The sequence below is a fragment of the Argopecten irradians genome, chromosome 1, assembly GCF_041381155.1.
Source record: "Argopecten irradians isolate NY chromosome 1, Ai_NY, whole genome shotgun sequence".
NCBI classification, from domain to species: domain Eukaryota; kingdom Metazoa; phylum Mollusca; class Bivalvia; order Pectinida; family Pectinidae; genus Argopecten; species Argopecten irradians.
Genome location: NC_091134.1, coordinates 68,424,774 through 68,542,128, shown reverse-complemented (window position 1 = coordinate 68,542,128; position 117,355 = coordinate 68,424,774). Strand labels below are relative to the sequence as shown.

Below are 117,355 nucleotides of genomic sequence, written 5' to 3'. Positions count from 1 at the left end.
ACATCATAATACAACAACAGTTAGTGATAGAATTTTTTGTTGGCTAACATATGTACTCTAAAATTATTGCATTTTTATTTATGCATTTTCCCTAACAGTACAAAAAGCCTAACAATTAGATATGCTTTTGGGTGAAACAAATAGTTTCTTTTTTCATGTCAGAAACTAAATCATTATTGGAAAGAAGTGTATTTTCGTCAGCAACTTAAACTCAAAAGGTACAAATTAAGATATCAATGTCTCTTATGTAGATGAAACTATTTTAAATTGATTAAAAATTATCAAAGCGGGAAACAGGGTTACATTTGATTTTGAAATAAAATATGTATAATTTAAAAATAATACCAGCACCACAAAGGCTACAGTTTTAATTTTGACCAATCAGAGGGCTTTTATTTCGAAACAATGGCAACAATATATTTAAAACTGTTACTATCTCATATGGCATATCCCATAACCCATATATGTACCAATTTTCAGTAATATCTAATAATATCTAAATTACAACCAATCAGGGACCTCCATTTTGTTTCTATGGTAACCAATCTTTTGAAAAGTGATACCATGTTATTCAGCATACCTCGTAACCGCTATATACCAATGTTCACTTAATCCTGATATCATTTAAATTTCAGCCAATCAGAGGCCTCCATTTTGTTACCATGGCAACCAATATTTTAAAAGGTGTAACCATGATATTAAGCATCTTAAATTATTACTATACACTGATTTTCACTTACATTGGACTCTGGAATCAAAGAAGTGGTCCGTTGCTACCTGCACTCTCTATTTTTAAGTCACTCAAAAGCTGTTTTCCCGGATTTTAATTTTTAAACTAATTTACACATAGACAGAAAATGCCATGGGAGTATTTTCAATTGGAAGTAAAATTGTGGACAAAACAAGTAACAGGGTGAAATGAGATGACAAAGAGCAATGTTTCGTTTTCGTTTTTTCCAAAAAGTGTTAATTTTTCGTAAAAAAAATTATTTCAAACAAAAATTTTCGTCAAAAATCTAAAAGAAATGACTTACATATAAAGTATACGATCTACTCAAATGATTTATGAATAAAAAATGTAGAATATTTAACAAAGGCTAACCTTTTTTTGCATGTTTGTGCAGGTAGTTTGAATGAAAATGACTACGAAGAATTCAGGCCCTTTGGGCCTTTTTAAAATCACAAAACGAAAAAGAAGTGTCATTTTAAAGGGACAACTAGTAGTACTTTCAATATGCAAAGTTTCAAGAAAATTGGGATGTGGGCAGTTTCTATGGGATTTTTAACATTAGCTTGAACACCACCTTTAGCAACTATTAACACAAGCTCAAAGCACTTTAAAATTTATCCCAAAATTCTTTGTAATAAATACGTAGAATTGACCGTCCTAGTCACATGATAGTCGGATAACGTTTGCTATCGAGTGGGTTGTATGATAACAGTTTGCTTACAGAAAATCTCAGTCGCTTTCTCTATGTGACCTACTACTGTGTCTGCCAATTTCAGAAAACATTCAGAACCGAAAGCGAAAGTGCAATTTAGGATAAATATTGGTTAATATTTGAATGTGCGATCATGTTTGTTTCCATATCATAAACTTATAGGGAGACAATTAACAGGAAAGAACATTAATGATATGACATAACACTGCATTCAGGACTGATGAATTAGAAACTCAGTTGGAAAGATAATTCATTTCTTCCTATTTTCTCTCGAATACTTATCAATAATTTAATATAAAATGATACAAAATATGTCAATCTAATAATAAATTAACTCAAAAGACGTTTTTCTACGGGGAAAGGGTACATTTGTATATAAAGCAGAAACATACATGTACATTAAATTTGAATACGCAAATACATACATTCTGTACACATGTATCTGGTATAATTTTAAGCAATCGTTCTCTAAATAGTTATCAAAAATTAATTTGGGACAACATTATTATTCTCTTTATTTCCTCAATTTTGAAGATTACATATTAAATAGACATATTAGTAGGTCTATCGAACGCTAATATTTGAACAGTGAAAACAGGCCAGGTGCTATATATAACATACCGACAATTGTGATTTTGTAAATCGTGACCTAGTACTGATTTTGGAAAGCGTTGATGCTTTTAGAAAGTGTTCAGACCGAAAGTGAAAATAATACATCGCATTATATTGATCTGTGGTATAAGGCACAACATACATAGCATCAGTTATCGACAGAAGTGAAGGAGACGTCTGTACGTCGTACCACAGGTTTACGACGCGCAAAAAAAAAATACTAAAAATACTGGTTTACGACGCGCGCAAAAAAAATACTGTTAGAAGTTTAAGTTTAAACGTATTTTATTGCAAACAAATTTACAAAAGGATCGGACACAAGTTATTACAACTTATAAAAGCCCTTTCCCAACAACATTGACATATAAATAATTACAATTGCTTTAAATACATATAAAGTTAGATAATGAATAAATATATGAATATATTTTGAGAGAGAGAGAGAGAGAGAGAGAGAGAGAGAGAGAGAGAGAGAGAGAGAGAGAGAGAGAGAGAGAGAGAGAGAGAGAGAAAGCATAACATTTTTATTATGGATGGGCAAAAAATAAATATATATATTGTGCAAAATAATACAAGCAACAATAGTATATATTCAATAAAGCATATACTGTGTAACGATATTGATTTCTCAAAACCTTTTGCTGCCCTTTATAAAATTTTGAACACATATGAATAGTTCCGAATTGGTATTTGAAGATAGTTCTTGACTACCAAATAGCAGTAAGTCAAGATCTAAGGGAATATTCAAATTTAAATTATTTAATTTCTGAACTAAAATGTTTCTTTCTATATCAAAAAGGACACACTCAAAGAAAAAATGATAAGCATTCTCACATAAATGTCCACACAAACAGCTCGGAGTTTCTGCAAGGTTCACTCGAAATAAATCATAATTTAAGGAACTACACTGGTGCCTGAGCTTAGTATGAATAATATTAATTTTGCGGTCGCCGATACCAAAGAAGGAAGGAGGAGAGATATGGTTAAGAGGTTTAAGATAATTTTTGAAAATGGTAATTGAAGCTGAAGATCTGACAGAATTGTCTAGGGAGTTCCAACAACGAAGTGTTGACGGTAAAAATGAAGATGAAGTTGACGATAATCTATAATATGGGATTCTATAATTATTTACATTTCTCAATGGATATCTAACATTATCTTGAACAGTAGGAGGAAGTAGGGAAGAAAGATATTCTGGAGTTTGATTGTTATGCATCTTATACAAAAGTTGAAGTTTTCTTCTCTTTCTTCTATCCGATAAAGTTTCTAAACCAGTTTCAAATTGTAAGGCATGAACACTTGCATAAGATGGAAGACCCGTGACAATTCTTGCAGCTTCGCGTTGAGCTTTTTCTAACTTTTCAGCTTCTAAAATAGTACAACCATCCCACAATTCACAAGCATACTCTAAGATTGGTAAAATAAACGTTAAGTAAATTCTCAAGAGAGCATCTCTTCTTAATATAAATTTCAATTTTCTCATAACATTTATTTTCTTCATAACTGAAGAGTATATAGCTACGACATGGTCCCCCCATTTTACACTAGAGTTCAAAGTTACACCCAAATGTTTATGACTATCCGTAAAGTCTAAAATATTTCCGTCAAACACAAGTTCTAACATTTCATCTATTTCATTTCTATTTGAGATAAAAAGTACGTCGGTTTTATCAGGGTTAAAAGTGACCAACCAGGTTTTGGCCCACGTATTCAGAGCTTCAAGATCTCTATTTAGGATAGTTTGAATTTCAAAACAGGAAGATGAGAAACATTGGAGAGAGGTATCATCAGCGAACAGACGAGATGCAGAATAAAAAATATCGGATATATCGTTTATGTATATCAAAAATAAAAGAGGTCCTAGGATAGAACCTTGCGAAACTCCGGCATCAATAGAGCTCAAATTGGAGACGGATTCATTTATACAAACCATTTGCTGCCTTTGATTTAAGTAGTCCTTTAACCAAACGATCAGTTCACCACCAATTCCATATGACTTTAATTTTACTAATAGACCTTTATGCCATACACGGTCAAAGGCTTTAGAAATATCACAAAATACAATACAGGTATGTTTTTTTTCTTCAAGCGATAAACAAATATTATGATACATTTCTATTAATTGATAAACAGTGGAGTGACCTGGCAAAAAACCCGACTGGTATTTATAAAACAAGGAGTTGTCATGAAAATAGTTATAGATATGCTTAAAAATGACACGTTCAAAAACTTTGTTAGAAGTATTTTTTTCTGTATCATTATTGTAGAAGTGTAGAAGTATTATTAATGTAGAAGATCAGTATGTTCTCAATCAATCTCGCGATCGACGGAGGATACAGGCAATATCCTAGATATTGTAACAATGACGAATTTAAAATGATTTTTCAAATACACATGTAATATTAGCTGTATCTTCTGAGATCATTCTTACCATAACTCTCTCTCTTCTCTTTTCTCACTACCCTCTTATCTATCCACTATGCAAACCCTTTCTCTCGCTTTCTCTCTTCTATCACCTCTTCTTTAGAAAAACAACAACACTGTATTTTCGTTTTAAAAATAAGTGATTAAGTATGATGTCTCATCACTAAATAATCTCAAAATTACATATATATAGTGCATGTCAGGTTTACATTGTATATTAGGCTGACTATAAAAGAATATACAAGTATGTATGAATCGTTAGCAAGATTATGAATGTTTGGACGAAAGAGAGTAATTATGAGGTCATACTTATCTTTTTATGATGTCTACCAATAGTAATGCTTGTGCTAGAGGCGTGGCTATATTACACCTGGCGATCGGTTAGTAGCACAAACCAGGGAGAATGAAATTGGTGATTGAAGAATGAGATTGTGTTGTTTCTGAAAATAAAAAGATACAAAAATAATTAGAATGATTTTCATTTGGTTTGTACACATTATGGTATATAGTTTTGGTCTGCTAAACCTGCCTATATTATTAGGTTTTTTCCCCAAGAAGGTAATTTAATACTTAAATACCATCCCAATTTACATAATCGGAAGTCTTTACTTTATATTTTTACCAGAGCAGTATAACACCTTTTAAGCGAACCAAACACCTCCAATTTGTATTAGATAAGAATGTTCTCTGAAAAATGCCAATAGGATATTACTGATGAACTCAATGTTTTGGATAGTGGAATTTAAAAGTCCAATATCGATGCTACTATGACGTCACAACACTAATATAAACTAATGTTTCTAAAAATAATCCGGATCCATATGCTGTACATCGACCTCCGCGTGTACATGGGATTAGTGGGATTTTTTGTCTTTAAATACATTTGGATTCCAACAACAAAATGTCATAAGCAGTGACTCGAACGTTTAAATAAATTTCATTGCACGTCAATGAATTTTTTAGGAAGTATAGATACTCATATGAGTTATTTTAGCAACAGTATAGATACAAGCAAAGACAATATTCTAAAATGAACATAAACATTATGTGGATTCACGTGAGTACGGGAGTAAGCTTATATGGTAGCTTAGCGCCTGAAATTATTAAGTTATTAAAAAAACAGTTTTCCGATTAAAACGATGTTTCAACATTTATTTTGAGTGAACTTCAGCATTCCAGACAACGATGACAAAGTTCTTGCTCGTCCATATTAAATGTGGCTTCCGGAATCAAAATGTGGTTTCCGAGAGCTTAAAACAATGTAATTATAGTATTTTTTCGCGTTTTAATGCGAAAGCTTCGCGTAAAAACGTGATTTTTTTCTTCTACCAAAATGAGCCCAATCGTCTTGTTAAATATATGTATATAAGATGGAAAAAATAATTATTTAGGCAGATTTAGCTGACTAACGTACAGTGTACAGTACATCTACGCACGAAAACATCATTTACATGAAACACGTCTTTAATTACCCCTTTAAGGGTTTTTTTTTTTACTATTATTATTATTGTTCATTTACATTATTTAGATTTACTATAATTGAAAAACGTGTAATTAAAATTAAAAAAAAAAAGAATATTTATTGTTCTTGCTGGGTGTCGAACTCACTAGTATGTGTTAATTTGTTCCCGCCACAAAAAGACGCCCCACGTGATCAACACGTGATCAAAACAAAGAGAAAACAAGATGTCTGCGGACATAAATGCAGACATGCCTGTTTTACAAAGAGAGAAGCGTTCGCGATTAGTAGTTCCTACGTATGCAGACGTGTCTGGCGATGAGCAGGTAAGAACAGAGCTAAATGATTTCTATAAAATACCACAAAAATCCATAGAAAATGAGGAGATTTTGATGGCTAATAAAAAGTTAAACAATAAACGATTCGGCATATTCTATTGTGATGATTTTTGTTAAATGTTTTTACATTGGTTGATTCGAGGGATCGATGCCAGGTTATATGAATTGCTTACCAGGTTTAGACTTTCTACAAGAATCTTACACCAACTGGACGTAGCTAAATTACACATTCTGAAAATATCGCTGTTGCATGCATCATGACAAGTTTTGAGATAATTGACATGATAATTAATAAATAGTTTTATTTCGGGACGCCCATGAAAAGAAGAAAACCAGCGCTAGGTAGATTGGTATTATTCCATAAAATCATGAATTATACTGTGGCTATAAACCCATCATCACATTTGACAGATAGAAGAACCTGAGAAGCAAGCAAATTACAACCAAATCCACACTAATTTGTTTCATACCCGAGCTTTAGTAGCGAGTGTAAAAGACATGAACCACATCTGACTCTAGAACAGGAAGAAAAAGGGTACAATTTTGTATAAAAGCAGATGATAACATTGAAAAATAAGATGTTTAAGATATTATATGATTTCCCTTATGACAGGATGATATTTCCAGCACTGCCAGTACCATTATGGAAGACTCCTCCGTCCAAAGTGAAACGCCACCCACACAGAGACGGTTTGGTCGAGGAAAGAATAAAAACAAACGAAGTAAACTTCAGTACAAATGCACAAATTTTATCAAGGTAATGAAATTTGATGTACGATATACAGTTCTTTACAAGTGTATTGGAGTCATTATTTCACCTTGGATCCATTTACTTCCGAAAGTCTTTTACTTTCTAGTTTATGTTATTAAATATTAATACACTGTTTAATATCAGGTACTTCAAACGTATCAATAATTCAATATGGTCATATTACAGTGAGTGTGTTTTCTATTAAAATAAAAGTATTATTCAGGCCAGTCACTATCTTGTAGATATTTATAACAATGCATGTTGTTATTCAGGAAGACCATGGGCAGCCCTTGTTTGGACTCCATATAAACCAGTTCATGAAGGAAGGTGACCCGATCCTTTTTGCTACTGTAGGATCTAACAGGGTAAGGATTTAATGTAAGCGAAAGTTATACATTTTTAGGTCACCATTACGATAGTGTTTTGTCCGTCGTTGTGAGTTGTGCGTTAACATTTCCTTGTGAACGCAATAACTTAAGTAAATATGAACTGAGCTTAATGAAACTTTACATGTAGACTAATATTGGAAAGATTTCGGATAAGTTAAAAAATCAGCTTGATTTGACATTAATTTACGGAGTTATTGCCCTTTGCACTAATAATTATTATTGGACCTTGTGAACATGATAACTTGAGTAAATATAAACCGAGCTTAATGGAATTTTGTGTGTAGATAACTTGAGTAAATATAAATCGAGTTTAATGAAATGTTGTATGTATCTTACATTGAGCAGATCTCAGCCGAGTTTGAAAATCAGCTTGATTCAATAGTAATTTACAGAGTTATTGCCCTTTGCACAAATGATTATTATTGGACCTTGTGAACACGATCACTTGAGTAAATATAAACCGAATGAAACTTTGTATGTAGACTAACATTGGAAAGATATTAAATGACTTTACAATTCAGTGTGATTTCGACAGTAATTAACAGAGTTATTGCCCTTTGCACTGATAATTATTACTGGACCTTATGAACGCGATAACTTGAGTGAATATAAACTGAGCTTATATATAATTAAACTTTGTATGTAGACTAACATTGGAGCAATCTCGGACGAGTTCGAAAATCAGCCTGATTAGATCATAACTTACAGAGTCATTGCCCTTTGCAATAATTATTATTGAACCTTTTGAAGATTAATGAAACTTTGTATGTAAACCAATTACAATCTATGCTCCTATTTTGTGAACAAAAGACATCAGTTGGCTAGTAAATGACATAACTAATTTGTATCAAATATCAGGTGACCGTTTAGGCCCATTGGCTTCTTGTTAAATGATATATATATATATCTTGCTAAAGGCTTGAAAATGGTTAAAATTTGAAAATTAGTTAGTGTAACAATTCTGCAACTTCATGTGATCTGCCTTTTTTGATGTTGATTGACTGTGATATCTGTAATTATAGCATGTAGATTTCTAAACCTTAACTAAGTTAATTAAATTTATACAGGTAACATTGTATGAGTGTTTGGAGGGAGGCAAGATCAACCTTCTACAGGCCTACACAGACCCTCCTGTATCCTTGTTCCATAGAAAATAAGTATTAGTTGTTTGTAAGCATTTTCACTGTGTTCACAGGACGGTTGCAATTACATTTCAAATTAATGGCACTATAGAAAATGTGCGTCATATGACACAGCAAGAACTCTAGCATTGATTGATCAAATTGAGAGGCCATGAAAGTCCCTTAGTATTGATGGTATAACCCTGCCCAATGAAGTGTTTCCATACCCAATAAACTGATATTGTTCCTACTGTTAAGTCTCTGACACTATAGTGAGGTAAGTCTCTTTGTATCTTCCTTAACCTGTAAGTGTGTAGACAGTGAAGAGAATTTCTACTGCTGTACCTGGACCTTTGACTCCACTACTGGTCAACCTCTTCTGGCTGCTGCAGGCCTCAAAGGAATAGTTCGTATCATTAGCCCAGTCACAATGACTTGTATCAAGGTGTGTATCATTTAAATTATCAAGATGAGACAATCATAGTACAGTCAAACTTGTCTATAAAGACCACCAAAGTGATAGAGAGAAAATGGTCTTCATAGCCAAGTGGTCTTGATACACTGTAGGGGTGATTATTGCCTACGTTTTTAACTATTGCAATATCATTGCTATCAAAAAACACTATTGCAATAGTTTAACTATTGCAAACTTCACATTGCAATAGTATTGTAATAGTATTACATTCTGAATTCTATTAAATTCCAGTTGTTGAATTGGCTGCCATATGTTGTACGTCAAGTGCAGTGTTGGTTTAGAGTTACTTCCCTTTACCTGCTAGTGTCAATAGAAACTCAAACACACTGACGATCGTGAACGAGAACAATGTCTATGTAGTATGGTTTTGAGTGAATAGCATGAAAAAAGTGGCATTTTGTGACTGATAGTCTGTTTTCATATCAAACCTCTATGACTACTTTATTTTAGTCCAAGTTACATAAAAATATCTGACTATAGAATCTGCCGATAGCTTGGCATACTATCTGTTATTGACTTGTTAAATTTGCCATTGGTTGTTCAAGTTAATACAATCGCAAAACATTGATAGTCCAATGTATGTCCCTAATACACAGGTTGAATTGTGTTGAAATTGGTCATTTAGGATCCTAGAAAAGTGGTCTTATTAAGCAGGTGGTCATTATACGGTGGTGGTCACTAAGGTAAGCAATGATTACGATCATGTGAGTTTGATAAACATAAACAATGTCTTTGTATCAAATTTTATTTTAGTATTACAAAGGCCATGGTAATGCCATCAACGAGCTCAAGATTCATCCCAGGGACCCCAACATGTTACTGACCGTCTCAAAAGGTAAGTGTTGTTTATATTATGGACCCCAACATGTTACTGACCATCTCAAAAGGTAAGTGTTGTTTATATTATGGACCCCAACATGTTACTGACCATCTCAAAAGGTAAGTGTTGTTTATATTATGGACCCCAACATGTTACTGAACGTCTCAAAAGGTAAGTGTTGTTTATATTATGGACCCCAACATGTTACTGACATCTCAAAAGGTAAGTGTTGTTTATCCGTGGGATTCCAATATGTTATAGTACTTGGATTACACCAGGAAAATGTCTGTTGAACATTTAACTACACAATTCATTTGCCTTGTTTCTCTATCCCCATCATAGCTGCAGGTAACTACATTTACTCTAATCCTATCCACTCCTTTGAATATGGCATTACTTCTTGTAATTCTAAGTTGAGATTAATACAAATAAACTATATAAATCATATATCCCAGTCTGACAGTGAAACTAGACTTAAATGTCAAAACAAATTGTTTTTATTACAGACCACACATTGAGGATTTGGAATTTGAAGACGGACGTCAATGTGGTGATATTTGGGGGAGTGGACGGCCATCGAGACGAAGTACTCAGTGCTGTAAGTAAAGCTGTCATAGGAGGTGCAATTTTTTTATGGCCAATCATTGTAAAAATTGGTTGTGATTAAAAACTGAAGGGCGGTCTCTGCTTATTATCCCCCGCGAAACGCGTTTGCGGGGGATATTGATTTGGGCTCTGTCCGTGCGTCCGTGCGTCCGTCCGTCCGAGTATCGTTTCCGGGCTATAACTCCTAAACCGTTCAACTTGGCTACACGAAACTTTCTGTACATGTTAGGCTAGTGCTCTAGTTGTGCCTTTTGCTAATGGGAACCTTTCATTTTCGATACTTTTTCTGTTACCATGGAAACTTATTCAAAAATACCATATTATTAAAGTTTCCTTTCTATTCCGGGCTATAACTCGAAAACCGTTCAACTTGGCTGCACGAAACTTTCTGTACATGTTAGGCTAGTGCTCTAGTTGTGCCTTTTTCTAATGGGAACCTTCCATTTTCAATACTTTTTCTGTTACCATGGAGACTTATTAAAAAATACCATATTATTAAAGTTTCCTTTCTATTCCGGGCTATAACTCGAAAACCGTTCAACTTGGCTACACGAAACATTCTGTACATGTTAGGCTAGTGCTCTAGTTGTGCCTTTTGCTAATGGGAACCTTTCATTTTCGATACTTTTTCTGTTACCATGGAAACTTATTCAAAAATACCATATTATTAAAGTTTCCTTTCTATTCCGGGCTATAACTCAAAAACCGTTCAATTTGGCTACACGAAACTTTCTGTACATGTTAGGCTAGTGCTCTAGTTGTGCCTTTTTCTAATGGGAACCTTCTATTTTCAATACTTTTTCTGTTACCATGGAAATTTATTAAAAAATACAACTGGGCGCGGGGGATAATGCCAAGCTTTGCGGCTCCTTGTTGAATAAATTATATTAGATAAACATGGGGGGATAGTCTTATGATTGAAGGAGGAGGTAAGTTTATGTAACGTAAATGGCACCGAGCATTTTAATTTGATTTGATGTATTCAGTAATAAACATGTTGTAAGCTATAGGTAGTGGGTCATGATGATGTATGATACACTTTCCCTAACAGGATTTCAATATGGACGGATCCATCATTGTATCTTGTGGTATGGACCACTCCCTGAAGATGTGGAAAACCAACCATGAATCCATCCAAACTGCTCTCAAGGAATCCTACAATTTTATCCCCGGGAAAACGTAAGTTTAGTATGACAGTTCTTTCTTTAAGCTTTCACTATTATCAATTTAAGATGTCGTAATTGGTGTTTTTATAGCATTCAAACTCTATAACTAGAGTACAAATTTATTAAGATTCTCTTTATTGTCTGTAAACCTGAATGATTTTATAAAGGTTCAATGTATTAAATTCATTGATGATTTGAAGTTTCAGTCTTTCATTTTTGCAGAAAATTTTCAACAGTTTTCCAGCATTTTCCAGATTTTTCTACACGAGATGTCCATCGAAATTATGTAGACTGTGTAAGATGGCTAGGCAGATTTGTTTTATCTAAGGTAAGTATCAATTTGGCCATAATTTATACATCTAGTTAAAAGTTACTGGATTCAACAATCAACAAGTTATCTTTTTACAATGATATAGGTTGGCTCCATTGAACTAGTAATTCTAGCTTATATTACTAATCCTCACTTGTGATAATTGTGTAAAAAGTGATGCTTTCACTCATATAAGAATATTTAAAGCTAGATAACAGTTGTGTGAGAGTAAAAATTGATCTTTTCAGTCCTGTGAGAATTGTATCATCTGCTGGAAGCCAGGCCAACTCTGTGACACGGACACAACGCTGAAATCTAAGGAAAGTAAAGTGACGGTCATTCACCGGTTTGACTACCGTGACTGTGACATCTGGTATATGAGATTTGGTATCGACTTCTGGCAGAAGGTAATTACATTTTTTTTTCTTTATTACTGATCACAGCATGATCTTATTGGATTAATAAAAACAAAAACTATATACAGTGCTTGGTCGTGAAGTGAATGGATTATACATCTCACATCCCTGCATCAGCCCTGCTCCTGTGGGTTGTGAGTTTGATACTCTAAGTGTGTCTGTTGCCAGCTACTGATCGATGACCATAGATGTCTAGCTAATAAAACCTGGCATATCCTGAAGTAAATGTGGCTCTGCAAACTCAATGACAAGCTAGTATAAATCGCTGATTTGTTGGCAAGATTTCATTAGCACTATCAGTGGCAATATTCTGTTAAGAGTATTGAATTGTCAATTGTATAGACTAAAGCATAATTTTGACTCTTAGGCAACACCAAATAAATCAATTGTTCGTCAGGGAATCCCGCTCCTAAAATGTCTAAGTTGAGAAAAAGGTAAAAAAAAAAAAATTGCAACGCACCTTCAAAAAAATCTGCAAATCCAGATTTTTTTCAGACGTTTCCGTACAGTTAAATCTGCCAATCCTAGCCATATCTACGTACTAGGCAGTGGAGCACTGGCCATGGCTTGATAATGAAGGGGGGAAAAAGGTGTGAACACTCTCTGACCAACATCAGCAGCAGTCCTAATTATGAGTCAGTCATGGGGCTACATTCACATGTGTAACGTTACTGTATGTGTATTACAGCTGAGTCTGAGGTCGATCGGCTGCTTATTAAATAATCATCTGGCCTTTCAAGGGATTTTATGCATTATAGATGATGAGCATTACTTCAAAAACAAATACTGATTACAACTGTAACGATTTACTCACGTTTTTAATGTTTAATGGGCCTAACTATCCATGGGCGTCACAAACTTTGCAGTAGTAATGGCTGCCATTTTGGGTGATTGTTATAGTGGATCCTGATTGGTGTGAAATTTCAGGATTTCACTAATAATTATGTGGTTTTTAGCTCACCTGGCCCGAAGGGCCGGTGAGCTTATGTCATGGCGCGGCGTCCGTCGTCCGTCCGTCCGTCCGTCCGTCCGTCTGTCGTCCGTCCGTCCGTCCGTCCGTCCGTCAACATTTCCTTTAAATCGCTACTAGTCATAGAGTTCTGCATGGATTGTAACCAAATTTGGCCACAGACATCCTTGGGGGAGGGGAAACAGAACTTGTATAAATTTTGGCTCTGTCCCCCCCGGGGCAGGAGGGGCGGGGCCCAATAGGGGAAATAGAGGTAAATCCTATAAATCGCTACTTGTCCTAGAGTTCTGCATGGATTGTAACCAAATTTGACCACAAACATCCTTGGGGGAGGGGGAACAGAACTTTTATAAATTTTGGCTCTGAACCCCCGGGGGCAGGAGGGGCGGGGCCCAATAGGGGTAATAGAGGTAAATCCTTTAAATCGCTACTTGTCATAGAGCTCTGAATGGAATGTAACCAAATGTAGCCACAAACATCCCGTGGGGAAGGGGAACAGAACTTGTATAAATTTTGACTCTGGTCCCCTGGGGGCAGGAGGGGCGGGGCCCAATAGGGGAAATAGAGGTAAATCCTTTAAATCGCTACTAGTCATAGAGTTCTGAATGGAATGTAACCAAATTTGACCACAAACATCCTTGGGGGAGGGGGAACAGAACTTGTATAAATTTTGGCTCTGGTCCCTCAGGGGCAGGAGGGGCGGGGCCCAATAGGGGAAATAGAGGTAAATCCTTTAAATCGCTACTAGTCATAGAGTTCTGAATGGAATGTAACCAAATTTGGCCACAAACATCCTTGGGGGAAGGGGAACAGAACTTGTATAAATTTTGGCTCTGACCCCCTGGGGGCAGGAGGGGCGGGGCCCAATAGGGGAAATAGAGGTAAATCCTTTAAATCTCTACTTGTCCTAGAGCTCTACATGAATTGTAACCAAATTTGGCCACAAACATCCTTGGGGGAAGGGGAACAGAACTTGTATAAATTTTGGCTCTGATCCCCCAGGGGCAGGAGGGGCGGGGCCCAATAGGGGAATAGAGGTAAATCCTTTAAATCACTACTTGTCATAGATTTCTGAATGGAATGTAACCAAATTTGGCCACAGACATCCTTTGGGGAAGGGGAACAGAACTTGTATAAATTTTGACTCTAACCCCCCCGAGGGCAGGACGGGTGGGGCCCAATAGGGGAAATACAGGTAAATCCTATAAATCACTTCTTGTCCTAGAGTTTTGTTTGGATTGTGACCAAATTTGGCCATAAACATCCTTGGAAGAAGGGGAACAGAACTTGTATATATTTTGGCTCTGACCCCCTGGGGGCGGGAGGGGTGGGGCCCAATAGGGGATTTAGAGGTTAATATTAAAATTCCTTCAGAAAAGAAACGATGAACCTGTATTCAGATCATTACTTGGCATTACAAACCAGGTGAGCGATACAGGCCCTCTGGGCCTCTTGTTTTAAAATGGGAAGGGTATTTTTTTTCCAGAAGGTTTATGTAGATTTTAGACTAAATGTTGATAAAATAATAAAATTAATAATTATAGTTCATAAATATAAATCAATCAAATTTTTTTTTTTTTACTTTTTTTTCTCTATCAGATTTAATATATATAGTTACATTTTGATTAATACTGAAACAGGTCTGATATTTTCTAAAATTAGTACTTATGTTGAAATGATAATTTTAAAAAGTATATTGTTTCATTGTACATAATTGTGAAAAATGTTAAACTTTTGAATGTTAATTCAATGTAAAGCCTGGTATTTTTTTCTTTCTGTTTTTTTTTTCTGTCAATAACAGATATATTAAAAAGAATAAGGGTATAATAGGATTGAAAAACAGACATCTTCATCAATAAAAATAAGATCTCCCCTGTGAATGATGGATCGTCATAATTTAAGACCAGTAATTTCCAATTGCAAATCAAAGTTTTGACATAGAGCTAGTCTGTTTTTTTCCATTTTGATTAAAATTTGATATGAACAGGGGCTCAGTTGAATCATTTAACTTTGTTTTTTTTTTAATTTAGTTGTTTTTTTTTAAAAATAATATTGCTTTTTAGTTATTTTTGTCAATGAAAGGGTGCAAAATTAATATAATTATAATTAATTCAATGTAAATATTTTGTATCAAAAAAAAATTAATGCCAAAAAATTAGTGCTTGCATGACATAAAGCTTAAAAGGATCCAGAGACAACGATATTAGCAAACAAAATAATTGGATTTCATTACCTCATTTCATTACCAGAGAATACCAGAAACATAGACAGCCCAACCAAACATATCAAATTTACACAGAAATCTCACTAATACACTGTAAAGCTTATCACCAATTAGACATTGTTTTGATAATGATTTTTGAGATTCCTTGATGACAGAGCCTATCATGGGAGACTAATGAGGGGTGTGGTTAATGTGTAGTCTCCAAACAAGGGGAGATAATACCTATATAGACCATAATCTGACTATAGATAACACATGTCTCCAAGCAAAGGAGAAAATATCTCTATACAGACATTAGAGTGTACACGGAATGGTTTGGTATATAAGGCTTGACAAATGCGTCTTTGGATAAAATTTAGAATGGAGAAAGTACGAGTTTCATAGCGATTACGGTATTAGAGATAATGCGACTTTTCTCTAAAACACACCTGAAGCCCCAAGCCATTGACCCCAATTCGGGACCCCTGACCTGTGACGTCACGAGGACAACGAGACCTATTCTACTCGCATAAGATAGAGAGGCGATTTTTGGTGTCTGTCATCTAATATAAACTATCTGTTTGTAAATATCGATTTTGAAGACAAAAATACCTGTGTTCATGTCCGATACCTATTCAATATTATCCTTAATCACAGATATGAGTTTGAAAAACGCTTGAAAACAGGGATTTATGCCATGCATACATGTATATTGATGTACCTGTCTTAGATAAATGAACATCTCTACGCAATTACTGCATAATTTTACACAATAGAATCTTCATAATAATCCACGTACGTTGTATATCTGCGGTGGTTGGAACCACATATATGTGAGTATTATATCAAGGATTCTTGATTATGTTATCCAAAGCCCGACTGGGGTCTTTGAATGTCTACTGGTCAAACCCGCTTAACAGATTTCTGACTTTTTTTTTTATAAAACCTGCCCATACGATTAAGTTATGATTCCAAACAGAATTTTTTGCATATATGTAAATGCATCTACATCTGAAATCGATCTATTTGTTTTTTGACGAAATATATTCAGCTTACATATAATACATAACTCTCGACGACTTGTTGATATTTCGCTCAAGTTCATTCATTAGTGTCTTTAATTGAAAAATAAATCATGCACGGGTCAGACGAAAACAATGAGACTGAAGATGACTATGTGACAAGTCTAACCCAAGAAGCAGATATCAAATACAGAACAAAAACAGAACTGTCATTCCGAATAGCCAATGTCGTGCTGCGTTAATCTCTATACCTGTATACTGCAGTAACTAAACCGCGTGGTCAACCGAGACTAATGAGGGGGCTAACCAGATTACGTAAGAAAGGTGTTTAGTGACCTGTCACGCTTTGTTGATTAGCTCGCGTCAGAAGTAAGATCACAGGTAAGTTAGCGATGGACCATCATGTAATTGTTGTATAATGTAATATTTGTTTACACTTAAAAATCCCTGGTTTACAGTAAAATATACCGTTCTAACATAACATATAAATGTAACAAGTGTATCAATTATATATATAATTACTAGATGTACAGTATATATTCCAGAAAGACTCATTATACATTTGTCTTGTTTATATGTTCTGGTTACACGTAAATGTATTTTTATAACAAAAACTACAAAATTATTTACAAATGGCATGTCGAGAAAGAACAATGCAAATATAATGCTCAATGTCAGAATTTTGATATTTCTGATAGTAGATTTCGGATATCCATTTTTCACTCCCCTCCTAATTTATGTCTATGATATCTACGTGTATTGAACAATGAAATACATTTAAAACATTTTCTTTTCGTTATGTTGGTTCTTGAAATCAGAAACATACATACATATTTCTGTTGAAGTCCATAGGCATAGAGAGAATTTTAATTTATACAGAAACATATTCAAATTGAATAATTATATAACCATCATTTTTCTAATTCGTCTCTTTTTAGATCACATTATGAAAATGGGATATTCCCGAGGTTTGACAATTTAGAAAGTTGTTAAAACAGAGATAAGATCTCTAGTTAAATGTACCAGAAAACATAAATAGCGTATATATGTTTCCGCTTAACTACATATGTATTTAGCCTGATTTCAGTTGTAATATTTCCTATTATATATATAATTAAATCGTCAACATAACTGTATACTGTATATATATTTGTAAAATTCTCGTAACCCCATTTCAGGAATACATATATGTCCCCCTTTTTGCTATAACCCCACTACCAAACACCTCACTGCCGTTGTCCTCGTGACGTCACTTCCGGCTATTCCTCAAATCAGCGTGAGCGGCCGATTCCCTGATTAGCAGTCGATATACAGGTAAAAATCGAGCACTTCGGAGGGCTGTATCTCAGTACTGAAGCGGCCGATTTTTGTGCGGTTTTCAACATTCTTGTCAGGAGATCAAACAGAGTAACATATCTAAATATTATTTTCCGTTCCGTGTACACTTTAAACTGAAGATGTATAGATATCACCACACTGTGTCCTACACATGTACCGCTAAAAATAACTCAACCTGTGTGTATATTAAATGTAAATAATGTGTATCATTATACATGCACCCACCCCCACCCCCGAAAAGAAGTTAGGGGGATATACTGGAATCAGCTTGCCTGTCTGTCTGTCTGTTTGTCGAAATTTTGGTTGCCATGGTAACCAGGTCAATATACACAGGTTGATGCAGAAATCTTTTGTCTGGACAACTCCTCTTAAACTGCTGGATCAATTTCAATGAAACTTGGGAATATTGTTGGGAACCATGTGTAGATGTGCATGCAGGTTTTTGTTTGTCCAAATTTTGGCAACCTGGTCACTATACACAGGCTAATTTTGTCTGCATAATTTTTCTAATAGTCCTTTTCAATAAAACTTGGCTGCACTGTTAAATTGGACCATTTGTAATGTGCATGCAGGTTTTCATTTGTCAAAATTTTAGTTGCCATGGTAACCAGGTTAGGCAAAAAAAAAAAAATTCTTGTTTCTTGTAACAACCTTTAAAAATGAAGGGTTGGTAGGTAGGATTTTGTTGTTGTTTTTTTTATATTTTTTCCTCTACATTCCAGTTTCTTGCATTGAAAAACTCAAATAAACTTTATTCAACCTTATATAAACTATGGATTTGAGTCCCAGGGTATTAATGATGTTTTAAATTTACAGAATCATCAGAATGTATAAATAAAATCGATTTTGTGCAAAGCTGCAAAAAATAAGGTTGTTATTTAATTTGTTTGCTGGAAAGCAAAACTGATGAAAAGTGTTTGAGTAGGCACTGATTTTATAGGGTCGGTCAGGTTACCGGAAACACAAATATTTTTTTGTGTGGCCTTACTATACACAGGTTTCAAAATTTGTCCGAACAACTCCTTCTAAACTACTGGATTGATTTCAATGAAACTTTGCAGTAATGTTTAGGACCATGTGTATTGACATGCATGCAGTTTTTGTGAATTCATGCTAGCTTGTTAAAAGATCATGTGTGCCCTACATTTAATTTTGATCGTTTCAAAATAATCACTTGTACAGTACATTATTAAATGTGAGTAAAATAAAATAGAAATGTAAAAGTATGAATCAAAGGAAGACATGAAATAATGGATGATGTTCTGATAAAAAGGGGATAAAGAAGGTTGCTACAGCTGATAAACATATCTACAAGGGTATAAAATTCCACGACGCCTGGGGCAACCAGTTTTCGAGTTTGGGCAAGTGAAAAATGTTAGTAAACTTGCCTGTAGGCAAGTGAATTATTGCAAAAGTCCTAACATATTTTTTTGATATTTTACTGATAGAGCAAGTAGAAATCATGTCCGGGCAAGTGAATTAATGAGGTCTACTTGCCTTGGGCAACTTGCTTTGAAAAAAAAATGTACACCCCTGATCTAATATAGATGCTACACAGCTGACAAATAGTACATTGTATTTTTTCTCTAACAAAACAGGAGTAGACAAATTGGTATATTTCTTCAGTTACAAATGTTACTTACTTTACAACCACCATTGAGCTTCTTATATTATTTCACTTCAAGAAAAAAATATTAAAGATAATGGTTTCAGAGAAAAATCTGTGGCACGATGTCCTATATGGAGTGAAATACTGATGCATGCACCAAAGGCAAAATATATTATTTTATATTCTTTTTCGTTTTAATTAGACATACGTGTATATATTTATGATTAAACACCAATTATATTTCAAATAATGAGTGTTGTTTATGCTATGTCGGTGGTGGAATATATTAAATGTAAATATAAACATACCAGGTTTCATGGTTTTAACTCATTATAGTTACAAAGTTAAACAGAAAACAAATAGAGGTGTCAATGTTACAAAATGTTTATAGATTTGCACTCATAGAAGGAAGAGAATAACATGATATGATGTATTTACAACATTTCTATGGTTAATTATGTGACAATATCTCACAGTCTCATTATTATACTACCAACAGATTTGGAGTTATCTCCCTGTATTCTGTCAAATATGGTGTAGGATTAATGCATATTTCAAAGCTAAGTTAGAATAGAATAAAAGTTTTTGAAACAAACAAAACAAGGAAAAAATCCTAACTAGTCTTTATGCCACTAGTAATACAATAATATTACTTTCTAAACATTAATTGTAAGATTGACCAAGATGATAATGACGATAGTGAATGTACAAACATGGACATCACTTAAACAACAGAGGTAGAAATAACTGCAAGCCCGTCAGCCCGGGGCTATTTAATTTAATGAAAGGCCAATTGGTAATTTGATGAGATGGTCTGTCGGGCTTGTTTATACTTCAACCAAAAGAGTGTCCTTAAAAATCAAAATTAAACTCTAACTATTGGCAAATAATAACAATGATGTGAATTTAAAAAAAAAATGAAAAAAACCCATCAATTTCAAATGCTGAGTTCTTAGGCTTAAAATACTTGAACCAAAGGGTTTCTACGGTTTTCAAAAAATTTCTGAGTGGGCCCGCCTGAGCCCACTTGCTCCAGGTCCCAAATATCAGGGCCACTTAAATTACTAAAGGGCCATTATATTTTCTTTTTGGTAAGGCCTTTGGTCCAGCTAAAATCAATCCTTATTTCTACCCCTGAACAAAATATTTGAATATTTACTTAATAAATCAAATATGTTGTATTATTTTCCACATTTATAAATTATTTATATTGTATTCATCTTCAAGCTACAACATGACACTAACCATACCTCATACACATGTAGAAATACTGATAAAAGAAAAGTACTAAGTCTCACAAATCTATACAATATGTAAAAAAAGTTTCCTATTTAAATGTAAACTGATAATAAGCTATGTGAATGAGTATATAATGATCAGACCTCAAGATTATCAGATTGGATGGTATGTGGTGGACTAGTACTAAAACACTGGGTCCAAATAGAAATGAACAATAATTATAATGCTGTGTTTGATTTATAATCCATTAATTACAATCACATTTCACAGTGAAAATGTTTCCTTTTTTATTCCTTATTTTAGCATGCTCAGAAATGACACACATTAATCCACTTCAACACAGTAAACCTATCACCGAGTGTCAAAGTTTTTGTTATTAATATACCAATAAATATTACTACTTTTATTGGAATAATTATAAGTTTACGACCAAGTGAAAAGAATTTGTATGAGTACCTGTTATGTTTGATATATTCCATATAATCACATCAAATGATGTTTGGGAGAAATCTACTGTTGTTGTGCACTCACAAAACTATACAGATTAAGTTAAATCCAGTACTAAAGAATATTTCCTCTAATATATACATGTGTGGAAAACTATATCCATTCAGACCTACTACCGAATTGTCCTTTAGATGCTCTAGGCCGGGCACTAATTGTATGATATTTGACATTGTCATAACGCGCAGGTAAAAACATGTTGTTCTGGTTATTATACAAGTCTGTTTCACTTTGATGGTGGGATCGGCCTTGACCTTGGATTTCAGTTGGAGGTCGAAGGTTTCCTAGTGACCTGTATCTACGTCTGGATGAGGCTAGATCTGGAGGGTTTAGGTGCCTGTTGTCATGGCGTCGAAGAACATGAATATCAGGAGTTATAGGGTATTTATTGCGTGGCATGGAGTTGACATAGCCATACATGTCAGGGACACTGTGGGAATGATGTGGACGTGGGACAGGACGAGGTACGCGAATCACGTCACCATGGCCTTGAATTTCAGGGTGACGACTTCTTGTAAACATGTTGGCTGTGGAACGTCTGATGCCATGTCGGTCGTAAAAGTATGGCACCATTCGACTGAGCATGAGATCATTCCTGCCGTCATGGTAACGGTTCATCCTCTCAGCATACCTCTGGACAGCATCCCTCTTCATATCTCTTAGCCTGATCTCTCTGAGAAAGTCTTTCTCTGATCGACCTCGCCGCTTATACAGGTCCAGGGGACCTTTTCTGGATTTAGCTGTCTTTTTCTTTTTGCTTGTGTCTTGTTTGGATTTTTTCAGAGTTTTGCTTTTTGCTTTCTCTTTTTTGTCTTTAACCAACCCTACCAGTGGTATTCCGACGTAGCCATTGAATCGTCTGTCCCTTTTCTCTCCTCTCCTCATCAGTTTTTCTACCTCAAAGTCTAAACTGTCTCGTGATATTTGTTTTGATAAATGAGCTCCATTCATGTAAGGTTTTGGTTTGTGATGGCCATTGACCTCCATGACTGGAGGTTTACTGTCCACTGATTCGTACTCGATAGTGTAATTACGCTGTCGGAGCTTTTTACGCCACTGGTAATAACCCTTGAACACGAGAATTCCTATGACAATCACCAACATTAACACTGTCCCTACTGACGAGAAGATGATGATGTACAAAAGTGTTTGCTGACATTCAAATTTCCCAACCTCAAAATTTGAAACCCAGGTTCCTTTTCTGTCAGCAGGACCTTCACACATATAACTTGTGTTAGCACGATGAATTACTAAAACTTTAGTTTTTCTGAGCCAATCACGAAAATCCAGTAAGCTACAATCACAGCGAAAAATGTTACTGGCTAAGTCGACTTCCTTTAGATTAGGGAGATGATTGAAAAGTTCTGGGTGAAACGTCATTACTTTATTGTTATCAACTCTCAAACTTTCTAGACGTTTGTTTTTCTTCAGCATGTCAGATGGCAATGATGTATAATTATTGTAACTGATGTCCAGGAGTTTTAGTTTTGACATGGCTGACAAGGCGACCTTTAAGGATTTGGAATCCATCAGTTGATTATGGCTCATGTCAAGGGTTGTTACATTTAGTAGATACACAAACCCTTCAGCGTCAAATCCTGTCAATATGTTATGACTAAAATCCAAAAACTTTACTCCGTATAATCCATAGAAAGTATTCCTGTCCATTTCAGAGATCATGTTTCCCTGAAGGTAGACCTCTTCTGCCTCCTCCCATCCGAGATTGGCTATTTGTTCAAGCTTGTTATATGATATATCTATGACAGTGGGGGTGTTTCGTCGGAACGTCTGATGATTAGCCGTCGTTATAACATTTCTACTAAAATTGGCTGTGTGTATGTTTGAAGAATCAGGAAAAAGAAATGCTTTCATTTCCGACAGTTTATTACGGCTAATGTCAAATTTCACCAAACTGTTGAGACCTATCAACTGTTTTAACTCGGTAATACTGTTTCCTGTGATCTGTAGACTAAGTAAATTAGTCAGCGACTCGGGAATTGGGAAGTTTGAGATTTGGTTGTTACTGAGATCCAAATGTTCCAGGGAAGCCATGTTTGTAACTACAATCATGTCATCACCAATTCTGTTGTTAGATAATTTTAAAGTTTGTAAATTTACCAGATTTTCACCAAATGTGGTGTGTACAGTAGCGATCTTGTTGTAGGAGAGATCGAGATGAGTAAGAGTGAGTACATGTGTTAGTGAGGTCCCTATGTTGGTGATCTTGTTGTGGTCAGCCTGAAGAACCTGTAGATTTGAGTGGTAGTCCAATAAAGCCTGCGGAAGGCTGGTCAAGCTGTTGTAGGACAGAAAAAGCTCTGCTAATGGAGACATCTGAAGTGCGACAAGGATACTGCCACTGTCGGTCAAGTCCATCTGGGATAGATCTAGTGATACCAAGCTTGAAAATTCAGACGAGTTGAAAGACATTGTTAAATTCTCTGGAGTTAAATGATGATTTCCCTTCAGTACTAGCTTCCTGATTTTTCTCAAGTCACTGAATGCTCCTTCTTCAATGTTATGTATGCCACAAAAAGAAATGTTTAAAGTTGTTTGAACAGCATCATTCCAGTTGTTTGTATTTTCAAATGTGTTTTTGGGAATGGTGTGGAAACTGTTGCCCGTGAAATCAAGTAGCTCCATGTTGGTCATTACCTGGAAACGAAGTCCCAATACTGGAGACACCAGGTGGTTATAACTTACATTCAGAACTTTCAAGTTTTGTAAAAATCGAAAGGGTACATCAGGCATTTCAGAAAAACTATTGTGACTAAGATCCAAAAACTGTAAGTTGGGTGTTTGAATAAATATATCATCCATAAGACGATGGAGCCGGTTTCCACGGAAACTCATTCTGTTGACACGTCCAAGATGGTGGAATACATGTGCTGATATTTCTGAGAGTTTATTGTATGATAAATCCACCAGTTCTAACTCCACCAGAGCTGATAGAGAATAGTTAAACACAGGTCCAATGTTGCTCCTAATGATGGTCAGGTGTTTTGTGTGAGGGGGTAGACTTGTCACAGTTAACACCTGTAGCTGGGTACAGGTAACCACGGTGTAGTTACTGGTACATACACAACCGGGGTGACATGTGTTACCAGAAGTGGTATGAGTCATCAATACCATCAGTAAGGATATGGTCCAGATACAGATGTCCAAACGTCCCATCTTTACACGCTTGTCTGCCACACTCCTCCAACGAAGGCTCTCAATCGACTGAATTATTGTCTATAGAAAATCTTTGGATGTAAACTAAATGTGTGACCATATCAGAGTGGTACTGCCACCAAAGCTGTACAACTGTCTGAATTAGTGGGATAGAAGGGGCGTAGCCTGGACCTATCCTCTCAGCTGATAATCCTCAGCCGTTCATTAATTCCAAATTGGAGTGTGTATCAGTGTCTGATATATTTAGTAAGACTGGTATATTAGAGTAGTGTGGGCATTTGATATACACCTATTAACATATATGTGTCAGCTGTTACAAGACTTCACCCTGTGTAGAACTCCACAGCATTTAGTGACCACACAGCATAAATTTACATACTGATAAGGTGATTAGCCAATTAAGATTGACTGTAGGTGCTGATGATAACAGTGTTACCTCTACTGCAACGCCTATCTGCCCCAGCATTAATGAGCCAGCTCATTAAGTCAATCACACAGTCTGTCCCAAACTAGGGTTAGCTCATTGTCCAATAGAATTTCAATAATTTCTTATCAAGGTAAGGAAACAATCCAGTGTAACTTTATCAGCTAGGTCCTGGGCTGTTAATTAAGTTATTAAATATTCCTACAGAGTGTCTATGACCATTTGTGTGTGAGTATGACACTACAGTTTGGTATATGTCCATGTGTTTTTCTACAGATATCAAGGTCAAATAATGTTCAGATGAACAAGGAGTTTCATTAAATATCTTAAAAAAAACTACTGGTATAAAGAAAAAAAAAACACAAAAAGAAAAAAAAAGAAAAAGGGAATATCAATTAAAATACATTCAGAAAATTGATATCTAGATATTACAAAGTATTGATTGAATTAAAGTTCATATATGATTTACTTAATTGAGGATATCTTCATTTCAAGGTTATTATATTTCAAAATTGATGCTATGAATATCATATTTTTTCTGAATTCAATAATCATGTATATATACATGTACATGCAGTATCAACTTTTCTATGTGTTCTTCATTGGTATTGTTTATAATAGATATGTTGCAACATTTCTATCGAAGAAAAGTTCAAAAATGGGTTATTGTTTCATGAGATTTGATTAATTTTGTAGGATTATCCACACTTTTGTGGTTCATTAATATTGTTTCCATGGAAGCAATATTTGAGAGATTATTTGAAAGTTACACACTATGTACTGTGATCAACCCTTGACAGTCATTTCCTTTGTTTACAGGTGATTGCCCTTGGTAACCAGGTAGGCAGGATTTATGTGTGGGACATTGATACAGAGGATCCAACCGCAGCCAGGTATATATCATACCATGTTGTAACCATGAATTTGTTGTAAGCGTGTTCTAGACATATGTTACTGTAACTATCCTTTAAATATAATAATTAGGAGCAAACCAGCTTTAGCGTCCAACAGCTCAGTATCTCACCTTATAACACATCAGATTACCTTACCCTCTTATTTCTAACGTCAAGAAGAAACCCATGGTCAAAACCTGTAAGGTTCTCACCATCCGATCTGCTCAATATTGGTGGCAAACAGATAGAATTTCTCTCTATATAAAAAATAACAAGGTTAAGGGGTTTATAAAATGGTTGCTTATTATAATTTATGAATTGCTTTATAATACATGTAAACAAAATAATTAAAATCATTTAAAATAGATATTGAACAAAAGAACATTTTTCCAAGTCAGGTAATCTAGTTGAGTTACTGAAGATTATATTATTGACACACATTTTCCATTTGATCATTTCCATTTGGCTCAAGATAATAATTATAAATAGTAACATCTTTTTTATTTCAGAACTTTTGACAGGTTTATTGTAAACTGTAATTTTGATTATTTATCTATTAGTAGTAATCAATTTGTATAAATACGTGGCCATATCCTTCAGTGAGTTTCACCACAGGTTTTGTTTAATTTTCAGATGTACAGTATTAAGCCACAACAAGTGTTTCACTGCTATTCGTCAGACAGCATTTACACGAGATGGCAGCACACTGCTGGCGGTAACAGACGATGGGTCAATATGGCGATGGGACAAAGTGAAAAACTGATCTGAAAGAAAACTATCTGTGCAATTTTATAAACATTGTGAAAGAGAAAATTGATACTGTAAGAAAAGAATTGTACATACAAGTTTTATATCGCTGTATGATAAGTGTGAGAGTTTAGGCCATTATAGATCTGATTCATGTCACCGGGTAAATACTGAGACCAGCTAATCATCATCACTTCAGATCTGTTGTAACTACTAGTACTGTAGATATTTCTGTATTCATACAATTCCTCATTGTAAACTTCAGATCTGTTGTATTCCTGTAGATATTTCTGTATTCATACAAATCCTCATTGTAAACTTCAAATCTGTTGTATTCCTGTAGATATTTCTGTATTCATACAATTCCTCATTGTAAACTTCAGATCTGTTGTATTCCTGTAGATATTTCTGTATTCATACAAATCCTCATTGTAAACTTCAAATCTGTTGTATTCCTGTAGATATTTCTGTATTCATACAATTCCTCATTGTAAACTTCAGATCTATTGTAACTACTAGTCCTGTAGATATTTCTGAATTCATACTCATTGTAATGGACATACCAAATCTACATTGATATAACATTGTCAGAAGATCAACGGTTGACAGCACTAGCTAGCTGCACTTACCATAATTGGCCATAATTGTAAGGAACCAGAACAAAGTGACATTTTGTACAGTGTAAATGTCTGATATCCAATAAATGTTTTTAATTTTGTTAAGCCATTGTTGATTTTGTGTTACATGGTTGAACTAAGAGGTCAAGATAGCCTTTAAAACTTGTGAAGGAGCCTAATCATTAATGGTGAAAATGACCTGTATAGCTCATCATAGACCATAATCAAGATGTAAAATTGGTTTGTATTGAAAGGTCATCAAATAATTAACAAGAGATCTCAGAGGGATCTTGGCGCCCACCAAAGAATGATCTATGTCTGACATATGACAGATCGAGGGATCTTTTCTCTGCTTTTCAAATTTCAAATACCAAAATCCAAGATAGCGGCCAATCAGTCCAAAAATGCAATATGCCCATCTAAAGTCCTAAAGGAACCTAAAGATGAAATTTCGGACAGATCCCTTAAGTACTTTCTGAGAAATAGCGGTAACAAACTTTAACTATCAAAATTCAAGATCACAGCCGGTCTGCCATCTTGTTAACCGATCAGTCCCAAAATGCAATATGCACAACTAGGGTCCTAGGGGAACCTACATATGAAATAAGAGAAAAATCCCTTCAGTACTTTCTAAGAAATAGCGGTCACAAACTTTAAATATCAAAATCCAAGATGGCTGCCTGGCAGCCATCTTGTTAACCTATCAGTCCAAAAATGCAATATGCATAACTAGGGCCCTAGGGGAGCCTACATATGCAATTTGAAAAAGATCTCTTAAGTACTTACTGAGAAATAGCGGTAACAAGAATTGTTAATGGATGGACAGATGGACCATGGACGAAAGGCGATTTGAATAGCCCACCATCTGATCATGGTGGGCTAAAAGAAGAACAACAGATCAAAATAACCTGTATAGTTTATCAAAGGATCAAGAAGTCAAAAGGACCTACTGTATTTGCCGTGATTAGCGCCAAATTACTAAAAATGTAACATGGGTGGTGCTTATTGGTCTGTAAAGCTTGCCATGGGTATAAAAAAGAGGTCAAAATGGCTTGTATAGCTTATCAAAGGTTAAAATCCGGAGGTAAAATTGGCATGTACAGCTCATCAAGAGTTTAATATGGTTGTAATCAAATATGGATAATCAAATATTAATGTTATAATACTGATAATAAACTTTATCTTTCGAGGATACTTAACTTATTTAGCAGAGCTCATTTTCCACAGAAGCCTCTAAAATCATGAGTTTTCTCCAAAAGTAGGGAATTTTGTTTCATGAAATTTGGCATGCTGGGATAAAGGGCTACAAATTCATTCAAGATCACAGGCTTCAAATAGGCTAAAATCTTTTATCAACTTCTTGTCAATAACCAATAGTTTTAGAAATAATAATTTGTGACATGCCTGGATGAAGGGCTGCTCCATTTATTTATTCACATTGATAACCTTGACCTTCATTAAAGGTGACAGAGGTCAAATAAGAAACGACTTTGTGTCAATAACCAAGAGGCCTATAGACCATATATTGGGTCTTTAGCACACTGGGATGAAGGGCTACAAAGTTTTCAGGTCCATTGGGTTCTTGTTTGTATGCCAATGATTAAGGTTGATGAACCTAGTCACCATCCAAAAGTAAACAACACTGGCACTATATAAGCCTTTTAACCGTATATCATTCTGACGTCATAGATTCTGATTAAAGGTACAGCTTTAACTGAACACCAAGAAACGGCCTTACATGGTTGGAGTCAATTAAAAGCTATCAAATAGTTATACTGAGCAACTTATAACGAAAATGATATTAATCCCTGGAATGTTGAGTATTAACTATATAAAAATACACGTATGGCATGTTGGACATGTTGCATGCTGGAACTGTAGGCTGACAGTTTTGTTAAAAATTAATCCTCATTTAAGGTCATTTCGTAACACTGGGGGGTCTAGGGTATCCCCTGGAAAAAACATTACGATCTAGAATGACTGAGATGAGTTTTACAAAGTATTTTGATGTTTTATCGAGCGCCGAAAGTGCGAGATTTTGGTGTTTGGGGGATCCGAGGGGTCTCCCCCGGGAAAAATTTGTACGATTTAGAAGGACTGAGATGAGTTTTACGATGCATTTTGTTGAATTTACGAGCGCCGTAGGCGCGAGATTTTGGTTTTTGTGGGATACGGGGGTTACGTTGTTGTGTAACTCAAAATAATAATGATTTGATTGTCTTGCCAAGATATATAAACAAAATAATCTTTTATGAAGCATTTTTTGAAATAGTATATTCCTTTAATAGACAGTTTTAGTCTAGTTCGCGTGTATTGAATTTTCATTATTAAAGGTTTGAACATTACGTGCTTGAACATTTTAGGAAACGCGTCGCGCAGCGGAAAATTTTCTACAATGAAGTACAAAAAGGTGCAGGAGGACCCTTTGATCTTTCGTGTTTGCATTTTTAGAAAATTTCACTAAAGACATGTTTGCCAATTGACCCCCCCCCCCCCCGGCTTCCTGCGCCCCTGATTGTAGAGGGCTGAAGCGCTGCCAATTAAAGGGACAGTTCAGTAAGACTAATTCTGTTACATATGTATTGTTCTACATTCCTTATGAAACATATAACAAGAAATAAGAAGTATTTTGATCGATATCGTTGAATTAGCTGGTAAAATATGTACGCTGTACCTATACCCCAGCAAAAGCCACGCACATTAAACAAATACAATACATAACCACTGAGGAGTTGATGAAATTATTTTAAGACAAGAACATGCATCTTATAAGGTAAACACTACTATTACTGTAAGACAACACTGACAAGGGCCAGGGTTAGGCATACATGACATCCCACCACTATGTGTACATTTCACATACATTTCACTATATTGGGCTTTTCTGGCTGGTCACAGTAAAATCAACTAATCTATTCAAGTTCTATTAGAACTGGTTTGTTGTCGAGACATGTGCAAATGTTAATGTGCTCTTAGACTGTAATTGTCTCTTAGTTTGCTATATAAGGTTAGTATAGCTTTGTATCGTCAATAAGTTCTAGAAGACACAGTATACGTGTATGGGGATATGAAGAAAGGGGACATTCTACCCGACGGTCACCAATTAAATATAAATGGTGTAAAACACGTTGTTTGTCAAATAGTCTTGAGAGAAAAACTTAATAACCAGCCTTAGTCCATTTTGAAAATTGCGTTAAAAATTTACCGAGAAAATAACAGTTTTGTAGACGGGCACGCAGTGATGTCACGTTGTATTGGTAACCAGCCTGATACGACACGGGTGTACTGTGTGATAAACCAGTATGTACCGTTTATAGCAGGTAACCTCACGTGTGTCTTTTTATATCTATAGTCGACCTCTAGCATCTTCCTCTCCTTTATTATTATACAGGTATCTCCGACCGCTTCTACAGTGCGCGAACAAATTGGAAAAGAAAATTAGACTGTCCATGAATCAACGTTTTAAAGAGATTATGATCAGGAAAGACCCTAAATAAGAATTGGTGTGTTTATATTGATGGTTAGAACGAATATACGTACCCGGCCTACTATACCTTTCGGCCGGGTACGAATTGGTCCCTATGTGTCGTAGTGGAGCACTGCCTCCGATTATCACTCGGGCATAGTTTTCTATACTTTTTTTGTAAGTTTCCAATTATTTTATGCGTATACATGCATTTACATATCATTTTTGTCCAAAACAAACATAACTACCATTCTTAATATCTGTCGTACCGCTCACAAGACGTCAAATTAACAATTGGTGGACTTGCCGTATAAATTCCCTTCAGAAAGACCTTCATATGTATTATGTAAAAAAATAATGCCTCGATGAGAATTTGATATTTTATGTGGTTCAGTTTTATTGCCTAGTAGGTAAGCGATATCAAACAAGTACGATAAAAATGCAAACAAACGTTTTATAATGGTTTGCATCATCATTAATTTGCTCCATTAGCAGTAATAGGCACCAATTGTAGCTCTAAAGACGACACCATTTTCTGTCAAAAAGTCTTTTGAGCTACAATATTGCAGCTAATTGATGGTCACTGTGTATCACAAACGTGATCGGCCAATTCAATAAACTAGAGAATTAAAGAAATATATATAGTATCAAAACGATGAGTTGATTTCACGAGAAGGTCGAAAATTGATAAATGCAATAACCTAATAGCCCGAATAACCGATAATTTATTTGACAAGTGAAATCCCTTCAAAAATTCTGAAGAAAAAACATGTTTTTGACATTTTATTAAATATAATGGGCTTAGAACGTTCTACGTAGCATTAGCGACAACAATCTCAATCGAAATGATAGAATACGCACATGTGAGAACATAATGCAATGTATTTATTATTAAGAAAAAATCTGCCAAATATTAATTTTGATTTCCCTTTTCATAATGAATAACATTTTTTTCAAGATCCTTATTTTTCTTATTTCAACATTCTTATAAACAACGTTAAACTATTCATTTTTTCCCTTTCAGAATTTCATTCTTTTTGTGTTTCTTTTCTGTCGTGCCTCCGTTGGCCAACGGTGTTAAGGGTATCGTACTGAATAACTTAATAATTGCTGCCCAATGCCCATCGCTGATATCGATGGCGTGGGTATATCCCCAAACTAAATGAAGAACTGATATCTTTAGACAATAGTATAATCAACATTCAAGAATTGTTTACAAATATGGACCCATGTTAATAATATGAAAAAATACCCTGTGGAGTTGCAACATTTTTATAGCGACTATCAAGGACGTATATGAGTCTCACTTATAAATCCTTGCGACTAGATAGATGTCATTTTCTTTAAAATGTTCTGTATACATGAATGTAAACAATTGTGAATAAGGAAATAAGTGAAATGAATATGAAATAAACAAATAATATTTAGCAAAGAAACAATTTTTACTAAAAAAATGAAAAAAATAAATACGAGCTTGCCAGGATTCGAACCTGGAATCTTCTGATCCGTAGTCAGACGCGTTATCCATTGCGCCACAAGCCCACGATATCACACACGAGTAAATTATTGTAAATATACTATGCGCTCTGCTTCATCGCACACTCGAAACTGAAAGCAGGCCTCAGCAGGCCCTAGTATTCCACCGTTTAGTAACAACACAGGGGAAGTCAAGCAATTAGGCCGTTTTCGTTTATTCGGAACAACCGGTTCGACCGTTTGTGGAAGTATAAATCCAGACGGAACTCCAGTTTATGATACATGCGTGTGAGGGCTTTGTCAAGGCTCGTCTGAAAACAATATAAAATCACCAGGTCCGTCTTTAATTCATAAACGAACAACTTGGTCCAACCAGTCAAACCGCATTTATAATCGAAAACGGTAACAAAGAAGGGTTTTATTACATACTTTGTTTACACCAATCTATATATGAAGTAATATAATATTTTCAACTATTACACCGACCGTTCAATAAAACCTTGTTATATTGCACGGTTCGAAGTTATATTGCACGCTCCCATGGAAACGTTATATTGCACGGTTCGAGATGTTATATTGCACGGCTTTAGGAACACCTCGCTGTTATTGTCTAGTTTTGTAGAAAACCTCCGAGGAATCGCGCGTAACAGTGAGTTACTTTTTTATGACGTCACAAAGGTTCACGTTCAATTTCGCGCTAGCTTTATAGATCTCGAAACAAGCACGTCATGTAGACGTTTATCGAGTAGAGGACGGACACGGCGAATGTATTAGATCAAAAGGCTGCATGCAGGTCTAATATTGTTAAAAAAGACAATAAGACATCCAAACCGGAGTTACAACGTGACGTACGTGGTTTATATGTCAATCTTCAATAGGATTTGAAGCTTTTCCGTACGGTACGGTGCTGATGATTTTGTTAAGTGATTGTCATATTCATTTTATAATAATATTCAACTGAAAAACTGGTGATTATGTAATAAAACAAATATTTCATGGGTTACTGTGCTCTAGTTCATAATATTTACCCCTCGGTGATGGTAATCAACAAATATTATATTGCACGAGGCCCAACATTTGTTGATTACCACAAGGATTTATAAGTGAGAAGGATTCGTGTCTGTCACTTTACACTACTAAACACCACGCGAGACGCTTATGAACCGGGAATAAAAACCGTTTTTCTCAACAAATACTTGTCTTATCGAGTCAAACGAAACACCAATGTAAAGTAAATTAAATTTCACAACGTTTATAACTTGCTTTAAGACGGAAGATTTAGAAGAAATGTCTTAAACTATCGTTAAAAAAATACGACCGCTCATGAAATGGCAGCCCGCTTCAGAAAGTAAGACGGTAACCCTCGCACCCCCTATGCTACATCAAAGGCTGCGGCGGCGGATATCAAAGGAAATCAGTCGTCGCCCAACGTCACGGTCAGTGCACAAACACAATAGCGCCTGCGCTGTCTTTGCCCAAAACTCAGTGTGACTTATCCTTCTCATATACGTCCTTGATTACCACCACCTCGAGTTAAATATTATGAACTAGAGCACAATAGGCCATGAAATATTTGTATAATATTTGATGTTTTAATTATAAATGATATGATAATTCCTTGGATTTTTGTAAATTGTTATATGATATATTACTCCAACAATGTTAGAGGTATAGCACGACGAGACACTTTTGATTATTACGTCGTGATTATTACGTCGTGCACATCAGAATTTTCTCAATATCGAGATCTAATATTATTGGATTAATGATATATATGACAGTTCAGCTGTATCAATAGCAGTGTACTAGATCTGAATAGAACGAATATACGTACCCGGCCTACTATACCTTTCGGCCGGGTACGAATTGGTCCCTATGTGTCGTAGTGGAGCACTGCCTCCGATTATCACTCGGGCATAGTTTTCTATACTTTTTTTGTAAGTTTCCAATTATTTTATGCGTATACATGCATTTACATATCATTTTTGTCCAAAACAAACATAACTACCATTTTAAATATCTGTGATTACCACCACCTCGAGTTAAATATTATGAACTAGAGCACAATAGGCCATGAAATATTTGTATAATATTTGATGTTTTAATTATAAATGATATGATAATTCCTTGGATTTTTGTAAATTGTTATATGATATATTACTCCAACAATGTTAGAGGTATAGCACAACGAGACACTTTTGATTATTACGTCGTGATTATTACGTCGTGCACATCAGAATTTTCTCAATATCGAGATCTAATATTATTGGATTAATGATATATATGACAGTTCAGCTGTATCAATAGCAGTGTACTAGATCTGAATGGCGGGAGAATGCCAAAAAATCATAGCTTGTTATAGAAACGTACATCAACGTAATGGATAATGCGTCTGACTACGGATCAGAAGATTCCAGGTTCGAATCCTGGCAAGCTCGGAAGTTTATTAAATACCCGGCTTTGGAGATTTTAGGATCATGGTCTAGAAGATGCATGCAGTCCTAGATATACATGTACAGATGTGTGTGCAGTACATTTTTTAGCATAACCTAGATCAATAAGTAAATCACATAAAACTCTTAAATATCATGATAAGGCCCTACATATAGATTTCACATTTAGACATAGACATGTTATTGTGAACACGGGTACGGATTTTAACTTTAAATGTATCCATGTACATGCAATACTGCAAGGTATACAGTGTATTTGACTCGTTCTGTCTGCATAATTTTTCAAATATATGTACACATGTACATTTTTTATGTATTGTCATATTTTTGCCTCCACTATAAAATGAGGACAAACACTATGTATGTGTTGTATCAGTACCCATTGTTTTTCCTCAAAAGGTCAGATGATTTCATATGGGGACGTTTATTCAAGTTTGTCTTGCAAACATTATACACGTCCCATTGCCACTTCCTGGTGACAAATTACTAATTGTTCTGACAGTATCATCAGACTTTAATTCCAGAAACCCCATCAATTCACAAAGCTTACAATGCTGTTCGAGAAATTTCAGCGCTAGGCCCTATAGGGTTTGTGACCCCTGACCTTTTTACATCTGATAGGTATTGAACCCCTGGCTTTCTAGGTATAAGGTGATTACCACATCACCTGATCCAATTCTTTACTGCCCAAATGGCTATGATAATTCTATTGATTCAGATCTTTGTTCATAACTCCCCTGCATATTTTAGGACTGAATAACTTGACTTTTCTGTCAACAAAGAATTGATTCTCTAGTACTGACAAAATAGTTAACTTAAATTTGATAGAATAAAGATTTACATAAGCTCTAATTTCTCTTACTTTAGAAATATTTTTGTCGTCATTCCCAAGCACAGACAGGATTTATGCTGAAAATCCCCTCCTATCCCTAGTCATTGTTGGGAGATTTTACAATGGACTCAATCTAACACTAGACAGTGTTTCTGTTCCTTGTTTATTATAGGACTAAACAAATGTTAATGTCATAAATAAACAACTAAAAATTAAATTAGCTAGTGAACACATTTTATTCTGTTTCATTGTGGCCATGTCAGTATCAACAATTAAATTACATCCTGATTAGATAGCTTCTACAAACTAATTAAAATAATTTATAAACATGTAACATAAACAATAAACTTATCACAAGCTTTTATACCGTAAACATCAATGGGATGAGAATGTCATAGAATTTGCTTCTAAACATAAATAATTTCAACATAAAAACATTTGTAATGGCAAATTATCAATAGTTAATGCAGAAAAATACAAAGATATATCACAGAGTATGGAAATTAAGACTGTATCATTCATATGGTTGTGTTCTTCAAAACACCACACTATTAATATAGAGAGTATCAGCTGAAATCTAGGATCATACAGCTAAGAAGTTGTAGCACTATAAATGAAGCAAAAGTTTCTCACACATTAATATACCATGATTTTATGTCATGAATCTCAAAACACCAAAGTAAGAAACGTGATCTCATCCTAATCATGATCAGACCTGGATACTAATGATATAACTTTAGAAAACAGTAACTTTTATGATTAATTCTAAGCATTCACAATGAATCAGTATGATTTTAGGGTAAATTAAATGTTAATTTGTGTTTCATTTCATTGGTTATGACAACTGTGTATTTCCTGAGCATACCTTTTACAGAGAACACCAAATATCTGCAAATACCAAACAGTACAGATAAATAAATTCTATTTCTGATATCAGTGATGGAGAGTTATATTGCTTAGTGTTGTGTAAAGTAGAAATTCACTACTGCAGCACTGTAAATGGAATGTATAGGTCTGTATAAGGACCTGGTATTATATCACAACCACTTATTAAAGTTTTTAGATTTTATTCAAATAATTGGTTCGAATATTGGTAGTTTGAAAATTTAATACAGGAACTTATAATGATATACAGTTATAATAAATATGTAAGGATTTTTACAATGTAGATCACTACCTTTGCTGGCTATTAATTATAATACTGAGGAAAATTACCTCATAATACACTTAATACTTAATTAAATATAATGGGAAATAGGTGTGTATTTCAGAAAAACAATACAATCTCAATAAATTTCAATCTAAATAAGCATTATATTGTCAAGTGATAAAATTTACTGGGTATAAAATATATACTGCTAATGTATATATATATATACATGTATTACCACAATGATAATTATGATGCGTTTACAATACAATAGTGTAATCATATGAATACTTTATAATACTACAACAGAAACTAGAAAATTATATAGTATATAGTAGTTGTTATACCAGTAGACATTTCAAATGCAATAAAAAAAAACTTAACAGGTGCTTGGTTTCTAAAAGAAGGAAGATAACTGCTATTCCTTCATTCTTTATATCTGGGATAATTCCAAAATCTCGGGCTTCATTGGTCATAGTCAACAAAAGGGAAGATTGGGCATGTATAACAGACTGAGCAATTTAACTGATAATTTACACCATATATTTATACAAAGACACGGCAGCTTATTGCACATGAATTAACAAATTTCATCAAAGTTCTATATTTCAACTATTGATTTAAAAGTTGTTTAAATAAAAATCAGGATATATACTTAATGTATAGCGTAATTTATAGATATCAGTGGTAATATTAAAATGTTTCTATATATAGTATCCAGAGTTCTCGCATATCAATATATGATAGACCATTTTCTGATTTGATTGTAGTTACATATAACATTTTATCATGAGTTGGCGAATATGGTTATTTGATTTACAGAATATAACACTATGATTTAATACCTAAAACATTTCCCCATATTGTGATACTAAATGAAATCATCAAGCAACTTGATAAAATGTATATTGTACACAAATGAACATACATGAGTGAGCACATTGTGTATTTTTGTTGAACCTTTAAGCTAGGCTACAAAGAACAGTAAGGCACTAGGATATAGATATGTCTGTTGTGTCACAAAATGACTCACAATATCATCACATCAAAGACATGGGTAACTAAATCTATAAATCTATGACAAGCAATTAATGATGTCTGATATGATTATATCATTGTTGTGTATAGATGTCCTAATATCTACCCTAGCCTCCCAAAAGTCATCCTATCATTGTTGTGTATAGATGTCCTAATATCTACCCTAGCCTCCCAAAAGTCATCCTATCATTGTTGTGTATAGATGTCCTAATATCTACCCCAGCCTCCCAAAAGTCATCCTACCATTGTTGTGTATAGATGTCCTAATATCTACCCCAGCCTCCCAAAGGTCATCCTATCATTGTTGTGTATAGATGTCCTAATATCTATCCTAGCCTCCCAAAAGTCATCCTACCATTGTTGTGTATAGATGTCCTAATATCTACCCCAGCCTCCCAAAAGTCATCCTACCATTGTTGTGTATAGATGTCCTAATATCCACCCCAGCCTCCCAAAAGTCATCCTATCATTGTTGTGTATAGATGTCCTAATATCTACCCCAGCCTCCCAAAAGTCATCCTACCATTGTTGTGTATAGATGTCCTAATATCTACCCCAGCCTCCCAAAGGTCATCCTACCATTGTTGTGTATAGATGTCCTAATATCTACCCCAGCCTCCCAAAGGTCATCCTACCATTGTTGTGTATAGATGTCCTAATATCTACCCCTATCATTGTTGTGTATAGATGTCCTAATATCTACCCCAGCCTCCCAAAAGTCATCCTATCATTGTTGTGTATAGATGTCCTAATATCTACCCCAGCCTCCCAAAAGTCATCCTACCATTGTTATGCATAGATGTCCTAATATCTATCCCAGCCTCCCAAAAGTCATCCTACCATTGTTGTGTATAGATGTCCTAATATCTACCCCAGCCTCCCAAAAGTCATCCTATCATTGTTGTGTATAGATGTCCTAATATCTACCCCAGCCTCCCAAAAGTCATCCTACCATTGTTGTGTATAGATGTCCTAATATCTACCCCAGCCTCCCAAAGGTCATCCTATCATTGTTGTGTATAGATGTCCTAATATCTATCCTAGCCTCCCAAAAGTCATCCTATCATTGTTGTGTATAGATGTCCTAATATCTACCCCTATCATTGTTGTGTATAGATGTCCTAATATCTACCCCAGCCTCCCAAAAGTCATCCTATCATTGTTGTGTATAGATGTCCTAATATCTACCCCAGCCTCCCAAAGGTCATCCTATCATTGTTGTGTATAGATGTCCTAATATCTACCCCAGCCTCCCAAAAGTCATCCTATCATTGTTATGCATAGATGTCCTAATATCTATCCCAGCCTCCCAAAAGTCATCCTACCATTGTTGTGTATAGATGTCCTAATATCTACCCCAGCCTCCCAAAAGTCATCCTATCATTGTTGTGTATAGATGTCCTAATATCTACCCCAGCCTCCCAAAAGTCATCCTATCATTGTTGTGTATAGATGTCCTAATATCTACCCCAGCCTCCCAAAAGTCATCCTACCATTGTTATGCATAGATGTCCTAATATCTATCCCAGCCTCCCAAAAGTCATCCTATCATTGTTATGAATAGATGTCCTAATATCTATCCCAGCCTCCCAAAAGTCATCCTATCATTGTTGTGTATAGATGTCCTAATATCTATCCCAGCCTCCCAAAAGTCATCCTATCATTGTTGTGTATAGATGTCCTAATATCTATCCCAGACTCCCAAAAGTCATCCTATCATTGTTATGAATAGATGTCCTAATATCTATTCCAGCCTCCCAAAAGTCATCCTACCATTGTTGTGTATAGATGTCCTAATATCTACCCCAGTCTCCCAAAAGTCATCCTATCATTGTTATGAATAGATGTCCTAATATCTATCCCAGCCTCCCAAAAGTCATCCTACCATTGTTGTGTATAGATGTCCTAATATCTACCCCAGCCTCCCAAAAGTCATCCTATCATTGTTGTTGACGTTTAACACACAGCATATACCATATTAAATAATCCTATTCAACTTAACTGCATATATAATTGTATGCAACTCTTTAATAATAAAGTGATTATAAAGTATGTACATGTAATAATATTGATCTAACAAACACTAAACACAGCTGTTTTCTGTTCACTAATGTAATATTGTCTAAAACTCCTTTATATCTAACAGTTTAAGGGTAGAATGTTAAATAGCTATACAGTCACTGAGTTTGCTTGTGATGTTGGCCCCTAAAGTTTAGGGAAAATGAAGAAAAGTCTCATTGTAATAAATAAACATATCACAAATTGCTATAATTTATCACTGATAAGCACCATCAAGCAGTAAAACCTTAAAACAGATTTTTTTCTGTTTATAACAAAAAGAATTACTTACACACTGAAACAAAAACAAAAAAACAACTTAATCTTATTCACACTTCAAAAACTTGAACAAATTTCTGACATAAACAAAAATTTATTGAGTGCCTAGGAATTTGACTTACAATGTAAATATATCTTATATATTACTTTGTATCATAATCGAGAGAACGGAAGTCTGTTTACGTATTTGGTAAGGTGAAATATGCTCGGTGTACTGTCGACAATTTTTGGTGTTATATATACAGTATGATATCAGTATACAGGAAGTTAATGATCTATGTTTACATGTCTGGTAAGGGCTCTAGAAAGTCTCTCTCTATCATCTCCTTGATGGACTGTCGACAGTTTTTGGTGTTATATATACAGTATGATATCAGTATACAGGAAGTTAATGACTATGTTTACATGTCTGGTAAGGGCTCTAGAAAGTCTCTCTCTATCATCTCCTTGATGGACTGTCGACAGTTTTTGGTGTTATATATACAGTATGATATCAGTATACAGGAAGTTAATGACTTATGTTTACATGTCTGGTAAGGGTTCTAGAAAGTCTCTCTATAACATCTCCTTGATGGACTGTCGACAGTTTTTGGTGTTATATATACAGTATGATATCAGTATACAGAAAGTTAATGATCTATGTTTACATGTCTGGTAAGGGCTCTAGAAGGTCTCTTTATCTATCATCCCCCCGATGTACTGTCGACAGTTTTTGGTGTTATATATACAGTATGATATCAGTATACAGGAAGTTAATGATCTATGTTTACATGTCTGGTAAGGGTTCTAGAAAGTCTCTCTCTATCATCTCCTTGATGGACTGTCGACAGTTTTTGGTGTTATATATACAGTATGATATCAGTATACAAGAAGTTAATGACTTATGTTTACATGTCTGGTAAGGGCTCTAGAAAGTCTCTCTCTATCATCTCCTTGATGGACTGTCGACAGTTTTTGGTGTTATATATACAGTATGATATCAGTATACAGGAAGTTAATGATCTATGTTTACATGTCTGGTAAGGGCTCTAGAAAGTCTCTCTCTATCATCTCCTTGATGGACTGTCGACAGTTTTTGGTGTTATATATACAGTATGATATCAGTATACAAGAAGTTAATGACTATGTTTACATGTCTGGTAAGGGTTCTAGAAAGTCTCTCTCTATCATCTCCTTGATGGACTGTCGACAGTTTTTGGTGTTATATATACAGTATGATATCAGTATACAAGAAGTTAATGATCTATGTTTACATGTCTGGTAAGGGTTCTAGAAAGTCTCTCTCTAACATCTCCTTGATGGACTGTCGACAGTTTTTGGTGTTATATATACAGTATGATATCAGTATACAAGAAGTTAATGACTTATGTTTACATGTCTGGTAAGGGCTCTGAAAAGTCTCTCTCTAACATCTCCTCAATGTACTGTCGACAGTTTTTGGTGTTATATATACAGTATGATATCAGTATACAAGAAGTTAATGATCTATGTTTACATGTCTGGTAAGGGTTCTAGAAAGTCTCTCTCTAACATCTCCTTGATGGACTGTCGACAGTTTTTGGTGTTATATATACAGTATGATATCAGTATACAAGAAGTTAATGATCTATGTTTACATGTCTGGTAAGGGCTCTAGAAAGTCTCTCTCTATCATCTCCTTGATGGACTGTCGACAGTTTTTGGTGTTATATATACAGTATGATATCAGTATACAGGAAGTTAATGATCTATGTTTACATGTCTGGTAAGGGTTCTAGAAAGTCTCTTTATCTATCATCTCCTTGATGGACTGTCGACAGTTTTTGGTGTTATATATACAGTATGATATCAGTATACAGGAAGTTAATGACTTATGTTTACATGTCTGGTAAGGGCTCTAGAAAGTCTCTCTCTATCATCTCCTTGATGGACTGTCGACAGTTTTTGGTGTTATATATACAGTATGATATCAGTATACAGGAAGTTAATGACTTATGTTTACATGTCTGGTAAGGGCTCTAGAAAGTCTCTCTCTATCATCTCCTTGATGGACTGTCGACAGTTTTTGGTGTTATATATACAGTATGATATCAGTATACAGGAAGTTAATGATCTATGTTTACATGTCTGGTAAGGGCTCTAGAAGGTCTCTTTATCTATCATCCCCCCCGATGGACTGTCGACAGTTTTTGGTGTTATATATACAGTATGATATCAGTATACAGGAAGTTAATGATCTATGTTTACATGTCTGGTAAGGGTTCTAGAAAGTCTCTTTATCTATCATCTCCTTGATGGACTGTCGACAGTTTTTGGTGTTATATATACAGTATGATATCAGTATACAGGAAGTTAACGACTATGTTTACATGTCTGGTAACGGCTCTAGAAAGTCTCTCTCTATCATCTCCTTGATGGACTGTCGACAGTTTTTGGTGTTATATATACAGTATGATATCAGTATACAAGAAGTTAATGACTATGTTTACATGTCTGGTAAGGGCTCTAGAAAGTCTCTCTCTAACATCTCCTTGATGGACTGTCGACAGTTTTTGGTGTTATATATACAGTATGATATCAGTATACAGGAAGTTAACGACTATGTTTACATGTCTGGTAACGGCTCTAGAAAGTCTCTCTCTATCATCTCCTTGATGGACTGTCGACAGTTTTTGGTGTTATATATACAGTATGATATCAGTATACAAGAAGTTAATGACTATGTTTACATGTCTGGTAAGGGTTCTAGAAAGTCTCTCTCTATCATCTCCTTGATGGACTGTCGACAGTTTTTGGTGTTATATATATACAGTATGATATCAGTATACAAGAAGTTAATGACTATGTTTACATGTCTGGTAAGGGCTCTAGAAAGTCTCTCTCTAACATCTCCTTGATGGACTGTCGACAGTTTTTGGTGTTATATATACAGTATGATATCAGTATACAGGAAGTTAATGACTATGTTTACATGTCTGGTAAGGGCTCTAGAAAGTCTCTCTCTATCATCTCCTTGATGGACTGTCGACAGTTTTTGGTGTTATATATACAGTATGATATCAGTATACAGGAAGTTAATGATCTATGTTTACATGTCTGGTAAGGGCTCTAGAAAGTCTCTCTCTATCATCTCCTCGATGTACTGTCGACAGTTTTTGGTGTTATATATACAGTATGATATCAGTATACAAGAAGTTAATGACTATGTTTACATGTCTGGTAAGGGCTCTAGAAAGTCTCTCTCTATCATCTCCTTGATGGACTGTCGACAGTTTTTGGTGTTATATATACAGTATGATATCAGTATACAAGAAGTTAATGACTATGTTTACATGTCTGGTAAGGGCTCTAGAAAGTCTCTCTCTATCATCTCCTTGATGGACTGTCGACAGTTTTTGGTGTTATATATACAGTATGATATCAGTATACAGGAAGTTAATGATCTATGTTTACATGTCTGGTAAGGGTTCTAGAAAGTCTCTTTATCTATCATCTCCTTGATGGACTGTCGACAGTTTTTGGTGTTATATATACAGTATGATATCAGTATACAGGAAGTTAATGACTTATGTTTACATGTCTGGTAAGGGTTCTAGAAAGTCTCTTTATCTATCATCTCCTTGATGGACTGTCGACAGTTTTTGGTGTTATATATACAGTATGATATCAGTATACAGGAAGTTAATGATCTATGTTTACATGTCTGGTAAGGGTTCTAGAAAGTCTCTTTATCTATCATCTCCTTGATGGACTGTCGACAGTTTTTGGTGTTATATATACAGTATGATATCAGTATACAGGAAGTTAATGACTTTGTTTACATGTCTGGTAAGGGCTCTAGAAAGTCTCTCTCTATCATCTCCTTGATGGACTGTCGACAGTTTTTGGTGTTATATATACAGTATGATATTAGTATACAGGAAGTTAATGATCTATGTTTACATGTCTGGGTAAGGGTTCTAGAAAGTCTCTTTATCTATCATCTCCTTGATGGACTGTCGACAGTTTTTGGTGTTATATATACAGTATGATATCAGTATACAGGAAGTTAATGACTTATGTTTACATGTCTGGTAAGGGCTCTAGAAAGTCTCTCTCTATCATCTCCTTGATGGACTGTCGACAGTTTTTGGTGTTATATATACAGTATGATATCAGTATACAGGAAGTTAATGACTATGTTTACATGTCTGGTAAGGGCTCTGAAAAGTCTCTCTATCATCTCCTTGATGGACTGTCGACAGTTTTTGGTGTTATATATACAGTATGATATCAGTATACAGGAAGTTAATGACTTATGTTTACATGTCTGGTAAGGGCTCTAGAAAGTCTCTCTCTATCATCTCCTTGATGGACTGTCGACAGTTTTTGGTGTTATATATACAGTATGATATTAGTATACAGGAAGTTAATGATCTATGTTTACATGTCTGGTAAGGGCTCTAGAAAGTCTCTCTCTATCATCTCCTTGATGGACTGTCGACAGTTTTTGGTGTTATATATACAGTATGATATCAGTATACAGGAAGTTAATGATCTATGTTTACATGTCTGGTAAGGGCTCTAGAAAGTCTCTCTCTATCATCTCCTTGATGGACTGTCGACAGTTTTTGGTGTTATATATACAGTATGATATTAGTATACAGGAAGTTAATGATCTATGTTTACATGTCTGGTAAGGGCTCTGAAAAGTCTCTCTATCATGTCCTTGATGTACTGTCGACAGTTTTTGGTGTTATATATACAGTATGATATCAGTATACAAGAAGTTAATGACTATGTTTACATGTCTGGTAAGGGCTCTAGAAAGTCTCTCTCTATCATCTCCGTGATGGACTGTCGACAGTTTTTGGTGTTATATATACAGTATGATATCAGTATACAAGAAGTTAATGATCTATGTTTACATGTCTGGTAAGGGTTCTAGAAAGTCTCTCTCTAACATCTCCTTGATGGACTGTCGACAGTTTTTGGTGTTATATATACAGTATGATATCAGTATACAGGAAGTTAATGACTATGTTTACATGTCTGGTAAGGGCTCTGAAAAGTCTCTCTATCATGTCCTTGATGGACTGTCGACAGTTTTTGGTGTTATATATACAGTATGATATCAGTATACAGGAAGTTAATGACTATGTTTACATGTCTGGTAAGGGCTCTAGAAAGTCTCTCTCTATCATCTCCTTGATGGACTGTCGACAGTTTTTGGTGTTATATATACAGTATGATATCAGTATACAGGAAGTTAACGACTATGTTTACATGTCTGGTAAGGGCTCTAGAAAGTCTCTCTCTAACATCTCCTTGATGGACTGTCGACAGTTTTTGGTGTTATATATACAGTATGATATCAGTATACAAGAAGTTAATGACTATGTTTACATGTCTGGTAAGGGCTCTAGAAAGTCTCTCTCTATCATGTCCTTGATGGACTGTCGACAGTTTTTGGTGTTATATATACAGTATGATATCAGTATACAGGAAGTTAATGACTTATGTTTACATGTCTGGTAAGGGCTCTAGAAAGTCTCTCTCTAACATCTCCTCAATGTACTGTCGACAATTTTTGGTGTTGGGTAGAAGTGTTGGGTCAGACTGGACTCCTGCGGTCTTGCCTATTTCTGCTGTAGATTTAGATTTCGGCATTGTTGACAGCTTAGCTGTTTGGTGAGGTTTGGAACCACTTTTACTGCTCCGCTTGGTGCTGTCAGAACGCTTTGATGTGACAAATTTGTTTTCAGTCTGACTACAACACAGGGTATTGAAGAAAGGTTGTAGCTCTGCTAGAGATCGTAGGTAAGTCTGTGTTAGTAAGGGTCGGCCTGGTGTCTGTTTTAGGACAGGCACAGCTCCTCGGGACTGTAACATACGTACATTAATATATAACATAATTATTGTACAAATATTACATGTGCTCTAGTCAGTAATGTTTAACAAAAGGTTGTAGTAACCAACAAGAGTTACATTGCATGAGGCCAAACAAAAGTACATGTACATATACTAGATAGGTGAAAGAACTGTTTAAACTACACTGAAAACCAATTTTCTATCATGACATCAAAGTTCTTAATTTTACAATCTTCATTTCAAAACAAGTTAGCAAAGATTAATATTTACTGACTTAAAAATTGAATGATATTTTTCATTCAATTTAAATAATGCAGATAATGTGAACTTAAGGCAATTATAAGACCTCAAAAAGTGTGCATGCAGGTAAATGTAAGATTGTCACCTCAGAATATTATATAAACAAGAGGCCCAAGAGGCCTTGACGGTCACCTGTGTGCTGCTACAGAAAAGCATTGCAAAGTTGGTTCAAATCTGTAAAAAGTATTTACGAATTCGAATAAACTTTAAAGTTGAACCTTTTAGAATTTTTATTATTTTGTTTTTCATTTTGATAGTGAATTATGTTACCAAACCTTATGCTTAAAATTACAATTTGCTTTGCCAACGTTAAACATCAAAACCAAACAAGAAGTCAGTCAATGTCAGTGATTTCATAAATTTCACTTTTTAATCTATGAAGATTATTTGGTTCCATCAAATCTGTGAATTAAGAATAAGTTTTTTGAAGTTTTAGCCTATTTGACCCCATTTGGCCCCGCCCCTCTGGCCCCTGGGGGTCAGCCAGGCCTGGACAAATATGGATATGGTGTTAAATTCTATTTCAGGCTAATAATTCTAACCCAGTTTGACTAATTTCCTATGAAAACAAAGCAAATAATGTTCATAAATGTGTTTTTCCTGTATAAACTATAGTAAATTTGACGCCCTACCCAGGGGAAAATCTGAGATCCCAGGGCGATGAAATTCACAATTTTTGTAAAGGTCCTTAAGACCTTCCAGTCTATGAAGAGTATCAGGTTCCATCAAATCTGTAAATTCAGAAGAAGATTTTTGTCAAGTTTTAGCCTATTTGACCCTTTTTTGGCCCCGCCCCTAAGGCCCCTGGAGGTCAGCCAGGACCAATATTGTTATGGCGATAAAATGCTATCTCAGGCTAAACATTCTAACCCTGTTTGACTAATTTCCTATGAAAAATAAGGAAAAAACATTCATATATGTATTTTTCCTATATAAACTATAGTTAACTTGACCTCCTCCCCAGGGGGAAACATGAGACCCCAGGGTCATATAATTCACAATTTTTGTACAGGACCTTAAGACCTTTCCATCTATTAAGAGTATTTGATTCTACCAGTTCCAGAATTTTAGAAGAAGATTTTTGAAGTTTTAGCCTATTTGACCCCTTTTGGCCCCGCCCCTAAGGCCCCTGGGAGTCAGTCATGGAAAATTTGTTAATAGAATTCAATGGCCATTTCATAGGGACAATTCTGACAACATTTGACTAATTTTCTATTATAAATGACCAAGTAATGCTCCAAAATGTGTTTTCACTATATAAACTATAGTAAACTTAACCCCCCTCCTCAGGGGGAAACCTGAGACCCGAGGGTCATATAATTCACAATTTTTGTAGAGGGCCTTGAGACATTTCTATCTATGAAGAGTATTTGATTCTACCACATCTGTGAGTGGAGGAGAAGATTTTTGAAATTTTAGTCAATTTTACCCCTTTTGGCCCCTCCCACAGCCCCCTGGGGGGGTGGGGTCATAAAATTCACAATTTTGATTGGCCTTATGCCTTAAAAGGTGTGTGCAAAATTTCATTGAAATTGCTTCAGCGGTTTTTGAGAAGAAGTCGAAAATGTAAATTGTTTACGAACACATGACGGACGACGCACAACGCACACCGCACGACGACGGACAAAAGGCAATTAGAATAGGTCACTTGAGACTTCGTCTCAGGTGACCTAATAAATGTACATATTTTTCATAAGATTACAAAAGGGTTCTAAGCTTGTAATTCACAGAGATAAACTTTGGGAATTTTTACCTGGATTGCGCAATTTGTGAAAGTGAATCACATGCAAAAGGAAGTTGCTTTACTGTGTATGAAACATTCTCTCTGAAATTGGTGTGCATTGTCTGTGTACAATATAGACCCATATATAAGGGGGAGAGAAAGAATTCGTCCTTCACAGATAAGTATCTCATTGCTACTTCTAGTATACATACCCGTTGGTTAATGAGTTTGGTGAGCCGGATTATATGAGGTACAAAAGTTCGGGCCTGATGGATTTTCCTTTTTTCGTCCTTCTTGTCTTTGTTTTCTGTGCTTTCCTCTTCCTCTTGATTTCCTGCAGCAGCGCCTCCAATAAAAGCCCATCGATACCTGTGACATTTTCAGTTAAATATCATTGAAATTATTACCCTCTTTGCTGATATTCAAATTTAGTGAAGCAGCAAATTTTATTAATTCAACAACGGCTGACAGATATTTGTAATTATAGAATTTGTTTTATTTCATTTGAAGTTAGATTCTACAAAACAATAGTTTGTTGGTGTACAGCATTATTTCGGATTCCTCCACCGAATCTTCGCCGACCAGCACCCTCAGGACGTTGGATACCTCCGCCACCCCCGTTATTAGCATTATTTTGAGAATAACATGCAAAACCTTTCTGTGAAATAATGAAGATAATTAAAGTACTGTTGTTTAACAGATGACAGGCAGGTAATGTAGGTAGATGGTGGGAGAAAGGGAATCATATATCGGTAGTGTGCTAGCTACAGGGTGAATACTTGATGACCCACAGGCCTATTTACTATATATGTGACTTTACTCACAGCTGAAACTGAGGCACCACATCAGCTGGTAGAGCCAGGGCCAGGTCGAGAAGCTTACACACACTCAAGTAGAGCTGGAGCCAGGCTGGGTTGTTGTGGGCGTTAAGGCCGTTACCAAAGTGGGCCCAGGTAGAGTCTAAGGCAGCGATTCTCTGGATCTGGGTCCTTTACAACATACAAACAACTTGTAAATGAATACCAAGACTAGAGATTTGATTTAGTGATCAATTTATAAATACATATAACTCCATTTATTCTTTAATTGTTCAGAATTATGACCTTGACATTTTTACAACAAACAAATACTTGCACCTATTTGACCTTTGACCTTGAAGTCAAGGTCACAATAAAAGCACGAGCAAACTAGTATTTGATAATAAATTATGTTTCTTTCATTCTAAGGATATATAATATTAATTTGGCTGATATAATGATAACTGACATAAAGTCATACAGATATATATCATCAGAAGAATTGAATAGATGTACCTGTATCTATAATTAATGATCAAATGAAACTGCTGAATCAATTAAATCACTATAAGTCATATCATAATGATGGTGCAAAGGTTTAGTACAGAGACAGGCCATTACAGTAGGTAGGTCATACCCTGGCTATAGTACAGAGACAGGCCATTACAGTAGGTAGGTCATACCCTGGCTATAGTACAGAGCCAGGCCATTACAGTAGGTAGGTCATACCCTGGCTATAGTACAGAGCCAGGCCATTACAGTAGGTAGGTCATACCCTGGCTATAGTACAGAGCCAGGCCATTACAGTAGGTAGGTCATACCCTGGCTATAGTACAGAGACAGGCCATTACAGTAGGTAGGTCATACCCTGGCTATAGTACAGAGCCAGGCCATTACAGTAGGTAGGTCATACCCTGGCTATAGTACAGAGCCAGGCCATTACAGTAGGTAGGTCATACCCTGGCTATAGTACAGAGCAGGCCATTACAGTAGGTAGGTCATACCCTGGCTATAGTACAGAGCCAGACCATTACAGTAGGTAGGTCATACCCTGGCTATAGTACAGAGACAGGCCATTACAGTAGGTAGGTCATACCCTGGCTATAGTACAGAGACAGGCCATTACAGTAGGTAGGTCATACCCTGGCTATAGTACAGAGACAGACCATTACAGTAGGTAGGTCATACCCTGGCTATAGTACAGAGACAGGCCATTACAGTAGGTAGGTCATACCCTGGCTATAGTACAGAGCCAGACCATTACAGTAGGTAGGTCATACCCTGGCTATAGTACAGAGCCAGACCATTACAGTAGGTAGGTCATACCCTGGCTATAGTACAGAGCCAGACCATTACAGTAGGTAGGTCATACCCTGGCTATAGTACAGAGCAGGTACCATTACAGTAGTAGTAGGTCATACCCTGGCTATAGTACAGAGACAGGCCATTACAGTAGGTAGGTCATACCCTGGCTATAGTACAGAGCCAGACCATTACAGTAGGTAGGTCATACCCTGGCTATAGTACAGAGACAGGCCATTACAGTAGGTAGGTCATACCCTGGCTATAGTACAGAGACAGGCCATTACAGTAGGTAGGTCATACCCTGGCTATAGTACAGAGACAGACCATTACAGTAGGTAGGTCATACCCTGGCTATAGTACAGAGCCAGACCATTACAGTAGGTAGGTCATACCCTGGCTATAGTACAGAGCCAGACCATTACAGTAGGTAGGTCATACCCTGGCTATAGTACAGAGACCAGGCCATTACAGTAGGTAGGTCATACCCTGGCTATAGTACAGAGCCAGACCATTACAGTAGGTAGGTCATACCCTGGCTATAGTACAGAGCCAGACCATTACAGTAGGTAGGTCATACAACCTGGCTATAGTACAGAGCCAGACCATTACAGTAGGTAGGTCATACCCTGGCTATAGTACAGAGCCAGACCATTACAGTAGGTAGGTCATACCCTGGCTATAGTACAGAGCCAGACCATTACAGTAGGTAGGTCATACCCTGGCTATAGTACAGAGACAGACCATTACAGTAGGTAGGTCATACCCTGGCTATAGTACAGAGCCAGACCATTACAGTAGGTAGGTCATACCCTGGCTATAGTACAGAGACAGGCCATTACAGTAGGTAGGTCATACCCTGGCTATAGTACAGAGACAGACCATTACAGTAGGTAGGTCATACCCTGGCTATAGTACAGAGCCAGGCCATTACAGTAGGTAGGTCATACCCTGGCTATAGTACAGAGCCAGACCATTACAGTAGGTAGGTCATACCCTGGCTATAGTACAGAGACAGACCATTACAGTAGGTAGGTCATACCCTGGCTATAGTACAGAGACAGACCATTACAGTAGGTAGGTCATACCCTGGCTATAGTACAGAGCCAGACCATTACAGTAGGTAGGTCATACCCTGGCTATAGTACAGAGACAGGCCATTACAGTAGGTAGGTCATACCCTGGCTATAGTACAGAGCAGCCATTACAGTGGTAGGTCATACCCTGGCTATAGTACAGAGACAGGCCATTACAGTAGGTAGGTCATACCCTGGCTATAGTACAGAGACAGGCCATTACAGTAGGTAGGTCATACCCTGGCTATAGTACAGAGCCAGGCCATTACAGTAGGTAGGTCATACCTGGCTATAGTACAGAGCCAGCCATTACAGTAGGTAGGTCATACCCTGGCTATAGTACAGAGCCAGACCATTACAGTAGGTAGGTCATACCCTGCTATAGGCTACAGTAGTACAGAGACAGAGCCAGACATTACAGTAGGTAGGTCATACCCTGGCTATAGTACAGAGACAGGCCATTACAGTAGGTAGGTCATACCCTGGCTATAGTACAGAGACAGACCATTACAGTAGGTAGGTCATACCCTGGCTATAGTACAGAGACAGGCCATTACAGTAGGTAGGTCATACCCTGGCTATAGTACAGAGACAGACCATTACAGTAGGTAGGTCATACCCTGGCTATAGTACAGAGACAGACCATTACAGTAGGTAGGTCATACCCTGGCTATAGTACAGAGCCAGACCATTACAGTAGGTAGGTCATACCCTGGCTATAGTACAGAGCCAGACCATTACAGTAGGTAGGTCATACCCTGGCTATACAGTACAGAGAAAGGCTATTACAGTAGGTAGGTAGGTCATACCCTGGCTATAGTACAGAGACAGGCCATTACAGTAGGTAGGTCATACCCTGGCTATAGTACAGAGACAGGCCATTACAGTAGGTAGGTCATACCCTGGCTATAGTACAGAGCCAGACCATTACAGTAGGTAGGTCATACCCTGGCTATAGTACAGAGCCAGACCATTACAGTAGGTAGGTCATACCCTGGCTATAGTACAGAGCCAGACCATTACAGTAGGTAGGTCATACCCTGGCTATAGTACAGAGCCAGACCATTACAGTTGGTAGGTCATACCCTGGCTATAGTAAGGTCATACCCTGGCTATAGTACAGAGCCAGGCCATTACAGTAGGTAGGTCATACCCTGGCTATAGTACAGAGCCAGACCATTACAGTAGGTAGGTCATACCCTGGCTATAGTACAGAGACAGACCATTACAGTAGGTAGGTCATACCCTGGCTATAGTACAGAGCCAGACCATTACAGTAGGTAGGTCATACCCTGGCTATAGTCGGTACAGTAGTACAGAGACAGGGGTCTTGTAGTACAGGCAGCATTACAGTAGGTAGGTCATACCCTGGCTATAGTACAGAGACAGACCATTACAGTAGGTAGGTCATACCCTGGCTATAGTACAGAGACAGACCATTACAGTAGGTAGGTCATACCCTGGCTATAGTACAGAGCCAGGCCATTACAGTAGGTAGGTCATACCCTGGCTATAGTACAGAGCCAGAGCCATTACAGTAGGTAGGTCATACCCTGGCTATAGTACAGAGCCAGACCATTACAGTAGGTAGGTCATACCCTGGCTATAGTACAGAGCCAGACCATTACAGTAGGTAGGTCATACCCTGGCTATAGTACAGAGCCAGCCATTACAGTAGGTAGGTCATACCCTGGCTATAGTACAGAGCCAGACCATTACAGTAGGGTAGGTCATACCCTGGCTATAGTACAGAGCCAGGCCATTACAGTAGGTAGGTCATACCCTGGCTATAGTACAGAGCCAGACCATTACAGTAGGTAGGTCATACCCTGGCTATAGTACAGAGCCAGACCATTACAGTAGGTAGGTCATACCCTGGCTATAGTACAGAGCCAGACCATTACAGTAGGTAGGTCATACCCTGGCTATAGTACAGAGACAGGCCATTACAGTAGGTAGGTCATACCCTGGCTATAGTACAGAGCCAGACCATTACAGTAGGTAGGTCATACCCTGGCTATAGTACAGAGCCAGACCATTACAGTAGGTAGGTCATACCCTGGCTATAGTACAGAGCCAGACCATTACAGTAGGTAGGTCATACCCTGGCTATAGTACAGAGCCAGACCATTACAGTAGGTAGGTCATACCCTGGCTATAGTACAGAGCCAGACCATTACAGTAGGTAGGTCATACCCTGGCTATAGTACTGGCTATAGTACAGAGCCAGACCATTACAGTAGGTAGGTCATACCCTGGCTATAGTACAGAGCCAGACCATTACAGTAGGTAGGTCATACCCTGGCTATAGTACAGAGCCAGACCATTACAGTAGGTAGGTCATACCCTGGCTATAGTACAGAGCCAGACCATTACAGTAGGTAGGTCATACCCTGGCTATAGGTAGGTCATACCCTGGCTATAGTACAGAGCCAGACCATTACAGTAGGTAGGTCATACCCTGGCTATAGTACAGAGCCAGACCATTACAGTAGGTAGGTCATACCCTGGCTATAGTACAGAGCCAGACCATTACAGTAGGTAGGTCATACCCTGGCTATAGTACAGAGACAGACCATTACAGTAGGTAGGTCATACCCTGGCTATAGTACAGAGACAGACCATTACAGTAGGTAGGTCATACCCTGGCTATAGTACAGAGCCAGACCATTACAGTAGGTAGGTCATACCCTGGCTATAGTACAGAGCCAGACCATTACAGTAGGTAGGTCATACCCTGGCTATAGTACAGAGCCAGACCATTACAGTAGGTAGGTCATACCCTGGCTATAGTACAGAGACAGACCATTACAGTAGGTAGGTCATACCCTGGCTATAGTACAGAGCCAGACCATTACAGTAGGTAGGTCATACCCTGGCTATAGTACAGAGACAGACCATTACAGTAGGTAGGTCATACCCTGGCTATAGTACAGAGACAGACCATTACAGTAGGTAGGTCATACCCTGGCTATAGTACAGAGACAGACCATTACAGTAGGTAGGTCATACCCTGGCTATAGTACAGAGACAGACCATTACAGTAGGTAGGTCATACCCTGGCTATAGTACAGAGACAGACCATTACAGTAGGTAGGTCATACCCTGGCTATAGTACAGAGACAGACCATTACAGTAGGTAGGTCATACCCTGGCTATAGTACAGAGCCAGACCATTACAGTAGGTAGGTCATACCCTGGCTATAGTACAGAGACCAGACCATTACAGTAGGTAGGTCATACCCTGGCTATAGTACAGAGCAGACCATTACAGTAGGTAGGTCATACCCTGGCTATAGTACAGAGCCAGACCATTTACAGTAGGTAGGTCATACCCTGGCTATAGTACAGAGCCAGACCATTACAGTAGGTAGGTCATACCCTGGCTATAGTACAGAGCCAGACCATTACAGTAGGTAGGTCATACCCTGGCTATAGTACAGAGCCAGACCATTACAGTAGGTAGGTCATACCCTGGCTATAGTACAGAACCAGACCATTACAGTAGGTAGGTCATACCCTGGCTATAGTACAGAGCCAGACCATTACAGTAGGTAGGTCATACCCTGGCTATAGTACAGAGAGGATACAGACCATTACAGTAGGTAGGTCATACCCTGGCTATAGTACAGAGCCAGACCATTACAGTAGGTAGGTCATACCCTGGCTATAGTACAGAGCCAGACCATTACAGTAGGTAGGTCATACCCTGGCTATAGTACAGAGCCAGACCATTACAGTAGGTAGGTCATACCCTGGCTATAGTACAGAGCCAGACCATTACAGTAGGTAGGTCATACCCTGGCTATAGTACAGAGCCAGACCATTACAGTAGGTAGGTCATACCCTGGCTATAGTACAGAGCCAGACCATTACAGTAGGTAGGTCATACCCTGGCTATAGTACAGAGCCAGACCATTACAGTAGGTAGGTCATACCCTGGCTATAGTACAGAGCAGCCATTACAGTAGGTAGGTCATACCCTGGCTATAGTACAGAGCAGCCATTACAGTAGGTAGGTCATACCCTGGCTATAGTACAGAGCCAGACCATTACAGTAGGTAGGTCATACCCTGGCTATAGTACAGAGCCAGACCATTACAGTGGTAGGTCATACCTGGCTATAGTACAGGCACCATTACAGTAGGTAGGCATACCTGGCTATAGTACAGAGCCAGACCATTACAGTAGGTAGGTCATACCCTGGCTATAGTACAGAGCCAGACCATTACAGTAGGTAGGTCATACCCTGGCTATAGTACAGAGCCAGACCATTACAGTAGGTAGGTCATACCCTGGCTATAGTACAGAGCCAGACCATTACAGTAGGTAGGTCATACCCTGGCTATAGTACAGAGCCAGACCATTACAGTAGGTAGGTCATACCCTGGCTATAGTACAGAGACAGACCATTACAGTAGGTAGGTCATACCCTGGCTATAGTACAGAGCAGACCATTACAGTAGGTAGGTCATACCCTGCTATAGACAGAGCCAGACCATTACAGTAGGTAGGTCATACCCTGGCTATAGTACAGAGCCAGACCATTACAGTAGGTAGGTCATACCCTGGCTATAGTACAGAGACAGACCATTACAGTAGTAGGTAGGTCATACCCTGGCTATAGTACAGAGCCAGACCATTACAGTAGGTAGGTCATACCCTGGCTATAGTACAGCAGACATTACAGTAGGTAGGTCATACCCTGGCTATAGTACAGAGCCAGACCATTACAGTAGGTAGGTCATACCCTGGCTATAGTAAGGTCATACCCTGGCTATAGTACAGAGCCAGACCATTACAATTGGTAGGTCATACCCTGGCTATAGTACAGAGCCAGACCATTACAGTAGGTAGGTCATACCCTGGCTATAGTACAGAGCCAGACCATTACAGTAGGTAGGTCATACCCTGGCTATAGTACAGAGCCAGACCATTACAGTAGGTAGGTCATACCCTGGCTATAGTACAGAGCCAGACCATTACAGTAGGTAGGTCATACCCTGGCTATAGTACAGAGCCAGACCATTACAGTAGGTAGGTCATACCCTGGCTATAGTACAGAGCCAGACCATTACAGTAGGTAGGTCATACCCTGGCTATAGTACAGAGCCAGACCATTACAGTAGGTAGGTCATACCCTGGCTATAGTACAGAGACAGACCATTACAGTAGGTAGGTCATACCCTGGCTATAGTACAGAGCCAGACCATTACAGTAGGTAGGTCATACCCTGGCTATAGTACAGAGCCAGACCATTACAGTAGGTAGGTCATACCCTGGCTATAGTACAGAGCCAGACCATTACAGTAGGTAGGTCATACCCTGGCTATAGTACAGAGACAGACCATTACAGTTGGTAGGTCATACCCTGGCTATAGTACAGAGCCAGACCATTACAGTAGGTAGGTCATACCCTGGCTATAGTACAGAGCCAGACCATTACAGTAGGTAGGTCATACCCTGGCTATAGTAAGGTCATACCCTGGCTATAGTACAGAGCCAGACCATTACAGTTGGTAGGTCATACCCTGGCTATAGTACAGAGCCAGACCATTACAGTAGGTAGGTCATACCCTGGCTATAGTACAGAGACAGGCCATTACAGTAGGTAGGTCATACCCTGGCTATAGTACAGAGCCAGACCATTACAGTAGGTAGGTCATACCCTGGCTATAGTACAGGCAGACCATTACGTAGTAGTCATACCCTGGCTATAGTACAGAGCCAGACCATTACAGTAGGTAGGTCATACCCTGGCTATAGTACAGAGACAGGCCATTACAGTAGGTAGGTCATACCCTGGCTATAGTACAGAGACAGGCCATTACAGTAGGTAGGTCATTGTTTGTTTGTTTGTTTGAGTTTTACGGCCCATCGACAACTAAGGTCATTTAGGGCCAAACTACAAGTCATGCATTAATATCAGGATAAAAGTTCAGGGTAAGAAAAAGCAAGTAAGGACTAAAACACAGATTGTAAACGTTAATTTGATAAAAAAAAAAAAGTTTGCATGGGATAAAATAAATTTGGCTAAAACACATGAGAAAACTCATGCACAATGTTGATGAAACGATGAAATGTTGAGTTGATACGATGTATGATGAGAAAACGTTCATATTTTGCTTAAAATACCGATCTCTTTGAGATAATTAAAAATACGATTATGTCTCACGGCATGAAACAAAGTGTACATGTCGGAGACATCGTAGTATTTATCTCGTATGTGTTTAAAATCAATACAATGCAATAAAATATGCTCCACTGTGAGAGGAGAATCACATGCATGGCATGTAGGAGGATCCTCCCCTCTCAATAGATAGGAATGTGTAAAATATGTGTGTCCAGTTCGGAGCCGAGAGAGTACAACTTCCTCTCTGCGGTCTCTCCGACTGGACAGTTTAGGATTAAGTGTAGGTTGAATTTTAAACAGTTTATTGTTTGTTTCGGTAGACCACCTTTGTTGCCAATGGTGTTTGATGGCTGACTGAATTGAAGGTTTGATGTCGGTGTATGGTAGTTTCAAATCTGTTTGTGCTAGGCGAAGAGCAGTCTTAGCTGCTTCATCAGCCTGTTCATTCCCCTTTATACCCACATGACTGGGAATCCAGAGATAAGTAATTTGAGTTTTAGAAGATAATCGAAATGTTCGGATTAAAAGATTTTGGATTAGAGTATTTCTAGGGCTTCTTGATTTCAAAGCCTGAAGAACCGAAAGAGAGTCTGAACAGATGATTGCCTTTTCAATGCGGTGTTCTTCGATATGGTCAAGCGCCAGACCGATAGCACATGCTTCCGCAGAGAAAATGGAGGCAATATCCGGGAGTCGGATAGAGGAGCAGTGATTAGATGTACAGCATGCTGCCGCAACTTTATCACCATCTTTTGATCCGTCAGTGTAGATCTGAACATGGTCAGGGAAAGCCCTAATGCACTCCCGAAAGGAGGATTTGTGTTCTTCGGGTAATGCACTGGATTTTGCCCTCTCATGTAGAGATAAATTGATATCAGGTGTTTGAATGAGCCATGGTGGTACATCCGATACAGTGTACTCGTCAATGGTGTCGAAAGTTATATTAAGTTCCAGCAAAAATTTTGAAATTCTGATGCCAAATGTTGGTATGAGCTTTTGATTTTGTGTAAATATTTCTTGGTGTTGTGGATTGAATACAAGGTTAAATGCAGGATTTTTGGGGTTGGATTTCAGTTGAGCAGCATACTGTAAGGATAATTTCTTCCGTCGATCGTCTAGAGATGGCTCATTAGCTTCCACATGGAGACTCTTCACAGGTGTTGTTCGAAAAGCTCCAAGTGCCAGACGCAGTCCCTGATTCTGTATAGGGTCAAGCATCTGTAGATAGGAGCTGCGAGCCGATCCATAGACAATAGAGCCGTAGTCAAGTTTTGATCTAATAAGTGCCCGATAGATACGTAGAAGCATTTCACGGTCTGCACCCCAATCAGAATGGGAAAGAACTCGTAGAATGTTCAGCGCCTTCGAGCACTTATCCTTCAGATGTTTGATATGTGGAACAAAGGACAGTTTCGAATCAAATATTAGTCCTAGAAATTTAGTTTGTTCAACTACTGGAATTTTAATTCCATTGAGTGTGAGGTCAGGATCATTGTGTGGTTTTCGTTTTTGACAGAAGTGCATACAGACAGTTTTTGATCTTGAAAATCTGAAGCCATTTTCGTCAGCCCAATTTTGTAATTTGCCTAAACATTGTTGTAGTTGTCGTTCTATAGTGTGCATGTTTTTTGATCTGTAACAGATCAAGAAATCATCCACAAATAGAGACCCTTCTGTAGATTGACCAAGACATTTGGTTATGCTGTTAATTTTTAATCCAAAAAGTGTGACAGACAGGATACCACCCTGAGGGACACCCATCTCCTGTGTTTCTGTTTCTGAATAAGTTGAACCCGTTCGAACTTTGAAATGCCTGTCAGATATAAAATTTGAAATAAACTTTGGCAAATTACCTCGTATACCGATATCATGGAGATCGTTCATGATTCCATATTGCCAAGTTGTGTCGTATGCCTTTTCAAGGTCAAAGAATACGGCCACAAGATGTTCTTTCTTGGCAAATGCTTCTCGTATAAATGTTTCTAGTCTAACTAAGTGGTCTACCGTTCCCCTGCGGTTTCTAAAGCCGCTTTGCAAAGGACTTAAAATATTGTTTGATTCCAGGAACCAAACTAATCTGGTATTTATCATACGTTCTAGAGTTTTACAAATACAACTCGTCAATGAAATAGGACGATAGTTATTGGCATCAGTAGCATCTTTCCCGGGCTTCGGAAGGGGTATAAATAGTAGATTATTTATCATACGTTCTTGCGTTTTTGCCAGAAGAGTAAACTTGATTAAATATAGTTAAAAGACATTTTAGTGAAGAGTCTGGTAATTGTTTTAAAAACATATATGGAATTTCGTCTGGTCCAGCTGCCGAGTCCTTTGATTTCTCAAGGGACTCGAGCAATTCTGGTATCTCGAAAGGCCTATTGTAACTTTCACTATTGGAGGATTTAAAATTAAGACGTCTCTTTTCCTTTTCCTTTTTAAATTTTTGAAATTTTTTGGAATGATTTTTGATGGATGAATTTTTAGCAAAATTTTTGGCAAAGGCGTCAGCTATTTCGGATTTTGAAAAAAATATTTTATTGTTGTTAATGAGGTGGGAGGATGGTGTTGCTTTTCTTTTCCCACTGATTTTTCCAATCATTTCCCAAACTTTCTTCGAAGATGTATTGGAATTAATTTTTGAGACGTACTCTTTCCAAGTACTTTTCTTGTCGGATTTGATAGACCTTCGAGCTTTTGCTCTCCAAATTTTAAAATTATTATAGTTTGAGACGGTTGGCGAAGCCAAGTACCGCCTCAGAGCGGAATTTCTACCAGATCTATTGATAAATGAATCATTTGAGAGACGAAACTTTGTAGGTTTTGGCACGGATTTTGGTATGGTTTTTGTAGCGATAGAAGTGAGCGCTTCTGTGAAAATTTTAATGGGGTCATCGAGGTTCAAAAATTTATCCTCAATGAGCTCCTCTGCGCACAAATTTTTAAATTGAACCCAGTCCGCCTTATGTAGATTCCAACGAGGAATAGGCTCCTCAAGTTTTGGTGACCCTATGTTTTTAAGTATAATTGGAAAGTGATCGCTCCCACAGAGATCACCGTTGACCATCCAATCATAATCCAGAAGAATTGATGGATGGCACAACGATAAATCAATGTGGGTAAGCGAGCCAGAGGCAGGGTGTAAATATGTTGGGGCATTGGTGTTATAAAGACATAAGCTGTTTTTATTAATAAAATCTTCGATACGTCTACCTCTATCGTCAGTGCCTGGGGAGCCCCAGAGGCTATTATGACCGTTAAAGTCACCCATGATAATATATGGCACTGGTAGTTGTGCTACGATGTTACTCAGTTCATCACAACTAAATGGAGTATTTGGAGGTAAATATATAGAACAGACTGTTATTTTTCGGTGAAGAGTTGCGCTTATAGCAACAGCTTGTAAGGTGGTATTTAGCTGAATGTGTCTGTGAGGAACGTTTTTATGCACCGCCACCGCCACACCACCTGATGGGCGGCCACCTGTTGTTGGAGTTTTGGTGTATAGTGTAAATTGTCGGAGATTGATGGTGTCTTTCAGCATTATTTCTTGAAGGCAGAATATGGATGGGTTTTTTTGTTTGTATAAGATGTTTTAATTCTTCTATGTTCGCTTTAAATCCGCGTATGTTCCATTGTATGATAGTGTTTGTCTCTATGTTGGTCCCTGAGGATAGTTTGTCGGACCGACAGGACTACTTGAAGTAGGTTGTTTGGTGGCGATAAATGTGTTGTCACCAAACTCGCTGTCGTCCGATAGAACATCATAGATGTTCCGTCCAAGGATTGGGTCATCTGATCCCTTACTGGGTTTGTTGTTTAGTGCAGGGAGCCTCGCCAGCTTTACCTTGGTGGTTTTTGTCTGGCGTTGCTCCTGCGGTGGTGTATTTGCTGGTCGCTTGGCTTTCTCAGGGAGTTTTTTTACGTCAATAGACGGTGAAGATGTAGCACGTCTATGACGAGCGGCGGTAACTTTTTTTCTAATGTTCGGTGTTTGGTGTTGTGTAAGTTCTGGAGACGCCGGTGGGATTGGCGTTTTAGCTCCAGGTGGTTTTTGTTGTGGTTTTTGTTGTGGTTTGTGTTGGGGCTTATATGGACCAGACTTGAACCTGTTCGGGTCCCCCATGATTATTTTGCAGGTCTTAGCATCAGCCATATCTGGGACATCATTGTCCCAGTTAGGCTTGTCAACCAAGGCCTGGACCGACGCATGTTTGACGGTGACACTGTCAACAGGCGTCTTTGCGCGGGTGATCTGAGCATAGGTTGCCACATTCAGGTCTGAACGCTCGACTATCCTCCTAGCCTCGGGGAAAGAGACACCTTGGGTATATTTGACCCGTAATATCTCCCTCTCCCGAGTCCAGGCGGGACAGGTGCGAGCAGACGCAGCATGGTCACCCCCGCAATTGACGCAGTGACGGTTGACAATGTCACATTCGTCTTTTTCGTCGTGACCTTCACGGCCACAGTACTGACATACCATTTTCCGTCTACAATTGTTCTCATGATGGCCGTACCTCTGGCAGTTACGGCACCTCAATGGATTAGGGATGTAGACAGTGACATTGTAACGTTGGTATCCAACAGTTACGCTCTGTGGTAATGTTGGTGTAGCGAATGTTAAGATAAAAGTGTGTGTTGGGACCAAGCTCCCACTTTTTCGCGTCATGATGCGTTTAACATGAGAGACCGGAATGTTCTCCTCTTGGAAGTATGACAGTATGTCAGCCTCATTGTCATTGCGCAAGGCTGGGCACCTGATTACCCCCTTGCTGCAATTTAATGATGAGTGTGGTTTTACACACACACTGAGGCCGGTGGTTCTGTTGGTTCCAAGGAGGTTCTCCGCTTGTTGCTTGCGGAAAACCTCTATTAGGAGATCACCCGATCCCAAAGGCTTCACAGATTTGACATCTCCAGCAATGCCTTTGATGCCCTTTCGCAATATTAAGGGTGATAAACCTGCAGTGGTCTTGCCACTCTGTGTAGAGGACATGACCAGAAACTGTGGGAATGTGTTTGTTGTACCGCTTTTTGTTTGTTGATTTGTGGTTGATTCCTTTTGGGGAGATTTTGGTTGTAGTTCATTTTGTTTGTTTTTGGAAGCCATCTTTTAGAGTTAATTACAATTCGCTAGCTGTGCCCCCACCCACCTCGGAGCCCAACAGGGGGACACTCATGATGACATGGATATCCAATGTCAAAGTGTCAGGGTTACACAGATAGTATACTCGGAAGAATATTTCGAACAAACATAATTCAAATCAAGCTTGCGACAGCACGCTCGTAAGATTGTACATCCACAAGCTCGATCAGAATCAAGACAATCCAAATTAAACTCACGAATGACCCTAAGCCACCGCCTTCTTGGAAATCTACGAACCAAGGGCTCGGCATGACCAGCCGATTGATAATACAGGGCCCATATTACCTCTCGTCTAACCGGAGTCTGAAGCCAAAGTAGTGTGTAGCAGTAAAAAAAGGAAGAAAAAAGAGCAAAACCTATTCAACCACCAGGACCTTCTTCCCCCGGATACGAGATGCAACCCACGGCAAACAGGTAGGTCATACCCTGGCTATAGTACAGAGCCAGGCCTTTACAGTAGGTAGGTCATACCCTGGCTATAGTACAGAGCCAGACCATTACAGTAGGTAGGTCATACCCTGGCTATAGTACAGAGCCAGACCATTACAGTTGATAGGTCATACCCTGGCTATAGTACAGAGACAGACCATTACAGTAGGTAGGTCATACCCTGGCTACAGTACAGAGACAGGCCATTACAGTAGGTAGGCCATACCCTGGCTACAGTACAGAGACAGACCATTACAGTAGGTAGGTCATACCCTGGCTATAGTACAGAGACAGGCCATTACAGTAGGTAGGTCATACCCTGGCTATAGTACAGAGACAGGCCATTACAGTAGGTAGGTCATACCCTGGCTATAGTACAGAGCCAGACCATTACAGTAGGTAGGTCATACCCTGGCTATAGTACAGAGACAGACCATTACAGTAGGTAGGTCATACCCTGGCTATAGTACAGAGACAGACCATTACAGTAGGTAGGCCATACCCTGGCTATAGTACAGAGCCAGACCATTACAGTAGGTAGGTCATACCCTGGCTATAGTACAGAGCCAGACCATTACAGTAGGTAGGTCATACCCTGGCTATAGTACAGAGCCAGACCATTACAGTAGGTAGGTCATACCCTGGCTATAGTACAGAGCCAGACCATTACAGTAGGTAGGTCATACCCTGGCTATAGTACAGAGCCAGACCATTACAGTAGGTAGGTCATACCCTGGCTATAGTACAGAGCCAGACCATTACAATTGGTAGGTCATACCCTGGCTATAGTACAGAGCCAGACCATTACAGTAGGTAGGTCATACCCTGGCTATAGTACAGAGCCAGACCATTACAGTTGGTAGGTCATACCCTGGCTATAGTACAGAGCCAGACCATTACAGTTGGTAGGTCATACCCTGGCTATAGTACAGAGCCAGACCATTACAGTAGGTAGGTCATACCCTGGCTATAGTACAGAGCCAGACCATTACAGTAGGTAGGTCATACCCTGGCTATAGTACAGAGCCAGACCATTACAGTAGGTAGGTCATACCCTGGCTATAGTACAGAGCCAGACCATTACAGTAGGTAGGTCATACCCTGGCTATAGTACAGAGCCAGACCATTACAGTAGGTAGGTCATACCCTGGCTATAGTACAGAGCCAGACCATTACAGTAGGTAGGTCATACCCTGGCTATAGTACAGAGCAGACCATTACAGTAGGTAGGTCATACCCTGGCTATAGTAGAGCCAGACCATTACAGTAGGTAGGTCATACCCTGGCTATAGTACAGAGCCAGACCATTACAGTAGGTAGGTCATACCCTGGCTATAGTACAGAGACAGACCATTACAGTAGGTAGGTCATACCCTGGCTATAGTACAGAGACAGACCATTACAGTTGGTAGGTCATACCCTGGCTATAGTAGGTAGGTCATACCCTGGCTATAGTACAGAGCCAGACCATTACAGTAGGTAGGTCATACCCTGGCTATAGTACAGAGCCAGACCATTACAGTAGGTAGGTCATACCCTGGCTATAGTACAGAGACAGACCATTACAGTAGGTAGGTCATACCCTGGCTATAGTACAGAGACAGGCCATTACAGTAGGTAGGCCATACCCAGGTATGTACATCATATAGATCACTGCTTTATAACATACATGTACTACACAAATCTCATATATTAAAATAACAGATAAGAACAACACTAACAACATGCAAAACAATTAAACAAAGAATAATATCATAGTCTTTGTAATAGCTATCAACTAAAAAATAATATTTCTAAAATCAACTAAAATGATATGAGTCATATAAATCCATAAATCTATCAAAAGTCAATCCACATGAAATATAATGTCTATTGACGAAGATGATTTATATATTCAATTAACAATTCAATAATCCATTCAAATCTTGATTGTATGTATAACATTTACAAGCCTCAAAACATTGAAAATCAGATGAAAATTAATAGATGTTTAATGATTAAATATTACTTTGTTACTGGTGGATTAATGACAGAAAATGATTTTAAAACCAGACCAGTACACTCTATAATCTAGTACTGTATACATATTGTAAATCAAAGTAGACCGATACTATACCAGGTGTTCAGTATTATTAATTTCCCATCCCTGACAGATTGAACAATTAACAACTAAAGATTCTGAACTAACTATACAACGATTACCGTTTGGGAAAAACAGCAAAAACTCTTCTACAAAACAATAGTCAATCTTACTTAAGTTTTTCTCAAATGTTGCTTTCAGGGAACAAGAGGTCCAGAGGGCCTGTATCGCTCACCTGGTTTGAAATGCCAAGTAATGTTCTGAATACAGGTTCATTGTTTCTTTTGTAAAGGAATTTTAATATTTACCTATAAATCCCCTATTGGGCCCCACCCCTCCTGCCCCCAGGGGGTCAGAGCCAAAGTTCTGTTCTCCTTCCCCCAAGGATGTTTATGGCCAAATTTGGTCACAATCCAAGCAAAACTCTAGGACAAGTAGCGATTTATAGGATTTACCTCTATTTCCCCTATTGGGCCCCGCCCCTCCTGGCCCCGGGGGATCAGAGCCAAAATTTATACAAGTTCTGTTTCCCTTCCCCCAAGGATGTTTGTGGCCAAATTTGGTTACAATACGTGCAGAACTCGATGACTAGTAGTAATTTAATGGATTTACCTCTATTACCCCTATTGGGCCCCGCCCCTCCTGCCCCCGGGGGGTCAGAGCCAAAATTTATACAAGTTCTGTTCCCCTTCCCCCAAGGATGTTTGTGGCCAAATTTGGTTACAATCCATGGAGAACTCTAGGACAAGTATCGATTTATAGGATTTTCCTATAATTCCCCTATTGGGCCCAGCCCCTCCTGCCCCACCGGGACCAGTGCCAAAATTTAAACAAGTTCTGTTCCCCTTCCCCCAAGGACGTTTGTGGCAAAATTTAGTTACAATCCATGTAGAACTCTATGACTAGTAGCGATTTAAAGGATTTACCTCTATTTCCCCTATTGGGCCCCGCCCCTCCTGACCCCGGGGGGTCAGAGCCAAAATTTATACAAGTTCTATTCCCCTTCCCCCAAAGATGTTTGTGGCCAAATTTTGTTACATTCCATTCAGAACTCTATGACAAGTAGCAATTTAAAGGATTTACCTATATTTCCCCTATAGGGCCCTGCCCCTCCTGCCCCCGGGTTGTCAGAGCCAAAATTTATACAAGTTCTGTTTCCCCTCCCCCAAGGATGTTTGTGGCCAAATTTGGTTACAATCCATGCAGAACTCTATGACTAGTAGCGATTTAAAGGAAATGTTGACGGACAGACGGACGGACGGACGGACGGACGACGGACGCCGCGCCATGACATAAGCTCACCGGCCCTTCGGGCCAGGTGAGCTAAAAAGTATTTCAAGGATACAACATTTTTAATTTAAGGAATTGACAATACAAATTAAAGTCTATGAAAGTGAAGACTGGCAGTTATGGTATTTCTCACATCACATATACTAGAGAAAAGGTTGGTTTTGTCTTTTTAGTCAAGAGTGCAAGATTCTTGCAGAGAGATTTCTGGATTTTGGTAGGGTTTGGAAGAAATGTCGTTAAATAGGTATAAGGTTACTGGTGTGGGGTTAGATAGATAATTTGCTAAATAGTGAAATCTGATGTAAATGGAAGGCAACTTAGAAATACTACATATCTATAAGTATGTATGTATTAAATTAAAATTAACTTTAAACTTAAATAATATTTACGCAAAATAATTAACAACATCAACATGCAGGAGGTCTTTTTGTTCGTTGAACTAGATTATATATCAAAAGCAACTTTCTGAAAACTAAAACTCTGTTTACGTATAGCATGTGTGTTTATATTCATGGTGCTACAGGAGAGATTTTTTTTTCTCCAAATTATGTTTCCTTGTAGGTAAATTAAAGTTCCTTGAAGATTATCAGTGTATTAAGTAGTAATACACACAGCTATTCACTAACATGTGATTCCATTTAATCTAATACTTTAAACCAGAGGTTAATACTGCCATGTAAGTACTCAACCATCTTCTCTGATCTTTATATATTAATGAACTACCAGTAACACAAGCAATCAAAGTACAATAATTATAGAATTAGTAAATCATGATTGTTAAAATGCTGAAAATCACTGGAATTTAAGATTAATATTGATAAATGGATTGTTTAATTAATATAATCGCTAAATAGATACATTCTAATTGTAGTTCAAATTAGCAATGACTTTCTGTGCTAAGCATTACATAGAATTTATTCTTTATTATGAGGTAATTATAATCTGATGTAAAGTCTATATTAGGGTTTAATAATGAGTGCGACGTCTATCATGAGTGACAAAATGATTGATGTACTAGCTTTGATTAGGAAGAACTGCAGCTGAACTTTGTAGAGATATAATATGGATACACTGGTAAAAAGCTGGGTACAATAAATATCTGGTCAGTAGATCAGAAGTGTTTATTAATTCAGCATGCGTCAGCCTTCTGTATAAGTTTTCATTCAAAATATTGGCAAATAAATATCTTATCTAGACAGACTTATAAAAGAGCAAGGCTGATTCAAAGCAAATCCATAATATTTCAAGTCATATGGAATCAAGATAGGCTAATATGTGAAGTGTTTTGTGAATCATTGATAATGAAATTTTGATACTAGGAAAGTGATTTTCACTGGTAAAATGAAGTTAGACACTGAAATCACAACACAGTAATCTAAAACTAAAGGTCATTGTAACCTTGTCCATGGCTGAGTGTTACTCCGTGGGCGCTGGCTTACATTCTGGTGGCTACAAACACAGTGAATACCTCGTTAATTACGCTAAGTGATAATTCACGGGAAGACAATCAGGTTTGGTTACAAAGCATAACATATTAAATCAGAAAGTACTTCTGAAAATATGTTCTACAGGACAAATGAACACATTCACAGACAACCATACAGTCTCTCTGGAGCATCCTCTGACAAACACATGACTATTGTATACACACTTAACACAGAAACGATCAAAAGTTGTAATTTGAAATATTTAACCAAACAATTCAAGTAGCAATTACAGTAATTAATTTTTTTTTCTTCAATTGTGTTTCTCGAAATTTTAAGTAAATCTTTTAATGAATACATAACACTCATTATATAAGTTATGTACATGTACATTCAGCAAAATACAAACACAAAAGCACATACACCCTACTTTCATTTAAAAAGCTCAATAAACTGTACATAGAATATAATATGTTGTATGACATCCTCTATCGCAAAAATGTTTACCAAAGATTCAGATAATTCTTAGGACTGTAATTTGCCTCTAGCAATAGCTAGATCATTTGAACATTAGACTAAAAAGAGATTCTATGTGCAATAATACCTCTGGTATTTAATTATCATCTGTTTTGATAGATTTTGAAGGAATTTGGAAACAATCTCATATTGCTAATTGTGGCAAATAATACCTCTGGTATTTAATTATCATCTGTTTTGATAGATTTCGAAAGAAATTGGAAATGATTCTTATATTGCTAATTGTGGCAGTATATAAGCCCTGATAAATAAGGTGACTTGTTGTATATATGGAGGGGGTATATAACATGTAATTCGTTGAGCATTAGACTATAATCCAATATAGTATTACAACCAATCGTTTGATCCTAACTGATTCGTGTGGTACTCACTTGTACTCTTCAGTATCGTTAGACATCTCCTGTTCTATCTGCATAAACACATGGACCTAATAACAGATATGTACTGTATTATATTCACAGTTTACTTCATTTAATTTGAATATATTTATAGGCATCTGATTTTTTGTTTCAAAATTATAAACAATTTAGAAATAAATAAGAACTTAGTCTAGTCTAATTAAGAATAAATTCCATTCTGAATGGGAACACTTGATGAAATCAATGTGAATTTCTCTCATAGGAAAAAGAGTTTAACAGAATTCGGATAATTAATATCAAGTCAGGCCTCTGATGTCATTGTCTTCGTTATATCTTTATCACCCTAAGATCATTAAACCCTTATTTTACACTACAGTCAGTACCATTTCAGTGATGACCGTCGGCCAGAGTGAGGTGAGATGGTGAGCAGACATCCGTAGGATCAGCACACGGAAACACGTAAACACCTGAGCCATGATGGATGGCACCTGATGTGGGAGTCGTAGACTCTCGGCTAATCGTTCTAGGAAAAAAATCAGAGCTACACTTATTTATTTGCAAGATTTAACAGGAAGTCACAGGCTCTCCGCTTGTCATTCTAAGGAAAATACAGTTGTTAGTCTGGTGTGGTCTTACAGACTCTTGGCCTGCTGTTCTAGAAACAAGAGGCCCAGGGGGCCTGTATCGCTCACCTGGTTTGTAATGCCAAGTAATGTTCTGAATACAGGTTCATTGTTTCTTTTCTGAAGGAATTTTAATATTAACCTCTAAATCCCCTATTGGGCCCCACCTCTCCCGCCCCCAGGGGGTCAGAGCCAAAATTTATTCAAGTTCTGTTCCCCTTCTTCCAAGGATGTTTATGGCCAAATTTGGTCACAATCCAAACAAAACTCTAGATCAAGAAGTGATTTATAGGATTTACCTCTATTTCCCCTATTGGGCCCCACCCGGGGCCAGAGTCAAAATTTATACAAGTTCTGTTTCCCTTCCCCCAAGGATGTCTGTGGCCAAATTTGGTTACAATCCATGCAGAACTCTATGACTAGTAGCGATTTAAAGGATTTACCTCTATTTCCCCTATTGGGCCCCACCCCTCCTGCCCCCGGGGGGGTCAGAGCAAAAATTTATAGAAGTTCTGTTCCCCTTCCCCAAAGGATGTCTGTGGCCAAATTTGGTTACATTCAATTCAGAACTCTATGACTAGTAGCGATTTAAAGGATTTACCTCTATTACCCCTATTGGGCCCCGCCCCTCCTACCCCCGGGGGACCAGAGCCAAAATTGATACAAGTTCTGTTCCCCTTCCCCAAAGGATGTTTGTGGCCAAATTTGGTTAAATTCCATCCAGAACTCTATGACAAGTAGTGATTTAAAGGATTTACCTCTATTTCCCCTATTGGACCCCGCCCCTACTGCCCCTGGGGGATCAGAGCCAAAATTTATACAAGTTCTGTTCCCCTTCCCCCAAGGATTTTTGTGGCCAAATTTGGTTACAATTCATGTAGAGCTCTAGGACAAGTAGAGATTTAAAGGATTTACCTCTATTTCCCCTATTGGGCCACCGCCCCTCCTGCCCCCGGGGGGTCAGAGCCAAAATTTACACAAGGTCTGTTCCCCCTCCCCCAAGGATGTTTGTGGCCAAATTTGGTTACATTCCATTCAGAACTCTATGACTAGTAGCGATTTAAAGGATTTACCTCTATTACCCCTATTGGGTCCCGCCCCTCCTGCCCCCGGGGGACCAGAGCCAAAATTTATACAAGTTCTGTTCCCCTTCCCCCAAGGATGTTTGTGGCCAAATTTGGTTACATTCCATTCAGAACTCTATGACTAGTAGCAATTTAAACGAATTACCTCTATTTCCCCTACCAGAGTCAAAATTTACACAAGTTCTGTTCCCCTTCCCCCAAGGATGTTTGTGGCAGAATTTGGTTACAATTCATGTAGAACTCTATTACAAGTAGCGATTTAAAGGATTTACCTCTATTTCCCCTATTGGCCCTATTGGGCCCCGCCCCTCCTGCCCCAAGGGGACCAGAGCCAAAATTTATACAAGTTCTGTTCCCCTTCCCCAAAGGATGTTTGTGGCCAAATTTGGTTACATTCCATTCAGAGCTCTATGACACGAAGTGATTTAAAGGATTTACCTCTATTTCCCCTATTGGGCCCCGCCCCTCCTGCCCCCGGGGGACCAGAGCCAAAATTTATACAAGTTCTGTTCCCCTTCCCCAAAGGATGTTTGTGGCCAAATTTGGTTACATTCCATTCAGAGCTCAATGACAAGAAGCGATTTAAAGGATTTACCTCTATTACCCCTATTCGGCCCCGTCCCTCCTGCCCCCGGGGGGTCAGAGCCAAAATTTATACAAGTTCTGTTCCCCTTCCCCCAAGGATGTTTGTGGCCAAATTTAGTTACATTCCATTCAGAACTCTACGACAAGTAGCGATTTAAAGGATTTACCTCTATTTCCCCTATTGGGCCCCACCCCTCCTGCCCCCGGGGGGTCAGAGCCAAAATTTATACAAGTTCTGTTCCCCTTCCCCCAAGGATGTTTGTGGCCAAATTTAGTTACTTTCCATTCAGAACTATATGACTAGAAGCGATTAAAGGATTTACCTCTATTACCCCTATTGGGCCCCGCCCCTCCTGCCCCCGGGGGGTCAGAGCCAAAATTTATACAAGTTCTGTTCCCCTTCCCCCAAGGATGTTTGTGGCCAAATTTAGTTACATTTCATTCAGAACTCTACGACAAGTAGCGATTTAAAGGATTTACCTCTATTTCCCCTATTGGGCCCCGCCCCTCCTGCCCCCGGGGGACCAGAGCCAAAATTTATACAAGTTCTGTTCCCCTTCCCCAAAGGATGTTTGTGGCCAAATTTGGTTACATTCCATTCAGAGCTCTATGACAAGAAGCGATTTAAAGGATTTACCTCTATTACCCCTATTGGGCCCCGCCCCTCCTGCCCCCGGGGGGTCAGAGCCAAAATTTATACAAGTTCTGTTCCCCTTCCCCCAAGGATGTTTGTGGCCAAATTTAGTTACATTCCATTCAGAACTCTATGACAAGTAGCGATTTAAAGGATTTACCTCTATTTCCCCTATTGGGCCCCGCCCCTCCTGCCCCCGGGGGATCAGAGCCAAAATTTATACAAGTTCTGTTCCCCTTCCCCCAAGGATGTTTGTGGCCAAATTTAGTTACATTCCATTCAAAAGTCTATGACTAGTAGCGATTTAAAGGATTTACCTCTATTTCCCCTATTGGGCCTCGCCCCTCCTGCCCCCGGGGGACCAGAGCCAAAATTTATACAAGTTCTGTTTCCCCTCCCCCAAGGATGTTTGTGGCCAAATTTGGTTACAATCCATGCAGAACTCTATGACTAGTAGCGATTTAAAGGAAATGTTGATGGACGGACGGTTGGACGGACGACGGACGGACGGACGGACGGACGGACGATGGACGCCGCGCCATGACATAAGCTCACCGGCCCTTCGGGCCAGGTGAGCTAAAAATAGAGATTGTTAATTTGTTGGATGGTTGGGGTGTCTCAAGCTCTCAGCTAATCGCTCTGGTGAAAATACAGGCTACCTATATTGTAAGCTTGATGGGAGATTGGTATATACTACTCCTAGTGAAAAGACTGAACACAATGTTTTTAATCTATTGGGTTAGTTGTAAGCTTGTATGCATGCAGTCAGTAGTTGTATTTATGAAGCTCACACACACTGTGACTATAGAGCTCCTTTACCTTGGATCTCGGGCATAGACTTCTGGTATTGGTCAGGTTCACTACAGAAGATGGTGAAGGCAAGGCGTTTTAACATGTGACTTCTCTGTTCTAGTTCTAACTCCTTACTGCTGAACAGACTGAGTGATCCTGACTGTGTTACTGTCACACGACCTAAACAAGAGATAAACAGAAGTGTTACAGTAGTCATGCTTTATAAAACCCTCTGTCTGATATTGGCTTCTCAGACTGATATGACATGTGATATGGATTTTGCCACATAATATTCTCCATTTTTTAACCAGCATGACTTCAAACTAATATCTATGTTTATATGAATATTTAAAAATTATAATTATCCTGTCACTTTATTCATATTTACTCTATTCTTATTATTCTTATTAGAAAAAGCTTTCTCACCATCATTTCAGTTTAACATTTCAACAAAAAGGTTAGTATAGTGATCTATCTTTTCAATTCATAATTATAGCTTTTCTTTCATCATTCCTTTCTTTCTTCCAATAAAACAATTTGAAAATTTTATGAAATAATTTTTAAGCCCACCAGACTAATAATTAATGGTTGATATACTCTACTTAGTCTAATTGATGGTTGATATACTCCACTAATTGATGTTAGATATACTCTACTTTTTCTAATTGATGGTTGATATACTCCACTAATTGATGGTTGATATACTCTACTTTGTCTAATTAATGGTTGATATACTCTACTAATTGATCATTGATATACTCTACTGAGTCTAATTGATGGTTGATATACTCCACTAATTGATGGTTGATATACTCTACTTCGTCTAAGTAATGGTTGATATACTCCACGAATTGATGGTTGATATACTCCACTAATTGATGGTTGATATACTCCACTAAATAATGGTTGATATACTCTACTTAGTCTAATTGATGGTTGATATACTCTACTTAGTCTAATTAATGGTTGATATACTCTACTTAGTATAATTAATGGTTGATATACTCTACTTTGTCTAATTGATGGTTGATATACTCCACTAATTGATGGTTGATATACTCCACTAATTGATGGTTGATATACTCCACTAATTGATGGTTGATATACTCCACTAATTGATGGTTGATATACTCCACTAATTGATGGTTGATATACTCTACTTTGTCTAATTGATGGTTGATATACTCCACTAATTGATGGTTGATATACTCTACTTTGTCTAATTACTGGTTGATATACTGCACTTATTGATGGTTGATATACTCTACTTTGTCTAATTAATGGTTGATATACTCCACTAATTGATGGTTGATATACTCTACTTTGTCTAATTAATGGTTGATATACTCCACTAATTAATGGTTGATATACTCTACTTAGTCTAATTAATGGTTGATATACTCTACTTTGTCTAATTAATGGTTGATATACTCTAATTGATGGTTGATATACTCTACTTTGTCTAATTAATGGTTGATATACTCTACTTTGTCTAATTAATGGTTGATATACTCTACTTTGTCTAATTAATGGTTGATATACTCTACTTTGTCTAATTAATGGTTGATATACTCCACTAATTGATGGTTGATATACTCTACTTTGTCTAATTAATGGTTGATATACTCTACTTTGTCTAATTGATGGTTGATATACTCCACTAATTGATGGTTGATATACTCTACTTTGTCTAATTAATGGTTGATATACTCTACTTTGTCTAATTAATGGTTGATACACTCTACTTTGTCTAATTAATGGTTGATATACTCTACTTTGTCTAATTAATGGTTGATATACTCCACTAATTGATGTTAGATATACTCTACTTTGTCTAATTGATGGTTGATATACTCCACTAATTGATGGTTGATATACTCTACTTTGTCTAATTAATGGTTGATATACTCTACTTTGTCTAATTAATGGTTGATATACTCTACTTTGTCTAATTAATGGTTGATATACTCTACTTTGTCTAATTAATGGTTGATATACTCTACTTAGTCTAATTGATGGTTGATATACTCCACTAATTGATGGTTGATATACTCTACTTTGTCTAATTAATGGTTGATATACTCTACTTTGTCTAATTAATGGTTGATATACTCTACTTAGTCTAATTGATGGTTGTTATACTCTACTTAGTCTAATTGATGGTTGATATACTCCACTAATTGATGTTAGATATACTCTACTTTGTCTAATTGATGGTTGATATACTCCACTAATTAATGGTTGATATACTCTACTTTGTCTAATTACTGGTTGATATACTCTACTTTGTCTAATTACTGGTTGATATACTCCACTAATTGATGGTTGATATACTCTACTTTGTCTAATTAATGGTTGATATACTCCACTAATTGATGGTTTATATACTCCACTAATTGATGGTTGATATACTCTACTTTGTCTAATTAATGGTTGATATACTCTACTTTGTCTAATTACTGGTTGATATACCCCACTAATTGATGGTTGATATACTCTACTTAGTCTAATTGATGGTTGATATACTCCACTAATTGATGGTTGATATACTCTACTTTGTCTAATTAATGGTTGATATACTCTACTTTGTCTAATTAATGGTTGATATACTCTACTTAGTCTAATTGATGGTTGTTATACTCTACTTAGTCTAATTGATGGTTGATATACTCCACTAATTGATGTTAGATATACTCTACTTTGTCTAATTGATGGTTGATATACTCCACTAATTAATGGTTGATATACTCTACTTTGTCTAATTAATGGTTGATATACTCTACTTAGTCTAATTGATAGTTGATATACTCTACTTAGTCTAATTAATGGTTAATATACTCCACTAATTGATGGTTGATATACTCCACTAATTGATGGTTGATATACTCCACTAATTGATGGTTGATATACTCCACTAATTAATGGTTGATATACTCTACTTAGTCTAATTGATGCTTGATATACTCACTCATCAAGTCTTTAAATGTAGTCTTATCATGAGTCATCAAGTTATCAATGATACTTCGCCAATAGCCAATACACTTGATGTCCATCTGGAAAAATCCTGGATCCAGTAACATTTCAAGGGCTTCCCGTCTCCATGATTTCCTAGTGTACTGGTACCCACTCACGCTGGCCAGGATCTGGGAACATGCTCGGAAGCTCGGCAGATTGTGAGTCCTAAAGGAAAACATAAAACTTCTATTATAACTGGGTCTGTTTTTAAGTCTAAATGATCACCTAAGGTCAGAAATAGACATCTAATCATTGTTGATAAGCTGCATAATGATATCAAAACCTCCTAGAAACAAGAAGCCGCAAAGTGTGGTATTACCCACATTTGGTATAAAAACCCAAATACATCAAGGTCAGAATAATAATTATTCAAATATAACTTTAAAAAAATTAACAGCAGGTAACCAAAAGAAACAGTAAATTCTGTAATTTGATATTTTTGACTAAGTTCCATGGTAACAGAAAAAACACCAAACATGGAAGGTCTGCAGTAGCAAAAGGCACACCTAGGGCACTTGTCTGATATATACAGAAAATTTCCTGGTGCTACGTTAAACGTTTTTGGAGTCATTGTTCGGAAACAAAAGGAAACAGTAATTTGGTGTTATCAAATAAGTTTCCATGGTAATGGAAAAATTCCAATCTGGAAGGTCCGCAATAGCAAAAGGCACAACCAGGGCACTTGTCTGATGTATACAGAAAGTTTCAAGGAGCTGCATTGAACGCTTTTTGAGTTATAGCCCGGAAAAGAATCTTGGTCAGACGGACGGAGCCCAATTTAATATCGTTTCACTAGGGATAAAAAAAAGACCTAATTCCACTGAGGATTTTTTCAGATTATTACCTAAATACACCATTGACCAATTATTATGACCAAGCTTGATCGTGGTCAATTCAGATGGTTGACAGTGACCATTTATCTCTGGGTCACCTAAAAGTATGGTACTGGTTGTTGATCAATGGTGTTTTCTGTGGTTATTAAAACAAATCCTGTCTATCAAACAAACAGGTGACCTTGAAAGCTGGTAAAGGTCACATATGTGTTCATCAAGGCTTACAACAGACCAAATACCAAATCTCTGGACCTACAATCTTGAGTCTTGAGAAATAATCATATTGTTCATCTGTCAATGACCTCTTGGACATGGAAGTATTATAAAATACATGTATAGGCCTAAAACATTTATTGTCCTAAATCAAGAAGTGTGATTAAAATCGTGAGCCAACGTACGTATGATTACGGAGATATGGGAAGACGTTATACATGATGGTGGTCAGGAATGGAGCCACTTTGTCTTTCTCTTCACTACTGTACACCACATCTAATAGAGGAGATGTCAGCTAAAAAAAAACATCAGTTTATGTTCAGATAGAAGTACAATCCAAGGGAAGTTAAATATAAGACATGTGGTCAAGGCCAATAAAAAAGATGAAAATACAGTAAAACCCCGTTATATCGCCACCTTCTGTTTTCCTAGATTTTGGCGATATATGGAGTTTGGCGGTGTATCGGATTTGTCGTTCAAATCTTGCCGTACTAAAACAGACTTTCTAGTCAGTCTGTGTACTGAACGGCCACTTCATACTATTATGTACTGTAATACGAATAGTTACAAAATCAAAGTAAATTTCAATAGTAGTCTTTCAATAAATATGTCATCTTTTTGTGCGTAAAATACGTAAACCGAACTTGTTTGTGTTACCAAGTATCGTGCCGTAATTGTCTGCTAGCTGGGATTTTCTCGGTTACATGATATTTCTATCCCGGGAAATCCCGCTCGGAAAAAAAGAATAGAAGTTCTGAACAAGCGCAGTGCAGTCGTGACCTCACTTCCGCACATATGTCTGCAAATATCAATACAGGTACTCCGGTAATAAATGGCAATTAGATGACGATTTGATCTTACTAGTAAACGGCGGATTCTTCTGCACATACGTAATATGTATACAATGTATCGCTTTTGAAATTGCTAGTTGCATTTTATGGTTCAATATAAACGATCGGCGATATCGAGAAACAGACTTGTGGGTTCCTTTTGGTCAATAAACAATTAACGTTAATATTACGTAAAACACATGTACAGAAGTGAGTTTTATTTACCACAATTTGCGACACCTACCTGTAAAACAATAACAAAGGTGTACCCATATTGTTAATTGATTTCACTGTGTACACACGGTCGTACACTCGGCCATAGTGTGTGTAGCTGATTACCAGTCTGTCGGCAGTCGAGCACCTTATAGATATAGATATAGATAATTTCCAGTACAGGAACTATTGTTCCTCTTCACCGGACTCGAAAATGTCATGTTTTAACATATACTGTTCATTTTCCGGTTATGGTAGCCCTGTAGTTGAAAATTACGTCTTCGTTTTTCCAATTAGTATCAAGTCTATTTTTGAAGCAGTTAATGTTTGGTGCTGAAACAACATCTTCTGGTAAACTGTTCCACATCTTTACTGTTCTGATGGTGAAGCTGTTACTCCGTAACAATGTATGAAAACAAGTGTCCCTATTAACAGAATTTGTCGATATTAACGAGGTCATTATAGTGCTATTTTAATCATTTGTTCCACGAATGTGATGGCGGATGGCAGTAGGCGGGTTTGGCGGTATAACGGGTGTATTTATATGGAGGGAAATCCGTTATGAATAAATTCATGGCGATAAGCGGGTTTGGCGGTATAACGGGTGTATTTGTATGGAGGGAAATCCGTTCTGAATAAATTCATGGCGATTAGCGGGTTTGGCGGTATAACGGGTGTATTTGTATGGAGGGAAATTCATGGCGATAAGCGGGTTTGGCGGTATAACGGGTGTATTTGTATGGAGGGAAATCCGTTCTGAATAAATTCATGGCGATAAGCGGGTTTGGCGGTATAACAGGTGTATTTGTATGGAGGGAAATCCGTTCTGAATAAATTCATGGCGATAAGCGGGTTTGGCGGTATAACGGGTGTATTTGTATGGAGGGAAATCCGTTCTGAATAAATTCATGGCGATAAGCGGGTTTGGCAGTATAACGGGTGTATTTGTATGGAGGGAAATCCGTTCTGAATAAATTCATGGCAATAAGCGGGTTTGGCGGTATAACGGGTGTATTTGTATGGAGGAAAATCCTTTCTGAATAAATTCATGGCGATAAGCGGGTTTGGCGGTATAACGGGTGTATTTGTATGGAGGGAAATCCGTTCTGAATAAATTCATGGTGATAAGCGGGTTTGGCGGTATAACGGGTGTATTTGTATGGAGGGAAATCCGTTCTGAATAAATTCATGGCGATAAGCGGCTTTGGCGGTAAAACGGTTGGCAATATAACGGGGTTTTACTGTACACTGTAATTACAAACCAGATGCATTTTTAATTGTACAACAAAGCTCCTTTGGTTTTCCACTGCTCTTATCAATACAATGTCATATTTTTGTAGGGTTTATATTATTTTGTCTTGAAGACAGTAAATTAATAGTAAATTAATGGACAACAGATATCAGGTGGATATTACAAACACAGATCATAGCCTACCTCAGCCAAAATGGACAAAGCTTGCACACTGTACTTAGAGTCAACCACACTGGTAAGTTTAGGGTCGACCACTCGCCTCTCTCTGGCTGCTACTTCAGAGTCTATTGTCATGGAAACCAATTTTTATGTTTTATGTAGCTCATATGAAAATTATGTAAAAGTGATTCAATTCATAAAAACACTTAATACCACACTTTCATGCAAGAGAACTACATCTTTCCTATACGAAAATCCCTAATTTTACTATTATAATCAAACTTACTCCAAAGTTTATTCAGACTAAGCAAACAGACAAATGCAGACATTGACACAGACAATAACCAGCTGATACTACGTACCTGTCTCATCACCAATATCTTCATCATCTGGACGATCTGTCTGAGGGCCTGGTTTTACAGCCAGATTCCGTCGAAGCCAGGTAGTCTGTTCGAGTGAGGAACCTGCTATCAAACCGACAGACTCCAGCAACTTCTGGGTGATATCCTTTAACATTAACCATAATAAGTCAGTTAAACAAAGTCTATCCTAGCATTAGTTGTTACAAGATTATCTTTAACATCTTCTACAAAAGAAATCCTTTAAAATACAACCACAGTGTTAACAGCCATTACATATTAAATTGTGATAGAAAATATCACTGTCTGCTAAATACACTAGACACAGCCAACAATTTTTACCTGTAACTCCTTCTGATTTTTCTTATTTTCCATTGATGGCATCTTCTGCACAAACTCATTTAAAATTCTACAATGTAAAAATTTACATGGATTACACACATATAGATTTCCATTTTCATTCAGTGTTTACCTTCATTTTATTTTACTTCATGTATCTGTGTAAATTTGCCTGGTCATAGATTATTACCCATTTTTACCCCTATTCATCCTTCGTGCTTCAGGTTGATTGTTAGAATTGTACCTACTGCTTCCCCTTGCATGAACGTATAAGGTGACTAAATGTGAGATCTTATTTCTTCTCATCTTAAATTCCTAACTTACTTTGTCCTTCCTAATTGTCTCCCCTTATTTTTAGCCTAAAAACCTCTACCAATCCTGTATGTCTATACTTAGTGTAGCAGTAAAAATTTGCCCTGATATTTACTACAACAGTATAAATTTGCCCTGATATTCACTACAAAAGTATAAATTTGCTCAGATACTAACTGAAGCAGTTTAAATTTGCCCCGACACTTACTACAAAGATATAAATTTGCCCCGATACTTACTGCAGCAGTATTAATTTGCCCGGATACTTACTGCAGCAGTATAAATTTGCCCGGATACTTACTGCAGCAGTATAAATTTGCCTGGATACTTACTGCAGCAGAATAGATTTGCAAAGATCCTTACTGCAGCAATATAAATTTACCCAGATACTTACTTTGCAACAGTATAAATTTGCCCGGATACTTACTGCAGCAGTATAAATACGCCCGCACACTTACTTCAGCAATAAAAATTTGCCCGGATCCTTACTGCAGCAGTATAAATTTGCCTGGATACTTACTGCAGCAGTATAAATTTGCCTGGATACTTACTGCAGCAGTATAAATTTGCCCAGATACTTACTTCAGCAGAATAAATTTGCCCGGATACTTACTGCAGCAATACAAATTTGTCCAGATACTTACTGCAGCAGTATAAATTTGCCTGGATATTTACTGCAGCAGTATAAATTTGCCTGGATACTTACTGCAGTAATAAAATTTGCCCAGATACTTACTGCAGCAGTATAAATTTGCCCGGATACTAACTGCAGCAATATAAATTTGCCCAGATACTTACTGCAGTAGTATAAATTTGCCCGGATACTTACTGCAGCAGTATAAATTTGCCCGGATACTTACTGCAGCAGTATAAATTTGCCTGGATACTTACTGCAGCAGAATACATTTGCAAAGATCCTTACTGCAGCAATATAAATTTACCCAGATACTTACTTTGCAACAGTATAAATTTGCCCGGATACTTACTACAGCAGTAAATTTGCCCAGATACTTACTGCAGCAGAATAAATTTACCCAGATACTTACTTTGCAACAGTATAAATTTGCCCGGATACTTACTGCAGCAGTATAAATACGCCCGCACACTTACTTCAGCAATAAAAATTTGCCCGGATCCTTACTGCAGCAGTATAAATTTGCCTGGATACTTACTGCAGCAGTATAAATTTGCCTGGATACTTACTGCAGCAGTATAAATTTGCCCAGATACTTACTTCAGCAGAATAAATTTGCCCGGATACTTACTGCAGCAATACAAATTTGTCCAGATACTTACTGCAGCAGTATAAATTTGCCTGGATATTTACTGCAGCAGTATAAATTTGCCTGGATACTTACTGCAGTAATAAAATTTGCCCAGATACTTACTGCAGCAGTATAAATTTGCCCGGATACTAACTGCAGCAATATAAATTTGCCCAGATACTTACTGCAGTAGTATAAATTTGCCCGGATACTTACTGCAGCAGTATAATTTTGCCCGGATACTTACTGCAGCAGTATAAATTTGCCTGGATACTTACTGCAGCAGAATACATTTGCAAAGATCCTTACTGCAGCAATATAAATTTACCCAGATACTTACTTTGCAACAGTATAAATTTGCCCGGATACTTACTACAGCAGTAAATTTGCCCAGATACTTACTGCAGCAGAATAAATTTGCCCAGATACTTACTGCAGCAGTATAAATTTGCCTGGATACTTACTGCAGCAATATAAATTTGCCTAGATACTTACTGCAGCAGTATAAATTTGCCCGGATACTTACTGCTGCAGTATAAATTTGCCCAGATACTTACTGCAGCAGTATAAATTTGCCTGGATACTTACTGCAGCAGTATAAACTTGCCCGGTGGTAGAAGATTAAGCTGTAGACTATCTCTGAGTAGAGAACACAGTGAGTTCCAGGAGTCTACAAGCTGACTAGCTGAGGTCTGTTGTACGTAGGCATAGAAAAACTGCAGCATATTCACCTCCAGGGGTATGTTCTTCTGTTAATATGGAAAAAAGTAAATAATGTGCTTAAATAAAATCCTCAAAGTTAGAGTTGAATTCTAAACAAAAACCTAACATATAAGGTGAAATTTGGTTAAAAATGAGTGATACAGGTATAGGCATTTGAGGACAATTCTACTTTATTTTTTGGTTTTATTTCTAAAGCAAATCTCACAAACATCTTATAAGTATTGCATCAATTAAATATATACATTGGATTAGCTGATTATGTTACCTGATTAAAGTACCACTTACCCTGGTACGACTGAGATTGGTGGGCGGTGGCTGTTTGAGCACCTGTTTGACCGTTTGGACAAGTGTATCAGTGGGCAGCACTCTGATGGCACTGACTAGGTCCACCAACAGTAACTGGTCATCTGTAGCAGGAACTGATCCCTACAAAAGTCAAAGCAAAGGATAACTTACAGGTGATGGTATTCTAATAGGCTCTCTGTATCTAAAGTTAACCATGCTTCTCTTAGTGGTAAGGTTATTGACTTAGTGGTAAGGTTATTGACTTAGTGGTAAGGTTATTGACTTAGTGGTAAGGTTATTGACTTATAATATTGGTAAGGTTATTGACTTAGTGGTAAGGATATTGACTTAGTGGTAAGGTTATTGACTTATAATAGTGGTAAGGTAATTGAATTAGTGGTAAGGTTATTGACTTAGTGGTAAGGTTATTGACTTAGTGGTAAGGTTATTGACTTAGTGGTAAGGTTATTGACTTAGTGGTAAGGTTATTGACTTATAATAGTGGTAAGGTTATTGACTTAGTGGTAAGGTTATTGACTTAGTGGTAAGGTTATTGACTTAGTGGTAAGGTTATTGACTTAGTAGTAAGGTTATTGACTTATAATAGTGGTAAGGTTATTGACTTAGTGGTAAGGTTATTGACTTATTGGTAAGGTTATTGACTAAGTGGTAAGGTTATTGACTTAGTGGTAAGGATATTGACTTAGTAGTAAGGTTATTGACTAATAATAGTGGTAAGGTTATTGACTTAGTGGTAAGGTTATTGACTTAGTGGTAAGGTTATTGACTTTGTTGCAGTGTCTTTAAGATGACTGTACATATTTATTGATAGACAGGTAAAATTACTCCATGCAAAATCACATAAAATGAAAATGAAAAATACAAACAGATTCTCAGTGAGGATTAACAAGTCATGTTCACATGGTAACAACGATAATGCAATAATATAATGATTTTACCTTTTTATATGAGACTCCGTTTTTGAGCATGCGATCATTCCAGGCCACACCAACTGCTGCCAGTAGATTTGTTCCATGGGGCAATGATATAGGGCTCAGGAACTCAAGGATTTTCTGGCGGACAACCTGGACAACACATAATTAATACAGGAATCCAAATCTCAAGAATCTTCTGGCGGATAATCTGAACAACATTTTATACACACTGTAATTGAATTTTACAACAAATTGACTCGTTTGCAAGTAGCAGAATCAATACAGAGTGTGAAAAGGGCCTGTTTTACCTTTGGTGTTCCCATGATCCATGTTGGGTGTGATTTGTTCTCGTCCCCTGCTATTTCTTCTGCAAAATTGACTGCCTTCCAGAGTGATGTGAGACAAGAGATGATTCGGGGCATTATGCTGAGAAGACTTCTACGGGCATCCATCACTGGGACAAGAGGGATTTCTCGCTGGGGACTAGTTTCCTGTAAAACCACATTTCTCATTTTACATACAAACACATTATGAACATCTAACCTGGCATAGTCTACATGCATGGTTACAGATGACTACAATCAATACTTATCTACCACCTTATACTTATCTACCACCTTATTGCCTAATATATTAAGTATGATTTGTTTGGTTGAATCCCTATCCTACCAGTAAGGCCACTATCAACTAGTGAAGTACCTACCCTAATAGTGTTACAAATAAATGTTATACAGTTTATAATCTACCATGCTATTGTCTAGTATATGGTTAAATAATAAACGTTATCATATACACTGTAATAGGTGTATACTTACCCTGCTATTGCCTAGTATATGGTTACATACTAAACGTTATCATATACACTGTGATAGGTGTATACTTACCCTGCTATTGCCTATATGGTTACATACTAAACGTTATCATACACTGTAATAGGTGTATACTTACCCTGCTATTGACTAGTATATGGTTACATAATAAACGTTATCATACACTGTAATAGGTGTATACTTACCCTGCTATTGCCTAGTATATGGTTACATGCTAAACGTTATCATACACTGTAATAGGTGTATACTTACCCTGCTATTGCCTATATGGTTACATACTAAACGTTATCATACACTGTGATAGGTGTATTCTTACCCTGCTATTGCCTAGTATATGGTTACATACTAAACGTTATCATATACACTGTGATAGGTGTATACTTACCCTGCTATTGACTAGTATATGGTTACATACTAAACGTTATCATATACACTGTGTTATCATATACACTGTAATAGGTGAATACTTACCCTGCTATTGCCTAGTATATGGTTACATACTAAACGTTATCATATACACTGTGATAGGTGAATACTTACCCTGCTATTGCCTAGTATATGGTTACATACTAAACGTTATCATATACACTGTGATAGGTGAATACTTACCCTGCTATTGCCTAGTATATGGTTACATACTAAACGTTATCATACACTGTAATAGGTGTATACTTACCCTGCTATTGCCTAGTATATGGTTACATACTAAACGTTATCATATACACTGTAATAGGTGAATACTTACCCTGCTATTGCCTAGTATATGGTTACATACTAAACGTTATCATATACACTGTAATAGGTGTATACTTACCCTGCTATTGCCTAGTATATGGTTACATACTAAACGTTATCATACACTGTAATAGGTGTATACTTACCCTGCTATTGCCTAGTATATGGTTACATACTAAACATTATCATATACACTGTAATAGGTGTATACTTACCCTGCTATTGCCTAGTATATGGTTACATACTAAACGTTATCATATACACTGTAATAGGTGAATACTTACCCTGCTATTGCCTAGTATATGGTTACATACTAAACGTTATCATACACTGTAATAGGTGTATACTTACCCTGCTATTGACTAGTATATGGTTACATACTAAACGTTATCATATACACTGTGATAGGTGTATACTTACCCTGCTATTGACTAGTATATGGTTACATACTAAACGTTATCATATACACAGTAATAGGTGTATACTTACCCTGCTATTGACTAGTATATGGTTACATACTAAACATTATCATACACTGTAATATGTGTATACTTACCCTGCTATTGACTAGTATATGGTTACATACTAAACGTTATCATACACTGTAATAGGTGTATACTTACCCTGCTATTGCCTAGTATATGGTTACATACTAAACGTTATCATATACACTGTAATAGGTGAATACTTACCCTGCTATTGCCTAGTATATGGTTACATACTAAACGTTATCATACACTGTAATAGGTGTATACTTAAACTGCTATTGCCTAGTATATGGTTACATACTAAACGTTATCATATACACTGTAATAGGCGTATACTTACCCTGCTATTGACTAGTATATGGTTACATACTAAACGTTATCATACACTGTAATAGGTGTATACTTACCCTGCTATTGACTAGTATATGGTTACATACTAAACGTTATCATACACTGTAATAGGTGTATACTTCCCCTGCTATTGCCTAGTATATGGTTCATACTAAACGTTATCATACACTGTAATAGGTGTATACTTACCCTGCTATTGACTAGTATATGGTTACATACTAAACGTTATCATATACACTGTAATAGGTGTATACTTACCCTGCTATTGCCTAGTATATGGTTACATACTAAACGTTATCATACACTGTAATTGGTGTATACTTAAACTGCTATTGCCTAGTATATGGTTACATACTAAACGTTATCATATACACTGTAATAGGTGAATACTTACCCTGCTATTGACTAGTATATGGTTACATACTAAACGTTATCATACACTGTAATAGGTGTATACTTACCCTGCTATTGACTAGTATATGGTTACATACTAAACGTTATCATATACACTGTAATAGGTGTATACTTACCCTGCTATTGACTAGTATATGGTTACATACTAAACGTTATCATATACACTGTAATAGGTGTATACTTACCCTGCTATTGACTAGTATATGGTTACATACTAAACGTTATCATATACACTGTGATAGGTGTATACTTACCCTGCTATTGACTAGTATATGGTTACATACTAAACGTTATCATATACACTGTAATAGGTGTATACTTACCCTGCTATTGACTAGTATATGGTTACATACTAAACGTTATCATATACACTGTAATAGGTGTATACTTACCCTGCTATTGACTAGTATATGGTTACATACTAAACGTTATCATACACTGTAATAGGTGTATACTTACCCTGCTATTGACTAGTATATGGTTACATACTAAACGTTATCATATACACTGTAATAGGTGTATACTTACCCTGCTATTGACTAGTATATGGTTACATACTAAACGTTATCATATACACTGTAATAGGTGTATACTTACCCTGCTATTGACTAGTATATGGTTACATACTAAACGTTATCATATACACTGTAATAGGTGTATACTTACCCTGCTATTGACTAGTATATGGTTACATACTAAACGTTATCATATACACTGTAATAGGTGTATACTTACCCTGCTATTGACTAGTATATGGTTACATACTAAACGTTATCATATACACTGTGATAGGTGTATACTTACCCTGCTATTGACTAGTATATGGTTACATACTAAACGTTATCATATACACTGTAATAGGTGTATACTTACCCTGCTATTGACTAGTATATGGTTACATACTAAACGTTATCATATACACTGTGATAGGTGTATACTTACCCTGCTATTGACTAGTATATGGTTACATACTAAACGTTATCATATACACTGTAATAGGTGTATACTTACCCTGCTATTGACTAGTATATGGTTACATACTAAACGTTATCATATACACTGTAATAGGTGTATACTTACCCTGCTATTGACTAGTATATGGTTACATACTAAACGTTATCATATACACTGTAATAGGTGTATACTTACCCTGCTATTGACTAGTATATGGTTACATACTAAACGTTATCATATACACTGTAATAGGTGTATACTTACCCTGCTATTGACTAGTATATGGTTACATACTAAACGTTATCATATACACTGTGATAGGTGTATACTTACCCTGCTATTGACTAGTATATGGTTACATACTAAACGTTATCATATACACTGTAATAGGTGTATACTTACCCTGCTATTGACTAGTATATGGTTACATACTAAACGTTATCATATACACTGTGATAGGTGTATACTTACCCTGCTATTGACTAGTATATGGTTACATACTAAACGTTATCATATACACTGTAATAGGTGTATACTTACCCTGCTATTGACTAGTATATGGTTACATACTAAACGTTATCATATCACTGGTAATAGGTGTATACTTACCCTGCTATTGCCTAGTATATGGTTACATACTAAACGTTATCATATACACTGTAATAGGTGTATACTTACCCTGCTATTGACTAGTATATGGTTACATACTAAACGTTATCATATACACTGTAATAGGTGTATACTTACCCTGCTATTGACTAGTATATGGTTACATACTAAACGTTATCATACACTGTAATAGGTGTATACTTACCCTGCTATTGACTAGTATATGGTTACATACTAAACTACATATACACTGTAATAGGTGTATACTTACCCTGCTATTGACTATTATGGTTACATACTAAACGTTATCATATACACTGTAATAGGTGTATACTTACCCTGCTATTGCCTAGTATATGGTTACATACTAAACGTTATCATATACACTGTAATAGGTGTATACTTACCCTGCTATTACCTAGTATATGGTTACATACTAAACTTTATCATACACTGTGATAGGTGTATACTTATCCTGCTATTGCCTAGTATATGGTTACATACTAAACATTATCATACACTATAATAGGTGTATACTTACCCTGCTATTGCCTAGTATATGGTTACATACTAAACGTTATCATACACTGTAATAGGTGTATACTTACCCTGCTATTGACTAGTATATGGTTACATACTAAACGTTATCATACACTGTAATAGGTGTATACTTACCCTGCTATTGACTAGTATATGGTTACATACTAAACGTTATCATATACACTGTAATAGGTGTATACTTACCCTGCTATTGACTAGTATATGGTTACATACTAAACGTTATCATACACTGATGAATAGGTTATACTATCCTTATTGCCTATGTATATGTTACATACTAAACGTTATAGGTGTATACTTACCCTGCTATTGCTAGTATATGGTTACATACTAAACGTTATCATACACTGTAATAGGTGTATACTTACCCTGCTATTGACTAGTATATGGTTACATACTAAACGTTATCATATACACTGTAATAGGTGTATACTTACCCTGCTATTGCCTAGTATATGGTTACATACTAAACGTTATCATACACTGTAATAGGTGTATACTTACCCTGCTATTGACTAGTATATGGTTACATACTAAACGTTATCATACACTGTAATAGGTGTATACTTACCCTGCTATTGCCTAGTATATGGTTACATACTAAACGTTATCATACACTGTAATAGGTGTATACTTACCCTGCTATTGACTAGTATATGGTTACATACTAAACGTTATCATATACACTGTAATAGGTGTATACTTACCCTGCTATTGACTAGTATATGGTTACATACTAAACGTTATCATACACTGTGATAGGTGTATACTTACCCTGCTATTGCCTATATGGTTACATACTAAACGTTATCATACACTGTAATAGGTGTATACTTACCCTGCTATTGCCTATATGGTTACATACTAAAACGTTATCATATAAACTGTAATAGGTGTATACTAACCCTGCTATTGCCTATATGGTTACATACTAAACGTTATCATATACACTGTAATAGGTGTATACTTACCCTGCTATTGACTAGTATATGGTTACATACTAAACGTTATCATATACACTGTAATAGGTGTATACTTACCCTGCTATTGACTAGTATATGGTTACATACTAAACGTTATCATACACTGTAATAGGTGAATACTTACCCTGCTATTGCCCAGTATATGGTTACATAATAAACGTTATCATATACACTGTAATAGGTGTATACTTACCCTGCTATTGACTAGTATATGGTTACATACTAAACGTTATCATATACACTGTAATAGGTGTATACTTCCCCTGCTATTGCCTAGTATATTGTTTCATACTAAACATTATCATATACACTGTAATAGGTGTATACTTACCCTGCTATTGCCTAGTATATGGTTACATACTAAACGTTATCATACACTGTAATAGGTGTATACTTACCCTGCTATTGCCTAGTATATGGTTACATACTAAACGTTATCATATACACTGTAATAGGTGTATTCTTACCCTGCTATTGCCTAGTATATGGTTACATACTAAAACGTTATCATATACACTGTAATAGGTGTATACTTACCCTGCTATTGCCTATAGGGTTGAAGACATTGATGAGGTTTGTGAAGATTTGCCCTGCACTGCCCGTCTCCGTGGTGATGTTGATACTTGTGGGAGCTGGCAGGCCAATGGACACAGGAGAAGCATTGTCCAGCAGACAGTAGTGGCAGATAGTGGTCATCCCCTCTAGGATGGTCAGTAAGTGGTCAGGAGGCATCCTCTCATGTCCTCTATTTAACAAATAATCGACAAATAATGTAACTCCTATATCATAATTAATCTCTTCCAATTTGAATGTGATCTGTCGACCTATATGTGACATGTAAAGAACTATGAAATAAAATATTAAAATGATGAATAATGCTAACATAAAAAAGATAGAAAACTAGTCATTTGAAAGTGTGCCATATTAAACACTTCAAATTCACAATTTTTACTATCTTTATAATAAATAGCTGAATTGGGTCAAACAGAAACGTTGCATAAAGCTAATCAAACAATTTATGTAACGTGACCTTTACCTCTTTTTTCTGTCATCCTCATATCTGGTGGCCACTGTTTCAATGTTACGACACAGCTGGGATACCACATTCATTACAATGCTGGACAGGGCTTTACTCATAAACGGAAGACCAGACGTCACCATAGCAACCCAGTGACGGTGCATGTGGCGCATGTGTGACTGTTTCATGGCACTAAGAACACAGGAGAGAAACATACGCTGTTGCACTATTGGAAGTGAACCCATGAACCGGGCGTGGAGTAATGACTGCTGGAAGTTTATCCGAGGACGTTCCCACTGATCAGTCAAAGGAGTCACTGTTGCAGAACTTTCTGACACATCAGAGAAGACTTTTTCTATGTTTCCTTCCAACATGATGAGAACCAACATCAGGTTCAAAAGACGGATCTGGAATGTCTCGTTCACGGATGGATCAAGTTCTTCCTCATTGAACTTTATGATGCCTTCAGTAATTTTAGACTTTACAGTTTTGTCTTTCTTCCCAAAGTTATACACAGAGGCAAGGCAACAGTGTAGCAGGGCTTTCTGTACCTTACAACGGACAAGGAGATCTTTGATGTAAGAGACAAAGCTTTTCCCGCTCTCTTTCATTATCACTATCAGCTCAGACATCAGTAACATTAGCACTTCTGTTGCTATGATATGAACCTCTTTATTGCCTAGCAACTCACCATGAGAAAGTTTGCTAATCATTAGGTTTGGGAAATAGCTTCTCACAAAATACAAACAAACAGAAATGATGACTTCAATATACATGTTGCTACGGTAGCTTGACATCACTTCTGGAGGCAGATCACCAAAAAAGTTCTTTCCAAAAACAGACTTCCTGTGCCGCGCCAGTAAAAGTTGAAGCTTGGCTAACTGTGGTGTCCTTGTGGCACTTATACTTGTAGTGACTAAAGCAGTGACCACAAGTCTAGGACAAGTCACAAGCATTGATTTCAATGTGGTTAATGCGTAAAGCGTTCGTTTGTAGTCATACTTCTGTGTATATAATAACATATGCATGTGTAAAGGATGAACGTCTTGAAAATTTCTTTCCCTACCATGACGTGATGGCTTGGTATTTGTTATGTCCTGTTCACTTTCTGTTGGAGAATCTATATCCATGCCCCTATTGTCCACAGTATTGAGGATATCATGATCCTCTATAACACTACTAGTCTTGGAAGAAACACTTGGCAGCCGTGGTCGCAACACTCCTGTAGCATCTACCACTTTTGGATTGGTAGCATCTAAGTCTTCCAGTACGAAATCCTCATCAATTTCTTCATCATCATTTTCATTGGGAACTGAACTCTCCAGAGAAGGGGGGACAACTCTATTGAGAACTTCAGTGAGAATATCATTAATCATGTTCTCAGAACCACTTAATGATGAGCTGTCCTCCTGTTGGCTAGTTTCAGAACAGCTTTGCGACCCATTTTCATTTGCATCAAAGAATATACCTTCCTTAGCACAAGTTTCACGATCTAAACGTGTAGCTCCAACTAGATTTACTTCTTTTGTGGGCGTCTCATAGCCTTCAAACACTAGTCGATCCAGACTACTCTCTGATCCGAATGGATTAATACACAGACTGAGATCACTGGGCCTTACACGATCAAAGTGCATGTCCTGTTGGTGGCGAGTTTGAGACGTGGTAGCAGAACCCTGGTTGTCCACTGAGGTGAGAGTGTGTGATTTTACATCGTGGTTAGCAGATATGGGCTTGTTGGCTGTGTTCACGTGGTAGATAATATTACCGCCCTCACTACTAATTGCGTAGATCTGAGATTCTGGGCTATCATCTTCCTCTGACAAATGAACTTTCTTAGGCTTGTGGACATTGATATGTTGCACAGAGATTCTGAAATACAGCAGAAAAAGATACATGTTAAAGTATGTTTGCACTGAAATGAAGTCTTTTTATACATTCGATTAAGTTTTATTTCCTATTCATGATATTCATCGTCAAACTAGATTTTCTATCAATCAATGAAAACAAGAACTTCCAGAGGTAGCATGGCTTATTTAACACCCACATAACATTACATTAAAATATATCAAAACCCATTATCTGACAACAGCGGCCTTAAAAGGTACAGTGTTGTAATTACAAGTATCAGAGCTATGTTTGTGCCTTACCGAGCAGTATCTGGGTGTAACAGCATGGTGAGGAGAGGATTCAGGACCCGACAGATGTCCCCGCGCTGTATCACGTGTGTCAGCCAAGTGGTCGCTATGGTTTTGGTCGCACTCATCTCCTCCTTCAGACTGTCCAGGAGCACCATCATTGACCTTTACAACAAAGTTAGATCATGTCATCTGCCTTATTATACATAAGTCAGTGGTCAGATTGGTGAGCAAATTGCACTTAATCAGAACAAAATATACTTACCCTCGAAAATGAGTATTTTTGGGATCTGGAGGATTTAATGATTTAACCCTTTCAACATATGTGTCTGTAAATCAATGCTATCTAGGATCTTACCTGTCAAATGTACGGGGAGGCTGTCCAGGGTTGGGGTCTGACCGGCTGTCCCTTGTCAGGTGCCACAGAACAGTTAGCTTCTTAAACGCTCCAATACGTTCAACCTATAAATCATAAATTAAAATACTATTACTTTATATTTTCCTCAACTTCACTTAAAACAACTTGCAGTCTCTGTTGGACTTGAAGTGTTTTGTTGGTCCTGGACAAATGTTACACTACATCTCATGTTCAAGTACAACAAAATTATTATAGAAATACTTCGACAACTAAAAAAACACCAAGGTCCTAATCAACTTTTGGCTGTACAACAAACCTGTATAAGATGTTCAAAATGGCTACAAGTAGATATCTTGATCTTTTCTTACATTATGTATCATGCATATAAATATATTACCAAGGGAGACAACTTACTCTGATAACTATGAAACATGACTGACTACACACATCACTAAAGGGAGGTAATTATCAGTTAAAAATATATGTTTTCTAAGGGAGAGAACTGACCCTGACAACTACAGGCATCATTATGAAAGATACAGGCCATGATAACTAATAACATCATTCAGAGAGATAAATAAAGAGACATAGCTTTTCTTGACTTCTAGTCATAGATTAAGGGAGGCAACTCACTTCATCCTCTGAGATGAGTGCGTGTCCGATGACATCCTCACACACCCAGCTGTCTGGGGTGACCTGGTGTAGATGGTGAAACAGCTGTACAGTCTGCTGGTGATGGGAGGGGGTGGTCTCGTCCAGGTACCCCCACAAAATATGAGCCACTCTCTGTAACATACAAACAATAAACAAATAAAATATATAGAAATAATAAGCAAAAAATAGTTTCCAGTATACCAACACTTCACTACCCACCTTGTAAAACGTGGTTTTCTCTCCAAGGTATTTGAGATGGATGGGGAGTAGGGCCGGCATGATTACAACCGACACTGGACTTCCTTCACTCACAGACTTTGACCTTTCTCGACCTACATCGACTTTGTTCTCACTTTCTGACTGGATCGTCTTGGCAACAATGATCAAGTCAATCATGGTTGCTATAGCAGCAGATTGTACCTCGAAACTCTCCACAAAACAGCCACAGGCAAGTAAGTCCTGCAGCCACATGGGAAGGGTTACACTTTCACCTGGAATATGGAAAATGACATACAGTGTCATAAACATTGAATACCTCTTTATGATGGACCAGGAAATTGAAGCATGACAATTGTGTAGAAAAATTATACAGTGATTACAACAGCAGTTAGAAAGCTATATATCTTATGTAAAGTTTGGAAAATGGTATACCGGTACATTTCTCATCAAAAGCAATTGCTTATTATCCGTTACATACATGTACCAACTAAACAAGGTAATTCTAATAATTTGTGTCTCCTATACTTTTACATTATGCATGATATGAATTTTTCATAGCTTAAAAGTAGCAAAAATTGAATTAATAAATTGTGTATATAAGAATAAATTGTATATACAATTATATTATAACACTATACTCTTAATAAACATGAAAATTGTACCTCCGTTGAAAGAACGCTGGAAAATTTTGTTGAAATCTGTACAAAAGATTGGAAAGCTGGTAAAATCCAATAAGAGACGACAGGCACAGTCAAATGTTTGTAGGGTCTCTTCTTGTAGGTGTGCAGCATTAATCGGGGCCTGGTCCTCTAATGAATCGCTATCTAGACCAATGTCATCCTCATACTGTCCCATGTACTCAGTTGACCTGCTCAAACGATTGATACAGGTCGTGATGAGACTGGGATTCTCAACAATCTTCTGTGTTATATAGGTGTGGAAAAAGTTTTTGTAACATTCAATACAGGATTGCATCATAGTTGTAGAGGAATTCTTCGCTGGATTTCCAACCGAGGAATTCAATTTACTGTGATTGGAAATAGGATTGGAATCCAATCCATTTTCTGTTGGTTCAGATTTGGTCTTATTATTTCCCTCATCTTCTATCTTTGCAGATGTCTGTATATTTGTGTCTTCTGTCTTTGCATATGTCTGAATATCTCCATTTTCGGGTGTTTCTGGTTTTCCATTTATTGCTACATTAGCATCACCATTTATTGGTAGTATGTGTCCATTTTCTTTCACATTGCTTTTGTCTGTGATATCCTTTGGTTCTGTGGTATTGTTTGTGACACAATTTGGTTTTGTTTCTGCTGTAGGGTCTACAAAACCATTTTTAATTATTCCATTTTCATTGATATCGGAAACATCTTTGTTGCTTTGTGCTTCAGATGTTGGTAACTTTCTGTGATCATCCAAATACTCATTATGAAAAGGAAGACTGTTCATACTGTGTCCATCAAAAACCTGAAATATCAAATAAGAAACACTAAGAGCAATATTAAGAAATTGTTTTTAAACATGAGTGAACAATGTTTATGTAGGTCTATAATATCAAAATTAATCCTCAGGATGTTTTTTTCCGAAATCATTAATTGTTTGATATTGAAAAGGAAGAGATCTTTACAATAAATGTGATTTATATCTATTTAAGTGAATGGCCATCGTTAGACAATGTGATCACACTTACTCCATCAGTGCTGGCCGAATCCAGGACATCCATCGAGGGCTGTACCTTAGCCAGTAACTTGATACACAACTGTAGAGTACACCTGATATCCTTCTCTTTGATCTTGGTACAGTGGCAGGTCAAGGTCGTTGTGAGTCTATACAGCAGGTCCGGTAGGTGCTCCGTCTGAGTCTCCAGAAAGGTTTCCTAAAATAAAACAAATATGATCATCATGAACAGTCACCATTATACATGTATAATAGAAGTAAAATCACCATGAGCCTTTACAGCAAATCTAAACAGTTACTGTATAGATTAAGGAAATTGTAGGCATGTTTATAGCAGGTCTAATAAATGTTCCATAAATCTGACCTCATTCAGAATCCATTAGTTTAAATCACTCAAGAGATTTATCAATCTGCAGCAAATCTTGTTATATTCTTTGAAGTTTTGAATAGTACCAAACTATAACCATTGTTCAGTAAATTAATAGCAAGAATGTCTGAAACTCCATTTGTGATCTACTTAAAACTAGATATAGGGTCACAATCTATATAATTACCAGTGATATAACTTCCAGGAGATAGTTGACCAGTGTACAAAGTTCTGTTAGGGATGGGATATCACTATCCATCACAGACCTCTGACGTGACAGAAGCTGCCCATCATTACTCGACATCTGCTGACATGATTCTTCAAACATCCGAGCAATAAAGTCCCAAATAAAATAGGGTTCAAATGTCCCAAACAATAAGTTAGCAGTCTTGATAAGTTCTCCATATGTCTTAGACTCGGTGGTTACAGGACTTTTTGTCTGTTTATCATCACTTGTTATGCCATCTGTTCCTGAATCAGTTTTATACTTGGAATGCAGTTGTCCTGTTTCTCTGTACAGACACTGAAACACTGACAGAAGAACACTTTCTAAAATCACTGGACCTATTTCAGGTTTATCCAACAGACTCATTAATATCCTAAAAGGTTTTAACACTGCTGCCTTTCCCGAGTGTTTGCCAATGAGATTTTCGTCGTCACTAGAGTCATCGGAGAGTTTCTGTTTCAGCGCCTGTATGAGGAGATCTTTGGAGTAGGTGTGGAAGTACAACAGGTCCACCTCGCTGGTGACGCTGTCCTTACGTGATGCTTTGTCTGTTGTCTGTCGACTCATGTTACCAGTATTGTTAGCCCCAGTGCCAAGTAACCAGGCATACAGACGCCGGTTGAGGGACATATCTCTACGTAACACTACATTAATGACAGATTTTACAATTTTGGCCATGTCCGGTTTTGTGAGTTGCCCATTCCGCATGGGAAATGCCAGCAGTAGGAAATCCAACAGTATCCTCTGTACTAGTACAATAGAGTCCTGGGCGGTACTGCAGATAGCCTCTACCTGGAAACAAATCAAAGTAAATAAAGTAAGGTACTGGTGAATGAAACCCACCTCACCTGTTTGTAGGTGGTTACACTATTCCAAGGATGTTTTTTTTCAGTTATTAGCTTCCGAATCCTGTACAAAAATTTGATTACCGGTAATATAACCCGGCCATGCTCCCCCAATAACATATTTGACTTCTCCTTATTGTAAGGCTGAAACAGTTCATTTTGCATTTTAAAATGACAAGGGCTATTGAATAAAAAAGTTTGAACTTTAAACGAATGGTTTAACAATGACCTTTGTTGCAAAATTTCCCCAACTGGTTGGAAATTTCCGAAAACTGTGAGGATATGACTTCTTACCATGAGATCGATGTTTAGTCCCATCATGTACAACTGGTCCTCCATTGTCTGTTTCTTGTTGTAGTGGGCCAACAGGAATGTTATGGCAGGCAGACGGACACTCGGACATGACATCACACATTCCCATAGACATGTGTAGAAGTATTCAGGTTCAGCTGACTCACAGAAATCCTCCAGCAGCCCATTTGTCCTGAAACATTGGTGGAGTCAGCAATACAGGAAGTTTCAAATGGTGTAAAAATGTCAATTCAACAAAATCTCAGACACATAGCTCCATTGAATCAATATTAACCAACTGGTCTATAAAGATTGATTGAGTCTACCTGTAATAAACTTATTTTAACTAATTGTAATCATGCAAGCTCAGTTCAACCTGACCTGACAAAGTGCAGCTCTACTACCCAGGTTTGTATTCCTCTACTAATATGTAACAAAGATCAGTCTACCAGAACAGATAATATTCAACCAGTTCATCCGGCCTGTAAGGATCATGAAACAATTTCGAATGAAAATACAGCTTAACAAAGAATGAGTAGATCATCTATAAGTGATAAGTGTTAATAAACATTACAGAAAATAAAACTTTCAAAGCCTACAAATAAAAGTTTGAGTCAGTACCTATCATAATACTCAGCACCCTCCTCCAATCCAGGGAGAAGTCCAAGCAGGAGACCGTTCAGGCCTGGCTTGATGTGCCGTCCCAAACCAATGAAGTGACGCTCATACACTGTCAGCAATGTGGGTTTGACACTCATAGCAGCATGACCCAGCAGGGGGAAAAGACCTGCACTGTATATAAACAGGTCCTGGGCCAGTCTTTGGGTGCCGATACATTTGAAGATGATATCGTAGGTCTCCAGAGCCTTTAAGTGAACTCCGCTGGGAAGGGCAGGATGAAGACATTGGGCTAGTCGTTTTCCTATAGTGACACGCTTAGGGATAACAGGAAACTTTACATTTCCTAGTAATACCTAGAAAGAGAAACAGAATGTGTTAATTTGTATCTTTACTCAAGAAAAGCCAATCATACAATTTACCTTTAACATAACTCAAGCATATACTTTATCTATCGCTAGCTTAAACTGAATATCATAAATTACAAACATGTACAATGTACTTACTAAATGAAGTTAAAAAACCTTTAAGATATGGTAATAACATTTAACATACCTTGTTAAGTTTTCCAAGAGCAGAAATCAGATCTGCCCATTCACTGGTGTTTTCAAAGCTTCGGAGGGCTTTATCTACCTGTGTGATGTAAGCTCGGTACTTTGAGTCATTCAGGAGTTCACACTCCTCTGCTAGAATTGATAGAGCACTCATCTTGTCACAGCACCTGCAAACCAAGTGATAAACAATTATAGTTCTATAGGTAAATATTAAGGAGTAGCATCGTTAGCCCCAAGTTTGATATGTACATCATCTGTATTCTCATTGGACTTTGATAGTAAAGTTTGAATATATAGTTTCACTTATATTAGACCATGAGCCCTCTATTTCTGCTTCATATGATTTCAATATGTGATAAGTAGCTATGGTGTTATATAGTCTTATAGCTTTTGGTGATGATGGTCAAGTGCTTAAGGTGTCTGACATTTTACCACTAGCCCTGCACCTTTGGATCACAGTAACTGAGTGGTTAATGTATCTAACATTCAACCACTAGCCCTCCATCTTTGGGTCACAGTGGCCGAGTGGTGAAGAATAAAATGTCTGACATTCAACCACTAACATAACCCTTTGCATTTGGATCAGAGTACTACTTGATTGGTGAAGGTGTCTGACATAAGAACGAATTATTATAACCCTGTATCCACTTCGTTCCCGGCAGGGTATAAATTCCACTCCATTGACAATAGTGTTGCAAGTCCCGTTGTGGATAAGCCCCGATGTGGATAGCTCTGATGTGATCCAAAATGGGCACTTTGAGGCTGATGAAAATATATTTTTCAGATAATATCCATATGTAACTGTATTGTTCTGACAACTATAATCAATATTCAATTCACAAACGTTTTGATTATAATGTTTCATCAACAATTAGTGGTATTAAAGTCCAAGGCAAACACATACGTACAAAACACATATATCTCTGGTCAAATACACTGCCATATGTTTCATTTACTGGAAACCATGAAGAAATGAAACACGTAACAGGTAAAATATTTTGACGTTTAAAAAAATCCAACAAACTCAGAACAAATATTGTGAAACTGAACAAATGTTAGTATAATACTATTATGTGGATTTTGGCAAAAATGATTTTTTTTTAAATTCATGTTAAAAACTCTGTGATATTATATTTCTTTCGTATTAGTAAAAATATGTAGGTCAATCCACATATGGTACTAGTTGCCATATTTAGAGCACGAGACTTTCTAACGAGAAGCATTATGGTGGCCAAGCGAGCCGTGTCTGAGATGTGAGCCATTCAAATGTGCTTAAAAACATAATTTAGACATGGAGGTGGGTAAATATTCACCAAATAAATAATGATTTTATATTAAAAATGTTTGATATTGTTGAATGTAATAACAAATTTACATGGCACACATGAAATGTAACATTTTTACCGCTGGCTGTTTTGTAACACTACAGTTAATGAGATGGAATCGTAGCTCTGACGATGACCATCCGTCAGAAATCTTCTGTCTGTCGTTTAGATCGAGCTATGTCATCGCAGCTAGTCTGACATTCAACCATGCGCTAACCCTCCACTTTTGGGTCACAGTGGCTGAGTGGTGAAGATGTCTGACACTCTACCACTACCACTCTAACCCTCCACCTCTGGGTCATAGTTGCATGTTGAGTGGTTAACATCTGACATTTCTGCTATATTCAGATCCACCATCAGCCTTTCACCTCTAAATCTGGGATGCTGAGAATCGCTGTTTACTGTGTTTGACTTTCTACCACAGAAGACCCTGGTTTTAAGTCACTGTGGTCCAGAGGTTAGGATTCACTTGGCCAACTGGTTTGCTGGTAACGTTAGCAATCACTTGTTACCAGAGGCGTGTCTAAGGCCTATTTGGCTAGCTAGGCAGTCACTTTCGTTTGACACCAAACACTCAAACTGACAACAAATTAAGATCCTTGATAGACCGCATGTCTCTATGTATTACCTATCGCTGATTTTACAGACTTTCAGCGACTGTTTTCGTTAAAAAACAAATTAAACACCCGAACACGTAAGTTCTAAAATGAGTCACACACGAATGCACAGTCGGCCCAGATGTCAGGCGACTCTCTGTCAGGATCGGTTTTAGATTTATGACTCTACTAAAAATTTGGCCACTTACACGAAACAATCAATGTCAAATAAGTTTTGTGGGTGAAATGTAATGTATTGCGTGAAACTTACCTTTCTGTGCTATGAAAGACTGTGTGATGTAAATAAAATATGCATTTCGATCACGTAGGATCAATCGATTTAAGAGTTTAAAACACCATGATCTCAAAGAGGGTCTGGCTAAAAGCGTGTTATTTTGCGGAAAATGGCAACTTATCGATTCGAATTTACACTGTTTGTTTAAAATGTTTTTCAATATTTATCTGTTCCAAAATAATTCATAAACTTAATTTTTGATTCATTTATATCCAAAATATTTAGAATTATTATGAAAATAATTACAACATGACATTTAGGTTTATCCGTAAGTTACTATCTGAATTTTAGTACTAACCAATAAATATCAAATGGGATACTCGATTTACTCAGTTACCAGCAAAGTTGCATTTAATCTCGGTGCTGTCAGAAATCAGCAAAGCGTGACTTACCTCATTTTTTAAACAACAGAAATAATTAAAATACTTACTATTATATGATTTAAATAATATATCAAAATTCGACCGTTATCAGATAAGAGAAAATGTGGATTTTTTTTAATCGATGAAATATTTGGAAAAAAAATAACGCATCAAGAATTTATAAAGGATTTATAATAAGTGAGTCTCACTTATAAATCCTTGGGACGCATGTATCGAAGACACAAGTATCTAGAACCAGAGATCTAAATACTATTTAAATCTCTGCTAGAACGAATAATCATACCCTGTCTTCATTCCGTTCCCGGCAGAAATCTGTCAGAAAGCTTCAATCCGACGTTTAGAGCTACGACATCGCAGCTATCCTCCTTGTCAACCCTAACGTTAGTTTTTGACAGGGGGGGGGGGGGGGGGGCAAACCAAAATAAGATTTATGTGCCTACCAGAAATTTAGATAGTTAATCTAATCTCTACTTATGTTAAATCTTTCATCTAATATCCGTGTGGTTACTTCGAACGAAGGCCAGCATCATTCTTTCTAAACTTTGGCTAGGGACTGGGTTCGGCGGAGTGTAAAGGTGTGAGGAATACCAGCGACACGCAGTGAACCCCCTCCCCCTCCACCGCGCCCCCCCCCCCCCCCCCCCCCCGTCCCCCCCCCCCCCCCCCCGTCCCCCCCCCCCCCCCCCCCCCCCCCCCCCCCCCCCCCCAAGTCCACACTCTATCCCCAGGTAAAATCAGTACACAGCCCAGGGCCTGCTGTTGATCAACATCAACGCGGTTCTCCAATCTACGACTGCAGATTACATACAGGTAGTACCTGTCAATCAAGTTCTCAATAGTGAAAATAACAATTACGTTTCAAATATCATAAACAGAACATTCTGTAAGTATCATTGACGACAAGTTATTTATGTCCCTCTTTAATTCGTTTATCTACACTACAGTATCGTGTATAATGTATTGTCCAGATATCCATGAATTAAGTGCTAGTTTTAATGTTGTGGACATGGGATGCAATTGTAATAGAGTGCGTAGATGTGCATGGTTTTATATAGTCTATCATAGTATAGTCACAGTGTAGTTTCATAGTACTTATTCATAAAACCCTCAAACGGAGACAATCAATGATATTGATTTTAAAGTGTTGTGATTATAAATATCAAAATGTTTGTCAATTAGATTCGATTATAAAAATGTAAAATAACTTATTAATTTTCACAGGTTAGATTTATAAGTGTTAATACACGTCATTTGCCCTTGTATAGAAGATCAAGGATTTATAAGTGATACACATCTGTCCTTGTAAAGAAGATCAAGGATATCAAGATAGAAGATCAAGGATTTAAAAGTGATACACGTCATTTGCCCTTGTATAGAAGATCACGGATATATAAGTGATACACGTCTTAATTTTAAATTATAAAGACATTTCCTTTGGGTAGCTTCACGTTAGATCTGTGCCATATAGGCTACATATTTAATAACTTGTTATGAAAAAGAAAAAAGCAGGAAACTAAGATAACTATCTATAGACCTTCATTAAAATCTAGTCAATAAAAGACTAAGCTTATGGTATAAAAAGTTAGGACCGGGAAGGACAATGTGACGCTATGTACAGTAGCGTCCGGGATAGCCGTGCAGTAATCTTGATGGATAAATCGAGCGCTTCCTAACAGCAGTCGGATAATCTCCGGCCTTTCCATCAATTTAGCAGAAGAATTCCAGATGAGTTCCGACTAGCCCTTAACACATGTTTGTTGGAAGGTTATATGGACACCGGTACAAAACAATAATATTCTACCTAAGTTCTTACAATGGACCCGTCAAAACGAGATGATATATTAAACCAAGCAAGACAGGAAATCCAGTTAGCAAATGCACAGATGTTATTGCAGGTAAACGCCAATAAGCGACTAATTTATTACCACAACTGCTGACACCGATAGAGACGTTTGCATCAGATTTAGGCCTAGTAGATCTGCTCCTTCCATACACTAAAATCAAACGGAAGTCGTGTTAAGGTTCATGTATAGGCTTTAACCAGTGATATTTTGCAAGCCTATAACTCATTACTGTGCTGCAATTGAACAAAACTAACTTCATTAATTGTTGGTATGTACCCTGGCTAATTGTCAGTCTTACTGTGGATATGTAATATGTGAAGCTGCTTGTAAATTTCAGTAAAATAAGAGAAAAATGTATATTTCTGGAGAAGACATAGAACTCGTGTGAATTGCATTGATGGCACCAAATAAGCATGATATTGTACGCATGTTCAGTAGTGACTATGCCAGGTACTCAAACAGTTTGTTTGGCAAAATCGGACCAGCGACTAGCGCAGGAGCCTATTTTTGTAAATGCAAATGGCTGCTTTAAATGGCGGATCACAAATATAGCATATAAGAAGACATTTTAATTGATACAAGTGCTCTTATATACACTATAAAGTACTCTGAACATGACAAGAAAACTATTTATGAAAAAAAAAATAGTTAAAATGTGGACTTTGAGGCTCTTTCCAGAAATTTGCATTTTTCGCCCCAAACAGATCGGTTGAACTATTTTTTTCATGAAGATTTTTCTTGTCATGTTCAGAGTACCTTATGGTGTCTATAAGAACATTTGTATCAATGAAGATGGCTTCTTATATGCTATATTTGTGATCCGCCATTTATAGCAGCCATTTGCATTTACTACAATAGGCTCCTGCGCTATTTGCTGGTCCGATTTTGCCAACAAACTGTTGAAGTACCTGGCATATTCACAACTGAACACGATGGCATGAATATTTGGTTCCATCAATGCAATTCACACGAGTTCTATGTCTTCTCCAGAAATATACATTTTTCTCTTATTTTACTGAATTTTACAAGCAGCTTCACAAATTATATATCAACAGTAAGACTGAGAGTTAGCCAGGGTATATACCAACAATTATTGAAATTAGTTCTGTTCAATTGCAGCACAGTAATGAGTTTTAGGCTTGCAAAATATAACTGTTTAAAGCCTTTACATGAACCTTAATTCGAGCTTTGTAATTCATGTACAACAGGATAACTTTCATCCACTAATCAAAATAATAAACAGCTGAGTTTATAATCGTATAGGTCAGGTAAACCACTAATTTGCATATTATATAACAAAAGTAGGTCTAATCTTATAACAAAAGCCGAGTTTTGAGCGATTTAGGCTATTTTTAGTAATGTATCTATACTAATGGACTAGCATAATTAAGCCACAGCATATAATGCAATAAATACATATGTTGATGGTTTCCCCGACCTAGCTGATTATATACATGTAGTTAATCCAATACTTTTAGACGTCAATATTATTGAGAGACTTCTGATGGGCAATTACAAGACATAGGCCTAATGATCAAAAGTGTCTCATCGTGCTTTACCTCTAACATTGTCAGGGATTTCAATATCAGGTGGTACCTGGTACTTTTTGCCAGTTGAACCTGGCTGTGGTACCGCCTGATTTTGGCTAAATTACATTAGATAGCATACAGATGGTATATAAGTAGCCCATGAAATTGCAATTGTACCGCCTCTCCTGATAGATAATGACACCCCTGCATTGTTGGAGTAATTATATAGTGAGACGTATAAAATTTGTATAAACATTAGGGCCAGACCAAGATTCAAACCTGGTCAAGAGACCTCCAAACACAAGCCGAATGCTCTACCGACTGAGCAACCTGCAGGTCACCGATGATCAACCCAGTCCAATCCTACAAACAGGTTTGACTCATGTTTATTTATCGCTATCATAGCGATATATAGCTATTTACAGCTATACAAAACTGACGAAAAAAAACAACATTTTTGAAGATTTAATGTCCAATCTGGTAACAGTTTATTGTTTAACTTATCAGGGAGTAGTCCCACTCACCCTACCTACAAAACTGATCAAAGAATTTTTGTAAATTGTATATATAGAGGATATTCCCTGTTTCTCGATGAATGCATGTGCCAGGCAGCCATCTTGGATTTTGATTGCTGAAGTTTGTTACTGCTATTTCTCAGAAAGTACTGAAGGGATCTGTCTAAGATTTCTAGTCTCGTTCAATCAGACTCTTGTTGGATTTGTATACTATGCCAGACTGAGGGTCATGTGTAGGTTCCCCTAGGGCCCTAGGCTGTGCATATTGCATTTTGTAACTGATAGGGGTGAAACGGTATACCGTGGTGTAGTAGAACCGCGGTATTACGAGCTCGGTTCAGTACACGGTATTGTTAACACAAAGTACGGTACATGCACCGTGAGTGGAAAAGTTTTCTATGGGTGTCTTTTTCACTCTACACCGGTTACACAAGTCTGATAGCAATGAGTCTCTGATTGGTCATGCGGCCGTCATTGTGACCCAATCACAAACCGCCTTACATAAAGTCAATGTTTGGACAGGAAATGGAGGAGGCATCGTCTGTACATTTGAGAGATGCTCCGGCAATAGAGCATCGTACCGTTCTGCAGTTTTAGAACAGTTTGGTTTTAGAACGAAGGACGCTATGGCAGCTACATGCCGTATATATGTTATGTCGATTTTTTGTATAAGCATGGCAATACATCAAACATTAACACACACTGTTAGAAAACACAACATGGGCAACGTGCGTACTGACATCACACATGCTTAACTCAAGTCCAAGTTGGACAAGTTCCGACCGCAAGTACTGCCAAAAAATCACAATGCCAGACGACAATATCGGAGATATTTAAAAAAAAAATTACCCTATAAATAACTGTAAATCCAAAAAAGTTACACAGGCAATTGGGTTTTTTATTGCAGTTGACATGTGTCCATACTTCAATGTTGAAAACATCAGTGGAAAGTTAGAAAGTGTTAACAGCCGGGGATATCGCGTGACATCAAAAGGCCTCCCTTTCTTGTGAAAACGTAGACAATCTTGTGTTCTTAAAAAAATTGGTCATTCTAGACGATTTGCGGTAAAATTTTGATTTTTGAATTCAATAAACTTGGGAGTTGAACAGTTTACCCTGAGTTCATTGCCTTTTTCATCTCTTATCAGTTTTACATGTACCGAACCGAAAAAAACCGAACCGTACACTCTATACCGCAATACGTACCAAACCGTGAAGTATCTATACCGTTTCACCCCTAGTAACTGATCGGTCAACAAGATGGCTGACCGGCTGCCGTCTTGGATCTCTTTTTCAAATTCCATATGTAGGTTCCCCTTGGGCCCTAGTTGTGCATAGTGTTACATGAACGAATAACAGAAATGAAAAACCAGCAGCTAAATTTAAAACACAATTTTAATTATATATACAATATTATACAGAGATGGTTTACACTATCTAAAGTAATTGGTGGTGGTACAAGAGTAATACGATGATTTAAAGTGTTACTTATCTGTATGCAAATGTCCTGGTATAATCCTTGATCCTTCCAGGTTTCAAATTAACAATAATCACAAATCCAGGAGGAAAATGAATGTCCACAGATGATTTGTAAAGTTCCAGGCAATATGAATAAATCCACACAAAGTGTTGTAATAATCCACAGATAAAGTCACAATAGCTCTCCCAATAGAATCTTATATGGCGCTGTACAATTCTTGATATGTCTAATTACAGGTCTCATTACAGTTCTGATTAGCCTTGGACAGCTCGAGTATATATAGCTAAACCCTAGTTCAAAAATATTGGAGAACCTTCTACTTCTAGAAATATCTAACTAAAAACAGTAAACAAATAAACACACAGAACTTTCTGGAAATAGATCATTCTAGATCTCTACTTAAAATCAACATGTTTACAAACATATTTGTTTATACATGATTATATTCTAGAAAGTTCTATAACCTAAATCAATGATATGACCTTTATAGGATGTATTGATAATAAAGCTATAGGAGTTATCTCCCTTATCTCATAACTACATGTATTTAGTGTCATACATAACAATAGTACTCGATCAATCGATGGCAATTTTAAAAAGTCGATAACAATCACTGATAGAGAGAACTTATATAGTTCAAGGCTATGCCTGTTGTTCAATCCTATTTCCAATAATATTTTGAAATAAAATTTGTTGAAATTAAAATTGAATTGCTGATAGTACGCCAAGCTATCGATAGTTTCAATGCCGGTAGTCAGACATTTTTCTGTATCTTGGACTAAAATCATGTACTCACAGAGGTTTGATAGTATCATACTATAACAGACTAATAGTCACGATAAAATGTCACTTTTCTCTGCTTTTCAATCAAAAGGCAAATACCGACTGATATCAGGTAAAGGGAAGTAACTCTAAACCATTACTGCACTAGATGTATGTCATGACGGCCAATATTCATTGACTGGATTGTAATCGAATTCAGAGTGCAAACCTATCACAATACTATTGCAATTGTAGTCTGCAATAGTTAAACTATCATAATAGTGTTTCCCTTGATAGCAATAGTATTGCAATAGTTAAAATTGTAGGCAATAGTCACATCTATGTAGTATGTTAGGAAAAGTTTGAGGGCAGCAGGGAAAAGATCCATCTTTCCATTGTCAGACATAGATCATTCTTCAGTGGGCGCCAGGATCCCTCTGAGATCTCTTGTTCTGAGCATAACGTCATATTACACAAAAATATGTCCTCATTTTTTGTGCACAAACTAATAATATATAACAATAAAATGATAATAACATAACAATCTAAATGATATTTTATATGTCAATGTTGCATTCCGATTGGTGAAAAGCGAGTGAAAATATAAAAAGTGATATTTTCACCATAAAACTTTATATAATGTAAAAATAAATTGTTTCTATTGTTTATTTCAGACCATTGCTGATAAATGCTTTAGGAAATGTGTGTATAAGCCAGGAAGTTCACTAGATAATTCAGAACAGGTAACTTATTGGGTTTTTTTCCTACATATAATTCAAGCTATTTAATAGAGGTGGCGGATAACGCCAGATATATTGGCAAACCTTAAGTACATGTATAAGGAATGAGATATGCCTATTGTTGGTATAATATGACTGGATGACTGTGGGGTTTTCCATTTTAATGATAAAAAGCAACACAGTACCCCCAAGTCACAATCAGAGGGCTCCAGTCACACACCTGGATTCTACAGTATCCCCAAGTACACAAGCAGAGGGCCCCAGTCACACACCTGGATTCTACAGTATCCTCAAGTACACAAGCAGAGGGCCCCAGTCACACACACACCTTGATACTACATGTACAGTATCCCCAAGTACACAAGCAGAGGGCCCGAGTCACACACCTGGATACTACAGTACCCCCAAGTGCACAAGCAGAGGGCCCCAGTCACACACCTTGATACTACGGTAACCCTAAGTACACAAGCAGAGGGCCCCAGTCACACGCACACCTTGATACTACATATACAGTATCCCCAAGTACACAAGCAGAGGGCCCCAGTCACACACCTGGATACCACAGTATCCCCAAGTACACAAGCAGAGGGCCCCAGTCACACGCACACCTTGATACTACATGTACAGTACCCCCAAGTACACAAGCAGAGGGCCCAAGTCACACACCTTGATACTACATGTACAGTACCCCCAAGTACACAAGCAGAGGGCCTCAGTCATACACCTGGATACTACAGTACCCCCAAGGACACAAGCAGAGGGCCCAAGTCACACACCTTGACACTACGGTAACCCTTAGTACACAAACAGAGGGCTCCAGTCACACACCTGGATACTACAGTACCCCCAGGTACACAAGCAGAGGGCCCCAGTCACACACCTGGATTCTACAGTATCCCTCAAGTACACAAGCAGAGGGCCCCAGTCACACACCTGGATTCTACAGTATCCCCAAGTACACAAGCAGAGGGCCCCAGTCACACACCTGGATTTTACAGTATCCCCAAGTACACAAGCAGAGGGCCCCAGTCACACACACACCATGATACTACATGTACAGTATCCCCAAGTACACAAACAGAGGGCCCCTGTCACACACCTGAATACTACAGTACCCCCAAGTACACAAGCAGAGGGCCTCGGTCATACACCTGGATACTACAGTACCCCCAAGTACACAAGCAGAAGGCCAAATCACACACCTGGATACTACAGTACCCCCAAGTAAACAAGCAGAGGGCCCCAGTCACACACCTGGATTCTACAGTATCCCCAAGTACACAAGCAGAGGGCCCCAGTCACACACACACCTTGATACTACATGTACAGTACCCCCAAGTGCACAAGCAGAGGGCCTCAGTCACACACCTGAATACTACAGTACCCCCAAATACACAAGCAGAAGGCCCAGTCACACACCTGGATACTACAGTACCCCCAGGTACACAAGCAGAGGGCCCCAGTCACACACCTGGATTCTACAGTATCCCCAAGTACACAAGCAGAGGGCCCCAGTCACACACCTGGATTCTACAGTATCCCCAAGTACACAAACAGAGGGCCCCAGTCACACACCTGAATACTACAGTACCCCCAAGTACACAAGCAGAGGGCCTCGGTCATACACCTGGATACTACAGTACCCCCAAGTACACAAGCAGAAGGCCCAGTCACACACCTGGATACTACAGTACCCCCAAGTAAACAAGCAGAGGGCCCCAGTCACACACCTGGATTCTACAGTATCCCCAAGTACACAAGCAGAGGGCCCCAGTCACACACACACCTTGATACTACATGTACAGTACCCCCAAGTGCACAAGTAGAGGGCCTCAGTCACACACCTGGATACTACATTACCCCCAAGTACACAAGCAGAGGGCCTCAGTCATACACCTTGACACTACAGTACCCCCAGGTACACAAGCAGAAGGCCCCTGTCACACACCTAAATACTACAGTACCCCCAGTTACACAAGCAGAGGGCCTCAGTCACACACCTGAATACTACAGTACCCCCAAGTACACAAGCAGAAGGCCCAGTCACACACCTGGATACTACAGTACCCCCAGGTACACAAGCAGAGGGCACCAATCACACACCTGAATACTACAGTACCCCCAAGTACACAAGCAGAGGGCCTCAGTCATACACCTGGATACTACAGTACCCCCAAGTACACAAGCAGAAGGCCCAGTCACACACCTGGATACTACATGTCCCCCAGGTACACAAGCAGAGGGCCCCTAGTCACACACCACCTACACTTGTCACAGGGAGGAGGCCAAATTACCCTGATTGTTATTTAGAATGCCTGTAAAGGGTAATCAATTAATAAAAAAAAATGTAAACTTTTGAAGACCATTTGAAATATTTTGTTGTTACTGATCAAAATTTTATGAGATATTTAGCTCGGTCTGTTTTATTATTTGAAGTTTTATTCTGGTTCTGCTGCATAAATAGCATTAACAAACTTTGGTTTTTAAAATAAATCAACTAGGTTAGGTTTTTGTTATCTGATAAAGATTATCTGTTTACAACCATTAACATGTGAAGGTACCATGCATTGATCAGCGTTACATTCAAATAAGCCTAAAACGTCATTAAGAATCCTTTGATACTGACCAATGAATGACCAGTAAAAGGCCTGACAGCTTTAACAATGACTGGTGTGATTGATTGTTGTTGCTGCCATATTTCATGTAGCAGTGATTAATTCTCTGATATACTTATTTTGTGACCTAGATATAATCTAACCGTGTATTTGTTTTTCAGAAATGTGTGGCAATGTGCATGGACAGATACATGGATACATGGGACTTAACAGCTAAAACATACGCCAGTAGACTTCAGCGGGAAATGTCATAGTAGTCAATGTCATTTTAGTGTGTGGATGAATACATATTAAGAGGATCGGACTTAAAAAGGCCAGAGGAAGGTGTACGTGTGTGACTGGTGACAATGTGTTCATGTAGGCCAGGACATTTTGTTATCATTAAGGTCTTATGCTATATACACATATAGCTCTTCCTTATTACATACAGAGATAGGGAAATGCCAATCAAAGTAAATCATTGTTCTTAATATAATTTATATGACAAACCTCATGTTCAACATTACACAAGTACATGAATTAGAAATGACGTTGAAGATCACAGTGAATAGTATAGATATATAAATGTTGTAAACAATTGTTTAATTTTCAATATACAGTATGGTAGGTAGCAATATCCACACATCGGAAAAAAAACTGGGATGTAGGGTATAATTTACCAAGACTTGCCAGGAATAATAGACATTTACTTTCTAGTTTTGTTACAAGAATAGAACATCAACTGGTAATATTTACTAAGGAGTAAAACAGAATTAAGATGTGTTTTATACACCATACCAGATACTAAGTCATGAATGGTAATGAGTTACCTCCCTTGTGACAGTAACTTCACAAACGGAACACCTCTCTCATCTGCTGTGTACATTTTTTTTTCATATCATAGGCACATATACAAAGTATGTTTGTTTGAAATGTCAGTAAAATATTTAAAATGTCAATCTGTGTTATAATGACTTCACTATATAACTGTATCACATTTGAAAAATACCATCATATTTATAAGTTAAAGAAAATAATGTCTCCTTGTGAATTTGATATTTTATACGATTCAGTTATATTGCCTAGTAGGAGAGTGATATCCAACAAGTAGGATAAAATGTATACAGATATTCAAATAATGTTTGCACGATCATTTCTTTGCTCCTTTAGCAGTAATAGGTACCAATTGTAGCTCTAAAGACGACACCATTATCTGTCTATAAGTCTTTTGAGTTACAATATTACAGCTAATGTAATGATGTAGGACAGTAGGAATGGGAGATTATGGAGGAACCATTGGATGCTCCTCTTTCAGATTTATAGCTCACTTGACCCAAAGGACCAATATGCTAATGCCATGCTGTAAAGTCGATCCAGCAATATTATAACAAAATTGGACAAGAAACAATAAGAACAAGAGTCCTATGGGCCTTAACGGTCATCTGACTATTGGCACAAAACAACATAGTCACAGTATACAGTAGTGGCTAACAATTAAGGCAATACAACAGACCCCTTATTTGAAGCCGCAAGTTTCCAAAATATTTTGTGACTCTAATCTTAAAAGTACATAAAGGTCATTCACTTAAACATGCTACAGGCATTTGATATATAAGGGTAGATTCACAAGAAAAATAATTCCCATCCCGTCTAATTAATGTCAAAAGGCTCGTCCAAATCGCAATGGTGTACGGCACATAGCGAAGGAGGTGTAAGGCTCATAGCAAATGCTTATCTCGGGAGGTGTACGGCACATAGTCACTTTAAGGGAGTTGTACGGCTTATAGTTACTATTATATATCTTTTCAGTGATGGGTTGGTAAAAACAAAAAGGATAACTATTTAAGACTTAAGGTAATGGCTCATATGCATCATTATTACATAATCAGTGTTACTAATAGTTTACAATCATACATAAATTTGAGGGTTGTTTGTTTCTCGTAACCAGTGAACTGCACCATAAAGACACGTACAAAATGCACTAATTTCGTTCCCACTCACTAATTGGGTTATCGTTTGTAGATCCAATTATATTCAATATCCACGATATTGTCGAGATGGTAATGCGTTTTACTATGATATACATATATTGGTACCTAATCCATTGTCAAGTTTAGAAATAAAGATGCTGATGATGATGATGACGATGATAAAAATCACGGAATGCTGACGATATAGATGATGGTTGTGATGATGATAATTTATGATGATGATATGAGTAAGATGTTTAAGAGTGAGTGTAACAGCGATACTGAATGTGAATAAGAATGAAATTATTTAGCTATGTGTAGTATATTGCACGTGAAAAAGAAATAACAATAGATTATAAAATTTAAGTCGCAAAAATTATGACTGGTTTACTTATATTAGGATACGTTTGGTTTTGGTTTTATTAGTTTAACGTCCTATTAACAGCTAGGGTCAATAATGGACATGCATGGTTTGTTGGTGGAAGAAAGCCGGAGTACCCGAAGAAAAACCAACATCCAACGGTCAGTAACTTTCAACTGCCTCACATGGGATTCGAACCCGAATCCCAGAGATGAAGGGCTTGCGGAAATATGTCGGGACATCATAATCACTCGGCCACCCGAACCGGGCCTTGAGACACTTTCTTAGAGATGCAAATGATAAAACTTACAGTTTAGTCTACAATATCGAGAATAATTTAGCATCAAACTATCTCCATTCACTTCTTTGTCCAAAAGTCGCTGATACGTATAACTATGATTTAAGAACTAACAGCAGTTATGGAATTCCTCTTCACAGTCTTTCTCTAACTAAATCTTCTTTTATACATTTTTCTCTGCATGTATGTGGAACGACTTGGATGAAGCGACTAGATCATTATCTTCATTAGCAATTTAAAAAAAAAATATGTCATGTAATTATGATGAAAAAGATCCAGCCTTCTACAATTTTTGGTGGCACGAATACAAATGTTGTACATGCAAAGTTAAGACATCGATACAGTCAGTTAAACTTTTTCGTGCAATCCTCACCAACAGCCTAAATTGTATCTGTGGTCATAAGCGTAAGAGTGCCTATCATTTTTTTCCAATGTAATATATATGTGAATGGCAGAATTATTTCATTAGATAACTTAAGAAACTTGAATGTTGAAATTTGAAAATTTCACTACGCGGTAGCTTCCTATATTCTGATAACTTTTGCCTGATTTGTTTTGTCTACTGAATTGACAATAAAATATGTTTAAACCAAACCTTTTCAATTTTCACAGCAATACTATCTTTGACTATCCAGATGGCGACGTATCTATATATATGTACGTATTGTCGGGAAATTTGTTCTATATTCGCTGACGTTATATGTCATCTGACGAAAAAGATATGTATATTCATCAGACAAACATTTTTTATACAATTTTACACCTCATTTATTATCTTTATGATAATTAGCGATATTGAGGTCACTATGAACCGTACACCTCGTTTGCTATGAGCCGTACACCCACCAAATAAAATATCAGCTATGAGCCGTACACCACCAAGATATTACATTGCTCCCATAACATAAATAGATGGGACTAAGAAGTATTTTTCTTGTGAATCTACCCTTATATATCATAATAGAGTAATGTTGTACTAAAATATGTATTTATGGTCGATGGAAAGTTCTTTTTCAGCATTTGTTCGAACGACAGACGTTTTACATCGGTACCTCCCTTGGTGTGGTGGCATGTTTACATCTTGAAAGTTTTTTGTGACACTTCTCGAAAACCATTTATATTTCAATGAGTGGCTGATATATTCGGAATCACGTGTACCAAACGTCAGTATCCAAAACATCTCAAAATGCAGACAATAGCTATGATCTTAGCTCTATCCAAATCCTGATTTTCTCACTCTCGCTTCAGGGGGTACCTAGTTCCGGGGTCATTATCACACGGTGTTCATCCCAGCATGCTGCAGATCCAATATCAGGTCTTTAGGCCTCGTAGTTACTCACAAGAAGTCTTTTAAAAGATTTTTGCCTATTTGACCTCTGTGACCTTGAATGAAGGTCAAGGTCATTCATTTGAACAAACTTGGTAGCCATTCATCCAAGCATGGCACAAGCCCAATATCAGGTCTGTAGGCCTCTTCATTGTTCACCAGTAGTTTTTTGAAGGTTTAACCTATTTGACCCATATGACCTTGAATGGAAATCAAGGTAATTCATTTGAACAAAATTGGTAGCCCTTCATCCCAGCACGTCACAGGCCAAATATCAGGTCTCTAGGCCTATTAGTTATTCACAAGACGGCGTTTTTTGTGTGACCTTGAATTAAGGTCAAGGTCATTCATTTGAACAAACTTGGTAGCCCTTCATCCCAGCATGCCACAGGCCCAATATGAGTACCCTTGGCCTTATGGTTCCCGAGAAAAAGTTGTTTAAGATTTTATCCTTTTCAACCCCCTGACCTTAAAAGAAGGTCAAGGTCCTTCATTTGAACAAACTTGTTAAACCTTCATCCCAGTATGCCACAAGCCCAATATCAGGTCTTTAGGCCTCGTAGTTACTCACAAGAAGTCGTTTAAAAGATTTTTGCCTATTTGACCTCTGTGACCTTGAATGAAGGTCAAGGTCATTCATTTGAACAAACTTGGTAGCCCTTCATCCCAGCATGTTACAGGCCCAATATCAGGTCTCTAGGCCTATTAGTTATTTCGATGCCACAAAATCAGTACAAGGTAGACTTTAGTGCATATATAGGCATGTGGGATTTGAGAAGTGTTTAAGCGGGGAAGTTGATAATCGATAAATGGACGCCCTTCGTTATTACCGATCTAGAAGACAAGCTAGAACTAATGATTAAAATAAAATCGTCTTTGAAAATATGCGAGCAAAGACTGACGGAGCAGCACGACCAATTGAACAAATTCAAACAATGCATTCGAACAATTTATATTACCAAATTGGATGTGAAAAAATCTTGGCAGAGATAAGCCATAATCAAATGAGAGAAATTCCTCAAAACCCTTCATATCTGATACGAATGCCCTTATGACCTATGAAGGAAGAATGCTCTTTTGAAGGAAATAACGCCAGTCCCAAGTAATTCGACTGTGTCATCAGCGAATTAGGTACTATTTCTCTTACAACCACAAGGTTGAGTCGCCAGACTTCGGGGACAAGTATGGATACGATTTCGAGATGATGTTCCAAATTATGTACCTGTTTTACATTTGCGAGCAGAAGCATGCGTTGGTTTGTTTCACTGGATATGTTGGAAGATACAGGTAGATAAAAGTCTATGATAAATGTCTAAAAGATAAACGCTTACATTCTTAGCTTCCTTCCATCGTACATATATGTGGTGAAATGTCATTCTCGGATTATCACAATATTCTTTCGTAAGGCCATATTTGTGTTTTTTTTTTTTTTTTTTGCGTCATCTTGATTTTCTTAAACCTACCAGCTAGCAAGGCGAAAAAACAAACACAAGAAAATAAACACAATATTTTACTAAGAAAGTTTTTTGTCGGTTCAAATTGATACTGATTTTGTACATTTTTCTACAAAAATAAGTTATTTCATTTCAACTGATCAAATTTAGAAAACAATTTTCTTTTTATGGATTTTAAATCCATGGAAATTGTTGGAAACATTATTTACCCTGTCACACACCTCTTTTATTGCCTAGTTTGGAAAAAAATGTTTGTGTTTGGTTTTTTTCACTCAAGAGACCTAAAACCTACCAGCACGCCGACACAACAACTTTGTCCGCAAGCCTGAAGATCACCGCATGATTGTGTTCAATGAGTCGGGTTAATCATACCTTCACGTACACCATCCTTGATCCCCAGGGCGTATGTGATGGTAACCCCTGGAGATCGTGGATGCACGAACATGTACACGTGCTTTGGAGTAGATCGGAGTTATAATTTTTGCCGGGTTTTAAGATAGAAATACAGATCACTACAATGTCTAAGAATCAGTTAGAATGAGACTAAACGTGTTACCAAATCATATGTCTATGGTACTGAAATAAAGTTTATATATGTAGAGACATAAACATAGTCGGTTATTTACGCGGTCAAACCTTATCGAATTACCTATACTAGTACATTCTTCACTACGGAGGAGATGCCATCAATCTTTAGTGGTCGTTCCTAATTGTCTACTGTTTATTCTCGGAGAGTGTGACGATCGATTTCAGACTGAAGATAATAAATGTACCGAGTACCGATTCTGTAACTGACCGGAGGCATGGGTTCATATAGTAACATATATTGGACGGTATCGGTATTATCAATAAAAAGTTGGGCCACCATTATATAAAGCAGAACAATACGAGAAACTAGAAGATTCGGGCTCTCGAACAGATGCAGCAGTGCTTCTCTAGTTACATTTCTACCTATTGAGTACAATGGTCCTAGGACGACAGAAACAGTTGTTTGGTAATTTGTCCATCATCAATGGTCCTAGGACGACAGAAACAGTTGTTTGGTAATTTGTCCATCACCAATGGTCCTAGAGCGACAGAAACAGTTGTTCGATGATTTGTCCATCATCAATGGTCCTAGGACGACAGAAACAGTTGTTTGATGATTTGTCCATCATCAATGGTCCTAGGACGACAGAAACAGTTGTTCGGTGATTTGTCCATCATCAATGGTCCTAGGACGACAGGAACAGTTGTTTGGTGATTTGTCCATTATCAATGGTCCTAGGACAGCAGAAACAGTTGTCCGGTGATTTGTCCATCATCAATGGTCTTAGGACGACACAGAAACAGTTGTTTGGTGATTTGTCCATCATCAATGTACCTAGGACGACAGAAACAGCTGTTTGGTAACTTCTCCATCATTAATGGTCCTAGGACGACAGAAACAGTCGTTTGAGGATTTGTCCATCATCAATGGTCCTTGGACGACAGAAACAGTTGTCCGGTGATTTGTCTGTCCTCAACGGGGCAAGGACGACAGTATACAGTTGTTAAATGCCTTTTTAGTCAACAGTCAAAACTCTTTCCCGAGGTGTTGGGACCAACCCGATTACTGTTTTCCGAGGCCGGAGTTGCTTTGTTACCTGAACCGCAATCTTAAACTTATCGCTGAGCTTCTGGTGAGAAAGACTTTCGCCGAAGAATACCGGTACTTGGGTCGATCCGGCACGCCGGTGTTTATGACGTCAACAATAAACGCATGCAAACGTTTCGCCCCGGTCAACAGTCAAACTATTGACCGGTCAATAGGCAAAATTATTATACCTTTGCTTCCTTTTCACTATAGAAAGAGTAGAGAATAGAAATGCTATTCAAATCCAATTGTAATCCAGTCGTTTAAAACCGCTATTTACCGGGTAAATAGTCATTCGAACTATTTACCTGAAAATAAGCTATTTACCTGCATTCAAATTTTCGCGGACGTTTGCTTAATCATGAATTTGATTGGATAACGCATTGGGAGTACTTCATTCGGAACCTCTCTGACTGTATCTCACTTCCAACGAAAAAAGACAAAGCGCTTAGGTGATCTAGATTTGACGCTGCAGACGACAACTTGTTTACAACATGGTCTCCAGATTCATCAACCTAGACGAGGAATCTCTCGAAAAATTGTTGACCGATAGGGACAGTGGAAATACACAGCAAGTTGTTAAAACAGCAGTTAATATTTTAAAGGACTTCGTACGAGAAAAATCACTGGGCACTATCGATGATATGGAATGTGGAACAAGTGAAAATATCAACGGGTTAAA

At 37.4% G+C, this 117,355-nt stretch overlaps 4 protein-coding genes and 1 non-coding gene across 7 annotated transcripts; 2 read left to right on the top strand and 3 right to left on the bottom strand.

Moving 5' to 3' along the window:
• Positions 1-6,143: 6,143 nt before the first annotated feature.
• LOC138306605 (polycomb protein EED-like) lies at positions 6,144-27,174 on the top strand. The gene is made up of 12 exons (XM_069247046.1): positions 6,144-6,263; positions 6,889-7,032; positions 7,299-7,391; positions 8,483-8,548; positions 8,847-8,981; positions 9,765-9,846; positions 10,338-10,429; positions 11,489-11,616; positions 11,826-11,931; positions 12,162-12,320; positions 25,632-25,705; positions 26,339-27,174. Exons 1-12 carry the CDS (start codon positions 6,165-6,167, stop codon positions 26,466-26,468), a joined length of 1,308 nt encoding a protein of 435 aa, XP_069103147.1. The 5' UTR covers positions 6,144-6,164; the 3' UTR covers positions 26,469-27,174.
• LOC138306596 (toll-like receptor 4) lies at positions 19,840-24,494 on the bottom strand. Its single transcript, XM_069247037.1, has one exon. The coding sequence runs from the start codon at positions 24,386-24,388 to the stop codon at positions 21,311-21,313; it is 3,078 nt and encodes a 1,025-aa protein (XP_069103138.1). The 5' UTR covers positions 24,389-24,494; the 3' UTR covers positions 19,840-21,310.
• A 4,830-nt stretch (positions 27,175-32,004) lies between the features above and the next one.
• Positions 32,005-32,077, bottom strand: Trnar-acg (transfer RNA arginine (anticodon ACG)). The gene has a single exon. It is a non-coding gene; the product is annotated as a tRNA-Arg (tRNA).
• Positions 32,078-35,513: 3,436 nt separating this feature from the next.
• LOC138306576 (protein DOP1A-like) lies at positions 35,514-99,883 on the bottom strand. Of its 3 annotated transcripts, none has more exons than XM_069247016.1 (29): positions 99,778-99,883; positions 97,587-97,752; positions 97,035-97,387; positions 96,417-96,606; positions 95,239-96,069; positions 94,698-94,883; positions 93,670-94,474; positions 93,008-93,279; positions 92,768-92,920; positions 92,135-92,238; positions 91,789-91,941; positions 89,660-91,510; positions 89,161-89,368; positions 83,007-83,189; positions 82,723-82,848; positions 81,764-81,904; positions 81,344-81,504; positions 79,182-79,248; positions 78,843-78,987; positions 78,505-78,605; positions 76,212-76,321; positions 74,934-75,145; positions 71,993-72,145; positions 68,630-68,769; positions 68,259-68,314; positions 67,325-67,375; positions 48,498-48,662; positions 47,886-48,042; positions 35,514-45,662 (listed from the first exon to the last, which is right to left on the bottom strand). In XM_069247016.1, exons 2-29 carry the CDS (start codon positions 97,737-97,739, stop codon positions 45,303-45,305), a joined length of 7,587 nt encoding a protein of 2,528 aa, XP_069103117.1. In that variant the 5' UTR covers positions 97,740-97,752; positions 99,778-99,883; the 3' UTR covers positions 35,514-45,302. The 3 variants fall into 3 exon arrangements, with proteins under 3 accessions (XP_069103117.1, XP_069103123.1, XP_069103129.1); XM_069247022.1 differs by lacking the exon at positions 99,778-99,883 and adding an exon at positions 98,990-99,685; XM_069247028.1 differs by lacking the exon at positions 67,325-67,375.
• A 2,007-nt stretch (positions 99,884-101,890) lies between these two features.
• Positions 101,891-110,607, top strand: LOC138306565 (mitochondrial import inner membrane translocase subunit Tim13-B-like). The gene is made up of 3 exons (XM_069247009.1): positions 101,891-102,079; positions 106,989-107,057; positions 109,831-110,607. The coding sequence occupies exons 1-3, from the start codon at positions 101,999-102,001 to the stop codon at positions 109,921-109,923; spliced, it is 243 nt and encodes an 80-aa protein (XP_069103110.1). The 5' UTR covers positions 101,891-101,998; the 3' UTR covers positions 109,924-110,607.
• The last annotated feature ends 6,748 nt before the right edge of the window (positions 110,608-117,355 follow it).

Excerpts from the sequence above, each read along its gene's own strand:
- LOC138306596 (XM_069247037.1), bottom strand. The coding sequence starts at position 24,388 with ATGGGACGTTTGGACATCTGTATCTGGACCATATCCTTACTGATGGTA.
- LOC138306605 (XM_069247046.1), top strand. The coding sequence starts at position 6,165 with ATGTCTGCGGACATAAATGCAGACATGCCTGTTTTACAAAGAGAGAAG. Across the intron at positions 7,033-7,298 it reads AATGCACAAATTTTATCAAG|GAAGACCATGGGCAGCCCTT; the intron begins GTAATGAAATTT and ends GTTGTTATTCAG. Across the intron at positions 8,982-9,764 it reads TCACAATGACTTGTATCAAG|TATTACAAAGGCCATGGTAA; the intron begins GTGTGTATCATT and ends ATTTTATTTTAG.
- LOC138306565 (XM_069247009.1), top strand. The coding sequence starts at position 101,999 with ATGGACCCGTCAAAACGAGATGATATATTAAACCAAGCAAGACAGGAA. Across the intron at positions 102,080-106,988 it reads ATGCACAGATGTTATTGCAG|ACCATTGCTGATAAATGCTT; the intron begins GTAAACGCCAAT and ends TGTTTATTTCAG. Across the intron at positions 107,058-109,830 it reads CACTAGATAATTCAGAACAG|AAATGTGTGGCAATGTGCAT; the intron begins GTAACTTATTGG and ends TTTGTTTTTCAG.
- LOC138306576 (XM_069247016.1), bottom strand. The coding sequence starts at position 97,739 with ATGAGTGCTCTATCAATTCTAGCAGAGGAGTGTGAACTCCTGAATGAC. Across the intron at positions 96,607-97,034 it reads GGTGCTGAGTATTATGATAG|GACAAATGGGCTGCTGGAGG; the intron begins GTACTGACTCAA and ends CCAATGTTTCAG. Across the intron at positions 68,315-68,629 it reads CGACGGTCATCACTGAAATG|GTCCATGTGTTTATGCAGAT; the intron begins GTACTGACTGTA and ends ATCTGTTATTAG.